At 37.2% G+C, this 144,179-nt stretch overlaps 1 long non-coding RNA gene across 1 annotated transcript; it reads left to right on the top strand.

The window, feature by feature from the left end:
- The first annotated feature begins 56,023 nt into the window (after window positions 1-56,023).
- Window positions 56,024-116,154, top strand: LOC120240237. Its single transcript, XR_005530602.1, has 3 exons — window positions 56,024-56,108; window positions 86,520-86,669; window positions 115,875-116,154. It is a non-coding gene; the product is annotated as an uncharacterized LOC120240237 (long non-coding RNA).
- The last annotated feature ends 28,025 nt before the right edge of the window (window positions 116,155-144,179 follow it).

The raw sequence follows: 144,179 nt of genomic DNA, 5'->3' as shown, positions 1-144,179 counted from the left end.
TATATTTCATTGTTAATGATTCTGTATCAAAGTTCTTCCCTAGACAGTGTTACATGGCCACCTGGGTGGCTCAGTTGGTTAAGTGTCTGACACTTGATCTCAGCTCAGGTCATGATCTCATGATTCATGGGTTCAAGCCCTGGTGGGGCTCTGCATTGATAGCATGGAGTCTTCTTAGAATTCTCCCTCTCCCTCTCTCTGTCCCTCCCCAACTCATTTCCTCTTTATCTCAAAATAAGTAAATAAACTTATTTTTTAAAAAAGACAAGAAAATATTATATGCTTTCATTTTCATTTTCAATTTTTCTAGAATTTCAGGAAATTTTTCCTCAGTTTCTAAAAGTATTTACATTTTGTGAATGGATTTGCTCCTTCAGGAAGACCAGTTATCTTTGGGTTGCTCATGTTTGACTATGTTCCACACCTACAGGCTTTTCTTTATTTGCTTCAATTACTTTAGTTTCTCTTTTGCCTTTATTCAGAACATATTATTTTTTTTCTATTTGTTAGTAAAACATTTTTCCCTTGTATGTTCTTTCCCTTTTTGCATCAAATGCATTTATAAATTCAGTAATACTGTAACATTGGCCCTATATTTGTTTCCTGACTCTTCAAATTCTGTTTTCATCTCTTCCTTTTGTTTCATGTTTTTGTCTTTGAGATATTAATTAGAATCATGTTTTCCATTACAATTTTACATGCAGATTACCCATTTTTTTTCCTTCTAAAATGGAGCTTATGATACTTTTCACCTGGCTCATTGTTAGCATGAACAGTTCGGCTCACATTTTTTCTCTGCACTGATGTTTGTATAACTTCATCACAAATGTTTGCTATCTCCCCTTACCTGAATTCTACTTCTCTCAGAGCTGCAGATACCCTCAGTATGTGTTCTCTGAATGTTTGAGAGAAGGGGATTGCAAATCGTGGTGGAGCAGGAATCAGGTGGGATTAGGTAAAACCTAATCAGGTACATTGAATTGTACCTTATATATCATATTCTATACCCCAGTCACTTGAGGTATAGAATATCCATGCCAGCACATATTCAGGCTTTAAATAGCACCTATGGGTTTGGTGCAGAATCTTAGAGTCTTGGCATTTGTCAGAGAGAAACTGTCTAACCCTGTTCCACCCTGACCTTTCCTTCCTTCCTTCCTTCCTTCCTTCCTTCCTTCCTTCCTTCCTTCCTTCCTTCCTTCCTTCCTTCCTCCCTCCCTCCCTCCCTCCCTCCCTCTCTCTCTCTCTTTCCTTCTTTCTTTCTTGTTTATTTATTTATTTATTTTGAGAGAGACTGAGAGAGAACCAGTGGGAAGGAGGAGAGAGATAATCCCAAGCAGGCTCCACTCTGTTAGTGCAGAGCCTGATGCGGGGCTTGAACCCACAAACAGTGAGATCATGGCCCAAGCTGAACTGAAGAGAGTTGTATGCTTAACTGACTCCATCACTCAAGTGCCCCCAACTCTGGATTTTCCAGAAGTCTTTTCAAATCCTCCATAAGGATAAGTAGATGATGAGATTGGCAATTTGATTTTAGCCCCCAGTGTTGAGTCTCGAGTGGGCTGGAGATGTTTTGGCAGGTTTCTCTCCTTACCACTGCAGAAATCTCTTTCTTTCTCTCTTACAGTTAACTATATTCTTGTTTATTCATTGCATCTTACCTCTGGGTGTTTGAAATGTTTCTGCTTTTTCTCTCTGCTTTTCTCCTAGCAGAAAAACCAAAACCAGAATGTCAACTGTGTTTGCTTTTTTCTGAGGTTCTGGGTCCTCTTTGAGCTGGCGCCACACTTTCTCATTATGCTCTTGTCAATCGTGCATTTCTAGTTGGAATTTTTTTTAAAGGATTTTGTGAAATCACATCTCTCCCCTATGCTTCTTATTGGTCTGTCAGAAGTAGCATGGAGCTAAACCAAGGTGTGCATTGGAGAATATTTTTTAAAAGCCTTCTCTTTCTCTATCACCTCTTGGTTTGATGTCTTCTGTTGGTTTTGTGAAAAATATTTTGTTTGTTGGCTGATAGGTTTTGTTTTGTGTTCAGCCTATTTGTGCTCATATGTTTAGGTGTGGAGGCAGTGAAATATTAAGATTTATCATGATTTATTATTTTGGAGGTTTGTATTTAAACTTGTTCAGTCTTCTAAAAGTAGTTGTTCTTCTATTCAGTTATATTGCTTTTTTGTTCCTTTGGGTCATTTCCACATATATTTGGTCCAGAAGGATGTTGATGATTGTGATTTGCATGCCCTGGGCAACCGTAACTATAATTGATTTTGGCATGAAGGTAATGTTAGTGAGGCACCTGAGATCTGCATCCAAGCCCTGATGCTATTCTAGTTGAGCATGATTTCAATCTGGGAAAGAGCTCTTTTGTGAAGTTAAAATTGCTTTTCTGAAATATAGCCTCCATCTTTGAGTAAGTAAGAAATGTGGAGCCACAACACAAGTTCAGAAATACTATTTGGTGAAGCATATCTTTTTTCTTTTATGTTTATTTATTTATTTTTGAGAGAGAGAGAGAGAGAGAGAGAGAGAACTCACACAGGGGAGGGGCAGAGAGAGAGATGGAGAGAGAGGGAAGGAGGAAGACACAGAATCTGAAGCAGTTTCTTTTTTTTTAGATTTTATCTTATTTTTTATTTATTTATTTATTTTATGGTGATGACTTTTTATTTTTTTTAATTTTTTTTTTTTACAAATAGTTTATTGTCAAATTATTTTCCGCATAACACTCAGTGCTCATCCCCAAAGTGCCCTCCTCCATGCCCATCCCCCCTCCCTCCCACATCCATCAGTCCTCAGTTTTTGTCAGCATTCAAGAGTCTCTCATGGTTTGCCTCTCTCCTTTTCCCCCACCATTTCCGCCCTTCTTCTCCCCCTTGTTCCTCCGTCAAGTTCCTCCCAATCCTCCTATACGTGCAAACATATGATATTTGTCCTTCTCTGCCTGACCTCTGAGCTGTCAGCACAGAACCTGACACAAGGCTCAAACTCATGAGCTGTGACATCATTACCTGAGCCAAAGTTGGACATTTAACTGACTGAGCCACCCAAGCACCCCTTGGTGGAGCTTATCTCATTAGGTCTTCTTGAACCAACTGGGAGTTACCCCTAGAAACTGCCAATTTTGTCCACCATTTTTTAGCTCCTCATTGTTTGTCTTTGACTCACTTCTTTCAGATGAAATGTGGAATTCATGGTTGGCAGCCTTCAATGGGCCCTGGAATCACCTGGGAAGTTTTAAAAACAATAGCTGCCCTTCCCAGATCCTAGCACCAGAAATATGGTTTCAATTTGTCTGAGGTGCAACTCTGACAGTGGTATTTTTAAAAGCTCCTAGGTGTGTTTAATGTACAGCCAGAGTTAAGAACCATTGAAACAGAAAATCAACCAGGAAGAATACCCATTTTTAAGGAGTGAAACTATGGGAATACCTTAACACTATAACACGTCAGGATAAATGAAAGTAAATTATTTCCCCTTCACCTGGAGCCACATGAGAAGTTACACGGATCTAAACTATTATCCAACGTAGTAACTGAATAAAAGCACCTACTTCTGGGGAAGGAAAAGCAAGCTGTCGTTTGAAATTTGAATGGGAAATATTAAAATCTTTATTTTACAGTCAGCTCTATTTAAAGTAATTTACCAGAATTTCTGAAAGATACAGTTCTTTATTGACTATTGAACAGAAAGCTTGGTTTCAGCTTTCCTTGAAATTTGCTATCATTATGGAGAAGGAGTTCGAAATTAAATGTATATTTAAAATCCCTAACATTACCAAAAAAAAAAAAAAAAAGCAAAAGACATTTAGATTTATGTTCAGAGATTATCCATTTGTGTGAGGCTAGAGAGAAGTCTATAGTCTACATTTACCAGTTAACCTGATATGCTACTAGAAAATTTACCTCAGTGATGCTATATCTGTTTGAGTTTTTGTTTGTTTGGTTGTTTGTTTTAATCTCAGCAGCAAATTAAGCATTCCAACTTTTGTTCCACTGAGACTCAATGTGCTTTACCAGACTAGAGCAAAAAGGATGGATTTTCAGTCAGTTTCTATCTCACTCACGTGGAGAACTTCATCTTTTAGAAAATACTCCAGTGCCAATAGACCTGATCAGATCGGTGACTCACCAAATGTTCTAAGACAGCCAGAGGGAGATGCCCCATTAACTATGAAAGCTGCCCTATTAGCCACCTATACCCACCATGGATGCCTGGAGATAGACAATCTGATGTTAAATTTATAGATATTACTTAGTCAAGAAATACAGCAAAATGTAGACATGGCATCAGGTGGTTTTGGAAGTTAGGAATTTACTGTTTTCAAGAAAGAGAGATAGAAGAGGAGTAAGGAAGGAAGAAAAATCATTTAGTTTATCAAACTTTTTCTGGAATGCGATTTGTAATTCATGTTGCTCCATGGATTATTAGGCTTAATAAATTATAACCATTATAGGTATATCTAGTTTCAAGAAATAGAAAAAATCGACATTTGAAACAATCTATTCCCCATGTCATATATGTATATAAGAATAATTATTATACGCTTATATATCATGTTATATATTAAATATAATATCTTATATACTTTGTTATAGTAATAATATTTTAATAATTACACAAAATTAGTGATTTATCATCAGTTGTCATCATATATTTTCTACGTATTACCCATTAATTTAAACATGTGAATGATTCCCACACCTATCAAATCCCTATGGGATACCTTTGGTTTATATGTTATTGAATGGGTAAATTTTCAGGAAAGACAGAATCATCAAATGCCCATCCATAATGTTTGCCTTAAGAGTGTGAAATATTGAAATAGAAACATAGGTTGGTTCTGTCCATATATTTTTCAATCAATCATGTGCATTTCACAAGCTGTTGAGATGGGAGTGAAGGTAACACTTTTAAAGCAGCCAAGATTAGATGACATTAACCTTCTTGAGCCAAATATTTTTGATTCTCTCCACATATTTGTCTTAGTTTTAGAGACCTAATGCCAAAGAAGAACTTACTTCTTTTGTACCATTTTTTCTTCCATGCAAAATTCATTCTATCTTGCATTCATTCATTCTCTTTACATTTTATATGCATCTAGTACATACCAGCGACCGTCATGAATTGCTAGGAAAGAATTTGTCAATGTGGAGAAGATGGAATCATGACAGAAATGGGAACTAAACAAATAAAGACACAAATATGTAATGTGAAACTTTAATAATGCTGTAAGAGAAGATTACCAGTTTTTAGGAAGCATTTGGAAGACATTACCTCAAGAGGAAGTCTGGGAAAGCTTATAGGAGGAAGTGATATTTAAGCACAGATCTAAGAATCAAAGAAACATTCATTTAATAAGTACCCTGTCAGGCTGATAAATGAGATGTGACAAATCTTGACGTAAAAGAGAACCTGCATCGGGAATTAAAGGAACTGGAAGAAGGCTCCTGTGGGTGGTGGGCAAAGAGCAAGAGATAGAAGTACTTAGGGACAATGAGAGCATATGGAACAATGTAGAAATGTCAGAATGAAAATTTACTTTTGTTTAAGGGACGTGATGGATCAAAAAGTGACATTTTGTTGTCAGCATTGCTTAAGTTTAATTTGACAGTTTCATAGCTTAATTTTTTTTACTCCTATTTTTAACAGATCTTGTGCAGTTGACCCTTGAAACAATGCAGAAGATTAAGGATACTGACCCCCGCGTGCAGCCAAAATTTCATGGATAATGTTGGTCTCCCCAAAACTTAATTTCTAATCTTCTGGTGACTGGAGGCTTTACCAATAGCATAAGGAGTTGATTTATACATATTATGTATATGTATTATATAGTATATTCTCCTAGTAAAGTAAAAGGAAACTAGAGAAGAGAATTACTAAAAGATTATAAAGGAAGAGAAAACACATTTACTCTACTGTATTTATTGAAACAAAATCCAAGTATAAGTGGACCTGTGAATTTCAAACCCATTTTGTTGAAGGATCAACTGGATTTCTATTGTGTATGCCATTTCTAAGGGGTGGTGGTGTGACAAAGCCTTAGCCACACAGGTCAACTAATAAAATATATAAATATAAGAACATTTTTTTCTTTGAAAACATTATACACATATCTATACATTATTGCTAAATCAGTGTTAGACACATTTTCATAGAAAACTTCAGAAAGTATTTAAATTTGAAGATCTCATATGATATCCTTTAAATTATCATAACCACACTCTAATTTACCTTTACAACATATCCTGATTTAAATATTTTACAATTCATCTTGTTTCTAGTAATTTGAAAACATAAGTTCTACGAGTTTGTATTGGCTTTCTATTTCTCTTCCTGTACTTCATAATAACACTAAACTGAAACATCTACTGATGTCTGTCTTACGTAATTTATCATCTCCTGGTTACACCATTTTTCAACAAATTATTGAAATTGTTAAAGAAAAACTAACATTTGGAAATTAAAATATGGTAGGCTCTCAGTGCAGGGTAAGGTTTGGAAAACAAAAGTATTTTTCTTTTTCAAATTTCCAGAGTATTTTTCCATAAAGTTTCTAGAATGTATACTTTCCCACTGAAGGTAATTTTAGAGTCCCACCCTATTTAGGTCTTGAAACTGTTGATGAAGAACTGATGAATACATACTTGCTGGGCACTTTCTTTTAGTCCATTATGGTATTAAGTGGTTGGAAAGAAGTTTTCTTATGATTATTGCCCTAGTCAAGTTGCAATCTAAGTAGAAAAGTACCCTTACAGATTTTTAGGATTAGAGATAATGAAAGGCCAAGTGGAATGGAGACCAGAATGCAGTGGTGGAGTGTCTGGGTGGATCAGTTAAGTGTTGGACTCTTCATTTCAGCTCAGGTCATGATCTCACAGTTCATGAGTTCTAGTCCCACACTGGGCTCTGTGCTGACAGTGTGAAACCTGCTTGGGATTCTTTATTTCCCTCTCTCTTCGCCCCATGCTCTCCTTCTCCTTCTCTCAAAAATAAATAAGGAAACTTAAAAACAAAACAAAAAAATGCAGTGGTAAGGTCTAGATAAAAGCTAGTTGGGTTCATTAAGAAACACGTGTGGGTTTTTTATATTTGAAATAGACCTAGATATTGGGCAGACCTTGGCAGGCAGTGAGAAAGAGCAAGAACACAGCAGATCTGTGAGTGAATTCCTCACACAAAGTTGAGGAAATGGAGTGTGTGGGACTGGGGGAGGAAGCAGTAAAACCACTGCCCAGACCAGATGACGATGCATATTGAAAAATTATAGAGAACTAGGTTGGATACAGGAGGGGTCTGATTACAAGAATGTGGTGATGCTTCCATCAAACCTGCAGAGTGTATTGTTATGTACATTAAAGATTTGGGGGCAACGCTGACAAGAAATTGGGACAGGAAGAGTATCGATTTAGAAAATGAAGTTGGTTTGGGATTACAAAAAGCATAGTATATGCCAGGGCTGAAGAGTGTGTGTATACATGCATAGGGCATCGGTAGTCTATTATATATATACTTGGAGCAGCTCAGTGATATGCTCACAGCTGAACTTTGAGAGACATAGTATTCATAAATTTAGTATCTAAAATTAGACCCCCTGGGTTTAAATTGTGGCTCAGTCAACCTGTCTGATATTTGGCAAGGTAATTTTAAACTCTCTGTTTGTTGTTGTGAGCATTAATGAGTTATTATATGTAAACAGGTATAATGCCTGGAGCACAATAAAGTCTATATAAATATTACCTACTATTGAACTAGCAGCAACGTTTAAGTAAATATATATGAATATATTTAAGGGGGGGAAAGCAGATGTAATAATAGAGGCAAGAAAAAATCAACATCTAAGGTAATGATTGAGCTTGGAAATATTGTTGGTGGTAGAAATAACATGATTGACAACTAAATTTTGCTTCAAATGAGTAAATAACATAGACTTTTGTTACCCACTTCCATAAAAGATGTAGACCACTTTTAAAGCTGCTTAAAATTCTAACTTATGAGGTTTGTTGATGCTGGGGATTTATAATAGAGCGCCTATCTCTTGGGCTTAAATAATACTCCATCCTCAGAGTACCAAGAAACATTTGAAAGATAGATTGTGGGAAATTGGAGAGATGTTGGAATTGGCATGAGAGACAAGTGTTAGTCTTATAATTTCAATGGAGAATTGAATTCACAAATTCATAATCCTTGTGCTTGATGTCACTTGCCTCAGAAGTCTAGAAAATATTATTAAAAGAGTTATTCATGGAAACAAAAAAGAGAAGAGAGCACAGTGATCACTAGAGCCTAGAAAGGATTCTCTACAAAGTCAGGTCCATTTCAGCTGCTTTCTTTGGAAGTATCAGGGAAGAACAGATTCAAGGCATTGTTACAACATTTCCTCCCATTCTTTGTAGACAAGGTACAGATAAATAATATAGATATACATACTGGATATATAGACTACTAAATGGATAAGTAACTGGTTGAAATGGTATGAAATTGCTTTCAAATACTTGATAGGGAAGAGTGGAAATTACTGATTTGAAAAAGTGCTGGCATTCAAGATGAAAGATGAAAAGATGAAAGCTACAAAAAAAGGGAACTCTACTAAATTTGAGAGAAACCTGTATAACCCATTCATCTAATCATGAATGGATTCCTGTTGCTGATTATGGTTTCTTTGTTTGTTTTTCCATTGCTGGTGATTTTTAAACAGAATGGACAGCTCAGGATCAGGAAATCACAGAGAATGTGACATGGATGTTTGCTGTTTTTGCCTGTCCAGTGTGCACATTTAACCTAAAGTTTTGCATTGAGAAACTAATCTACCTTTGTTGGAAAACTAATCTACCTATTAGAGGCTGCTAATAGAATGTCTTCCTCTCCTGGCAAAGTGGGGCAACTTGATGTAGATCTTTCAGAATCGCTTTAGAATTTAAGCTGCCGCAGATGGGATCTTACTCATCCCTTGACTTGAACACAGTAGAAACGGCCCATGAGTTCTCCAAACTCTACTTGGAGTTGCTCTAATTTCACTTCTTTCTGGGAAGTGTCTTTTCACTGTCCATTCTCAGAGGTCCTTCTCACTTTTATAATCACTTCATAATATTGCAAAACTCTCCAGATTTGCTATCTGTTGTTTAAAACCAGAGAATCTTGGTGAATACACAGTGTCAAGCTATACATTTGTTATTGAATTAAATCACTGTTACACTATCTTTCCATTCAGAATGCCTGTGATTCTCTGATTTAGAAAAATCTTTGCCTCTTTTTAATAGGAAAAGAAATGTTAGTGAAACAGAGGAACTAGAAAATTGTTGACAGGGTGAAAAATCTCAGTTCTATTTTCTTCTAATTGTGAAATTTTAGGGAATTAGTCACAATGACCTGCTATCCAAACTTTTGAGATTTTTATTTATGTAAAGCTTTCTCATTGGTTCCAGTGTCCTGTACTTTTTCTGTGTTCAATCTTGATATCTGTAGAAATAATCAAAAGGCCTAACACAGTGATTTCATGAAATCTGACATTATCTCTATCAATGCCAGCTTCAACAAATGAGGAGTCACATTTACACCGTAGGCCAGGGGGACCCTGTCACTCAGGAAAATAAATAGGATTTCCTACCTTAAGGAGATTGAATTAATTCCCTGGACCCAATAGTGAAGAATTCACTGAAGAGGAGGCTATCCTCTCTCCCTCTGTCAGATCCATAAGACATTGTCTTCAAGTATTTACATAAGTCATCTGGATGGTTTTGGGACATAATCAATGCAGTGAACTGCAGGTAAGAAATATCAAACAACCTTTTAAAGAATGTGCCCTTAATGTCTACTTTTTCTGTCCTCTACTTGTCTAAACCACACTCTTTACTGACCATCGCTGGAAGTTTTAGATCTTCAGTTATCTGATCTCGCTTATCTGTACTGCTCGTATTTTCTGGGAATTATCTTAACTTTTGCCAATTATCTCCTTAATCTCTTCTCTATTTTAAGGCCAGTCAGTGATAGATCTTTAATCATCTGTCTGACTTTTTGTATATGTGATTTGGACAAATCAGGTTTTCTCACTTGGGGAAAAAATACGGAACATATTCTATTTCCACAGGTTTTTTAAATATATTTTTTTGTTTGTTTCCTTGCTTGCCAGAAAATTATATCTCTTATTCTCCTATAATTTTTGTAATCTCTCTTAAATCTTTAATTAATTTTTCTTTCTTATTCCAAGGATGCACTTTTGTCTTGCCTATTTTAAAATCTTAAGCTTCTAATTCTTTCTGGGTTTTATTGGGGGGGCATTTTAAAAGAAGCGCTATTAAATGTAGACATTCTTCATTTATACGTGTGCATATGCATGCATGTGGCTTTCTCTTAATCTCAGATTTTTTTCCGTTCATTAATTCCCTATTTAAGTTCCTAATGGCTTATTTAGTTGATTTTTTCCCCAATGAGTATTTTGTTGATGTACTTTTTTCTTCTTTAGAATTAAAAGATTTTTGTGGCCATAAATTTTTTACTAGATATAGATTTTGCTGTGCTCTATTAGTATTCTCATGAATTATTATGATTTTCCTTGGTTTTTGGATAGTCTGTACTTATTATTTTAATCTTAGCCTTCAGTTAAGTAATTTTTTGAGCTAAGTAATTTTAATGAGCAGGTTTTTTAATTTCTAAAAAGTTTGTTTTTGTAACTGGTTATTTCTAAATTTATATTCTTTTATTTTTAATTTCTCAGTTATCGGAATATGAGACAGATTTCTATTCTAATTTGAAAAATATTTTTATGGCAAATTAAATGACACATTTTTTTTTCTGGATAGACATGATCTTTCTCTATTTTTCTTTCTCTTCCCACACTTGTTTGTTTTAAACACTTTTGACATATATTATGTTTTTCCTACTATATCTGTCTGATTCTGAAAAAATTTTGTGTTTACAGACTCCCAGACTGGGGCTTATCTTTTAGTTTTGTTAATAGTGCCTTCAAAGAGCAGAAGGTTTTAAATTTTTATTAAGACCTTTTTATCAAATGGTTCTTATATGAATGAATTATGGTTTTGGTGTACATCTAAGAAAACTTTCTCTAGTCCAAGACCACAAAAATATTATCTTATACTTTTTTAATAAAAGTCTTATAGTGTAGGCTTTATAATTAGTAGGTAATAATTTCTTTTTTTTTTTTTTTTTTTTACAGATAGTTTATTGTCAAGTTGATTTCCATATAACACCCGGTGCTAATAATTTCTATATACAATGCTTAGCATGGACTAAAGCTCACTCGCTTTCTTGCTTTCTTCTTCTTTTTTGTGTCTGATATCCAAATGTTCCAGTAGTATTCATTGAAAAGACTCTTCTTTGTACCTTTATGGAAAATCAGTTGTCCGAGAACAGGTCTGCCCTCTTTTTTTTCCCCATTGATCTATTTCTTGCCTTTACATAAATACTGCATTGTTTTGATTACTGTAACCTTATAAAAAGTCTTGAAATAGGGCAGGGTTAGTCCTGTAACTTTGTGCTTTTTCTCCCAGAGTTATTTCGGCCATTCTAGGTCTTGTACATTTCCACATAAATTATTTTTTAAAAAACGTAATTTCTTCTATAAAAGCCCACTTTGATTTTGATTGGGTTGGGATTTAATGTACAGGTCAGTTTGGGGGAGAATTGGTATCTAATCAACTCTGAGTCCTTGCAACTCATGAAAATGATAGGTTACTCCACTTATTTCTTTAAAATTTCTCTCAGGAATATTTTATAATTCTCAGCCTGTATAAATGCTGCACATAATCTGTATGATATACACCTAAGTGCAATCTTTTTTGTGTGTGCCACTATCGAGTTTTTTTAAAGTACTTAATTTTTTAGAGTAAAGTAAAGTTTTTAGAGTAAGTAAAATTAAGAAGGATGTACACAGGGGTGCCTGGGTGGCTCAGTTAGTTAAGTGTCCAACTTCAGCTCAGGTCATGATCTCCTGGCTTACGTGTTGGAGACCCACATTGAACTCTGTTCTGACAACTCAGAGCCTGCTTCAAATTCTGTGACTCCCTGTCTCTCTGCCTCTCCCTGGCTTGTGCTCTGTCTCTTTCCCTCTCTCTCTCAAAAATAAATAATAAATACTTTTTAAAAAAAAGAGAGAGAGATGCAGATTTTCCCTCCCTCAATTCATGCATAGCTTCACCTACTATGAACATCACCGACTGGATGGTCTATTTGTTATAGCTGATGAGCCTACATTGACATTATAACTGCCCAGAGTCCATTGTTAACTTTAGAATTCAATCTTGGTATTTTACATCCTATGAGTTTGGAAGAATGTATAATGACATGTATCAATCATTATGGCATCCTGCAGAGTAATTTCACTGTCTGAAAAACCCTTTGTGCTCTACCTTCCTCCTCTTCATCCCCTGGCAACCACTACTCTATAACTCTTTCCACAGTTTTGCCTTTTCCAGAGTGTCAGATAACTAGAATCATATAACATGTACCCTTTTCAGATTGGCTTCTTTCTGGCTTTTTTCACTTAGTAATATCCATTTAGGTTTCCTCCATGTCTATACATGCCTAGATAGCTCATTGCTTTTTAGTGATGGATGATCTTCTGTTGTCTGGATATATCACCTACTGAAGAATGCCTCAGTAGCTTCTACATTTGGGCACTTATGAATAAAACTGCTGTAAACATCCTTGGGCAGGCTTTTTTGTATACATAAATTTTCACTTCCTTTGGGTAAATATCAAGGAGCACATTTGCTGGATCATAGGATAAGAGTATATTCAGTTTTGTAGGAAACTACCAGACCTTTCTTCCAAAGCAACTGTACCATTTTGCGTTCCCACTACCAATGAATGAGAGTTCACATTGCTCTATATCCTCGCCAGTGTTTGGTGTTGTCAGCGTCCCAATTTGGGCCATTCTAGTAGGTGTATGATGGTGTCTCCTTGTTGTTTTAATTTGCATTTCTTCGATGATACATGATGTAGAGCATCTTTTTGTATGTAATTACCATGTGTGTATCTTCTCTGATGTTTTGTTTCTTAAGATTTTGGGCCCATTTTTTAATTCCACCAGTTGTTCTCTTATTGTTGAACTTTAAGAATTCTTTGTATGTTTTAGATAAGAGTCCTTTATCAGATGTGTCTTTTAAAATTATTTCCTTCCGGTCCTTGGCTTATTTACTAATTCTTTTGACATTGCCTTTTGCAAAGCAGAAGTGTTTAATGTTAATAAAACCTAGCTTGTCAATTATTTTGCTCATGGATTATACCTTTGGTGTCATAAATGTGATTTCATTGCCAGATATTTTTTTCATTTCCTATTCCACCAGTTCAATGCTGTTATATCAGAACATGATTGAGTTTTGTATTTTGGCTTTGTATCCTGAAAACATGCTAGACTCATGAATTAGTCCAGGCAGCTTTTGTACAGATTCTTTTGAATTTTCTACAAAGACTTTTGTGTCATCTTCAGAGAAGGGTTTATGTCTCTCTTTCCAATATGTATGTTTTTTATTACTTTTTATTGCACTATCTGGGACTTTCCTTACAATGTTGAATAGGGGCAATAAAAGATGATGTTCTTATCTTGATCCCAATTTTAGAGGGGAAGCATTGAGTGTTTTACCATTAAGTATAATGTTAGTTGTAGGGTTTTTTTTGTTTGTTTAATGCTGATTAAGAATTTTTTTCTATTTCTACTTTGCTGAAAAAAACCTTTTTTGTAAACAGGTGTTGAATTTTGTCACACACTTTCCTATATTTATTGACATCATCATATAGCTTTTCTTTGTATGTTAATATGGTAAATATTGATTTTTGAATGTTGCTTTGAAGTTTGATTTGGTACTATTTTGTTGAGTAATTTCTGTATCTTTGTTTATACTAAGTATATAATCAAAATCATTTATTGGGTTTTGGCTATAAGGTAAGTTAGCTTTATTCATGAGTTTGGAAGAGTTTCTATTTCTTCTATTTCTTGGAGAAGATTGTATAGAATTGGTGTAGTTTTGTTTTTGTTTTTTTTTTTTTTGTCAGTGTTCCATCAACTTCAGCTGTGAAACCATTTGGGTCTTGACTTGTCTTTCTAAACTTAGCCTGTGGCTACTGTTCATCTCCCACAGTCATTATTGTGGGTAAAATGCAGATCTTCCTGATAGTTCCTGGTGCCAATTTGTAGGGAAATTCTCTTAGAGTGTTGGAATGCCCTTTGTCAACAGATATGTCAGATGAGAGACTCACCATCTCATGCTAGCCCACTCTCAGTTTGGCAATATGTTTGAAAAAAAAATCTCAGTCTTCTTACTGGCTTCTGTGTCATTGGCGGCATCTATTATGGTAAGGTGATACTCCACCACTTCTGGCAGGTGTCTTCTCCCTCTCAATTTCAGGAGAGTCACTTACCTTGTGATTTCTGGTCTCTGAAGATTTCAAGAAAGTATTTAATTTGAAATTTGCCAATTTTTCTCTCATTGTAGTGGTGGGAGCCATGCTCTTTGGAGCTCTAAATGGAATTTTTTTATATCTCTGAGATCAAACTGGTATCCCAATACTCTGAAATGCTAATATTGTTTGGTTACGAGATCACCTGAACATCAAAAAAAAATTTTGAGTCACATATATAAAACATATTTTGTTGGGCTCAAATATATATTAATACAGAATACGTATTAGAAGCATTGTTTTCTACATTAAGAAACATATCCGTATTCATGTTTGTTAATGTAAATTTTTTTAAGTTGCATAGTGGCTAATGCTTAAATATAGAAGATAAAGAATTTACAGGAGCAACTAGAGAAGTCCAGTGAAGTAAAACACAAAACTTATCTTGAAATTAAATAAGACAAAATTTTTATATGAAAAGTTTATTGAATACTTTGGCTTTGTCACATAAGTTATTTCCTACCTGTATGTGGGGAAAAGTGTTGATGGTACTTGAGCTTTAAAATATGTGTTTTGGAATAGTTCTAGAATGTTATAAGAAAGACAAACACAAGTCTTAATGTATTGTTTTTAAATTACTGGTTGTTATTCATGATAAGTACTCTCTTATGGTGTTTTTTTGTTTGTTTTTTGGGTTTTTTGTTTTGTCTTGTTTTTGGTCTGACATTTGAAGCAATGGAAACACATATGTATAGATCTCATACTTAATGGCAGAGTTATTCAGGATGTTCTTATTCTGAGTAGTGCAAAGAAATAACAATGCTATTAACATTTAAATCACTCTGGGAACATAACTTTCTTTTATCTTAGAAAAAAAGCTAAAAACAAGCTTATTTTTAATCATTTTGACCTGAGATTTGAAACTGAATTTGTATTATCTTAATTGAGATGTAGAAAACCAAAAACAATGACACATTTCAAAAAATGTCAGTCAGTGTAATCAAAGTATTTACTTTAGATAGTCAAGCTGTGTGTTAAAATTCTCCTTAAGCTTTTCCTATCCTGTTCAAAAAGTTGTTAAGAATACTACTGATTTCATCTATAATGCAAACTAATTAATACTAAAGAACATAGTTGTTTATGTTTAAATTAGAAAAAATTATTTTCAAACAGCGAGAGTAGTTGTAAAGAGCTGCAGAATATCACCAAAAAGCATTTACAGAAAGGAAATGCTCTTCCGAGTTTCTTGTTCTTGTTGCTGTGAGAAGTAAGTAGTGGAAAACTTTGAGAGGGTACTTTCAAAGTTGGAATTTTCCAAAGGCTAGTTTCAGATCAAATTTTCTTATATTCTGGACTCATTGTTGGGAAAAGATCTCTGAAAAATGCTTCCCCTAACTGCTTCTCCTCACCTCATGATGCAGTGAAAATCAGAACATGTTTGAAGCCAGAGGAAATGTATGCAAATCAACGTAGTTCATACTCTAAATCATTTTTCATTCATTTTCCTTGTGAAGAATTTGATACCTTTCAGTAGCAAAGCATTTAATGACATGGTTTTGTTTAGTTTAAGATTTTTGTGGAAATTTGAAAGAAATTAACTGTTATCTAAATGGTCAAAGAGCATCTTGTAAAAATGTATTCAGCTGTAATTTTTGATATTTTCAGAACTTAATGTAAAAGCCTGATACAGAAAATTATTTATTTTTAAAATTTTTTTGATGTTTATTTTTTTTTAATTTTTTAAATGTTTTATTTATTTCTAGGAGACAGAGAGAGAGACAGCATGAGCAGGGGAGGGTCAGAGAGAGAGGGAGTCACAGACTGAAACAGGCTCCAGGCTCTGAGCTGGCAGTCAGCACAGAGCCCGACGCGGGGCTCGAACCCGTGAACCGCGAGATCGTGACCTAAGCGAAAGTCGGACGCTTAACCGACTAAGCCACCCAGGCGCCCCTTGATGTTTATTTTTGAGAGAAAGAGAGAGAGAGAGAGAGAGAGAGAGCAGGGGCAGGGCAGAGAGAGAGGGACACAGGAAATCAAAGCAGACTCCAGGCTTCCAGCTGTCAGCACAGAGCCTGATGCAGGGCTTTAACTCATGAACAGCGAGATCATTACCTGAGCCAAAGTAGGATGCTTAACTGACTCAGCCACCCAGGTAGCCCCTGATAAGACAAATTATTAATTTATCCTGATATAATTTAAGCCAAATTATAAACTGTATAGATGAAAAATGGAAAATGTAGCCCTAAGTTAGGACTTTTTAAGTTTTTTCATGAATAAACAGGGAAACATTAATGGTTTTCAGCAGGTAAGTGATATGATGAAAGAGCCATTTGTGAGAGTCAGCCTGGTGTGCAGGGTGGTTTGGGGACTGCTTAAACATAAGAGGTTCAAGAAAAACTGGTTGACATGTATCAAAAGTTCTAAAGAAGTTCAGGAGTATAGGGGTTAACAAATGATCTTTAAATCAGTCACTCACTTGTGAAAGCATAATTTCAGTAGAGTGATATGGTTGGAGATAGGGCATGGGAGTTAAAATTTCCCTTATATGCTCCAAGTAATAAGTTAACATTAACGTGGGGAAAAGAACAGGTACATAACTGAAACAAGAACATAATTAAAGTTTTCTGCTGAGGTTGGCCAAGTAAGGGCATGAGCTTTGCTGGGATCAACTTAGATATTTTGAAGTAAACAATGGAGTCTTAGAGACTGAACAAGATGAAGAGTGGTAGGTGATGTATATATATACATACACACATATACACATGCATGCAATACACACACACATATACATACACACATATATACATAAACACACATATACACATATATACACATGCATATATATACATATACAAATGCACACATATGCGCATACATACACCCATGCATGCATATATACAAGCATGCAGACATACACACTTATGCACACATATTTTCAGACACACACACTAACACACCTGCATACACATATGCATGCATACACACATACACATACATATACATATATCCACACACATGTACACACATTTATATACATGTATGCACACACGTACATACATAAGGCTGGCCCTTGAACAATCTGGGTTAGAATACCATGGGTCCACTATTACATTGATTTTTTTTAAATAAATACAGTACAATACTGTAAAGGTATTTTCTCCTTATGGTTTTAACACTTTCTCTATTCAAGCTTATTTTATTGTAATATTCCAATATATTATACATGTTACATACAAAATATGTGTTAACTGTTCATGTTATCAGTAAGGCTTCTAGTCAACAGTAGGATGTTAGTAGTTCATTTTGGAGGAGTCAAAAGTTATATGTGAATTTTTAACTGTGGGGGTTTAGCACCCCTAACCCGTGCATTGTTCAAGGGTAAACTGTGTGTATTATATATTGTATATATTAATTATACATATTAATATAGACATGTTAAAAATTGAAACACTTATTAAAAATTCTACTTGGGGGGCGCCTGGGTGGCTCAGTCAGTTAAGCATCCAACTTTGGCTCAGGTCATGATCTCATGGTTTATGGGTTCGAGCCCCACGTCGGGCTCTGTGCTGACAGCCAGCTCAGAGTCTGGAGTCTTTTTCAGATTCTGTATCTCTGTCTCTGACCCTCCCCTTCTCACACTCTGTCTCTCTCTCTCTCTCTCAGAAATAAATAAAACATTTTTAAATAATTTATAAATTCAACTTGGGTCAGCCGTCAGACTAGCATGTTGATGGTGATGGTGAAGATCAAGGGACATTTACATCTATGACCATCACTCTGTGGAGTGAATTCACAGGCATGATCTCACTGAATTTGCACAACTACCATATGAGGCAGAAACTATCAGTGTACTCCTGTGAGTAAAAAGGTTACTGAGTTACTTAGTTATGTGCACTCTGACGTGAAGCTTATGTTTCTTTTGTTTGCTTGGTTTTTCAATTATTTGTTTAAATTCTAGTTAGCCCACAGTGTGATACCAGTTTAGGCGAAGTTTATGTTTTATTCACCAGAAAACCTTTAGAAATGATCTTAGATTTTCATTTCCCGACATAAGTAAAACTCCAGCAAAAGACATGAGTTTTTCTCCCTCAGCAGAGGAAGACCATAACTTTAATCTTATTACTAACTCCTATACCACTGGCAATAAAAAGACTAAGGGTGACATTAAAATATACGAGCAGAAACTTTCTGCTTCAGTGATCAGATGCCCTGAGGGAGAAAGGAGGGTACTACTATTTTAGATGGAAATGCTGGAGGAAATGAGAAATGACGGAGAGAATGGCATGGAGGGTACTCTCTGGAGGGAAACTGGGGGGTTGCAATCCCGGCTTTGCCATCCCTAGTTCAGTTAGTCGGGCAAGTTTCTGTACTTCTTTAACTTTTTGCATTTTCTCATCTGTAAATTGAAGTAGTTGGGCTTGCCTCTAAGGCCTTCCACATGATATAATGTCAGGCAGATAGCATGGCACTTCTCTTCAGTAAGTATTAACTCTTCAATTTGTATTATTGGTATCATTGTCTTTATTTTAAAACAGAAAGTAACAAAAATAGAGGAATTAAGCCTTCATGATAATGAGTTATGAAGGGCTCTCTCTGATTCTGTTATGGTAATATCCCTATTTCCTTCTACTATTTACAATCACCCTCGTCGCCTAACACATTCTAAGCCTGTGTCTCTTACAACTAGAAGAGCTGAAGGCTGGTTGTTAATACTATGAAATAATGAGCCACTTTTAGGTGAAAACAGCTGAATTGCCATTGCTTATAATTTAAAGATATCTTGAATAGGCAGGGTTTGCCATGGGTGGAAGATGGTCTCCCTAATGCTTGTCTTTTGCTGTGGAGTACAAGATAAATAGTACCGTTTGGAACTTAGAACTTAATTAATTATTTTAACTTGTTGGTTATCATCATTGGAGCGGTCATGAAAACCCCTTGGACACGGATATGCTGAAAATATAAGGTTACAATATTTCTCATTTAAAGTTAAATAATAGAATAATGATGATAGAATGATACCAGACAAATTAAAATGCTAGGCCTTGGGAGTTGATGGTGTCTCACTTACTATAAATATATGTAAATATAAGCCTCTAATAGTTTTGATTTTAAGAATGCTCATGAATCACAGACACAGAATGAAAATGGTATGTCTAGTGTCTGGATTTAAGTAGGAAAAAAGGAACTATAATTTTAATCTTCGTAATCACTTTTGCCAACTGCATTAGAGTAAAACTTACCAGGTTATTTAAGATTTACTAGTGAAAGAGAGAGGGAGTAATTTCAAATGAACTTAGAATGTAAAACTGTGTTTTACCAACTTTGTTGGTAAGTTCATTGTTAACAGCATTAACTTGTGCTCTAGCAATTTCTTCTACAATGGTTATTTGTAGTTATGCCTTGAGGTAACTAACTCTTGTTCAGAAGCAGATTTTATGCAGAAACAATGAAAATGTTTTCTATTTATTATGAAATGCATTAAGCAAACTTTTCTATATTGCCAAATTATATTTTGTATGAATATTGGTTTTCATAATAAGTGGAAATAGTAAGAGCAAATATTTATCAAGGCTTGCTATTGCCAGGCTCCATGGTACATGCCTCATGTGCAATTGTTTTTTATTATTTATGAATTTTATTATTTATCAGCTTTTATCTACTCTCACTCCAAGGAATTGCAACAGTTTTATTCTGTTGTAGAGCATGAGAAATGGCACAGAAAAATGGTAACTTTGTTTTTACTTAGTAAAAAAATACATTTTTCTATAGTGCTTTAACATCAACATATATTAAATTTTGAGCATACATCCTTTCAAACATATTTCCCTTAGAATAAGCAGAAACTTCACTGATGGAAGAGTTGTACGTTGATTTTTTTGATAGCATTGTTTCTTAAAATGTTTTTTATAACAAAATTAAAATTCATAGTACCCTAATAATTTTAGAGCTACTTAAAAGTCTTACTAAACTATTTATCTCCTAAAAGATTTGTATCCAAAATATACTAACTACTCTTAACTCAACAATAAGAAAACAAAAGGTCCAAAACCTACATCCTATATGACTCCAATTATATTCTGGAAAATATAAAAATATAGATATTGTAAAAATAGAGGTAGTTGTCAGAGAATCAGACAGAGGGATTGGGGTTGAGTAGGTGAAACACAGTTTTGTTTTGTTTTTTTAAGGTGAGAAAATATTCAGGATGATATTATAATGGTCAACAAGTGACATTATGCTTTTGTCAAAACTCATAGAACTTTTTTTTTTTTTTTAACGTTTCTTAGATTTATTAGAGCAGTGAGGTCCCAGGGCAAATCTTTGTCCCTCCAAACTGTAGGAACAGGCAGGTGATTACAGAGACCCACAATTTCATGGAGCAACAGCCCTTTAACAGAAACATCCACAGGAACCAGTATGAGGGGAGGGAAACCTAAACTGTAGTTGAGGAATTGTTGGAGCTTGGGGGGACATGTCTGAGAGTTAAAAACTCCAGAGCGGCCTAGCCTTAAGGTGCCCACTCCGCTTTTGTAAGTTTTATCTCCAGGAGCTCGACCAGGTTTTGCCACAGTGAATATTAAAAAAAAACAAAAAACAAAAAACAAAAAAAAACACCCTTATGCCATTTAAGGTAATACCTTGGCTTGGGCATATAAATTGTTCTGGAAACATGCTTGTAATCTGAATCATTTGCATATCAACGCGAATTTAAAGAACCATTGTCACAGTTGTGATCTTGTGATATATGGCATTAAGTACTACTCGTATTGCAAGACACAGCTCATTTTTCAAGTTAAATTTTATTAGAAATAAAACTCATAGAACTTTAAACCACAGAGTGAACCTTAATATGTACAAATTTATAAGATTATTTAGAAGGTGGGGGTGGGTCCCATGAAGGAATGCAGATCATGACAAGAGACTCTAAGTGTATTACAAATGAATGAAACAAACTCTTTTCCAGAGAAAGGTTTAAAAGGTCCGACCAAGTAATGTAGGATCTGTTGGGGTGTCTAAGACTGAAATCAAAAGGAATGTCACATATACACTGAACTCTAATTAATGAAGTTGCTTCCTACGAATGTACAAGTTAATTCTAATGCTCTTCTTCATGTGTAATAGAATTGAACAATTAAGTCAGTAGATGGTGGATGTTAGGAGCCAAATTTCTCGCTGTTGTAATGGATGTACAGATTAGCAAGGGGAGGAAGTTTGAAAAGTCTATGTGGAAATGTATTGGAGTTGGAGACATCAATAAGAACTCATATTTATTAATATATATACAGATGGTTACATAACAAATGGTCATAAAAAGGTGTGTTTGCATGGGTTAGAATACACACACATATATATTTCTTTGTGCCATCAATCAGGATACCTTAAAAGCAATGGCACCTCAGTACCAATGGGAACCCTTCAGGCCCAGATCTTGGTTTCTAATAAAAGGAACCAGAGATCCTTGGAGAATGCCCGATTCTAACACTGGAAGACAGACTATACAAGATGATCTTGGAACATCTAATAAGTGCCAGAAAGTAAGGAGGTAAAACACGCAGACATACACACACCATATTGATATAGACCTGTCAAAGGTATACAGAAGCCAACTGAAGGAACGCCAATGGCCAAGGTAGAAAAATTTGGATCTTAAAATAGATCATTATCAGATTATAGCCCAAAGTAGAAAATAGATTTGCATGAATCTTTACAGATATCAAGAAATATTTGAATAGGGGTGCCTGAGTGACTCAGTCATTTAAGCACCAAACTTTTGATTTCAGCTCAGGTCATGATCTCACAGTTTGTGGGATTGAGCCCCATGTTGGGCTCTGTGCTGACAACGTGGATCCTGCTTGGGATCCTGTCTCTCCCTCTATCTCTGCCCCTCCCTTCACTTATGTGCATTGTTTCTCTCTCAAAATATATAAATAAACACTAAAAAAAGAGAAAAATATATTCACATAAGCAAAAAAGTGGGGGAGAAGACACAAATCTCCTATGCAGATAATTATAAATAACTGTGCATAAAAACTATGTCCTGAGGAGGGGAGTATAAATTAGAACTTGTGAAGTGTCAGTGACGCACCTGGCTTCCTTCCAAAGTGTGAAAATAGAGATAAGCAAGAGTGACATTACAGTGGAGACCCCTGACAAAACCACGTCATCCAGCTCTTCAAGGTCAACATCAGCAGTGATAAATCATGTTGGTAATATATAAACCCTTGTGGGATGAAAAAGGCCCTTTACCTCTGTAGTCTTCTCAAAATCAGTAACAGCAACATAGTTATAACACTAGCCTAGACAAATGCCAGTTGTGGAGCCTCCTACCACATACCTGGCCATTATTTCTCCAACTGTCAAGGTCAAAAAAATAACAAGTGGAGTCGGTGACATGGTCACAGCCAAGAGCAGCCTAAGAAGACATGATAATGAAATGTAGTGTGCAATTTTGGAACAGAAAAGGAACATAATGGAAAACTATGGAAACTATGGTTGTATGAGTCACCTAGAGTTTTTGTAAGAAAGTACCACAACCCAGGGGGTGGGGGTGGTTTAAACAGAAATCTATTTGCTCACAGTTTGGGGGGCTAGAGGTCCAAGATCAAAGTGCTGGCAGAGATGGTCTCTATTCAGGGCTATGAGGGCTATGAGAGAGATTCTCTACCATGAGTCTGTTAGCTTGATGACTAACTTTGGTGTCCCTGGCCTTATTGAAGCATCAGTGTAATCTCTGCTTTCATTTTCATATCATGTTTTCCTTATGTACATGTCTGTTTCCAAATTTCCCCATATTTATAAAGGTATTAGTCATGTTGGATTAGAATTCATCCTAACAACCTTATTTTAACTTCATTGCCTTGGTAGATATTCTATCTCTGAAGATAGATCATGGATGGATGGATGGATAGATAGGCAGATAGATAGATTGACTGATTGATTTGAGAAAGAAAGAGACTGAAAAATAATGTGGTAATGCCTAAATTTCTAAGGACTTATCTAATATCCAATATAATTGAGAGATATGGTTGTATATTGAAATTCCAAATCATTTTCTTCCATGTGTTCAATTTAATGACTGCCTTTTCTTTATACATGGCTTTCTAAACAATATGCATATGACATTGGACATATCAATAATATCATAGATTGTACATCACCCTCTCTGATGAATAGGGCCACTTAAGAAAAAGTTTGTAGGTGTCAATCTCATGACCAGCGATTTAGTAATATAACCGAAATGGAAAATTTAAGCAAAAGTGTTTTATGCTTTGTCTTTAGATGAAAAATGAATATCCTCTTGTGTTCCTTTCCTAGAACCAGAACCAATTACTGAGTAGTTTTGAAACATCTTTCTAGAACAAAATGTAATTATTCCAGCTGGAGTTGCAGGTAATAAAGGCTTTACTGTATCAGCTCCATTTTCCAGAGAAATCTCAGTGGGATTTAGTGTGTACAAATTCTTGCTAATTGAAAATACCTTTCAGGTTTGTATTAATAATTTCTTCAGATTTTATCTCTTAGGCAGTTTACTCCAAGGCCACAGGTTTATGTGGTCTAAAGTCTAATTTTATTTATCCATTGGGTATAAAGGAAGGAACATGGAGGAAGCAACAAAATTAAGTACCATTAAAAGCTAACTGCCTACGGGCAACTTGTGGGTCACTATAGGCTAGTGGGTGTTTTTGTGTGTGTGTGCTTACAATATGTTCTGCGTAACCTCTTTGTACTTAGGGTTTTTCCTCTCAGCTCCACGAGAAAAACTAGAATACAAATTCAAAACCATAAGAAAATCATACATGGGTTACTTAAACTGTTAGCACATAGACTCACTTTAGCTTCAGTAAACATTTCACATTTGGTTTTGGAAAAGATCACCAAAGAGAACTTTAACAGTGTGCTTAAGATCTGAAATGGCTACTGTATGTAGTTCCTTGTGTTTATTTATTCTCATTTTGATCATCCAGCCTTAAGAAAGGAAAATTATTTATGGGGATACTGGTTTATGTTAATCCTTTAGCTATAATGTAATGCTTATTAAGTGATCTGTGCATGTCTAGTAACTTAGCAACAGAGACTTTTAGACTTGATGTTATCCAATATAATGTTTGTTTCTTAATTTTTATGGGGAAGGGAAAAAAAACTTTATCTGTAGATGATATTGAAAGGGTTGTACTTTTCCTGTGTCATAATTTATGTCTTATTCTTGATATTCCCTGATGGCCATTTTAAATGTTTCAAGATTTATCATAATGCATGTTCTTCTGTTGTGAAGCATATCACAGGAGAAGGTATGAGCTTCCTCTAAAATTTCTTTCTAGGAACTTGATTTTTTATCAATGAGAACATTTTACAGGCCTTTATTTCTATTGTTTTTGCTTTCTGTTTATTTTCTTTGTTTTATTTTCCCTTCGTTAGACAGACACTAAGTGATTTTTATATGCACTAGAAGGTGACTCAAGCAATGATGTCCTGTAACGAATGTCCTGTATGGTTGATGGTTTTTCTGATTTACAGAGAATAGCTATGATGGTGTGACTCCAGACTGTCATATGTAATGTGAGTGAGTCCATACCAAACTGTATTTCAAAAACTTCCATTCAGGAGAGCATACTCAAACCTCTACTGTACAGCAAGCTTCTTGCTTTGTTCGATGCTATTCTTGAAGTCCAGTGAATTTTTAACTCAGACTCAAGTAGTGGCTCTAATGCCCGTATCAGCATCATTGCTGGAATGTGTTTGCCTATCAGTCGAACAGGGAAGGATAATAACTTATTTGCTTGGACGGTGGGATAGAAATGAACTAACATAGGACATATATACGTGCAGTGTCCTTTCTTTGGAGGGATAGTATAGAGTAAATATTAACACTTTAAATGAGACCTGTTTTAAATTTGTTTTACTTTTCATTAACTCTGTTATTCTTTCAAGTTGCTTCACTTCCCTGAATTTAAGTTTTCTACTTAGGAAATGAGGGAAGGGTGAGCATGTGAATACTCTGGATGTGATGTTGTCTCTTGGACATCTGCTTTTCTTAGTCAGGTATTAATTACATTTAACAAATAGAAGATAGCCTGTTAGGCAAGTTTTAAAATTTGAGAAATGAGAAATGGGGTGCCTTGGTGGCTCAGTAGGGTAAGTGTCCAACTCTTGGTTTTGGCTCAGGTCATGATCTCAAGGATTGTGAGTTCAAGCCCCACCTTGGGCTCTGTGCTGACAGTGTGGAGCCTGCTTAGGTCTCTCTCTTTCCTTCTTTCTCTGACATTCCTCAACTTGAGCCCCCCCACCTTAAAATAAATAAACAAAAACTAATATAAGAAATGGGAGATCTAGTATTTGTTTTAAATTTTCTATCATGAAGAGTTTTGACACAGCCACTATGGAAAGAAGTATGGATATTCCTTGAATAATTAAAAGATAATGAACATATGATTCAGCAATCTCAATTCTGGGTACAAATCCAAGGAAAGAAATTCATTGTCTTGAAAAGATAACTGTGTTCCCATGTTCACAGCAATATTATTCACAATAACCAAGACATGGAAGCCAACAAAGTCTTGACAGATAAATACAGAAATTGTGGTAGAACTTATCTTTTGTTTTATCTATTTTAAAGGACATGAGTTGGTATCATTTGTTATTTTTATTTGCATTTTCTGTTGTGTGGTAAACTTGAGCATTTTAAAAAACATGCCCTGGGGCGCCTGGGTGGCTTAGTCGGTTAAGCGTCCGACTTTCGCTTAGGTCATGATCTCGCAGTTCGTGGGTTCGAGCCCCGCGTCGGGCTCTGTGCTGACAGCCAGCTCAGAGCCTGGAGCCTGTTTCAGTCTGTGACTCTCTCTCTCTCTGACCCTCCCCTGCTCACGCTGTCTCTCTCTCTCTCTCTCTCCTAGAAATAAATAAAATCTTTAAAAAAAACAAAAAAAAAAAACAAAAAAAACATGCCTTTGGCCATTGTTTCCTCCTTAGTGCATTGTTAATTCAACTTTTCCTACTTTACTCTTGTCTTATCTCTGTTTTTAAATTGATGCGTGGAAGTTTTAAAATACCCCATGGGGGAAAGACATGTATAATGACATATTCAGCATGAAGAAAAGAAGGAAGACAGAAAATAAAAAACAAAACCATATGGTTCTAAAATAAAGTAGCAAATACTTAAAATATAAATTATGGGCCATAGACCCTTGCAAGACCATCTTCTTAAGCAAATAATCAGAAATATTTTCTCGTAGATATCACACATGGCTCTATGGATGTTCAAAAGGGAAGATTTAAGCAAATAGACATAAATGAAATTGAACACATCTTTGTCTGTGATGATTCAAATGTCCCCTGGAATGACCTCACATATATAAATAAGAATTGTTGATTTTGGACTGTCATGGTGGTAAATGGCTGTGTAGAATAATCAGCTTAAACATATTGCATTATATAAACTGTGAAAAAATGCAGCTCTGGCGAAATTTCTTGGAGTGTTTAAAGTTCTATCTTGTCATCTTTAGTTTCATTGGAGAAAGCATTTTTTTCTGAAACTATTTGACTGTGAAAAGTTGTATCTTAATAAAGAGATTAACCTTCTTACTTTTTCCTAAACCTCTAACTTTTACCCATTTTAAAAAAACCCTTATTTAGTGAGGTATAAAATGCATCTATTAATGTTCATGCATCATCAGTTTATAGCTCAATGGATTTTCTCAAACTAAACATACTGTGTAACCAGCACCGAGATCCAGAAATAGGTCATTACCAGCACTTTCCAAAGCCCCATAGGCTCCTTTTCAGTCACTAGTTATTCTCTCTCACTCCAGGTAACTGCTTCCTTGGTTTCTAGTGGCACAGATTAGTTTTATCTGTTTTGTACTTTATATACATGGGAAGGTAAGTACACACTTTGGTAACTTCTTAAATTGACATTATGTCTGAAGAGTCATTCATGTTGCATGTAGCTTTTGATTTTATTCTTACTGCTTTAGTGCTATTATGAAAATATACCACAATTTATTTATCCATTTCAGTGTTGATTAGACATCCTTAATAGTACAGTTTGCCATTTGTGGCTATCATAAACCTTGACACCATAAACATTCTAGTACCTGCACTTTGGTAAACCTGTCTGCATGTTTAGTATAGACGTAAGAATGGAATTGATGAACGTTATGTATTCATGTTGAGCTTTAGTAGATGCTTCAAGTCAATTCACACTTTATAAAACAGCGTGTCTGTGCAAATATATACTTATACCAGGGCTATATGAGCGTTCTGGCTCTACCACATCCTTCCAAAACCTTGTCATTGCCTGTGGTTTGTCGTATCTTTTCTGACAGAGGTGGATTGGTATCATGTTGTGTTTTTTAGTTGCCTTGTGTGCTGCTTAATGAAGTTGGGCATTTTTAAAAACAAGTCGTTTTCCACCATTTGGGTTTCCTCCTTTATGAAGTATCTACTAAACTCCTTTCCTACATTTCTACTGCATTATCTCACTTTTTTTTTGATACAGAGAAGTTTTAATATATTCTGGATGAATCTTTCCTATGATATATACATTGCAGATATCATCTACATCCTGTATGGGCTACATTTTCATTATCTAAGTGGTGTCTTTTATTTTTACCCATTTTTTAAATACTCAACATAATTCTCGCCTCCGTTTTAAAATAAGTTCTTCCTTGGACTAATCAGATTAAACTGATCTTCCCTTTTACTGATGTCCTAGCATCTTGAATCCTCAAAAAACACAGAAGTCTTCTTTTCCCCCTCAAGACGATAAGTAGCTCAGTTCTAGAGATGGGTATACATAGATGCTAATAAAATGTTTGATTAAATGAATGACCTTGAAAGATACTGCTGTGACAATTCGCCAAATGGTGACGTTTTTAATATTAGTAAGATAAATAAAAGGAGTTTCATAAGATTCCAGTTAATGGCAAATTCTGATGTGTAAAATTTTTTATTTAAATGTGTCATTTCAAAGCCTACAACTTTTATCCTATCCCAGTGACTGTATGGAGACAAAATATCATGCATTACTTCATTCCAGAGATGCTCATACTAAGAAGGAATAACTATTTTAAAAGGTGATGTGAAATCCAGTTCTAAAACAAAAATGTCTATGTAACTATTCTTCAACTTAATCACCTCACATTGGCTCAGATTTTGGAAATAGCTGATCAAGATTGGATAATAACATTTTGATGTGAGCATAACGAGAATAGCAACAAATCATTTAAAAGGGTTAAAACCTAGTCTTTACATATTTATGTTAGCCTCTTGAAAGAAACATACCCATAGGTCCATGATAACCCTATTGATACCAACGCAACACATCTCAGTCCACATTGCAGGTTCTTGGGAGACGTGGTTGACTTGTGATGTCTCCTGGCATCAAGGGAGTGAGTGACATGTTTTCTCATGCCCAGCTCAAAGAGCAGGCTCTCAAAAAAAATTCTGTGCTAATGATTCTCAAAAAGATAATGTATTTCACAACTTCTTAAACACAGCTCTTTGATATTCACCAAAACGATGTACATCCCATTTCTCAGGAAGATTGGTAACAGGAGGGACATGAAGAAAAGGGTTGTAAATGCAGCATGATCAACCCTCTTGCTTTTGAATTTGAAGATTTGAAGATGTTTGTCATCTGAGTTCTAAATTCATCAGTGTTACTTCCCTGAATATCCAGAAACTGTTTGGATTTCACTGGGTTTAGAAGCATTCTTTCACAACAGCCAAATCACAAAGTGTGTGTGGGGGGGGGGCGGGGGGAGTTGAAAAGAGCATTAAACTCTGTGATGTCACTGGGTGCAATTAGTCATCATTGAAAGGCACTATTCAAAGAAACAGAAGGAGAATAAATAGTATGGCATCTTGAGCCCAATTCTCCCTCCTGTGTATATCCTTGGCATTGGAAAAATTCAGAACCTAGTTCTTGCCACTTGACTTTTTAAAAACTAACTTCACTGAGTATGATTCACATACCATAAAAATCACCACTTCGAAGTATACGGTCAGTAGTTTCTAGTACAGTCACCAAATTATGCATCCATCACCATCTAAAATCTAATTTTAGAACATTTTATTACCCCCAAAGAAACCCCATACCCATTGGAAGTCATTTCCCACCCCACTTTGCCAACATTCCTAGTCCTAAACAACAACCAATTTACTTTTTTATGGACTTGCTCTATTTGGACATTTCTCAGAAATGAAATCATATATGATCTCCACTCTCTATGGTAAATCCCCCCCCTCTTTTTTTTTGTTTCCAATCAACATAGGTGTGTCTCTACAGAATAAGAGAGTCACACAATACCATTCTAGAAAAGTTTTAAAGAACTGGGGCTAGATACTGTAATTTATTAGATCTTTCCTTTAATATGTTATGCTTATTACTCACTTTACTGGCTCACATTCTGCTCATACTGCGATTTCTCTAAAATATTTTGGGCACCATTTTCTTCTATTCTCACTCCTTGGAACTTATCAGTAATTTCACAAAAGAATAAATTGAATTTAGTGACTTTCTGATTCTGTCTCTAATTGAACATTTGGAGAAGCTGAAGTGAAAACCTGACCTTCAGGAAGTCATAATCCTGGCTTAATAGGTATGGAGAAAAGAATACATTTTATTCACCAAATCCACCTGGGATTTTATGAGCAAGGAATTACAAGAAATGAATGTTTGCAAAATGATTTGGAAGAAATGAAAGGATTTCAGTAAGAAGTCTTAGGACTTCTATTAAACTCAAAGAATGCTTGAAAGAAATACATTATTTGGCAAATTCCACTTACGAGTAACAAAACAGTTCAAGAACAGGCATTGTTCAGACATTGCCTACCACAGTGGTCTTAAATGAATATACTTTGTTTATGTATTGCTGTGAAGCTCATTAAATAATGAAATAGAACTCCTTTCATATTACAGTATCTGAGGTCAAAACTCGCATTAAGACATAATAGGACTGTTCAGTATCAGTAGTTATGCTTGACGGAACAGAGTTCAAGCTGTAATGACAAGATGTGTTAGTTGGAAACTCTGCAGAATTAACAAACTAACATCCAGTACTTAAGAAAGACTCATTGACTCACAGTATGATGGAATGGGGGTCAGTCTTGCATCTCAGAGTTCATTGGAATCTCAAAACTATGTCCTACATTGTCCCCTATTTATTTCTCTGGGTAAAACCCAAAGTGCTTAATGATCTTGTCCCAAGTGGATCTATCCAAATCCACTGTGTCCCTCCTACATGTACCCTTATTTTAGATATAATACATGCTATGAGTGGTAGAATAGAGAGCTTTTTATTTTTTAATGTTTATTTTTGAGATAGAGACAGAGTGTGAGCAGAGGAGGGGCAGAGAGGAGGGAGACACAGAATCAGAAGCAGGCTCCAGACCCTGAGCCATTAGCACAGAGCCTGACGCAGGGCTTGAACCCACAAACCGTGAGATCATGACCTGAGCTGAAGTTGGACGCTTAACCAATTAAGCCATCCAGATGCCCGAAGAGCATTTTGAATGTATATTCCTCCTTCAAAATCTATTGATGGCCAGTGCTCATATGGCATCATCATCGATGCCAGTATTGGCAAGACTACCACTATCGGGTCTGAGCCAGAGAATAGAGCCACAACACATCCGTGAAAGGAGGAATCATAGTCATGGTGGCATATCTCATCATCCTTATAAAATGAGGAGGTTTGAGACCTAGGACAGGCCACTACCACTTCAGGGGACATCTGTGGGGAAATGTAATTCAGTCTCACAACTTGGCATGATATTCATGCTGCAGGAGAAACCAAAGGAAAGTCATTTTCCATAACTGAGCCTTCTCTGTAAATGAGAGTCGTGGATGTCAAGAGGGATGAGCAAGAGAGAAAGCATCAATCACCAGGTCTCAACATGAAGTGCTTATGTTTTAAGGAGATTCACAATGAGCTATGCTAACCCACCACTGCTTAAATGCTGACATTTGGAGGTGTGAGGATGGGGGGTGGGTTTGTGCCAAAGGAAACATGGAACTTGGTAAAAGGGTTCTCCAAACAATGGCATTCCAAGTTGGATCTCATTCCCTTTCTTGCTCCATTATCTGACCATTTGTTAGTTTTTAATATACAGATTGTCATCTTTTAAAGATAACTCAAAAGCAGGGGATAAAAATACAGCTCCATGAATAGAAACTATAAATGAAAAAGAAAGATACTAAAGAACTTATATTTTGGAAGAATTACCTGGGGAGGGAAAATAAGATTTTAGATAGTTCTTCAAATTGCAGAGAAATTACCCCCCACCCACAGAAAGCGACCTCTCTTTTACAAAGAGTGACAAGATAATGAGAGTATAAGAAATATAATAAAAACAATTGAAAACCCAACTATATAGACTTGAGGAGATTATGTAAAGAGCAAGTCATAAAGACATAAAAGTGACTGTGGAAATAGTCAAAGAAAATAAAATGAACTGTAATTGGAGTTTTGAGGAATAGGTAGAACAAAATACATTCAAAGATGTAAGAGGAAAATTTCACTGAAGCAGTGTCATCTGCACACTGGAGTTCCATACTGGGTCTTGAAAAAACTCATTCCAATACTTTCCAATCTAGTGGAAGTGGAAAGAAATCAAAGTGAGCTAATTTCTTTATCTTTGATTGCAATTCGTAAATATCTATTTTTCAAATCTAATTGCTTAGTTTAAAAATGACTTGAAACTCTTACTGTATATGAAAATTTGACCTTAAATTTACAGGGATTATTTATGAAATAAGATTCTATCTCTTGGAAAAAAAAAAAAAACAAAAAACAAAACACCATCACCAGACTTGCACCTTACCATTTGTTTAGGTCACACTAAGTTTATATTGCTTCTATTAAGTGTAAGATAATATTAAAATACCTTTTTTAAAATGTTTTTATTTATTTTTGAGACAGAGAGAGATACAGAGAGAGAGAATGAGTAGGGAAGGTGCAGAGAGAGAGAGAGAGAGAGAGACATGGGAACACAGAATCCGAAGCAGGCTCTAGGCTCCAAGCTGTCAGCACAGAGCCAGACACAGGGCTCAGACTCACAGAATGTGAGATTGTGACCTGAGCTGAAGTTGGAGACTTAACCAAGAGGTGCTCCTAGAAAACTTCTTAAATATAATACACAGCATAATGCAAAATTTAAATGCCATCTATTTGCCTATAAATCTATTATTATCTATTTATCTACTTACCTATATGCCCTTATATATGCATATGTGATTTGAGAAATGTCTGAAATAGTATTCCTCATATGTTCATGATGGTGATTTCTTAGGAAATTGGGATGTGGTGAAGAAGTGAGATTTTAATTGCTTGCCTTGTTTCCATTTTTTAATATTAGCATCTATTATTTCTTTTTTTTTCTTTTTTAATGTTCATTTATTCTGAGAGAGAAAGTGAGTGCAAGGAGAGGAGGGGCAGAGACAGAAGGAGAGAGAGAAAGAATCCCAAGCAGGCTCTACACTGTGAGCAGAGAGCCTGACTCTGGGCTCAGATTCATGAACCATAATATCATGGCCTGAGCTGAAATCAAGAGTCAGATGCTCAACCAACTGAGCCATTTTGGTGCCCCTAGTATGTATTATTTCTAAAAATTATTTTAAGAATGGGATGTCCAGGTGGCTCAGTTAGTTAAGTGTGGGACTTTGGCTTAGGTCATGATCTGACAGCACAGAGCCTGCTTTGCATCCTGTCTCCTTCTATCTCTGCCTCTCCCTCACTCTCTCTCAAAAATTAATAAACATTTTAAAAATCTTATAAAAGATTTAAAAATATTTTAATAATTATATGGAATATACTTTTACTGGAATATTTGAAATACACTAATTAATTTCAACCTCACATTAATTTGCTTTTTGTTTTTTGATTCTTTAATATGGTTTTCCCTAGAGTGTGTAACACTTACATAAATAGAAAGTATGCAAAATGTGTTTTGTAATAAAATAATATGGGGAAATGCAAAGAAAATCCAATTAGCTTTCTTTAAAGCATGATTATTGAAATCTCAGTGCTACTGTGTTATAAGATTCTCCAATGGGGGAAAAGTATTATATGCATTTTACAAACTTACTTGTTTTGGGACCATTTCTTATTTTGTTTTTTTCATAGTGTGTTCTGGGACTAATTTCAAGACAGCATACTTTGTGCAGCTCCTAAGTATATTTACTTTGTAAAATCTAATATGTCCAATATATTTATTAATATTTATGTTAAGGAATTATATACATTACTTTTTAAAAAAATGAGCAGGAACATAACTTTACCTTAAAATATTATATAGCCATGGGGGCACCTGGGTGATTCACTCTGTTGAGCATGCTCAGGGCATGATCAGGGATTGTGGGATGGAGCCCTGTGTTGGGCTCTGTGCTGAGCATGGAGCCTGCTTGCACTTCTCTTTCTCTCTCTCTCTCTCTCTCTCTCTGCTCCTTCTCTGTTTGCACTCTCTCTCTAAAATAAAAAATATATATTGATATATATGTTACCATTAAATAATGTTACAATAATCTTTTGATATGTTACAAAAATATTTTATATTGAAAATTATTTCAACTAAGGACAAAGTTTTAAGAATTGGGGTAAGATATGCCAAAGCTGTAATATCGGATACCTCATGTGTCAGAAAGCATATTTTATTATTCTTTATGCTGTTCGTATTTCCTAAGGATTTTCATTAGTCATGCATTCATTCAAAATTAAGGAGTATGTTAATATTGAAAACTAGCATAGAAACATCTTGTATTTGCCACATCTTTTTTTTTTTTTAATTTTTTAAATGTTTTATTTATTTCTAGGAGAGGGAGAGAGATAGCGTGAGCAGGGGAGGGTCAGAGAGAGAGGGAGTCACAGACTGAAACAGGCTCCAGGCTCTGAGCCGGCAGTCAGCACAGAGCCCGACGCGGGGCTCGAACCCATGAACCGCGAGATCATGGCTCGAACCCATGAACCGCGAGATCATGACCTAAGCGAAAGTCGGACGCTTAACCGACTAAGCCACCCAGGCGCCCCTTGTATTTGCCACATCTTATCTCTGAGATTTGGACACATCTTTTTGGATTTAAACAAGATGAAGCCCTCGCTGTTGTCTGCCCTCTGGCTCTTAGGTCCCTTTGGCCCCTCCCAGTTGCAGACCTTAAGTTCCAGTCCTACTATGTGATATAATTTTGCTCAAAATACAATTCTCTCTCGCCTTTTGAGGCATCAGAGCGCTCTTTTTCCTTCCTTCCCTTTAACAGGTCAAAATTACAAAGATGAGTTTTCTTCTCTTGGGAGGAGTATGTCTCTGCTTCCTCCCCTGCTCATCTTTATGCCAAAATGCCCTAAAATCTGACTTAGCTCCTTTTCCCATACGATTTCATTGCTAAAATGCAAGCCCCATAAATGTAAAGACCTCTGTCTCTTTTGCTTACTACTCTATCTGGAATATATCACTATTCCCTGATATAGGGCATGCACAATTTGATATTGTTCAAGTATCTTTGTGCCTAAAGATAATAATTAATTTAACGTACTAGTAAGGCAAGACCTATGTATTTGAAGTAGTACTCCAAGTGTTAAATAGATTCTATTTGAACTGAATTGAATAACTGAGAATTGAAGACTCTTATTAATGAGACTAATATTTCCTGGCATTGTTATTACTGTATGATGCTTTTCTTTTGTTACACCTACAAGCTATTAACCAACCTCTTTATTATCTTTCTCACACACTGGTCAGAAGATGTTGTGATTGTGACATTTGTGCAAAGGACCCAGAGGGACTGGTTGGTTAGATGAGTGAAGATTGTCTAACTTGATGGGTAATGCTTTGTCACAGAATGCATTGTGCAGCAAGGCACCGAATACTCTAGTTTTCTACAAGTCAAGAATCTTAGAACTTGTTAAATTCACATTAGACCATCTTAATTATTGGTAATAATGCGTACCTGCAAACTATGTTCATGGCTGCCTAAATATTTGTTTTAGTTGCATAACGTGAAGTCATTCAGTGCCATCCCTCGAAACCATATACAGTCACCCCATGAAGGTTTTACTTGGCCCCAAACTCATTTCAATTTTGATATTTAAACCAAAATATACTTGGAACTTTTATCAGAATGACAGCATCTTTAGAGTTCACTCATCAGATGTTTATGGCAAATTCAGGTTCTTGATATACCTGCAAATAGGCCATTTTATATAGAATATTGGTATAGTGCATGGGTCCCTCTAATACAAAGGAATGTGATCAGGTATTTGGCTCAGACTTAGGTCACGTGCTCCATCTCAAGGTTAGAATGGATTCTTACCTGGATCCATTAAGATTCGATCCCTCTGTGAATAAGAGTCCCCAAATCACAGTGATGCTAAAAAGACAAATTACAAGAGTGTTTCTTACACGGAAGTCTTGAGACAGGTCAGGGCTGATATGGCAGCTCAGGTATGTAAAGCTCTCGAGAACTGAGTTTCCCTTTAAACATTCCTCTTGGCCATCTCTGACATAGCTGCTTCATACTAATAGTGTAAACTGGTGCCAGAGTTCCAGCCATCAGATCTATATTACTGGCAGCAGGTTGGAAGAAAGGAAGAAAAATTTCAGCCAACGGTATGGACTGGCTTTGTTTTAAAAAGTTTTCCAGGAGCTACCACTCAATATTTTCACTTCCATCCTGTTCTGATTTTGTCACATGTTTACACATAGCTTCAAGGTAGTGTTTATTCTGCAATAGCAGCTGCTTAGCTAAAGATTAGATGTTCCATTTTGAGGGAAAGAAAGGCTACTTCTATAGACTACCAAAAACCTGTTGAGAAGGAGTGGGATAGGGAGTGTCCTCCAGAGTAAAAACGGAGAATATTATAAGGAGATTAGGCAATGGATACAGGAAGCTAACACAAATGTCTAGAATGCTGACAAATGAGAATAAAAAGTAATATAAATGATGATAAAGGGAGAGACAAAATGCATAGTTTGCCAGAGCATGACTGGGGACAAAGAAACGGCACAGAGGAGTAACGCAACATTTGTAGTGAAATTTCAGTATCTCTGTGTATGGGTATCAGCAGATTTTTGTATCTGTTGCCAATATATTCCATAACTTGCAGATTTCCCATTATAGAACTAAATAAAGGTAAGATTTACCATAAGAACACAGACTTGCTCATGCTACAGATGGTTATGTATTCAATTACTAACTAGTTTTTATGATGGTTCATTTATTTTTGAGTTGATGGATTCTTGTTGCGATGAAAATATCAGTTTTATTGCTTAAGTTAAAGTATTTGATTCATAAAAAGGGAGTCGTTTATAAGAAAGTAAGAGAGAAGCAAATAGATAAAACACGATGGCTATGCTATGAGTTTATTATGTAATTCTTAGCCATCTATGAAGAGGGGATAATTTTCTTTCCTTCGATGAGAATAAGAATGTAGGGGAAAGATGAAGAGGTGTCCACCCATGGGCTCCTGGGTGACTCAGTCAGTTAAGTGTCCAACTCTTGATTTCAGCTCGGGTCATCATCTCACTGTTTGTGATATCAAGCCCCGAGTCAAGCTCTGTACTGACAGCATGGAACCTATTTGGGATTCTCTCTCTCCCTCTCTCTCTACCCCTCCCTCACTCACATATGCTCACACGTGTGCACACATGCTCTCAAATAAATATTAAAAAAATAAATTGGGGAGTGCCTGGGTGACTCAATCAGGTAAACATCCGACTTCAGCTCAGGTCATGATCTCATGGTTCGTGAGTTCGAGCCCGGCCTTCAGCTCTGTGCTGATAGTTCAGAGCCTGGAGCCTGTTTTGGATTGGTGTCTCCCTCTCTCTGCTCCTCCCCAGCTCATTCTCTCTCTCTCTCTCTCTCTCTCTCTCTCTCTCAAAAATAAATATATATATAAAAAAGAGTTGTCCCAAGGGATCTAAACACTGGTCTTAGCTGCTTACCAACCTTGGGATATGTTCTAGGAATGTTTCCCATGAAAATATTTTTCTTCAGAAAGAGAAATTCTCTTCAGAAAGAGAATACCCAACTTTATTTTTTATATGGGAGTTTCATGAACATAAAAGTCATTGCCTATATCAATGGTTTTCAAATGGAGCAGTTTTGCCTCCCAGGAGATATTTGACAATGTCTAGAGACATTTGTGGTTGTCACTACTGGGAATCCCACTAATGGGACCTGGTGGATAGAGGTTAACGACACTGCTCACCATCCTACATTGCACTGGCTAGTATCTCCTTCTGGGGCCCCAACAAAGAATTAACCAAGTGTCAACAGTAGTGAATTGTAAAACCCAGATTTGTACGATTTGTATATTTGGAAAAGAGAACATTTTCTATTAACAGTAAAGAGATACCTCTAAATATATATTTGACTTATTTATTTAATAATGCTGATCTATGATTAAAATTTATCCACCTCTAAACCAAAGACCCTGAAGTTAAGTTCCATCTGATACATGAGTACTCATGAAGAGTCATCTTGCAATCTTCAGCCAAATGTTCTCTGTATGTAAATTTAATTTGATTTGATTTTAAGGGGTCAAATCTATAACTTTTATCTAATTCTCCAAGGGATTTATGACCTCACAAAGCCAGCCACTGAATTTATTTAGAATGCCAAAGAATTTGAGTGAATTACTCAGCTATTATCTCTCCCCTTGAATGAGCCAAGCTGCCCTTTGGGGTAAGTTCCCTGCACTTTCTTTAACCTTATTATATTTAAGGCATGATACTTACAGAAGTAAAGTTTAAAGATTCCTCATCTGGGGGTCCCTGGGTAGCTCAGTCGGTCCAACATCCAGCTTCTGCTCAGGTTATGATCTCAAACTTATTCAGGCGTTTGAGCCCTGACTCAGGCTTGCTGTTTTCAGCCTGTCAGCACAGAGCCTGCTCTATATCCTGTCCCCTCTCTCTCTGTCTCTCTCCCTCTCATGCTCTCTCTGTCTCTCTCTCTCTTTCTCTCTCTCTCTCTCAAAATAAATAAACATTAAAAAAAGACTCCTCATCTGATCCTCTTTAATTAACAGAAGTCTTACTGACGAAGAAAGTTCCTTTTGAAGAGCTTGTGATTTAAGAAGCCAGGTTTCCCATTTCAACTGATATTTCTATAATTTACATTTAAGTATATTAAATGACCTTTGTGACACATGCTGTTGTGGTGTTGGGGATAATGGTTTATCCTCTGCAGTTAGTATATTTCCCCAAACCTGCTCCTTCCCTCTTACATCAGGAGACTGGCTCTACTGTCCCCCCAAATCACCATACCAGAAACAATAAAGAAAAATCTTCCTCCCTTCTTTGCTTTCTACTCCAATTATTTTTCATGTACTTCCCATTCCACATCCCAAATACCGCTGGAGCCCACTCCCTCGTCTCAGTTCCTAAGGCTGTTTTTCTCAGTTCAGTACCTCATTCTCTTTCAGTTGAAACACTGCCTTCATAATAGACTCTTCATTGCTATCCCTCATTCAGGATCTGCTTTGTTTTTTTTTTTTTTCTTTTTAATTTTTATTCACTTTTGAGAGACAGACAGAGTGTGAGTGGAGGAGGGACAGACAGAGGGAGACACAGAATCCTAAGCAGACTGCAGGCTCGGAGCTATCCGCACAGAGCCTGGTGCAGGGCTTGAACTCACAAATTGTGAGTGAAGTTGGACCTGAGTGAAGTTGGACCTTTAACCAACTGAGCCACCCAGGCATCCCTGCTCTGTTGTTGTTTTTTTGTTTTGTTTTTGTTTTTGTTTAATATATATTTATTTATTTTGAGAGAAGTAGCAGGAGAGAGAATCCCAAGCAGGCTCAGAGCTCTAAGTGCAGAACCTGATGCAGGGCTCCATCTCATGAACCATGAGATCATGACCTGAGCAGAGATGAAGAGTTGCAGGGCTTAGCCGACTGAGCCACCCAGGAGCCCCTATTTGATTTCATTCTTTATCGACCTGCGTGGCCATCTTTCTATCTTGCAAATCCGACCAGTCACCTTCTAGTTAAAAACATTGAAGTTCTCCCCTTTACATACATGGTAATATCCCCCCTTTCTGGTTTTTTCTCTTGCTACTGCAACCCTAGGCCAGGCTCTAAGTGCACCAATTTCTCTCCGTTTCTGGGTATGTGGTCTTCTGACTCTTCCCCTGCTTTGCTTGAAAGCTTTTCCCCCTCGTTAACATTCTTTTCATCCTTCTTAAGGAAGCCAGCCTTGAAACCTTTTCACAGGTCCCTCAGGCACAGTTCATTTTTTCATTTAGGTCTGCTCAAATTTCATTTGGTACTTAGTTTATATCTTATTCATCTTTGTTTTCCGAGTGCCTTAAGCAGTCCATGCACATAGGTACATTTCCAATAAATGTTTCTATAATTGGATTGACAACAGCTATGCAAATGCAAGACTTTGCTCAGGACTTGAACCGTCATGGACAAAAATTGTCTTTGTTGGTCAGGCTAAATAATAGATCAAGAGTTCATGAAAGGAATGAAATGAAAAAATTCACTATCAGCTCTAAACACTGTAACTTGTGTTTTGGCTTTCTAAAGTACTATTATTAGGAGTACAGAGCAATATCTTTGTATAAACCAAGGGTCATGCTGTTTTTTTAAGCATACTTTTTTCTTCTTATTAATGCATTGCAGGGAGTGGCAGAGTTCACAAGCTTTAAGTTGAGTGAATGGACAAAATAACACTATTAAGTTTTCGTTGAAGATAGTAAATGGCCCTAAAGCCAGGAATGTGGCCAAATATGCTACAATTGCCCAGGACAGCTTCCTACCCCTCCAAAACTATTATGTAGACCAAAAATGTTATTTCTGCCAAGAATGAGAGACATTGCCCTATATTTTAATAGAGATTTACCTAGAGGCTATTGAAATACAAGGGGTTGTTTTTACTTACATTAAATGGCCTTGGGCTTCTAGGTTTTTGTTTTTGTTTTCAAGTTTATTGATTTATTTTTTTAAGAGAGAGCAGAGGAGGGACAGAGAGAGAAGGAATAGAGAGAATCCCAAGCAGACTCCACACTGTCAGTGTAGAGCCTGATGTGGGGCTCAAACTCATAAACCATGAGATCATGACCTGAGCAGAAACCAAGAGTCTGATGCTTAACTGACTGAACCAACCATGTGCCCCAGGTTTTAATTGTATATACCACAATGCTGTATTGAGATTGTGCCCCCTCTTCCCAAGCCCATTATATCCAGAAGCACACTGACTTCTGGGGGTCCGTTCATGTCAGAATTCCACTGACAACATGGAATTGAAAATGTAGAAATCATAGGGATTGGTTGTTTGCACATTGTTCAGGGTAGTAAAAGTGGATGGTCCCTACCTGAACCACAAGTGCCTTGAGAGTTCCTGAGACTATTCTTGGTTTGGACATGATTGAAGTTACTGAATCCTGAATATAACCCAATGGTGATACTTTGATAGTGTAGTTCGCTTCTTTCAAAGTGTTATGATATGAATTGTATTCACAAGGTATCATGGCAAATATTGTTAGAGAGCCTGAGACCTCCCTCTGATTAACTCCAAGTGTAATGACAGTAAAGACTGCTTGTCATTCTGTTACTTTTCTTATTTACAAGGGTCATCAGCTTTCTGTTGGCTGTGTGGGTAAATAAATACGCAGTTTCACATTTTCTCCTTCATAATGGTGGCAAGATTGAAGAAAAGATGATAGGAAATTGACCCTTTCTCAGGTTAAGTAAAAAAATATCCTTGATACCAGCCAATTAACCTTGAAGTATTATCTTACTCCCCTTAAGGAAAACAAAACCATTGTAAGTGACGTTCTGTATGTGGCATTTTACAGACTTTCCAGAAATACCAGTCTATTGTAGTCGATGCAAGATGTTTTTCCTATCTTTGAGCTTACAATATTTAGTCATGTATGCTTAACTTGCAAAGCCTTTGGGAGGAAGAAAAATAAAATTTAAGTAGACCATCTTTTGTTTTGTTTCCAATCCCTTTTGAGTACGTTTTAAAAAAGGACTTAGTGACTAGAGATGGTCTCTTGGCATAAGCAACTGGATGTTTTTCTAAGACAAGATGCTTCAGAGACTTTAATAATCAAAGAGAATCCTTGATTTCTTTCCAGACCATAATATGACTTGATTCAGCAGATTTGTCATGGCTGACCTAACCCCGCCTCCCGCCCTCGACTTCTAACCCTGCCCCTACTTGGCTAGGGAAGACTAGTTAATTTGATTATTTCAGGTTAATAGAAAAGGCAACAAGTAAGTCCAGCTTGCTAATTCAGGGAAGGCATCTGATCATTTGTTTAAAAACCAGAGGAAGAAAGAAATACCGTCTCATGAAGATGAGAGCAGCATTTTATGACTTGTCTACAGAGTTTAATCGTTGGAAAACATCAGTGAATGTACGAGGGAGGAGCATTGTTCCTGCTTGCTTCGTGTAATAAATTAAAAACCTCAAATGAGTGTGGTTTGACAGAATGTTTAAACAAGGAGGGGGGAGCAATGGTCACGTTTTAATTTTGTTTTGATTGAAAGTACTCTTGTTGCGCCATTCTTCTCACACGCCTCATTTCCAGGGCAAGTCAGGAGAAGGTACACGTGTCAATGTTAGCTCCAGCAGGCTTTCTCACGGTTCCATAAAGCGGTTTTGCCAGAAGGAGGGATGAATAGCGCAGCCATTCATTTCGCAGTGCTCTCGGGTCGGGCTGCAAGTGTTGGTCGGAGCTGTACACATCAGTGAATAAAAAGGAGATTAAAAAGGGCGGCAGGAGAAAAAAGGGATTGAGGAAGAAGGAGGCTGTCAAAAGCATGTTTGGCTTTAGAGAAGACAATTCACGATCATTAGTTTGAGCAAGATTCCTGCCTGGCCTATGGTAATGAAAACATAATGAATGCTGAGATGTTTCTTTTAGAAAAGGAAAAAAAAAAAAACTCTTATCTGAACACCGTTGGTGAAGATCAAGGGGAACTAGGATAAGTAAACAGCTGCATTTTTTTAGAGCTGAGTCCCCCAGTTTGCTCAGATAATGAAGTAGATATCCTCATTTGGTATACTTTTTTACGTTCATGGGAAAAAATTGTCCTGGTGACTATTTTTCTAAATTTGTTCCTTTAGCATTTATATTTCAGTATTCTATGTGCCATATTTCTCTGATGCAATTAAATATTAGAAAGTATTTATAACTCTTTGGGTACAGAAAGGGCCAATGCTGATGTTATTAATAACGGTAGAAGAAAGAGGGAAAGGTAGTTATTTTGATTCTGTCTTTATTTCTTAGCAACTCCACTTTCATGTCCTCCTTTGGTGGTGGGTGATGGCACACCGGATTAGGGCGGATCTATCAAGATACAGCAAGCAGCCCTGAGGTCTCTCTGTCTCTCTCTCTCTCTCTTTCTCTTTTTTCTAAGTTTATTTATTTATTTTGAGAGAGAGAAGAAGAATGAGAGCACAGGGGAGAGGCAGAAAGAGAGGGAGAGAGAATCCCAAGCAGGCTCCACCCTGTCAACATGGAGCCCAATGCAGGGCTCAATCTCACGAATCATGAGATCATGACCTGACCCAAAATCCAGAGTCGAACGTTTAACCGCTTAACTGACTGAGCCACCCAGGTGCCCTGCCCTGAGATCTTTTTAAAGAATCTGATTCTCAGGTAGCTTGTTCAGCACTGCTGTGGAATTATCTCCCCCACCCCAATGTATTTATTTATGTTTCTCTTTGTAAAAAAGGAAATGCATAAACACTGCAAAATCCTTTTTATCTGTTTTTATTTACTTTGTTCATCAATGCTGGGAGGTAGATACGAATGCGTATTTCTCCTCTTCTTTTTCTTCCTCCTTGTTCTCATCTTCCTCCTCCCCCTCCTCCTCCTCCTCCCCCTCTTCTTCAACAGATGAGGAAACTGAGTTTCAGAAACTATCTTGTCCAGACCTTTCTACCTACTGTGGAATGAAATTTAATTTTGAGCTCCAGACTCTTAAACCATGTCATACCAGGCACTGTATACAATTTACAGGAATTTGCTAATTGACCAATAGGGATGTTTAGCAATAAAGAATTCAACATTACTCAATATTAATGAAATGCCACAGGATTGCACATAATCTAGATAAATGAATGGATGAATGAATGGATGAATGAATGAATGAAGCATGCAAGCATATATTGCAATGTATTCTGTGGAAGGAATATTTTATATGTGCAAATTAGAATTTGCACTGAATAATTATATGTTGGCAGTACTCTTGACAAATTTAGTGGGTTGTGCCCATCATGAGCTGTAAGAAAGACTTCTGGAAAGTATTCTCCAAGCAAATATTTTCAGCTTGGAATCTAAAAAGATGAAAAAAAAGTGTCATTTCTTTCTCGTCATTTACTCCTCTATGGAAGACTTTACAATATTTAATCATAAAATTTATAAGCAATAATACATTTTTTTCAAAAGATTGACAAAAATACCCCCAAACAGGCCTGAGCTAGGCTTCTAAGATACACTTTTTAGTAGTCTTTCATGATAGAAATATGTTGAAATTTATATTGAATTGAAATAACTGTGTATTAAAATGTATTGAAATAAATATAAATATATGAGTATCTTGAAAAATTTCCACATCCTAGTAACTTAACTTTTATAAATAAAACATACTGCCATCATTATTGAAAATTATGTCATTAAACTTATTTCAGCTGAATTAAAATTAATTGGCAGCATAATTGAAAAATACCCTTTTTTCAAACTGATGTGATTGTGCATGGACATATACACATCTAAGAAAAGATACAGCTTAAGATAATAATACAAGTAGATTTTTGCTGTGTGAGTGCAGATGTGCCATCAAGAAGAGAATTTCTATATTTTATTTATATCCGTAGCTAGTTTTCTTAGAGGATTTCAACAAATTAATTTTTCAAGAATTTATATATCATAGATGGACTCTACAAACTCTTTTAAAGTCCTTATGTTAGAGGGTAGAGTTTGCAGGGCTGATTTACATACTAGATACATATTCTATTTTTCTGTGTAAAAATGTCAAAATCTAATAAGCAGACATTGGTAATTTACCTACAAAAATTAGTAAAAGTAGTGATCTGGCATAAAAATATTTTAAGTCATTCCTTAAACTGATTTTAATGTTACTTCTTATATGTCATGTACATTATTCTTCTGTAGTTACTTTCGTATGAATAAAATTTGTTTTTGAAGGTTCTGAGTGAACCAAACCCAGTAGAGTATAGTATGAGGCAAAGCTGGAAATACTCTTGTAGTTATTTTGAGTTTCATTGTAAAGACTTGGGGTGGGACAGACGAAAGTCTATTTGGTACAGACTTGCAATGTCATCTTCGGGGGCATGTGATCTTGCCATTGCTTAAGCCTCTGTCTTCACAAGTCCCACCACCATACCCACACCCCGCTACACTTGGGGTTTAATGCTCTGCAGTCCCTGACCTGATATTTCTATCTTTCAGTGTGTGTTTTATAAGTGAAGTCCCATGGGATAATGAAGAATGTGTTGGGGGCTTGAAGCTTCCCTTCATGCATGATTCCACATTTGCCACCCACTTGGATGAGCTTCTGGCCACCCACTTCACCTCCTATAGGAAGAGATCACTACTGCCCTCTGTCTCCATGGAAGTCAGCATGGCACCTGGGTTTCCTGTTAGGAGTTACAGGGCCTTAAAGACTTGAGTACTATCTCTCTAAACTGTTGCTCTGTTAGAAGTGTCTGGGAGACTCAGTCCTTTGAGTGTCTGACTTCGGCTCAGGTTATGATCTCGCAGTCTCTGGGTTCAAGCCCCGCCTCAGGCTCTGTGCTGACATCTTGGAGCCTGGAGCCTGCTTCAGATTCTTTGTCTCCCTCTCTGTCTGACCCTCCCCACATTCATGCTCTCTCTCTCTGTCTCTCTGTCTCTCAAAAATAAAGAAACATTAAAGAATAAAAAATAAACTGTTGCTCTGTTAGACACATTACACTTACTAAATATATTTTCTACTGCAAGCACTACTTACAAGTTTGTTCTGTGTATGTTTTACTCATGAATGTATAGATTCCTTTGGCAGTACCTGCCTTGCTGCTGGGCTGAAGAAGGCAGGACAGCTATCAGAGGGTCTCACTTATATTTTAGAAAAATGTCATAGATAATTCATGACAAGACATGAGTTGTGTCAATTGAGAGCACTATGCTAGAATGAGGAGTGTGTTTTTCTGCACATTAATATAATTATTTTCAAGGTGATTTTCTCACTATTCATAATTTGTGGGGCATGAAATGAAATGTTTTTCTGAAGTAGCTAAATATTTAATAGAACTGAAAGATTCCAATGAAGTACCCCCATGATTGGCTTTTTCTTAATTTGATCATATGCATTACATTCTATATGTATTGGTAGAAGAACTAAGCAAACTTCCTAGAACTTGGAACTGATACATGGGCATATAAAAAACACTGAATGAATAAAAAGAAATAGCACGTGATGTTTTTAAAAACACTCCTATGTCTTTTTATCTGACTACCTAGATGGCTTCACCTACATTTTTCTTTCAAACTGGTAATGTATTACCTCCCTTTCAAGAACCAGGTTAAATATAATTTTTTATCATTGAAAGCTCTTTGAAATTGTTTTCTTCACATCTCAAGGAAACCCTGCCCAACTTCTTTCGTGATAGCATTTGATTTATTGTTGTTAACTCTTTCCGAAGGAATGATAGTACATTTCTTACTCAAAATTCCCTCTTTCATCAGACTTCCTGGCTGCAGGTCGGAAGTTTCAGGAGCACCATTCAGAGGGGACTCAGGTGTTACTAACATCTTCAAGTTCCATGACAATTTCAAGCAATGTACACTCTTCCCTTGTACTTCCTTCCTGACCACGTTTAGTTCTCTACATGTCTCAGAATAGGAAGCCAGTGACATTTTGATACATGCATTGCTAAAAAAGAACCTCTGTATGGATAACACCCACTCTTAGTAGTTGTGGGCTCAACCAGACAATCAATCTCACATGACCCCAAAAAGCCACAGTTGTCAATGGTTTCAGTGGAAGGATACAAAGAACGGGAGTAGGGCAGCATCCGGTGATTCTCTAACATGAGAATTCCTGCAGGTGTTGAGGGCATAATTCCTTCTCCACCCATGCAGAGTGACAGCTCCAGTGGGAGAATTAGAGATCATGGGCAGGTGTGAGATCTACCCTAACCATGGCTGGAATAGTAATCAACATCTGTTACAACAGCTTGAAGCAAAGAAAATGACCAGTTACAAGTTTGCACCCCAGTCAAGAAATCCCACAAGGTTATTTATAGTCATTCACAGTCCTCCCCCCAGACCAGATGCAGTTTACAATTCAGGACTTATTTTTATTAGAAGCAATGTTGCCTAGTAATACCACTGACGTTGTACCAGTATCAGGTTTCTATGGAAACAGAGCTAGGAAGTTAACTCAGTGTCATTTTTCTTTTCAAAGGAGAAAAATGTTTTGCTATCCCTTTATTCACATTAGGAAACATAAATATTTGGGGGCTTTGATTACTAAACAGGGCGTTCTTCAAATAAATGCAAAAAAATGCAAAAAAAAATCAAAATGACAGCTATACATTGAGCTCAAGAAACTGCAAGAAGAATAACAAAATCTTTTCAAAGAAAATAGATAAGGAGAACTAATAAGGATAACAAGCAAATTAATGTAGAAAAATGAGCAAACAAAAAAGGAAATTTTGATTTTTAAAATTAATTTTGTCAGGAGAATGTCAAAACAGATTTTTTTCCCCATGTGTCTAAGTCCTTAGGTCTGGTATAACAAAACTAATATAGATTGAGTGGCTTAAACAACACATATTTATTTCTCAAAGTTTTGGAGCCTGGAAAGTGCAAGATCAAGGCTCTGGCAGATTAGGTTGTTTGGTGCAATCCACTTCCGGTTTCTGGCGCTCCGCCTTCTCCTTGTATTCTTTAATGGCAGAAAGGGTGAAAGAGCTCTCTGACCGCTCTTGTATAGGGCACAAGTGCCTCTCATCAGGTTCTGCTTTCGCGCCCTATTCACTTCCCCCAGGCCCTACCTCCAACTACTATCACCTTGGAAATTCGGTTTCACCATATGAATTCTGGAGGGACACAAACATTCAGTCTATAGCACCATCGAAGATTAAGAAAAAAAAAAAAATAGAGAAGAAACAAATGAGTGACTTTAGCAATCAGTAAGAAGAGGTTCAGAAGACTTCTGTTTAAGTGTGGATAAAATAGTTACATTTATTTTTAAAAATGTAAATGACCTAATTTGCATCAAGAAACATTTAAGGGGTGCCAGGGTGGCTCATTCTGTGACTTCGGATCAGGTCATGAGCTCACGGGTTCGTGGGTTCGAGCTCTGCATGGGGCTCTGCACTGACAGCTCAGAGCTTGGAGCCTGCTTCAGATTCTGTTTCCCTTTCTCTCCTCCCCTGCTCACATTCTGCCTCTTTTTCTCAAAAGTAAATAAACATTTAAAAAAAGCAAAGACATGTAAACAAACAATATGAAAAGAACATGAAAAGTAGTCAAAACTTTCCCACTGAAATAAGGTATCATACTGAGATGATTTTATGAGCCATTTCTTACCACTGGCACTGTTCAATACTGTACTAGATATGCTGAACAATTATTTTTTAAAAAGAAACAAAAAATGAAAATAGAATTTAAAAACTATTTCATCCAAATAATAACGAAATCTATAATCTAGGAAGAGATTTAACAAAAAACGTGAAAGATATCTATGAAGATAATGATAAAACTATTGAGAGACCTATAATGGACATCTAAAAAATGTGATGGTCCACCATATTTCTGATATGATTACCTAATATTGTACAGATACCAGTTCTGCCCTAGTTATTCTAGAAATTCAGTGTTATCCCACAGAATATTTAAATTTTGCTAAAATAAAAAACCTGAATCTGAAACGTGTACTGGCGAGGAAGTGAATTTCTAGCTTCCAGAAATACACCACATATAACCATGTGGCTATGTGAATTGTTACATGATTAGAATAGTATATCAAGGTACAGCGAAATATAGGTAATGTAATGCATGTGGTTAAAACAATTGGCAATCCATTTGGAAAAATAAAAGTTTAGATTGGTGAGTAATTTTATAACAAATTACGTACATAGCTTCAACAAGGATTGACAACCTTTTTCTGTAAAGGACCAGATAATAAATATTTTAGTCTACATTAGCCATACTGCTTGTTATAAATATTCATGTTTGTGGTTACAGCACCAAATGAATAGTTTGGGCGATAGTGAATTTGGCTTGCAGGTGGTAATGCTGACCTTGATTTAATCTTACCAGAGCTAGAATTTCCTCACCTGGAAAAGGGTAAGACTATCCACTTCACAGCTTACTATAACAATTGAATAAAATGTGAAATATTTAGCTCCATGTTTAGATGTAATAGGAATCGAATTGTTTATCCTTACATTTTCTGTGCTTGGCATAATGCCTGAGTTATAGTAGGTATTTCATACATTTTCGTTTAACTGAATTAAGTGAATTTGTCTGCTGCTATTAGTTTTAAGTGGAAAAATAAGACAGAATTTCTTTTTTTTCATGTTTTTTTTCTTTAAATTTGTATCTGAGAGAGAGAGAGAGAGAAAGAGCATGAGCAGGGGAGGGTCAGAGAGAGAGGGAGACACAGAATCTGAAACCGTCTCCAGGCTCTGAGCTAGCTGTCAGCACAGACCCCAGCGCGGGGCTCGACCCCCTGAACTGTGAGATCATGACCTGAGCCGAAGTCAGACACTCAACCGACTGAACCACCCAGGCACCCAAGACAGAATTTCTTGAAAATTATCTTGATTTATTCATAGTTCCTACTTCTTAAAATGCAGCAGACACATCATCCATAGTTAAAATATTTTAAATGATATCTTTTAAAATAATATATATTTATATTTACAGATTTGTTTTATAAAATATATATTTTATAACAATGTGTAATAAATATATACAGACTTTGTATCTATATTTAATAAATATAGAATACAAAGAACACAATTATAAAAGTTACATCAAGGTCCAAATAAATATAGGATTATGAGACCCTTCTGTTTGGACAAGCTTTTTGTAATATTTTTAGCTTTTCCTTAACTTTGTGTGTTGTCTTTGACATTTAAAATCAGGCTGTCCTTGCTTCATTGATATGCTCTTAGTCACTTAAGGTGCTACCTATAAAAATTAAGAAAAATGACCCTTGAAGAGCTTGAAAACATGGACCTATTACATCCAAAAAGTGAAGAAAATTTCAATTTTAAGGAAAGCCTTTTTGAAACATTTTATTATTTTTTTACATTTTTGAGAGACAGAGAGAGAGAGAGAGAGAGAGCAAGGGGCGGGCGGGCAGAGAGAAGGAGACAGAGCATCCAAAGCAGGGTCCAAATTCTGAGCTGTCAGCACAGAGCCCTACATGGGGCTGGAACCCATGAACTGTGAGATTATGACTTGAGCCAAAGTGGGACATTTAAACGACTGAGCCACCCAGGTGCCTCTTAACCTAGGCCTCTTTGAACAGAAAGAAGCAATTAACCCACTGATCTGAAGATTGGGTCACAAAGCATATCAATGAATGCTTCAAATCATTGTTCGGTATATACAATCTTGGTGTATGCGATTTATGTTTCCTTACGTCAATGTTGAGTAAATTTATTTAATGTGTACAATTGCGATGATTAATGTTGTGTCTCCATATTTGAAACAAACATACAAAAAAAGGCAAATGGAGGTTTAAAAATGTATTTGAAAAACTATAATAATGGAAGTTTGTGAAAATTTTAAATTTGCAAATTATACATGAAAAGTTATTTGCGGCTTTTGTTTTGTAGGAAAAAAATATTTAAGCCTGAGGCTAAGAGATTGAATGGGATATCTGATACCGTTATTTCCAGGGAGAGGTCTGGAAAACTGTAACAAATCTTCAGAACTCAGTACGACTTCAATGCATTCCACTAATACCCAATCTTAGAATTCAATCAGTGGATATAGATGTCTGCTGTTAGAAGAGTTTAGTCTCTGCTTTTAATGTATGGTCACTAAGGACTGAGCTGAATGTCTGCTTCCATTAGATACCTACAAAAATTGATGGAACAGGGAAAAGCATCATAAATAATGTTAGCTCTTATCTTAAATAGATGGAAATTAAATGAAAGTCTCTCTTAATTTAATTAAAAAGGAATGGGTTCTTTTGCCCTCTTCTATTTGCCACTAAGGAAGCAACTGCAACTGGGATTATTAGTTATTGCTTTCAGCTGATGGCTTAGGCATTCCTTTGCTGTAAATGTTTGCCGTATGTATGCTCTCCCTGCCTTCCATCATATTCTCCACACTTCCTCTGGCTGCTCTCCTCATCAGAATTCTTTAGTAATTCCTGTTACCCTTGGGATAAAAGTCTAAAAATTTTTTTTTACCTAGCATAAAAGGACACCTTGGCCCCTGCAAGGGTCTACAAAAAAAAAAAACTACATTTTCTCCTTTCAATTTTATGCTGCATAGTACTGAGGGCAACATACTCTCCTCTACCTTTGTCCACCTGTTTCTCTCTGTTTGCAATATCCTCATTTCACAACTACCAGCAACATGTTACTTTCACAGGCTCCAAATTATTCCTTAAGTCTCAATTCCAAAGTCCTCTTCTGTAAGCTTCTACTCCTATGGTCTTTATTTGATATGCTATAGCACAAATCTGCTTTTCCTCTGAATGTTTGCGTGTCTCCTTACCTTCTGGCTACTAATATCCTTGGAGGGCACATTACATTTTTGCATCTAGGGCAGATCTGGTATATGGTTGGTAGTGAATAAACAGTTTTGAATGAATGATCGATTGTCCCACCAGTTTTAATAAGCTTTAAAAAATAATGGTGTAGAGAGATAAAGACTCCTGTATCAGAGACCTATGAAAATATAATTGGCACATTTAATTATCTTTGCCCCAAGTACATGAATTTGTGCTTCTGTCTGCTTGTAGAAAGTCACTTTTGTGTGGTTTTGTTTAATAGTAAAACCATAATCTTCTTTATTATAGTACTGTTGCTGATACATTAGTAACAGCCCAAACATCAATTTCTTTTTCAGGCATGGAGGCTTATAATTCAAGAACCTACAAAAATAGCATACCTAGGCAGCTGCAAATCATGCTGTTAGATTAAAGGTAGCTTAAGCAGGTTTCTTCCAGCCTTCGGCCTTCGTCTATATTGATATATTCTTGTGTCGCAAGCAACTCTGTCTTCCACTCCTTTTGTATTGTTCATACAATACCTTAAGTGATGAGCCAGGGTGAGCCCCCAACCCTGGTTAAGGAAATTAATTGCATATGGCAATTTTTCTAGCTTTAATCTTAGACATGAGAGAGGATTATTGTTTTGCTTCCTTTTCATGGTTGAAGTTATTTAGTACAAGGACTTTGCCTTGGCAGGTGAGAACAATAAAAAGAAAAATCATTACGTTAACCCAATAGAATGGTAATGACTGAGTTTGTCACACAATAACTAAATGACTTTTTCTGTTTGTATGTTTGTGGATCTGTGTTGCAGAAAGCATCATGAGTTTGGGGTTCACCTACCCTCCTCTTCAATGAAGGAGTTAAAACAAGAGGTTCTCAGATAGGCTAAAAAATATAGTTAGGGGTGCCTGGGTGGCTCAGTTGGTTAGGCACCCGAATCTTGCCTCATGAGATTGAGTACTATCAGTGCAGAGCCCTACTTGGGATTCTCTTTCTTCCTCTCTCTCTCTGCCCCTCCCACACCCAGGCACATGCTCTCTCTCTCTCTCTCTCTCTCTCTCTCTCTAAATATAAATAAATAAACTTAAAAAATATATACTTAAAGCCATTACTGACTTTAAAATAATTTATTAATCAATTGATCATTGTACCAGGTTTATTTTAATAAACAACTGTCGACCTATTATAGTAAGTCATTACATAAATATTCTCTATTATATTGTAACTTAAAGAGAAAAACCATAGACACTCTCACATTAAGTGATGCTAGGCAGGTTTGATAGTGGGGGCATAGAGTGAGAGCTACAGCTACATTTCCTTTGTTTGCAAAAAAAACCCACATTCATTAATTACAAATATAGATATAAATTATTTTAAGGGGCTAGTTTAAAAGTATTGTAGATATTCGGGGCACCTGGGTGGCTTAGTCGGTTAAGCGTCCGACTTTCGCTTGGGTCATGATCTCGCGGTTTGTGGGTTCGAGCCCCGCGTCGGGCTCTGTGCTGACTGCCAGCTCAGAGCCTGGAGCCTGTTTCAGTCTGTGACTCCCTCTCTCTCTGACCCTCCCCTGCTCACGCTGTCTCTCTCTCCTAGAAATAAAAAAAAAAAAAAAGTATTGTAGATATTCATTAAGTAAAAAAAGACTAATTCTTTGAATGCTCTGTTGCCTCAGGAAAAGGATATCATTTTGACAATTTGTCAATATATTGAGACTATACACATGACAATGAAAAATTATCTTAATGAAAGTGATTGCTTGATAAAATATTTTTTGAGGGTGAGTATATAAAAAGTTTATAGTCTGAAAACTTATGAAATATCTTGAGAACTTGGTACATTAATAAGTAGACAAACTTATCTGCAATTTAAAAACTGCCAGAGAAAAGATCTCTTAATTGAAATATAAGCATGCCCTACTGAATTTTGATAACTAAGTTTCCATATATTTAACGTAGTTAATATATGTTAATTTAACTAAGTTAAAATAATTAACTTAGTTTCATATATAAAACTTCCATATATTTTTATATATGAAATATAAACAGAATATGTGTTTAATATATGTAGGCACTTAAAATCCTCAACAAAATCAAATAATTTTAAATTATGCATCCTATTAAAAGTAAGTGGCCCATTGATAATTATAATGTGTTTTTGTTAAACTATTTTTACTTAAACTGATCTTGTTTTTTTGTTTTTCTTCCTTTGACAGGTCCTTCAGATTGGAAGGAATATCTTTATTTGGAGGCATGTCAGCTCATTTTTCCTCACTTCAGAATCATCAATATGACTTCTTGAGGCCAGATCTAATTTTGAAGTAACCAGGAACCTGTCCATCTTTGAGCAGCAAACCCTTCAACTTTGGAGCACAAAAGATCACTGATATGGTCTGCAAAAAATCATCAGCCTCTAGTCTGACAGCCATGAGCAGAGCCCTAGGGGCAAAAAAAAAAAAAAATAGCCACAGCCTTAACTATGTTTGCTCTGAAATTATCAAGATGATTTTAAAAAAAAATGAAAGAGACTAAACAAACAAGGCAACAACAACATCACTAACAACAAAAAAACAAACACATCCTATTTTCTTTCACCTTGGAAAAAATATTCCCAGATATGAGCCGGAGAAAATTTACATTCAGCAACTAAGCTAGAAAATTATAAATTGACTTATCATTTGGGAAGGTGAAAGTATAGAGATAGGAGGTATCTCTAGCTAGAATTATTTAGCATTTTAAAACAAGTAACCAAAACAATGAACAGAGGAGCATGTCAGCCAGGAACGGTATTAGGAGAGAATGTTGCTGTTTGCAGAGAGGATGTCTGCCATCTTGTATTGCACTCGCAAAGCCATAATGGAATAACTGCACAGTCGTTGATTGCTTGAAAAGTTTCTGCATTCAGTCCTTCACCACATATTAGTTAAGAGAGGGGGAAGGCCAGTTCTTACTGATCACTTCTCAATGCACTTCTAATATTTGCACTGTCACGTCCATTCAGGGTAATGATGTGTGCTGTTATTTGCACTGATGGTCCCATGAGTTTTGAGACCACAAGCGGTTACATGCACGAGTCAGAAAAGGAAACATTTCAAAATTCTCCAGACATTGGTTTCTCTTTCTTCTGTAAAAATCAGTTATCTTATTAAGAAAATGGACTTGTCTCAGATTAAAAAACAACTACAGAATAATAATGAAAAAGCATCAATGTGGTCAAATGAATGAAGACGGGATCAAAACTTTGTTTTTGTTTTTGTTTTTTAGTGAAGATTATTTTTATCATAAGCAGCCAAGAAGTCAAATACAGTGAACTATACACTAAACATTTGTGTTGAACATCTATTTGTTCTCTTAATTAAAGAAATCATTTGTAATTTGTATTTGACATATAACAGTTTTTTATAGCCATTTATCTATGCTTCATGGGAAAATGTACCAAACAGCATTTTCAGTTTATTTTTCTAAATAAATGTGTTGTTTGTATTATTTGTAGTTGTTTATTCAGTTTGGTTTTCATTACCTGACAAGTAGGTTACCTGTGGTTAATTGGAAAGCTTTTGTCATATTAAGAACTCATGGAAGACTCACATTTAAAATATTTATATGGCATAAAATTGTGCTTTCTATTTCCTAAACCCTGAAGAAGAAATGATTTATTTTTCACCATGACTTTCTTGTCAAACATTATGTTAATATTCTAGTTAGACTAACTACCCAGAGTTGCTTTTAATAGATGGGGACACTGCTGGTGTCCAAACAAGAAAGTTTGGGTATTATATCAGTAAGGATTTTCCCTAAGTACTCTTTCTAGAAATCTGCTCCAAAAGATGAATATTAGATAGATTTAAAGACCGTTATTCATGCCTAAGGGGTCCTCATTAATGCCCCCCTCCCCCAAGAGGGGGGCTGAGAACTTTCATAAGTGCATGTAAAAAGGACTGACTAGGCAATCGTACTGGAGCAAAAAAAGAAATTGTGCCTCAGAAGGACTCAGTAAGTACCTTCGCAGTGTTCATCCTCACTTGAGGCTCATCCTGTAGAATCATTGTTTACAATCCTTGCTACCTCCAATAAGTAACACACAGCTCAAACAAATTATATTTTTCATTGAGGTATAATTGATACATTAGTTTCAGGTGTGCCATGTAAAAATTCAATGTTTGTGTGTGTGTTGCAAAATGACCGCAGTCAGTTCTGTTAACATCCATCACCATGCACAGCTACAATTTCATTTTCCTGGGGTGGGAACTTTCAAGATCCACTCTGGTAGCTACTTTCAAATAGGCAACATAGTATTAATAACTATAGTTAAGGTCACTCTGGAATGCCGCTGAGGGAATGCAAAAATAGTGCCGGCCCTCTGAGGTCTCTGGAAAGGAAGACAATGAGCCCTTAGACGTTTGTTTCATTAGAAGCCTGCCTCTCAGGCAGTAGCTTTGGAGGTAAAATGAAAAGCCTGACGCTCAGGCTGTAACAATTCAGGTAAGCTAATGGGTTCCTTTCATGGAAACAAGCAGCTACTGGGCCTGTCGCTTTCTGCTGTCCCTGGGGTGGGAGCTAGTTAAGAACACTCTCCACTGATTGCAGTTGTGTGGAACCCATACGCGTCAGTCCCACTGGCCACCAGAGCCATGCAGGGGCGTCCACAAAAATTGGGCAGCAGCCGAGGTCTAAGCTCCTTTCTGCAATATACAGGCGAGCAGGCGCAAGGCAGAGGGAGGGTGAGAAGATGGCATCCGCTGGCCTCTGTTTCCTGAGAGATCTGCAGCCTTTAGATGTGTGTCACAACAGAAGCCTGTCCCTCAGGCCAAAGCTCAAGACAAGCAAATAGGCCTCTGTCTCAGAAAGACTCGGGTCTGTTGCAGGATATCAACACGGTGCCCTGGAGTTGGTAGGCTACCAAAAAGGTTCTCGCTCATTGCTGCAATCTCGCGAGACCCAGGAACGCACGAAGCCTTGCCCTCCAGGGCCGGGCGGTCGAGAGCCGGTCGTTGGGAAACACCGGGCACCAGACGTGTGTAAAAGCAGCTCTGTGGGAGATACACACGCTTTGGTATGTGGCAGAGAAAATGTGTATAGGTGGTGGTAGAGGAAACGTGTATTTCTTTTCTGTGAAAAAGAAAGAAAAAAGGCCTGGCATTCAGTTAAGGGGGGGGAAATGGCGCCTGCCAGCTGCAGTGAGGCGGACGGCGGGAGGGCGGGAGACAGTGCCCGCCAGCCAGCAGCCTCGAGGTGTGTCCCGGGTTACCTGCCTGACCTGGGGGCTGAGACTATAACATCAGTAAGTGCGCCAAAGCCTCACAAAGTTGGGAGCTTCTGGATTGGCTGCCTCTGCGCTGAAACCTGGGGCGGGGGGGTCCTTGTTGGAGAGCCGTTCCTCAGTTTTTGTTTCAGTCTGGTGGACGTTTGGTTTCCAAAGCTAGATTTTTGGGGAGTGTGTGTGTGGCGGGGGGGGGGAGTGTTTCTTCCAGTGTGGGTGCCCACTGTGGGGTTCAGGCTCTTCACTCCTCGGGGAGAAGTGCGGTCCCCTCCTGACTGGGTCACCCTGCAGGGGGCTGGGGGGTCGTGGCGGGTGTGTGCCCCAGCCTCTCTTCACCTGCTGCCGTGCGGACCTTGTGGCCTGAACCTTGTTGTGTAAGAGTTGCTCGGTTTGCAAGTTTTGTCCCAGGAAGTTGTTCCCTCTGTGGCTTCAGATTCGGTAGGGCAGTGGAAGGAGGTGAGCCTGGTCTCCTGCCGTGTCACCATCTTGAACTGGAACTACCAACAACCCAAGATAATCTATTTTTGATAATTAACAGACTCGGTCATTCGGTTTATCCCCGAACTACGATACGAAACCACTTCCCATTTTGTTCTGCACACTTTAATTGATTGACTGTCGGCAGTCTCTCCTGCTAGTACTTAAAGTATCCCGTAACATCATGAAGAAAATTAGCTTGCCATGCATGATTTGGACCCTTGAAAATGAAGACGTTTTACGTGAAAATAATCCAGCTGGGAATCAAATTGACGGTTCCTGTGAGATGTTGTTAGGCATTGGAGTATGGATGCCTGGACTCATTCAAATTCTTTTAAAAACAGACAAAAAAAATCTATGCTGATGGCTTCAAGCTGTGCATTATTTTAAATCATCAATAGGAAAGTCAACTCCTCCCCCCAAACATCTCAAAGTAAAATCCATCAAAAATAAGTGGTAAAAATCATAAGTCTATTTGATGAATATACTCAACAGTTAGCAGCCCTGTATCTGTGATAGTCTATGGTGAGCCCTTAAAGGGCTTTGGAAAGATGCGACATTATGAAGTCAGCGCTTGGGCAAGATAACACCACTAGCGATGGATAAAGTGAATTAGGGCACCTGGGTGGCTCGCCAGGTTAAATGGACAACTCATGATTTCAGTTTAGGTCATAATCTTGGGTTGTGAGTTTGAACCCAGTATCAGGCCCTGTACTCGCAGTGTGGACCCTGCTTGGGATTCTCTCCACCCCCCCACCCACCCCCCGCCTGCCCCTCTCATGCACTCTTTCCCAGAATGAATATAAAAACTTAAAAAAAAATGAACTAGAATGAGGCTGTGATGTGGGTGGGGGTGAGGAATACAGATCCAGGGGAAAATCTACTTTCTTTGAGTTGAGTTCATTTTCTTCAACTTGAATTTACTTTCACTTTTTTTTTTAAAGTCACTGTCTTTTCTTTTATTCTCTTCAAGTTTTAGATGTACCCTTTGCTCTTTTCATGATTCACTGTTACTTTCACAAAACCTGTTAAACGATCTTGAGTTCCCGATGAGAATTACTATTTACAGATTTCTCGAATTGAGAATGCCAACGCAGGTAATCTCCACTTCCTGACATTTGCTTTTGGAGTGTGGGTTTGTTACATTTACGTGTATCTCCAACTGTTCTTGCTGGCCCCGATTCACATAATTACCAGGTGTGTCGATACGGGTAAGATGATTCTCTTTATTTACTGAGTGCCTGTTCTGCAACGCGAACTGTGCCAGGCACCAGAAAGAAACAGGTTCAGAAATAAGGCCTGGGTCCCCTTTTGATGCAGTTTAAAATCTAGAAGATTGGAGGGAGAAGTGCATTAAGCATGTAATTTCACTAGGTGACAACAAGAAAAAATGCAACAGTGTGCTAGGTTCTATAAAGAAAGGTACATTTTATGCTGAGACCACGTATCCAGTGGATGTAACTCAGTGGGGGAAGTAAACTTTGAGCTGAGATCTGAAGAGGGACAACCAGATAAAGGGGGCAAATTCATGTGCAAAACAGTATAAAGGGGAAAGAAAAGAGAATGTCAGAAGTCCTGAAAACAAGGCTAATTAGATTGGAGCAAAAAGCATAAAGAAGATAGCACAGAGAAAATCTGTATTCAGTATACCTGATTGAATCCAAGCCATAAAGATCACTGAAGAATGGAGAATTTTAAAGAAAAAAATTGAGACTGGCCTCGGGAGCATTTTTTATTTATGTGAGGTATACTTGTCCATGAAGATGCAAAAATGCATTCAGTAGCTATCTTTAAATTCATAATAGCTTGAGCAACTATAGGTAGACTAAGAAACATTTAAACACATGTTGAGACCAATTTCTGTAAAAATAAATTTGCCTCTATGTGTCGGAGAACCCAATTAACAAATAGGCTGTTCAGACCCGACATAGCATCTCCTGAAAGTCATCAGGGATCCAGTCTTTCACTTTTCTGCTCTGATATCCTTGGGATATGATTTTTGTCCTTCCTTATGGTGAAAAACTGTTGCTAGAGCTCCAGACATTACATACACATTCCAGGCAGTACAGTACCACCTCATTTGTAAGGAAACTTACCGAAAAATTTTCACACGATATTTCAGTGTATTTGTCATTGTTCAACTGGCCACAACAGCATAAGAACTAAGGAATGCAGTCCTTTGGCTGAGTACATTGCCATTTTGAATAAACTTGGTATTCTGACACTGAAAAGTTTGGTGAATGAATGATGATACCCACAACTATCTAATTCTGCCACAGGACTTCACAAATGTAGCACCAATACGACATTAACCTAGCTTGAGTATTGGAGATTTTAAATACTAAACTATATGCAGGCTTGAGGGAGTACAGTTTTCAACTCCTATTTTCAAGAGAAAAATAACAAGCGGAGTCACATCATGTGACCATTTAATCTTCTTTGGAGTTTATGCTCATATCTATTCCTTTTTATGGAAGGTTGACATTGATCTGGAAAATCTCTATATAGTTCCCTGTTGTGAATATCTCAACGCACTTTGATTCTTATGCAGAAAAGAACAGTGCACTTTATAGATTGTAGAGGGAATTTTTACAAGACATTTTGGGTCTATCATACCTCATTATTATGCTATTCTAATGTACTGATAAATGGAATTTATCAATAACTCACTAGTGCATACTTTAGTGGGGGATTTTATAAGTTGTTTTGGGGAAAGAGTAGTATTAGAATTGCCTACCATCTTTCAAATGAACAGCTTAAATTTGGGGGCAAATTTTATGCTGCTTTTATGTAAGCATCCTTTATAATTTTTTATTTGGGCATAAAGAGGGGATTGTTCATTGAGTATAGTGACCAGATTCAGGTATTCCACAAGCTTAGATAGAGGAAATCAGTATACATGTAAAATTAAAAGTGAACACTTGTAAGCAAGTGTAGTATGGGTTCTTATAGAAAATGCAGGTCCCCACAGTTATATGCTCTTACCTAAACACAGAGGGAGGCTTCTTTGGTCCTGTGCCAGTTATAAATGCATACAGTACTGCTAAATATGTTTGAAATTATTTGAGATTTAGGGATGAAAAATAGCACATGTAATGGAATTTGGTATGATTCATCAGAGAGTAGTCTGTACTTTTCAAGACATTTCAATCTTTTTAATCATAAAACAAGGTCAATTCATGAATGACTAGTTGAACCAACCACTGTGATCAAATGAGCTGTTCTATAGCCTAGGAACATATGCTCTGTAAGCTTCTTTCAATTTCTCTGGGGAAGTGTCTGAATCTTCCAAAAGTGTTTATGCTTTATTGTCCTGTGTGTAGATTGAAACCATAGTTTGCTAATATGCTATATTTTTTGAATAATTTCTGTGTTTATATATTGCATGCTAATACAGAATAAATTTTTCAATGAAACATGAAAATGAGACCAAACCTGAATAGCATTTTGTACATTAATGACAATTCCTTTAGAAAATTACCAAGAAGGAAATCTGCAGTATTTTACCATAATCCAAAGGACTACTCTTTTGTTACATGTTTATTTATTTTGAGAGAGAGAGAGAGAAAGTGTGAGTGGGGGAGAGGGGCAGAGAGAGTGAGAGTGAGCAAAGGAGCGAGCGAGGGAAAGAGAGAGAGAGAGAGAGCATCTTAAGCAGGTGCTGTGCTCAGCTTGCAGCCTGATACGAGATTCAGCCCCATGACTGTTAAATCAGGACCTGAGACCAAAATCAAGAGTCAGATGTTTAACGGACTGAGCTACCCATGTGCCCCCCGCCAAAGAAATACTTATTTTAACTTAGAGTATTTAGAAATTGAGAGAAAGGAGCTTGGACATGAAAAGAGGAAGGTATACAACATGTTACATTACTTAAAATTCAAGCTTTCACTTTATTTTAAAAATGTATGTTTAATTTGTATTTATTATATAAATTACAAAATTCATGCCATTTACCATCGTTTGGCTATCCTACCCCTTCTCCAAAGGGAATCTCTGGCACAGATACAAACACCAGTAGAATAATAGAGGATTGGTGTGTCTGTGGTTATGAGCACATGTGTGTTCTACATTAATAACATCATAATTTATGTAGTGTTCTGCCACTTGAATTTGTTCTACTAAAGAATACATCTTAGAGATCTTTCTACATTGTTACTTGTATCTCCTAGGAATTACCTACAGAATTTACTCATTTCTCTGTGTTTGGATGTTCAGATTATTTATTTCTTGGCTCTTAAACACTGCATGTAACACCAGCATAGGTGATTTCCTATGCACATGTGCACGCTCTAAGGTGGAAATTGAGATCACTTTTTCTTTATGAATATATATGGCCAGTGATATATAGCATTGCTACAGATTTTGAAATTTTATTATTATTACAGTTCTTTGGCATTAGTGGTAGTGGTGTGTCAAGAGTCTCTTTTTCATATCAGGAAATTCTGCTTAATTAACAGGAAATGAAACCAAGGAGAGAGGAGCCCTAGATTTGGTGGGTGATAGATTTCACTGGAAAAGTGTCATTTGGCACAGTAATTACTCTTTTCCAAAAGTACAGATGTAGGCATTAGTTTTGGAAACATGAGGATAGAAGATAGGTATATTTCGAAAGGCAAAGCATGTTCCTTAATTATGCTTGCAAAACATTGGAAACAACTATGTTAAGTCATACCTGCTCCTTGGTTTCAGTTAATGTTGAGGCTTCTTTTTTATTTTTTATTTTTTTTATTTTTAAAAAAAATTTCATTTCTGAGAGACAGAGACAGCGTGAGCAGGGGAAGGTCAGAGAGAGAGGGAGACATAGAATCCGAAACAGATTCCAGGCTCTGAGCTAGCTGGTAGCACAGAGCCCGATGCAGGGCTCCAACCCACGAGAACTGCGAGATCATGACCTGAGCCGAAGTTGGACGCTTAACCCACTGAGCCACCCAGGCGCCCCTGAGGCTTCTTTTTAAAGATGTCGTTAAAATTCTCTTTTCTGGACTAATGCTTTTGGAATTAAAACAAAAACAAAAACAAAAAAACACTTGTTCATTTACAGTATAAAATGTGAGGTGTGTTTTTCCCTGTGAGAATTTATGATCACTGTGATTTAGTCACAAAATTGCCTCCCTTACAAATCAATATTTTCAACAGGGGAGAATGTACATAGTAATTAATGAAGAACAAACAGACATTCACTTAGGTAGCCTAGCCCCCCCTTTTAAATGAAAATGTGTATCTATTAGAATTTCAAATACTACAAGATGTTATGTATACATTTAAGATATTAATGTTCGGGGCACCTGGGTGGTTCAGTTGGTTAAGTGTCCGACTTCGGCTGAGGTTATGATCTCATAGTTCATGAGTTCAAGCCTCGCATCGAGCTCTGTGCTGACAGCTTAGAGCCTGGAGCCCGCTCAGGATTCATTCTCTCTCTCTCTCTCTCTCTCTCTCTCTCTGCCCCTCCCTTGCTCATGCTCTGTCTCTCAAAAAATATAAAAAAATAAAAAATATATATTAATATTCTCCTGATAATTATATACATAGGCTTTAACATTATATGATAATGAACAATTAACAGGTTATTGACAAATTAAAACCATCTCATTTTCTCAGACAGAAACCTATCCTAACTGCTTCTCCTGCGAAAATAAAATAGGATAAATAAAAATAACAGAAAAAAAAAGCTCTCAACTGCTTTTTCAAAGCAGAAGCTTATTTGAGAGGAGTCCAAGAAGCGTGCTGAAGGAGAAGTGGCCTTTGCCAATGGATTTTCCTTTGCGTATCTGTTTTTTCCAGCATTTGGACACCCAAATGCTTTCCTGAACAAAATAATGGAATTTTACTGAGAAAATTAGGATTACTGGAGCAAAGCAGGAGACAAAAGAGAGAAGGGGGAAAATAGGTTGCTTTTAACCAAGAGTTTAAGAAGCAAGCCTCCTTTCCTGTGAAATCTAAGAGCTCTTAGATTTAAATCTTTCAGAGCAGAAAACATGTCAACATCACCTGCTGGGAACACTGGCTGGGAAAACAGACTTTAAATTATGAAAGGATGTCTTCAGGTATTCTCCCTCCATCTCTTCCAGAGGCAAAGTATCTCAGCCTGAGAGAAACTTTTGGTTCTGTAAGAGTCTCCCTCCTTGTCATCCAAATCTTTCAGACCATCAGTACTTTTTCATGCAAACTCATGATCCTTGAGTATAGGATTTGTCCAATTTAATGTTTTGCTATTGACTATTCTCCTTTATTCATTCACCAAATATCAAGTAACTGTTATGTTTCAAATTCTCATTGCCTAAGCATAGAACTTAATTTGGAGCTTCCTGGAAGTTAGGAATAACTATAAATAACCGAAAAATATAGAGCTGTGTAATTTGTTAGAAAGAAGACAACAGAGTGTCAAGAAGTTCATTAAAAGCCAAGAGCTCAACAATGAAGTCTTGTGCATTTCAGTGAAAAGTTTTGTGGGTGGGTAAGCTAATGCAGTCTGTTTGTTGTTTCTTATTTTTCCAAGACCAAAATTTGGAATAAGTGAAAGACTGGATGTGAAAGCCTGTCTCTTGTATAAGCCAAGTTTGTGTTGCTTGAGAGTTCCCAAAGCCTCTAGATTTCTGTGTTTTCACCCTAAATAACCTCACTCTTTCCCTGTACATGCTGGGGAATAAACCAGCTCCTTCCCAGAGTCTGTGTGGAGTATCTGTTTCTCCCTGTTTCCACTGATCTCGTGGTTCTGATCTTTCCCATTGGAACAGATGTCTTCCTTCATGCAGTTTCTCCTCAGGTGAACACCACCCCTGCTCTCTTCTTGCCAGAGCACAAACAACACAAGACTTTTCCATGCCTAGCATGCTTTACTAAAACTAAGGAGAAAGAGTGGAGGATTATAGCCTAGCTCAAATGCTAGCACTTACTTTAGTTTGTACATTAGATAGTATTAACTAAAAATGCCATGTTTTGTATTGGAGGATGGGGGATTTCTCTTTTGTCACTTCCTACTTTTCCTTTCCCTGTCCAGATTAGAGCCATCTAACTCCTTGTAGCATCCTGCTTTAAGGCCATTGCTCTCCCTTTCTACGCCGAATTACTACCATTTTCTCGCATAGAGCAGTTTGCTATTAAAACCGCATTTTGCAAAGCCAAGAAAAGTATTTGAGATATTTTCTTCAATAAAGACCCACCTAAGGAACACCTGGGTGGCTCAGTTGGTCGAGTGTTCAACTCATGATTTTGGCTCAGGTCATGATCTCACAGTTCATGAGTTTGAACCCTGTGTCGGACTCTGCTGACAGTGCAGAGCCTGCTTGGGATTCTCTCTCTCTTCCTCTCTCTCCCCTTCCTCTCAAAATAGATATATAAACTTAAAATAAAGACCCACCTCTACCAAGCTTCCCACTAGAACTTAGAAACAAGAGAGTGCTTGTTAACCTGATGAAATTCTTAGGTATGTGGTAGGATGACAGTAGAAATATTTATCTTCTGTTTGATCTGAGGAGCTCCTTATAAGTTGTGGGACTCGAAGTGATGATTTTGTTATTGATGTTTCATTTTCTTTTCTTTTTTGTTTTCTTCCAATTGTATTGGAACTCTCCTGAATAGATTCTCGTGAATGAAGGTAAATTAAATCCTCTTGTAATAAGATGATTAGCTCAATCATTAATATTATTATTTTTAAATTCTTGTGTTTTAATGTATTTGGAGATCTATGTTCTATTCTGTTCATAATTTTGGCTTAAATTACAAAAGTACTAGGAATGGCAAAAACACAAATAGTCAAATGTTGATATAATTTGGTGGTTCAGAAATCACTTGTGAAGACACAGACTGTTTGATTACTTTAGGAATATGTTAATTACACAAGAAACACATCTCTTACAATTCCAAGAATTATGCTGCCATTCCTACAAAACTAATGAATAGATTCAATAAAAATTGAATCTGTGTCTTCTGGGCCAAGGCACCATTCTAAGAACAAGAATATAGTTACACACAGAAACAGCAGTGCTTGCATTATAATGAGAGTAGGCAAATGAAAAGTAAATACAAATTTTTTATATTTAATAATAGATATGGAATATGTCTGTTGTTAGTAAGAAACATAGAAAATAATAGACCAATGCAAGGGGAATGGGAAATGATGGAGATTGGGAAAATCAATGTTGTAAAAATGCTATTTTATATACAGCAGTGAGGCAAGACTCCTTTGGAATGGTGCCATTTGAGCAGAGACCCAAAGGAACATTGGGAGTAAGCAATATGCAGTTGTGGGGAGCACATTTCAGGATAAGAAAGAATAAGAGGGAAGGGTCTGGGTCAGAAACATGCTCAGAGGAGGAAAAGTCAGGTAGCTTAGAGCAGAGTGACTAAGCATAGACAGAGGGGAGATGAGGTAAAGATGAAGCAGGGTAGTGTCAGACTTTGTAGAATTTTACAGTGATTTTAGGACTGTGGATTTTACTGTTAGTAAAATGAGCAGTTATGATAGGGAGTGTATTTGAGAAGTGGCAAGGTCTAAGGAGCAAGATGATTTATCTTTTAAAGGGAACACTCTCCTATGCAAATGGGACTTAGGGCAGAGCTTGAAGCCAAGAGACAGGCCACCTGATGGAATAATCCTGAAGAGAACAGTTGATGTCTTATACCAAGATGAATTGCAGTGAAAGTGGTCAAAGGTACCCACTGTTGGGATATATTTTGAAAGTTTAGCTAATGATACTTGTTTGTAGATTGATAAATTATGGGTTGTAAGAGATATAGAGGTGTCAAGAGTAACTTCAAATATTTTGTTTTTTGGAGTTCTGAGCAAATAGAATAGTGAAGTTGCTGTTCATTCGGTTGGGTAAATCTGAAGTACAGGAAAGAGCAGATTTAAGAGGGAGAATCAGGATTTGGTTTAGGATATAAGGCTGAGATGAATAATAGATATCCAAGTGGACGTGTCAAGAGAGGCAGCTAGAGTTCCAAGTTGGATCTAGGATGGGGATACACATTTGTGAGTCATCAACATGTAGGTGATGAGTAAATTCATGGGCCTAGATGAGATCATCTAGGGAGGGAGCGTAAATAGAGAAGCGCAAATATAGAGCCCTTGGGCACTCCAGTATTTAGAGTCGAGATGGAGAGGTAACAGCAGGGGAATATGTGTAGAAATTGGACTAGCAAAATGGAAGACAACTAAGGGAAATGAAAAGTGACAAAGAAATACATTCTAAGAGGTCACATCCCAAATGACATGAAAATGACTGTGATTATTTTAGCACAAAGCATAGTGGCCAATCAAAGGAAAATCTGTGCATTTCCTTTAGGCTCACTTATGTTGTAGGAGGAAGTCAGGCAGCTTATCACCAAGAAGACCACAAGAGTGGACTATATGTGGTGATCATGATGGCCCATATTCCATCTGGCTATGGGATAGTGATAATGGCCTAGGACTGTGATCTAGTTAAAAAATCGCTTTCAAGTTATCCAGCCACTCCAAACCCCAGCCAATTCGAGTCGAGTGATATTTATGAGCTACTGTGAGTCATATTATGCCCATTTTGGAAAAATAGCCAGGCAGATGTCCAGGTTGTTCATGGCCCTGTTAAATCTTAAGCAGAGACTATATCATTCAACTTAAAAAAGCAATTAAACATGATCTATTATAAAAGGCAAAGTAGGAAGAAATAAAAAGAAGCACACAGTAATTGATGGTTGAGGGTGATGATATCCAGGACCAGAGTTCTCTTTGCAGGGATGGTATTTGTGGTGCTCAGCTGCACAGTGAGAAGGCCTACAGGCAACTGGTAAAAATAAAAGTAGTAAAGGTGGGGCATTGGGCTCAGAGCTTCGGGTTCCAAATGAGGGTTTGTCTTAGTGATTTGAGTAAACATGTGAGACCGCATGTGAGTGGAGTCAGTTGGAAGGATTCTTTTACCAAACTAGGATTTATCATGCCTGATCTTTCAGGCTTCTTTGTTGGACGATCCGTGGGGAACCTAACCATGTTGCTTTGGTTCTCATTCTCCTTCAGGTCCAATCAATAAAGTTGCTTTTCCTGAGCTCATCTTGCTATCCCAGTTAGTCCCGCCCCCAGTTAGTCCTGTTCCCCCACCCTCCTTTTTTTTTCTGGTCAGAATTTTCTAGATGTCATGCTGGTTAGGGCATTGCTCAGCTGGTGCAGGCCTGGTCAGATCTTTCTCTCACTTTCTTACCCTTGGTGAACTTGGACATATTGTGTAATACTGCTATTCTGGATAGTGCATGGAACATTATGTAGGCTGTGAGCAACAGAAAGGTGTGAGGGTCCTGAGAAAGAAGATACTTCCAGATACAAGTGGTCCCAAGGTTCCCTCCGCTCTCTAAGCAGTGCTTACTAGTGATGGCAAGGGAGGTTGCAAGGAAATGTGTTTGCTTGATTTAACTTTACTGTTACTACTGTAAACAAAGAAATCTTCTGAGTCCTGAGTACTGAGAACACTATATTCATATATGGGACATGCATCTTGCATTGATTAAATGTTAAAAATTTGGAGATAATCATGGAGTCTTGGTAAGATGCTAGATAAGTTATAAGAAGTTATAGGTTTCCCACTTTGTTTTTCATTTTTTTTAGACTCTTGGTTTTTTCATACATTAAAACTTCGCTCTGAAGAACATTACAGATCTTGTTAATTATATGGCAAAACAACATACAGAGATGATTAAAGACCAATAGAAAAATAATTGTGTGTGATTTCATTTGGAGAAGGAACAGGTTAGGGACACATTGACAAATAACTGTCAAATGTGTGAATAATCCTTACAAAAAAGACTCCTGAATAGTTAGCTTCCATGAGGACAAAGTAAATTGGCATAATTAGGCTTTATTAAATAGATTTTTTTAAAAAAGGAGAAATCTTCCTAGTGGTATGTACTTTACTAAACTTTGATTGATTGATCTTGTCCAGTCTTATGTTGATTTTTTTTTCTCAGCGTAGTTTCTCCCATTCAGAAGCAGAAGAAACAAATGTGGACATTTATGTTCTGCTCAGAGTGATGACATTAATAATATGCCATAGCAAGGAGAAATAAAATCTGATAAAATAGAAGTATGGTGCATATATACGATTCTCAAAACTCTCCCCAAATTAACAGAACAGATTTTTCATTTTTAAAATTGGGGATTTTTTTGATTATTAACTAAATTTACAAATGATTATTTACTTGATAGAAAATACTAACCAGGGACAAAGTTATGACTCGTTTGATAATCATTGGCTAGTCATCAATTGGGATCTTATATAAAGGATGTTAAGGCACCTGCTAAAGGTAGGAAATACTACAAAATGTACCTATCAGGAAAACTCCTTGAGGCCAAAGAATACAATCTGAGTGAGCATTCATCTGAGTGCCTCTTAAAGTAATGTTTGATCAAACTCATCACCCTGGAACCTCAAATGCAGAGTTTAGGGCTTGAAAATAAGAACAGGCTCTTATCTAATGGCTTTACAAATAATTGACCTTTGTATTGTCTCGTCCCTTGAAGAGCTATTCCGTTTTCTTCCAGTGATCCTTGCACTTCTGCACTGCTTTCACAGCCCACGTGTGTATCTTCAATGGATGCTTTAACTAAATATAAGAAACAGACTTGGGAGCACTGTTGTTGTTAGAAATAACTTTTTAAATTTCTGTTCCTATGGTGAAAAAGCTTTTCCATTTTGCGTAATAGTTGTAATTAACAGTAAAAATGAATGTTTACCATAGTTCACTAGTTAAAATTTGCAAAGGGGAAATAATTGAATCCATTAAACACATCATTTTCATCCTCAAATATAAAAGGTGATAAATCCAGGTGTTGTTAAAGGCTAAGAATTAAAAGAGAGCAACATAATTTTTTCATTCCACATACTATTTTGGAAGTTTTCTAAGCAAACTTGTAACATAAAAAAATGAGGCTCTACTAAGCTCACCAAAACAACAACAACCCCCCCCCCCGCAAATAATATATTCTCAGTTTTTAGCATTTAAAACTAAGTCTATAGAGTGGACTCTCTTAAAATCTTGACTTTAAGCACTACTTTTGGTGTGTTTTTTAAAAAATGTTTATGTATTTTGAGAAATAGAGTGCACAAGTGGGAGAAAGGCAGAGAGAGGGGGAGAGAGGATCTCTAGCAGGCTTCTCAGGGCCAGCGCAGAGCCTGATGCAGGGCTCAGACACACAAACTGGGAGATCATGACCTCAGCTGAAGTCAGATGCCTAACTGACTGAGTCACTCAGGTACCCCTAAACACTACTTTTGTGATCTTCAGAAAGATATTTAACCTTCTCTGCCTCAGTTTTTTAATCTATAAAATAGGGATGATAATTACATGTACTTCATATGATTTTTGAATTGAGTTAAAATCTGTATGTATACACTTAGAACATGCTGACATTGGCATGTACTCAGTGCTTGATACATATTAGATAAAAATGTGTAACTTTTATTTACAAAGTACAGAAAAATTTAAGTTGGTCTAAACTTGGTGTAAAATACCTCTTTGTTAACAGAAGTCAAGAATAAGCTCACACAGTGGTCTAAGACCACACCTCCTAGGCCTTCAATGCTTATCATTCTGGCCATAAAGCGGTCTTCACACAGTAAACAAGTTCTGAATCTCAGACCTCCTTTTCTCAATCAGTAAGGTCAAGGTGGCAACAATACATGTATATCTTCTCATACCTCCCCTCAGCCCCCACATTTATAGTCTTGTTGTCTCTATTTGGCTTAAATCCCAAACAAGTAATTTGTACAGTTAACACCAGGAACTCATGCTTCCTGGTCCATATCACCTCACTCATTCTAAATACCCTTTCTACCTGCCATTCCATCCCTTAAACTCTTCCTTAGCTTCCAAAACCCTTTTACTGTGTTCTCTGGAGCTCACAATCCATTATAATATAATGGGCTTTAAAACTCTTCTCTGAACACTCTTTCGCTTTCTAGATCTTAAAAAACCGAGGGTCTTCCCTAAAGACTCTATTTACCCTGAAGTTTTCATTCAGTGTTTGCTTTTTCATGCCTAACTGGGCTTTGACACTGGCCTTTAAGGTGAGGTTGATGTCACCTCTGCTTTTCATGGTTGTTTTCAGACCACTTTGGGCCATTCCCCTATGCTCCTCTGCAAGCATCCCCACCACCAAGATTTAAACCTCATAATAACAGATTTATTACCTCTCCTTGTTTCTGGAATTTGCCTATGTCTTTGTCATTCTCCCTTCATTTCTCAGAGATTTAGCTTTCAGCTCTTTGTCATTATCTTCAATACCTCTTCCATGTTAATTTGTGGCAATGGGAATATTCACCGACTCATAGATAAACCTTCCAGCACCTTGCCCCCTCCATTTCTTGAGTACCTCTTCTTTTGACATCCCTCTTTCCTGAGATATTTATTCCCTAGCCATACACTAGACCTTAGTTTTTACCCCACATTCCGTATTATTCCTCTATTTCCTGTATTTCATTTCTCTCTTCTTTCCCCAGCTCCCCTTTAAGTACTCCCTGCTTACTCCAACACCCCATTTACTTCAGTCACTTGACATAATAGGCATTCACACTCTCAGCATCTTTATGCACATTACATAGGTCAGTTTTCTTAATCCTTAGAAACCCTCCTTTTGATAAACTTTCAACTCCCTTGTTATTCTTTTACTTCATTAGATAGTTGGGCTTAACTGCAGCTATGGTTGAATCCAACTCTTCAGAAACTTCACATACATATCCATAAACTTAGAGAAGACTGGGAAGAACACACCACATTCTTTCATCCCACTATAAATTCTGAACAAAAAGAGCCAATGGAATTTATTTAATGCTGCCTGAAAAGCTTACTCTGCTTCTTTTCCACTCATGTTCTATATTGTGCTTCCTCCTCAAATCATTGATCTGTTTCCTGTCATCCTCATTCTTAGCTGATGACTTTGATTCCTACTTAACTGTGAACTGTAAAATCCTTAGTTTTACCCATTTACAGGTATCTACACTTATGTACTCTGACTTCCTGCCTGTTAAAAATGATCCATATGTGCTTTTGTCTGAATTTAATTCCTCTGCTTATGCACTAGAATACATTCTGTCTCAGCTACTTGACGATATCATTCCAGTAACCATCTTTTATCTGTTCTGTATCATTCTTTCTCTATCTAGAAATTCCCTTGTGTCCCTAATACTCCATCTCCACTCACCCAGGGATGACCACTTCCCTGGCTTTTTTTCACTGTGGATTCATTTTCACTCTTGGAGAAGTTCATGTTAATAGAATCATCAAGTATATATTCTTCTATTTTCAACTTCTTTTCCTTGGCATGCCTGTGACATTGAACCGTGTTGTTTTATGTATAAGCAGTTTGCTTCTTTTCATTGCTGAGTGGTATTGCATAATATGACTGTATCACAGTCAATTTGTTTATCCATTTTTCTGTTGATGGTCATTTGGGTGGTTTCTAGATTTGGGCTATGCATATTTCTTTCCCTGTTTTCTCTAACTTTTTTTGTGAACATATATTTTTTATTTCTTCTGGACAGGTACCTGGAATTGGAGTTACCGGATCCTAAAGTTGGTATATATTTAGCCTTCAAGGAAACTGCCATTTTAAAAAAATAATTGTATTATTTTATATTTCCACTAGAAATACATGAGAATTCTGTTGTTCTCCACTCTTGACAAAACTTAAGTTGTTGGTCTTTTAACTTTTTAAAAAATTTAATTCTACCATTTTAGTGGCTGTTTAGTAATATTTATTGTGGTTTTAATTTGAATTTCCATGATGACTAAAAACATGACATTGAGCATATTTTGCTATTTATTTGCTGTTTATATATCTTTTCTTGTGAGTATTTACGTACATAGTTTTCCTGCTTTTTATTGGTGTGAATTAAGAGTCAGAATCTTTGTCTGCCTCCCTGCCTCTCTGCCCAAATATTATACCTAGTTATTTCAGTAGCATTTGTTTTAAAGATTTTACTTTCACTCACCATTGAATTATGTTGATTCGGTTGATTTTATAAGTATTGGTCCATTTCTGTACTCTGTTTTGTTGTTTTATTTGCCTCTCTTTAGGCTAATGCTTCAATGTCTTGATTACTATGCCTGTATACTAAACTTTAAATTAATGTGGATTTTAAATCCTCCACCTTTGCTCTTTTTTTTTCCCCAAAATTGTTTAGGCTATTTTATGCCCTTTATATTTCCATTTAAATTTCAGAGCTAGTGTTTCAATTTTTACAAAACAGCCAGCAGGGATATTGACTGGATATATATGAATTTTGGGTCAACTTTTGTCATTTTTAACAGGATTCAGTCTTCTAATACATTAAAAAGGTATATATTTTCATTTCTTTTTGTCTTAATTTGTCTTAGCATTGTTTCTGGTGCAAAGATCCTGTATTTTTGAAAAATTTTATTTAAGTATGCTGTATTGACACTATTTTACATGTCTTTTAAAATTTCATTTTCCATTTTTTTCTACAATTATATAGAAATACAGTTAATTTTTGTACTTTGACTTTGTTCCTGGAAACCACTCTCTGTGACTGACTTACTAGTTGAGATAGTTGATTTGAAATTAGAAGACAGTCATGGCATTTACAACTATAGAAACAGTTTTCTTCTTTTCTGATTTTCTTGTCTTTTATTTATTTTTTATCACCTTATTTCATTGCCTAGAACGTATACTATATGTGAAATGCATACCATGTTATTGATGTTTAGGATGGAAAATTTAATTCTCTATCATTGTGTGTGATCTCAGCTGTATTTTTAGGTGACTTTATACAGAGTGAATAAATTCCCTTTTTAGTCCTCTCTTTTATTATGAATGTGAATTGAATTTGCTCTGTTTAGGTGACTCTTCAAATAAACATACAGTTTTTCTCCTTTATTTTCATATTTTGTATTATATTGGTTGATTTTCAAATGTTGAAGTAACTGCTTTCCAGAGAAGAGCCCAGCTTGATCATCGTATATTTTCTTTTTAAATGTTGGATTCAATTTACATCTGAGGATTTCTTTGAACCTATATAATCTATTTCACTGTCTTTATCCAGTTTTGATAATTGGGTTATGATGGCCACGTACATTAAATTGGCAAGTGGTTCCTTCTCTATCATCTTTGGACATATCTTTGTCAAGTTGTAATATTTATTCCTTGTAAGTTTGATGGAATTCATCAGCGTAGTGATAGATTTGTAGAAATATTTCTGATAATCAATATGGTATCAAAACTTTCTATATCTTCTCATGTCAAGTTTCATAAGTTGTGTTTTCCAAAGAATATTTCAGTTTCATCTCTGTTGTCAAGTTTGTTAGCATAAAGTTGATTATAATGGTCTCTTTTTTTTTTAATCTATAAAAGGATCTATAAAAATACCCCTCTTCCATTCCAAATACTGATGATTTTATTTTTCTCCTTTTTCTTGAACAGTTTTACTAAGGTTCTATAAATTTTTTAAGTTGTGTGTGCTTTGTTCTGACCAAGCAGTATACACACTACTTTTAGTTATAATTTTTAACTTTTTATTTTTGAGAGCTAGAGAGTGCATGAGCGGTTGGGGGGCGGGGGGGCAAGGATCCAAAGGATCTGAAGGCACAGAACCCAGTGCGGGGCTCAAACTCCCGAATCATGAGATTATGGCCTGAGCTGAAGTCTGGCGCTTAACTGACTGAGCCACCCAGGCTTTAAATATATTTAAATATTCAAGTAACGTACTAATTTTACAAAGGTACATAAGGCTGAATCAGAGATACTATGTGTTAAGCCCCACCCCACAAAAGAGTAAATTATGTTTACCATTCAAGCTTTGCAAAGTAATGCATAATTATTGACCTATTTTTAGAATTTATGAGGTTAGATATCTTGCTATAGTGTTAACATTTATTAATAAACAATGTATTTCTGCATTTTAATTTAACAATAAAAATTTGAGCTCATTATAATTTCACATGGAGTACATTTCTGCTTATACAAGTTAAATTATTTTTTAAGCTGGCACAAAAAGTTTTTAATTAAGGTTAATTAAAAGGAACTGTTCTTTCCAACTAATGATACTTACCCAGGAATTTATTTTATTCATAATTTCTGTATTTTAAGGCAAGAAAGGAGAAGATCCCATTCATACATACTTCATCCTTTACCATTTTTATATTCATGATTAAAAAGAAGCTATTTTTAAAATATCTGCTGCTTCTTATATCTTCTACTCCTTGGTTTAATACTAAAACATTTATTGTTACTTGATATGGAGCACCTAATGCAAAAAGACATTTCATGAAAAAACATAACAGACTGTAATACAGAATTTCGGAGAGGGGGCAAAAGATATATTTTACTTAGTATTTTCTAAAGGCAAGCTGCTGATAGACTTAAAACTATCTCTTTGAAAATTACTTTGAGACTGCATGAAAAAAGCCTACAGGAAATTAATGATTAATTGTGAAGATTTATATGGTCTCTTCCATTTAATCATAAACTAAGAAAGAAATAAGAACAAGGAGGTTATAAGTCCAAAACTGAAGAAAGCTCTATGGGCTTAAAGCCATTACTCTGGAAAATAAATCCTGCCACACAACATGGGGAATGAACACAGTAAATTTCAGGGTTTGGAAAATGTTTCTTATGGGAGAAAATCCCATTAAGTCGATCTATATTGCTTCAGAAGAAGGTCCGTGGCAGTGTCAACTGCCATTAACATGAAGGATACTTCCCTGTTTCTCATTGCATTATGTGTGTATCGGATTCTATGACTTTTGTTTATGATCAATAACCAATTTTTTCTAAGAACACTAAAAGGTTACAATCTGGTTTGCTCACAGTAATGAAGATTTACTGGAATGTGAGTCATTGCTATTTAAATCAGCCTATTGAGTCATCAATATATGGAGGCCCTGATGGGCTTGCTGTATTTATCACTGTCCTTTGCCTAATGGAGGTTTGAGTTCATATCATAGTTTAAGCCAAGCATCGATTTTAGTTGATAAACCCATTTCCTCCATCAAATGAGCTCTTGGTAAAAACCAGTATTACACTGCTTTACTAGCAGTCAACTGAAGGAGATTGAACTGAAGAATGAAACAGAGATGGGATAGACAGTTCTAGGCTCCGTTAATTATTGTGATTAACAACAAGAAGTTCACTAAGTCAGGGCACCTGGGTGGCTCAGTAGGTTGAGCATCCGACTTCGGCTCAGGTTATGATCTCAAGTTTCCTGGGTCTGAGCCTCAGGTCAGGCTCTGTGCTGTTACCTCAGAGCCTGGAGCCTATTTCAGATTCTGCATCTTCTCGCTCTTTTGCCCTCTCCTGCTTGTACTCTTTCTCTGAAAAATAAATAAACTTAAAAAAAACGAATAAAATGTAGTTTTTAAAAAATGTAGTTTAAATAATGTAATGACTTCACTAAGTCACTGAAACTAATTCAGTTTTAATTTTTTTTGCATTTTTGAAAATATATATACTAAAAATTAACATATTTATATGAATAATAATCCTTACCATGTTCCTATCCGCTGACAACTTAGTATTTTAATAATTCAGTGTGACAGTGAGTAAGCACCTCTTATTTTCATTTTGTGAAATATATATCATCTAATCTTTCATAAGACTTTGCTTTTTTAACTTTGATGTGGACAGAGTTGGTATTGGCTTCAGAAAATGCTATGCTTATTATTGTGCTTACTGTCACATTTATTTCCTTAGAATCTACATCTTTTCTATCCATGTACTTGTGTGTGACTAAATTCTGATGTAGGGCATTCGGAGCTTTCAGGATCTGGAATGTTTATACATTTTGCTAACTGCTTGGTAACTCCAGTTAGTCCTTACTTTAAACTCATGTTAGCCTTACAGTCTACATGCTTTTTCTCAGAGAAAGCTGGCCCTTTCGTTCCTTAGTGCTGCTTCTATGTGAATCACTACTTGCTTTACTTTTCTTTTCTCCCTTCCCTCCCCTCCCCTTCCCTCCCCTCTCCTCTGCCCCCCCTCCCCTCCCCTCCTTTTCTTTTTTCTTCTCCTCTCTCTCCCTCCCTCTCCCTCTTCCCCCACCCTCTCTCTTCCCTTGTTTCTTACTGGTTGTCAGTACTGAAGCTAACCTGTCTAAAATTTTTTTTGATGAATATTGGAAAATTTTTTTTCTGTAGCTGTGTTTTCCACAAAGATCAATATATTCATGTCTGTGATTTGATAAAAAAAAAAAATTATTGGGGCACCTGGGTGGCTTAGTCGGTTAAGCATCCGACTTTCACTTAGGTCATGATCTCCCGGTTCGTGGGTTCGAGCCCCATGTCGGGCTCTGTGCTGACAGCCAGCTCAGAGCCTGGAGCCTGTTTCAGAGTCTGTGACTCCCTCTCTCTCTGACCCTCCCCTGCTCACGCTGTCTCTCTCTCTCTCCTAGAAATAAACAAAACATTAAAAAAACAATTATCAAGTGCTAGGTGCTAGGCATGTCATGGTAAATAGCACATACATAGACCCTCTGTGTGTGTAACTAGAGCAAAAAGTACTAAGGAGCTCAATATATATCTAACTGATTATGTTTGTGTAAAGTGTTGTGAAGTGCAAGTACAGTTCTATGAGTACCAAATAGGGTCTGCCATCTAAGCATAACTAATTTATCACTATCAGAATCTTGATATTGGCAAGCTACCAGCATATATAAACATAGAATTAGAAACCCAGACTTGCCATTTTATATTTAAAAAGGCACATGTATAATACAGATTTATTTATAATTCAGCAAATAAGCCTTAAGCATAACCCAGTAGCTATCCCTGTGCAAGTCACTGGAGATCAAAATGAAATGGGACTGCGCCTGCCTTTTAGAAGTCCATGGTTTAAAGAGAATTTATCCATGTATATCACTTACATGAACGCAGTGTGGTAAATCCTGTTACAGAATAATGTATGCTATGGATTCAATGTGTCTATCCATCGCCCACCATCACGGGAGTCATATATTGAAGCCGTAAACTTCCACTGTAATGGTATTTGGAAATGGAACCCTTGGGAGGTAATTACTTAATTACCATGAGATCCTGAGGGTGGGGCTCTCACAATGGGATTAGCACTCTTCTCAGAAGAGACAAAAAGAGAGCATACTCTGGATGTGAAGACCAGGGAGAAGGCAGCCATCTGCATCTCAGAGAGCTTCCACCAACACCTGACCATGCTGGCACCCTGATCTTGAACTTCCAGGCTCCAGAGCTATGGAAAATAAATTCCTTTTGTTTAACCCCCCTAGTCCCTATTATTTTGTTAAGGCAGCCCTGGAAGAGGAGTACAATGTACCGCCTATGTCAGTGGCTTAGAGAACAGAATAATTAATTTTGCTTATAGCAACCAAAGACAGCTCCAGAAAGGAAGTGATATCTAAGTTTGGCCTTGAAGGGTGAATACAATTTTACTCTGTAGAAGATAGGGTGAAAGGGCATTTCAACCACGAAAAAAAAATAAAGAGCAAAATGTAGGAATTCAGACTTCTATCTTGTCTAATAAGGTGAATGGTGAGGCCACCAACAGATAAAACATGAAAAAGCTAGATGGATTTGACTAAATAGAGCAAAGTAGCACAGTGCCAAATTTGAGATGGCTATGTAAGCACCAAGCAATTGCAAACATAACTGATGAATGGATAGAGAAGATGGGGTACATACATACACACAGGAATATTATTCACAGATCAAATAGAACAAAATCTTCCTATTTATGACCACATGGGTGGAACTAGAGTGTGTTATGCTAAGCAAAATTAGAGAAAAACAAATACGTGATTTCACTTGTGGAATTTAAGAAAAAAACAGATGAACATAGAATAAGGGAAGGAAAAAATAATATAAAAACAGAGGGGGACAAACCATAAGAGACTCTTAAATTTAGAAAACAAACTTAAGGTTGCTGGAGGGGAGGTGGGTGGGGGATGGGTTAAATGGGTGAAGGGCATTAAGGAGGATACTTGCTGGGATGAGCACTGGATGTTATATGCTAGTAATAAATCACTAGGTTCCACTCTTGAAACTAATATGTTAACTAACTTGAATTTAAATTTAAAAAAATTAAAAAAATCCCAGAGGTATGGAAGTGAGAAGAAACTTGGGAACTGGTCTCAACATTTGTGTACGTCTGTAGTAGATAGTCGGTGTCCCACCAGGTCACCTCTTTAAGGTCAAATCTTCTATATACCAGCTGCTGATAGAATCACACAAAGCTAAAGCCTTCACTGTGATTTCTTACTTGGCAACAAGGAGCTGCTTTGATCAAAATTGCATTTCTTCCTGAAATGGAATAAGGAGTGTGGGTAGAAAACCTGTGGACAGTGACCAGATGATGCAGAGATTTGAACATCTGGCATCCTTAACTTATTTGGGGGTAACTCCAAAGGATACGTCAAACCCTAGAACTTTCTGTAGATTGTCTGAAGGCTCAGTTACAACTGCTTTGTGATTCAGCTTCTCCTCCTGCCAGAGCCCCCCCTTACACTCTCCCAGATGAAATTCCTGAGAGCATTGTCCAATCACCTTTATCATTGAAAAATCCCATTTTCAGGGAACCGAATCTAAGGCACTGCCAGCAGAAATCCCAGAATACTAATATGAAGAAGTATGAGGCTTGGGAAGGAGAGAGCAACCATATGCTGAAGTTGCTGCATGATCTGGCTTAGAGACCATGTGAAGATGAATATGTGCACAGGATTGGACACTGAGCGTGCTGAACTAAGGCAGGGAGCAGAGAAAGTTAGGGAAAGGAGAGTTTATCAATATGGGAGCAATATCCTATGAAACAGAATTCAAAATTCTGTCATCTACCGTGGGAGGTCCTGCTAATTTTCTCTTAGGAGAACTCTTGGAAACATGGAACAAATATTTAGCTGAAGTAAGTTAAGCAGAATTTCCAGAGTTTTCAGGGTGGATGGCAGGACAAAGAATTAAAAGACCCAGAGAGGTGGGCAGGATGTATTCCATGAGGCAAGATAAACAGCTGATAGTGTTGTATGAGAAGGCCTAGAGAACATTCCAGTGTAATAAGGAATAAGCTGGTGAAAGGGGAATAAAAATTTAGCTCAGTGAGTGAGGGCTGTTCTTAATAGGCAAAGAATGACCTTAGGGGTTGCTGTTATAGAACTGGGGGCATCATCCTGATAGCATTTACTATGATTGCATTTTAAAATAACAAAGATGTCAGTGCTTAGCAATCAAAAGCAAGGTAAGTGCAATGATCACAATGAGTGGCAAGATCTGAGTGACAGACAGAGGAGGCTAGCCTCACAGTGAGGTAAGGAGATGGTTAACAGAATGTTAGCCCTTAAGGAAATATGAATAGACAACAAATGGGTTGTGCATAATGTATACAATCAAAATAGATTTAAAACTTGGATGATGAAGAGGCAGAGAGAAGCTGCCCATTAAAACATGATATTCTTTTCCCTAGATTCCGGATGTGATCCATTTCTCAGACCATGAACCTGTTGACTAAAAGAGATGTTCTGTCTGTGATGAAGGATCGCTTTTCACAGTGATAAATGTATAATAGAAATTACCCAGTACTTCACCAAAGTGACCCATGACCTTTAATTTAGGTGCCAGAGCGCTTGGAAAAGGAAATATCCAGATCATTCAATTGATGTAAATTGGAACATAGGAAATACAAAATATTAAAAAGGAACAAAATGGAATGTCTAGAACCCCAAATACATTATATGCATTGATAAATTTTTTCTGATGGTTAAACACCATGGAAAAAAGATCAGTGGATTGAAAGACAGACACAGTGATAGGAATTGTGCATACAGAAGCACTGAGAGAAAACAGTATTCCTGCAACAAATGTATATTTCAGCCTCAGTGAACTGGGAGATGGTTCTAAGCATTCTAACAATGGTATTTTTAGAGTTCCAAAAGGAAGTTGACAGAAATTGAAGAAATAATGGACTAACATTTTCCAAATTTTACAAACATGATATGGTCGTGTGTCCCAGATTTTCAAAAAATTGAAATCCGTGAAAAAAAGCCAAAACACATAATTCAGGTTACCTAAAATCATTGTTAAAATACAAGTTTAGAAGAGACAAAAAGAGATCAAATGGAGGAGAATAAACAAAAGAAAATTATTGATTTTTTGTCAAATGTCAATCTAGAATTCTGTATCCAGGGGAAAAAAATCCTCCAGGAATGAAGAGAAAATAAATATATGTTAAGGAAAAGAAAAACTTGGAGAATCCCTCACCAGAAGGTCTGCACAAGAAGAAAGTTTAAATTTCTTCAGGCTGAAGGAATGTCTGACAGGTTTACTAAGGAATGAAAATTACTGTGAATAGTCCTCTGTGGGTAAATAAAAACGTTCCCTCATTTTTCTGTTTCTGTAAAATATGTTTTATTGATCAATTTTAAATGTAATATATTTGGGGAGTTTATGATGTGTAATGAAATTGACATAAAATGTATAAAGAAGAGTGGGTTATAGCAGAAGTATACTGTTAAACTTTTCTAATCTCTGAAGTGGCAAAATATTACTTGAAAATAGTGACAAAATGCACATTGCAAACTCTAAAACTCCTGCTTTATCAATTTAAAAATTACAGTTAATAAGACCACAGTAAAGAAAAATTGAATAATAAAAATATTTAAAATATTCAAAAAGAATGCAAGAAAAAAGGCAAAAAAAATATATGGCACAAATTAAAAAATAGATAGCCAGATGGTATACTTAAAAGCAACTATATCAATAATTACATTAATTATAAATGCTCTAAACTGTTCAACTAAAAACCAAAGTATATTACTGTAGATTCATCTAGAGAAAATGCATTTTGAATAGATAGTTTTAACAGAGGATGGGAAAATATATTTTAATATCAAGTAAGTCCTCAGGACTAGGAATATTAACTAATTTTAGGGAGTTCATTGTGATGTTTATTTTTTTTATTACAATCTACTTAGTGTTTTTATCCTCTGAGGTCACAAAGATATTCTTTGACTTTTTTTTCCCTTAAATTGTGGTATATCCAGGCTGTAAAATAAAATGAACTATTAGGCATGTAATATTGATGAATCATAAAACATTATGCTGGGCTACCTAGGGCTCAAAAGAGCACATACTATATAACCCCATGTATATATTATTACAGAACAGATAAAACTAATACACAGTAACAGAGTTTAACAGTTACTGCCCCAGCCAGAGGTAAGGGAGGATAGAATGCAAATGGCCAAATGGAGAATTTGGGGTGTTGGAAATATTCCGTATCTTGATTGGGGTAACGATTCTCTGGGGATGCACATTTGACAAACACATTGAATTTGTAAACTTAAAATAGGTGCTTTGTATTGCATGTAAATCATAGTTCTCTGGAGTCAATCAGTAAAACCAAAACCAAAAATCTAGGTGGTGACAAAATGGAATCAGAGAGGCTAGCTACAGTGCTGTGAATAAGCTGAATGAGCAATGGTGGCTTATATAGTAGAAATGGGGAACTAGGTTTAGTATAGGTCTTTGAGGAAAAAAATGAACATGGTATGTTGATGATTTGGTAGGTATACTTGAGAGTGGGGATCTCTGATGGACAGTAAGAAATCAACAAAAATCTGTCAGTTTGGTTTAAGATATTGGATAAAGTTATTCAAAAAAGCTAATGTGAGACTGCATCTAGTTTGGTGGTTGGATCCTGTGGAGAGTTAAGAGTTCTGTTTGGGCTCTGTTGAATTGAAGAAGTTCTTGAAACACCCATGGACAGATATGAAGGAGAGGGGTCATTGTGTGAGTCAGGAGTTCTAGGGCAAATGTGGATGGATCTAAAGGTACAGACAGATTCTCCTTGAAGCCAGAGGCTTGAAAACCTGTCATTTAGAGAGAGAGAGAGAGAGAGAGAGAGAGAGAGCGTGTTTAGAGCTGATAAGAGCTCCCAGGACATTGACTGGTTCAGCAGGGGAAAAAGAACTAGCAAAGGAGACTGATGCAGCCACTAACAAGGTAGACAGTTAATTTCAAGTATGAGGGGTCCAAGACATCAGGAGATGAGAGAGCTTCAGGAAGAAAGATGGGCAGTCATGCTGACATCAGTGGGTCACTGTGATTAAGGTGAGGAAAGAACAATGACCTCTGGACACGTTTTTGTAGAGGCTTTGACAAGATTTGTCTCTTGAAATAGAGGGGACAGAAGCCTGATTGGAAAGCTTTTAGAAGATCCTATGACACGACTCTTAAGTTTGTCAAGAAAATTTACAGTTAACTGGGGAAAAGTCGAGCACTGTTAGATGATTCAGGTCAAGGTCAAGGGAGGTTTTATTTGGTTTGTTTCACAGAGAACAGTATTAGTGCATGTTTGTACACTGGTGGTAATAGGACATCAAGAAGTGAGACATTACTGATGCAGGAGAGGGAGTGTTGAGACTCTGCGAAGGTGAGAACACGTGGGATCCATACCTTAGGTGAAGGAATTGGCATTTAATATCATATTTCATTTTGGGAAATGATAGCATCATGCTAAAGGATTGTATTGCTGTCAGTGTTCCCTATGCTTTCATACTCAGTAGAGGACTAAACAAAATGAACTTAGCAAAATAAGTTTTGGTTAAAGTTAAGATTTGGTTAAAATTCTCTGATTCCTTTTGTTTGAGTGATTTTTCTAGTTTTGTCTATTCTTCAGGAATATCTTGCCTTCATGAGGCAACTACTATAAAATTAAAATGAAAATAATACATTTTTTAAAGGTTACACGGTGTGAGGTTGTTTTGTTGAAGAAAACATAAACAGTTTTATTTAGATGAAAAGGATAGTTTCACCTGAGCCACTAATGAGGCTGGAAATAAAAGACAGAATCTTGGAATTTGGTAATAGTGTCTTTTGTTCTGAAGAATACAGTCCTTGAAAAGTCTGCTGCCACAGTAGCAGCCTGGGGCCCTGTTAAATGTCACGAAATTATGTGCCAGTCACTAATGAAAGGTTGAATTTCAATAGTTCTTTAACAGCCACTGACAGCCATTCAGAGCTAATGGCACTCTGTCTTATGTGGTGAGTGGAGCTGGTGAAATACTTAAGGGTCATAGCAAGAATGAAGGAAGTAGCTATGACTGAAATCCAGTGAAACAAAGGATATTTTACAAATGAGAAGAAAACTTGAGATTATGAAAGCCTATGTCAGGCTTGGGGAAAAAATGATACAATTATTTTCCCAAATACTGGCATTTAAGATTTTAGTACTTTGATGGGGATGACTACCAAATCTGTCAGAGGATCTCCGCTCTCAGAGAGATTTGGGGTTTGGTCTCTTCCTTCTCCTACCTCCTTCAAGCATAGAGAATAACACTAAAACCTTTATATCAGCTAGGATCCTTTAAGGGCAAGTAATCTAAAAGTGGCTTAACCAGTGAGAACAGTGTGCTACCTCAAATAACAAGAACTCAGAAGGTGGGGTCTATCAAAGTTGGTTATCTCAAGTGGCTCCATGATGTGAGGGCTCCTGGTCTCTTTCTCTGGGAGTCTCTATACTTGCCCCTTTGGGACATAACAAGAAGCTCCCGGCAGAGGGGCCTCACTTGGCAATGCTGAAAGGCAGGAATGAGCAAGTCCCCCCCCCTTTTTTTTAAATTTTCCTCTTTTTTAATTATGAGGAAAACGACCCCAGAAGACTCTCACTAGGCTTTCGAGTTTGTCTTGTTTTTCTGTCACAGCACCATATCTGACAAATCACTGATAAGGAAAATAGAATTATTACAATTGGCATAGACTAATGAACATTTACTCCTTGGGATAGGGAGGACCTCTAAGGATACATTAAAAAAAAACAAAAAACCTAGTTTCTAAATAAAGCTCGTGTTCTGCCAGCAAAATAGAAAGGATGCCTAATGACTATTGAGAAGATGGAGAAATGCATGCCAAGTGATGATTAGCACAATGACTGGTGGACGAAAGTATTTGGTAAATATTAACTGCTTTTATTATCCTATCAGAGCCTCTCTGATGGAAATACAGTAAATGATATCAGCCTCACATCCCAGACTGTATACTCTGCCCTCCATCCAATCTGTTATTAACTTGTATAGTTAACCCTTTACTGTAGCTTTCCTCTTCCCTCTCGTAAATCCTTTGATCTTGGCATCTTATTTGTCTCACTCAAAAATTGATAATAAGTTGTCTGTCTTCAGCCTTGCCCATTTTCAAAAATCTTGCATATAGTAGCCCATTTGACCTTTCTGAAGGCAGGTCTAATAAAGATCACCATCTTCCTTAAGATCCTGTAACAGTTCCTCAATGTATTACACCTAAGGTTGAACTCTTCTGAATGATATCCATGGAGCCACTAGACCATGCTAGTGGACGGAGGCTCCTCTGTCCAGTGGGTGCCCTATCTGGAACATATAGTCCCCTTGACGAACATAGTATGGGTGGAGAGAAACAAAAGACTCATACGTGGAGTCTCCATTGTCTACAGGCAGGTATCCTGCCTGGCTCTAAGTGGGCTGAGAAGAACCATCTTTCACTCACCAAGAAGGGAAGGAGGACATGTTTTTAGGGGACACTATTTTGATAGATGGGGAGATCTGTCTCCCAAGTTTCCTTTCAAGGAGCGAGTGTCTGCCAAAGTGCAGGGAGTTTGTCTGTCTCAGTAGCTGAAAGTTGCTTTGTCTGAGGCCATGCCTCTCCTGGGGCTGCCCACCTTCGAGAACTGAATGAAGCAGAAGTATAAATACCTGACCTGACCGTCTCCACTCACACAGATACCTTTGAAAGGCAGTGCTTACTTAAAAGCTCCCTCCCCTTCTGGGCGCTTGCCTCACAGTTTGACTTGTCTTTCCTACCCTGCTTCATCGTTTCCTTCATCTTTCCAATCCCTTAGAAACATCTTGCACCCCTAACTGTGTGTCTGTATCTGCTTCTGAAAACCAGAGCCTGCAACAACTAGCCGTTTCCACCAGTGAATCCATTAGCCCTCAATTCTTCTGCCTTGATTATCATTTTCTGATTTAAATCTTTTCACTCCAAAGGTGTAGGAATCATTACTGTTCCCTGAACGCATCACGGAGATTTTTGCAGACGAAATATCATTTATGGAGTATTTACATGCTGCTGCAGGGGTCCAGCCTCTGCAAGCCAGGGTTGACCCGGAAAGTGAGGGTTGGAGTCGGCGAAGAAGACACGGAGCCAGCCTCTTCAGGTGGACAGCTCAAATTTATTTTTCAGGTTAGGATTTTTATAGCAAATCCAAACGATCATGCTTAAACAATTTACATTTTTTGAAAACAGTTATGGGATTTAATATTTCTAAATGTTCTTATCAACAGTGATTTCACAGTACAAGATTTCTACTTAAATTGATAAAATTTGCCAGGTAGTCATAACAAAGTTCTACATATTCTTTATTACACATGGCAGGAAATAAGTGAAGCATGTAACCAGAATGCATGAAAACAAAGTGCCCTTTGATTGTTTAAATTCAGTGGGCATGCAAAAACAGGATACACTTATACCCGCGGTCATAGGTAATAGACTCTCACAACCCCTTACTAAGAAAGAACAATGTCCACATTTATCATAGGTGACGTATGGAAATGTTTTACGTGGATTAACTAGAATTTGGTCTCTGCATTTACCGATCCTATTCGTTGGCCAGAACAATCCATAAGTTGCCTCACAGGCGTGAGGTTAGTAGGCAAATATTTCTTTAACACTTTTCCGAGAAAGTCCTCCAAAACTAGTAAGTCTTGTTTTTGTCTCTGCTTATGGCATAATATGTGTTCTTACTGGCAATTAGACCCATACAAGGAAAATAAATTCTTGGGCTCTTATAGACCCCATGTGGACCGGACTGTCTCCAATTTTGTTAATTGCTACAGTATTCATTAGACAGCATCTTATGGGGGGGGGGGAACTTGATATTTAGGTACATTCCATTTTGGAGGAAGGGGGGAACTTTGGGTGATTCTGGTTTCATATTAATCCTAGAATTGACTAACAGCAGAAGTGACAGTAAAAGGCACAGACTAAGCAGAGAAGAAGAATTCTTCAGGGGGTTCTTCTGACTGCCTTGCAGTCTTTTCCCACAGGTTTTTCCCTGGGCCTTGCCATCAGGGATGACCTGCGCAGTTTCAGTCTCCGGCATGCTGCTAAGTGCTCTCCTTCACTGTGTCATTCTAAGGCTGCCTATGACTAAACAGATACCTAGAAGAAGAGTCATCTTCTCAGACCCAGTCATTATTAAACCACTCAGATTTCTTTGTCCTGTTATACCTTTACAGTCTATTTCCTTTATAACTACCTTCAGTAGTCACTGCATGGGACATCCTTTCCCTCTTTGCTTTGAGAGCCTCACTGGTATTAACCCAGTTCAGCCTCTATACCTTCAAAAAGCCTTCCACAGTTATCTCCTGCCCTGGCATGGGGTATCACCCTGGGTTGCTTTTGTAGCTAATACCCAAAACTTTCCCCCTTAATCATTGCACTTGTCATTACCATATTATAAACCTTTTTGCCTATCTAGCCTTCCTGATGGCTGGTCAGTTCCTGATGCTCTTGTGCCTTACCTGCTTCTCAGAAGGGCTCTGAGTGAGTTATCCATCAGCATGTTTAGGTATTGAAAGCTTTTACTGAATGAATTTAATCATATTTCCCCTCTCTAGCTTTGCACTGACTCTACCATACTAGAGGACTCAGTTAAAAAAGGAAAAAGATAGCACCATCAGTAGAATGTGTGCAATGTATGTTTGCTAGCCTAGAGGAATTTGGTTTGTTTAAGATTACCTTCCAACTCTGATATTTGGCTATTCCCAGGCCGAACTACATACCGTCATTCCCCACTGACGACTGGGCCGACATATCTAATGAGGAGCCTTCCTAGACAGAACATCTTCAAGTCTTCACAAATCCACAGTCAGCACCTGTTACGTTCAAGACTTCTTTGAGTGTCACTCTTTCAGTCAGGTGAGACAATCCCATTAAAGCTCTATGTGTGTAATAGGAATTACGACCCACATAACTACGCACATTTTGGTTCTCTTCCCTGTCCGCCAGTACTACCCCTATTGTTTTATTTGCATATTAAGCAGATGAGGGGGAAACAGCAAAATCTTCTATGAGTTAAGATGAAGTTGATGGTAGGAAGAGAAGGGGGTATTATATTCAGATGTTGATTTTTTTTGTGACTATTACATATATTTCTGGGTAAGACAGTAAATTTTTGTTTCATGAGTTAAATGATGACACATTTCCTATGAGCTTAATAATTGCCATTTGAAGAAAGTAGAATGGACTGATGTGAAAACTGGGAGGAAAATTTGAAAACTGGGTTTCTCAGTTGGTTAACCATCTGACTCTTGATTTCGGCTCAGGTCGTGATCTCTGAGTTTATGAGTTCGAGCTCTGCATCAGGCTCTGCACTGGTGGAGCCTGCTTGGGATTCTCTCTCTCTTCCTCTCTCTCTCTCTGCCCGTTCCACACTCGTGCTTTCTCTCCCTTTCAAAATAATTAGAAAAAAAAACTTTAAAAATAAATTTTACAAATTGTGTTTGAATGGCAGGATGAAATATTGCCTGGTTGAAAATGTATCAGGATTAGGAGAATAGGAAGGAACAGGCATCGGGCAAAACCTGAAGAGTATCTGTTAGACCAAGTGTGCACAGAATTAAATATGGTCCAGGACTTAGGTTCACTTAGAAGGCACTGATAATAAAATTCTGAAATTGGTAGATACTCATTAACTTCTTCTTTTTTTAAAAAAAAAAATTTAATATTTATTTTTGAGAGAGAAAGAGAGTGCACACACCCCTGAGCATGAGCAGGGGAGGGGCAGAGAGAGAGGGAGACACAGAATCTGAAGCAGGCTCCAGGCTCTGAGCTGTCAACACAGAGCCCAGTGCAGGGCTCCAAATTACGGCCTGCGAGATCATGACCTGAGTTGAAGTCTCGGATGCTTAACAGCCTGAGCCACCCAGGCGCCTCACTCATTAACGTTTTCTACCAGGCATGCTCCTGGTAGTCTCCATGATTCAGCACCTAAAGGGTTAAGCCTGGTATGGCCAAACACCTGGAGGATCCTGAATTGCTGTTGTCACTTATGTCCTTCCTGATGGATGAGTGCTGTTCTGATTATCACCTCTCATGCACATGAACGTTGAAACAAGTTTGTCTCTGTAAGCAGCAAAAGCTCCCAACATTTATTAAGTTAAATTTTAATACAACAAATCCATTTTCGTGCCCTTTCTGTGCATTTGAGCCTTCTAAAGTAGGAGCTGATTGAGTTCATTAAATCCTGTTGCCCCTGACTGCTTCTCCCAGGTCTCATTATTTGAGGGCACAAGAGTGTGGCCTTATCTTCACAGCAGCTCATTCAGTAGATCTCAGATATCTTCCTCTGGTTTATTTTGGAAACCTCACTTCTGCAAAATGACTTTAGTCCATCATCTCTCTTTATCCAGCAGAAGCCCGTTCTGGCAAGGGATTCTGTTTTTCTGAGGCACTTAGCACCTACCGACAATAAACATTTTTCTTCAGACAGATAGGGAGAGATAAAGAGAGGGGAAAAACACATGAAAAAGACTTTTCACTAATTTTAAGCTAAGGAACAAATGACATCTTGCACCTCATACAATAAAAATCAGCTTTTGCTTATGAAAGTCAGTTTTCCCAGCTCTAGGAGCAGCTGATCCTTACCATGGTGGTGGTAATAGAGCACAATTTGTTTATTGAGGGTAGTGGAAAACTTAGCAATTAATAGCGTGCAGGGGTACAGAGAATTTGGAAGGCCTTACGGTCTCTCCTGGAGAATACAGTAATGTTTATTCCTTGGTAGTGACTAAGTTTAAAGTAAAACTATGACAATTAAAAATTCATTAACAATCTTGTCTCCTCTACTTCAGAGAGCATTACTGTGTGAATAACAAATGAAAATTACACAGATGGAAAAAAAATAAACCAGTCCGGAAAAGAACCTTGTAGGGAGATGATAACCTCCTTCATGGAGTAGTACTTTATAAAGAAAACAGAAGAAGCCTTTATCAGTTGTTGCATCCCAAAAGCTACTGTTAATCTATAACATTTCTTCCAAAGAGCACATCATCTTCCAAGTGGAGAGTCCATTTACCTAGTTGAATGAAAAGGGAGCATTTTCTAGCCCTTTTATTTCACTCCTTATTGCCATGTACGTTGAATAAAACAATCACCATTATTTTTCATAGAAGTTACATATCCTGTCCATGCAATTTCAGAATCTAAGTAAGTACATAGTTTGTTGGTTTCATTGTAATTATTGTTAAATGTAAAAATACAAAGACTGGGCAGTAGAATCCCCTTTGTGACCAGGAGAATTCTATGTTGTGGCAAGATGGGCACAGTGAAGGTTACAGATAAAACTCATTTCACGTTAGGGGCCTGCAGAAGCCAGCACTTAAGTAAATGTCAAAGTAAGGCCATATTTCCCAGCTCTAAAAGAGCTCCGTTTTCAGACATTTTCTGTATTTTTAAAAAATATTTATTTTTTTGAAGGAGAGAGAGAGCATGAGTGGGGAAGAGGCAGAGAGAGAGGGAAACATAGAATCTGAAGCTGGCTTTCAGTCTCTGAGCTGTCAGCACGGAGCCCAACGCGGGGCTTGAACTCACAAGCTGTGAGATCATGACCTGAGTCGAAGTGGAATGCTTAACTGACTGAACCACCCACATGCCCCATTCTTCTTATTTTTAAGAGTGCAACCCACCAGGGGCCCTTGAACCCTCTTCTACGTTCTCCTTCTCTTTTGTCCATCTGTCTTTCTACCCTTCCTGCCATTCATTTTTCCTTCCAATTCTCTCTCCTTTCTTCAAACTAGTACCCAGCACCTGCCATGAGTGCAGTCACAGGCTGATGGAATGGCTAGATGAATCAGTCAGATGCTTACTGCTAGGAGGTCCTTTACTTTTGCCACTCTTCCCCCTTTACACTTAGATTTGCTTTCCCACCTGTCACATAGGGCATCACTATTGAAATCCCCTTTATGTTTCTCTTTTCAAGAAAAAAAAAAGACTCCTTTCTTGTCCCATGAAGTCATATCAGAACATCTCTCACTAATGTGGCAGGGATGGTGATGGAAGGGTGATGTCCCTCACAGACAAATTTTCATTTTATCTTCAATATCCTGAATTGTGTTTACCTCTAAAGGAGGGATCACCCTGTAAGAATTGTGGGCTCTTAGGTAAGATGGTAAAGGATATTTTTGAGGATGTGGATCTTGAGAAAAGGATTTGTGAATGTTGTTCAGAGTTGAGGTTGTGCAAAAGAGAGGGTTGAGGAAGCAGTCCTCTGGTCCATTCTCAGCATGGCCATTGACTAGTTATGTGAAGCTGAGACCTTTGGTTTCATCATCTGAATTCAGTAATGGGAATTAAGTCAACTGTAAGTGATAAGGTATTATAAGTTAGTAAGTTTGTGTTATAATATTTTTTTTCATTTTTTAAAAGTGTTTATTTTTGAGAGAGAGAGAGAGAGACAGAGAGCATGTGCCAGGTGGGGGAGGGGCAGAGAGAGAGAGGGAGGCAGGATCCAAATCAGGGTCTGTGCTGAGAGAGAGCCCGATGTGGGACCCCAATTCAGGATCCGCGAGATCATGACCTGAGTCGATGTCAGACGCTTAACCGAGTGAGCCACCCTCACACCCTGTGTCATAATTCTTAAGCTGTTCATATCCCAAACTTTGTGCATCTATCTAAAGTCTCATTAATTAAAAGTTGGATCAGGAGGGTATTTTGTTACTATTTCCGGATGTCCGTGACACTCTCTCCTTGCCAGCCTGCTTGGCTACAAGGCTGTGGTGGTCTACTTGAGCTGGCTGGCTCCACTTCCAAAGACTTGATTGTGTTTCTTCCCAAATTAACATTTCAGTGTCATCACATAACTGGCTGGGAGTCAGCCATAGTGGGAGCATTTAACAAATGCTTCACAATAACATTCTGTTGCCTCCTGAAGAAAAAATGTGTTAAACCTTCACCAGCATACCAATTTCCAAAGAGCCCAGGCACAGACAGAGACAAAAGCTGCTTTCTTCTTTCCCAGCATAACAGAATAGGGTACTGCAAGTCTTGAGTTCCCATTTCCCCATGATGGTGCCCTTCCTCTGGGAGGGGAATATACCTCCAAATCCTCCTCAAACCCAGTTCTGCCTTCTGACCAAGTTAGTCTGATGCTATCTCCTGCCTTTGATTTCAACACAGTTCAGTATCCCTCCGTGGCTGCAATGGTCTTGATTTCCTAATGCAATAGTCTTCAATGAAGTCTTGCTAGCCTATGCAGTTTTTCTTTAAATTTCCCTGCTCCCATTTTTTTTGCAACATCAGTATGTATTTATAACTTTCACTAAGTCCAAATTCCAAATACCCCTTCTAATGTGAGGTAGTGGCTCTGACTTGTCTGATTCTTTGACCATTTATTAGATATTCTGCCTTAAACATTTTTCTATAATAGAAAAAAAGTAGATTGATATTTAGAGAGAAACCCAGGTTTCACTTTACTAGCATTATTTAAAATTCACTTAGTGCCTTTTTTTTTTTGATACAAAAGCGCTATTTGCAAAGTACAAATTGGAAAACATAAAGTTGTTTCCTTTTAGTTCCTCAAACTTTCCTCAGGTTCTGCAGGTTATTTTACACAGCTGTGCTTTATGAGAGGCAACCAACCGTGTTTGTTCAGAGCTTCTCTGGGGCAGTGAGCTCCGGAGCTTGCCCAGAATTAGCATAAGTAACCGGCACATTCCTGGTTGTCAGGCACATTTGTGCCTGTGCATCACACTCCAGGGAGGCATAACATAGACCTGCAAAGTAGTGCTTCCGGACATTCCAGCTCTGAGCTTCTGCCCTGCCTATCACTTCAAAATGCAAATTCCTTCTTTAATGTTTGAGGGATTCTGCCTGGGTCTTCTTTTCTCATTAAATGATCCCTCCACCCCATCCCAAGGTGGGGGCTCAGGCAACTCCAGACCCTTTGCCCACAACCTTGAGAACTATGAAGCTTTCACTTTCTCCCTTCTTTTGGCTCCTTTTTATTCTCTTTGACCTCCCATGTCTGAGAACTACTTCTGGAGGGATTCAGGCTGACAGATGAGCCCGTGTGTGTCTTCCCACCTTGGTGACTCACACAAGTAGGTCTCAGTCTTGTGATGGCACTGGGAAGAGTGGCTTCTTAGAATACTGGATCCTTCTGCACTTGCCTTTGAAAGCCTTAAAAAGGAAAGCAGAGAGGAGCCTGGGTGGCTCAGTTGCTTAAGCATCCAACTTCAGCTCAGGTCATGATCTCGTGGTCAGGGAGTTCGAGCCCTGTGTCAGGCTCTGCTTGACAGCCTGGAGCCTGCATACAATCCTGTGTCCCTCTCTCTCTCTTCCTTTCCCCCACTCACACTCTGTCTCTCTCTCTTTCTCCAAAATAAACATTAAAAAAAAGAGGGGCACCTGGGTGGATCAGTTGGTTGAGTGTCCCTACTTCGGCTCAGGTTATGACCTCATGGCTTGTGGGTTCAAGCCCCACAAGCCTCTGTGCTGATAGCTCAGAGCCTGGACCCTGCCTCAGATTCTGTCTTCCTCTTTCTCTGCCCTTCCCCCACCCCCATCTCTTTCAAAATAAAGAAACAACATCAACAAAAAAAGAAAAACAAAACCACAGTCCCCAAATGGTACCACATAGGCCAAGTTCCCAAACCGAGGTGGAATAACTCATCTACCTGCAGTTCCAGCATCCTCCAGAAAGGTAGTTTTAACTGGTCAGTCAGGAATTTTGTGATCAGCACCAGTAAGGTAACCTGTCATATGGGGCCTCTTCATCCCCCTTCATCCTTCAAAGGCAGGTGAGGTGATACAGCTAATAAGAAACTCTATCCCCAAGGGAAGATGACTTTGCCTGGGACAGGCCTTTTCTTCTTTGCTAATAACTTCCTCACTTCACGCTCCTTCTTATAAAACCCTTCCATGTTGTATGCTCCTCCCTGTTTGCTAGATGGGATGCTGCCAGAGCCATGGGTCACTTAATAGAGCCAATTAGATCCTCAAATTTATTCCATTGAATTATTGTTCTTTAAGAAAAGGCAGCTAGATACAGATTCAATGATCTCCGGGTGCATCATAACCATCCTCAAACTCTCAGGGATTTCATTTATTCAGCCTACTGTGGGTAGACCAGGACCCAGTGTTACCTGAAACTGGGTTCATCTCTTGGTGGGTGTTGAGCCAAAAGACACAACCAAGACATAGAATAGGAAAAGGAAGTGCTTTATTTATAGTGTTTTCTTTAGATATTGTTCTAAGTTGGCATGACTGTACATAAACTTATGTACAACGAAAAGCTTGACCTAAGACCCAGCAAGCATATGTTGTGCACCTGCTTTGTACATGTGGAGCCAAAAGGAAAACTGTATTGTCCTTCAGTATCTGTCAGTGCTTCTCCTCCCTGCACTCCTTGACATTAAAACTTGTGATTCCTGCCTATATGCTAATCTATAATGTTTTGAGCTTTGACAAGATATAAAAAGTATATAAGTCTGTGAAAACTGTTCATTCTCTGCAAAACTTTCTTGTGAAGAGCATGTTTCCTGGGCAGCTGTCCAAACTTGGGCTTGAATAGAACTTACTTTCTTACCTGTAGAGATTCTAAAAGGTTTGTTCACTTTACATCAGCAGATGTTTTAGTGTAGATGCCATCCTTTTTTATCTTTAAGCATTTACACACCTAAAAGATAGGAAATCCCCGGCTTTACTTGCTTATGTTCATTAACCCCAAATAAAAGGGAGATGGGTTTGGGTAGAGAGTACACATAGCAAACACAAACCTCATTCTCCTTCCTATAGATGACTTATATTTAAGAGAAATATTTTTTATCAAATCATGTTGGACACTTGAAATACCTTACAATTTTATTTGTCAATGATACCTCGGCAATGCTAAATGCTAAAATACTGGTTTTTCAAGAGCACTTTTGTATTGGTGAACATAAAACGTAATCTGAATCTAGCACATCCTTAGGCATTGTTTGAAACGCAGACAGGATGTCAGCAAGCACTGCACAGAGTTTACAAAATGTAGATAGGATTCTACCACAAAACCACAGTTGTCTTCCATGGTGTTGTTAACCTGCCAGTTGTTTAACCAGCAAAAAAGTGGGTTTATGTGGGAACAGGAGAGAATCAGAATCAGGACGAGCAAGCTACAGCAAAACTCATACACAAATCAGCTGAACAAAGGAGGAAAAGGGGAAAGTTGGGAAGACTGTTACAAAGTCTGTTGGAGTAAACTGGGAGTTGGAAGGATAGTGACTTTTCCTTGGCTCAGCTGTGACTGTCTTCTTTTGGCTGGGCTGTTGCTAGCGGGGGAGGAAAGCCTTTCTTTCTCCTGCTGAGGAAGTAGTATCTGCTTGCAAGGCCATCTCTTCCTGTTGGGTCTGCAATTGATGACAAGTAGTAGAGCATGAGAGCTCTCCCTGCTGGCCTCCTGACTTCATTGTAGTAAGGTTTCCAGTTTGTAATTTTCAAAGTATACATTTGTATTTTCCTACTGAAAATACTGTATATTTTGTCTCTTAAAGAGGACTTTTCTAGTTAAAATTCTCTATGTGAACTGGAACACTGCTCTGTCAGTTTATACACACACACACACGCACACACACAATTTAATTTATCATTACACTAGTTGTTTACTGTTAAACCAGTTAACTATCACAATTAAGTTACCTAAGAAATTCTTTCCAAATGTGTGCATCTAGCCCCAATACAATTTAGAGCTACTTTAGAAAGGAAAGGAATATGAAACATTTGCACAGTTCTTGTCCACATTCAATTTTTGTTTAGAAATTATGACTTCAAGATTCTTATTCAAGGGGAGTCTGGCTGGCTTAGTTGGTAGAGCATGCAACAGTTGATCTTGGGGTTGCGAGTTCTAGCCCCAAGTGTAGAGATTACTTAAAAATAATAAAATTTAAAGGGCACCTGGTCACTTAAGTGTCCGACCCTTGGTCTGGGCTCAGGTCATGATCTCATGGTTCATGGGATCAAGCCCCACATTGGGGTCCATGCTGACAATGCTGAGTCTGGTTGAGATTCTCTTTCTCTCTTTTGCTTGTGCTTACACACCTTTCTCTTCCAAAATAAACTTTAAAGCAGTAAATAATACAATTTAAAAAGTATATTTCTCTTCAAAAATAAAGACACATGGACCTACAATGCTTTTTAGGAAGTTGAAGAGAAAGCCGTCACCCTTTGACCCTTCCTTTGTGACCTGAAATTTGTAAGTGCTTTGAAAATAATTAGAATGAAAGTTAGCCATGAGAAGAGTCATCTCACATTTCGGCAGGATTCCATTATCTTCCTTCAGCTTCACTTCTCATTTTCTTCAGGATATTGCAGGTTTTAAGACCTACTAGTAGAATTTATGTCAAATACATCTTATTGGGAAAGAGATTTTAAGGTGAAGTAAAAGTATATTCCTTTAATCCTTCTGATGGACTTAATTTAATCTGGATTAACCAAAATGCCTGAAGACCCTTAGAAATTGTGTGAGATTTTATCTCAGAGAAAGTTGTTCTTGTATGTCAACCCATCATTCAATTAGGAAGCTAGGAAAGAAGTTTTAACTCCATACTCTTGAAGCTAAGAAAAGATCAGAGTGTTTATTTGCCCTTATACAATATTCATTCTTTTTGTGGGTTCTCTTAATCCCATTCAAGTCAAGATGCTGTGCTGCTAATGAGCATTCCCAGTAATTTAAGGGCCTGACCTCATATTTTCTCAACTAGTATTTGTTGGTGCAAATGAAATAGTTGTGCCTCTTATCATGTTCCCCCACCCCCAAATTTGCAGAGGCATTTCTTGATGTGTTTAATTTAGAAAAGTATCAGGGGATACCTCTAAGACAGTCCTTTTTCATCCAGAGAAGTTAAACCTAAAAACACGTAGTTTTAATGAGTTTGGAAGATATGCTTGGTGTAGTTTGAATAGAAATATAGGCCATGTGGCATATTTGAGATGTACTTTATGCCTCTGGGATCCCCTCACAGAGAAAGGTAATCATTTTCCAGAGCAGGTGGAATGTTGTCATTAGCAACCGAGGTGACCATTAATGGCTGGTGACAGGTTTCTACATCATGTAAAAACAAAAATGTTGCTAATATAATCTTCAGATCAAAGATGTAAAAGCTGTCATTCTAATTTAAATAACTTTGTAGCGTGTTTCTGGGGGACCAAGGGCAGATATTTATTTATTCCACAATGGTTAACGATTCTCCTGAGCTACAGTCAGTAGGCTGCCTACCTACCGATTAATAAAAACATGTCAAGTGCTGTGGGGTTAATGTCTTTAGGTAAGGTACTTAGGTTTCCTGAGGCCTTAGTTTGCTCATCAATTAAATCTTCTCATGATAATTAAATGAGATAAAATGACATCATGTAAGTAAATGTTTAACCACATACTGGCCTACACTAAGCTAACATGTTTAGCTTCTTTCTCCCTTTTATACAAAGTGTTTTCACATTGATTGCCTTGTTTTGGCCAGATAGTTTCTAGTTACTTGTTCAGGGTGTATATTACCTCCATTTACAAGTGAAACACTGAGGTTCAGAGAAATTAACTGGCTTCCCAATGCCCATGAGGATGGTGAGTATCTCAGTGTAGAGTCATAACTCAAGCCTTCACAGTTCTGTCTCAGGGCCTCATTTCCAGCATTGCCACCAGCATGATCTGTTCCACTCCTGGGGTCTAACTTTGTTCTCTGGAAATGAAAGAAGTTGAAATTGCTGTGTGGTATCAGCTCATTTACAATCAACCGTATAATCTCAGTAACATAGAGCAATATGCATTTACTTGGCCCACAGATCTGCAGGGCATCTGAGCGTCTGCTGACCTAGGCTAGGGCTGTCTGTGAGTGGCTCAGTTGCCCAAGTCTTGGATCCTTCTCCTCAGGCAGTCTAGGCATATTCTCATGCTATGGCACATGTGAAACCCAGCAGGCACAATAGCACAAACTTTTTTTTTTTTTTCCTGTTCATATCCCATTAACTACAGCAGATCATGTGGCAAACCCAGAAATAAGGGGTGGTAAAATATCTGTGGTTTCTTTACTGGGAGAAAGAACAGCCAAATCCCATGCAATTGATGTGGATAGGAGGAAGGGTAGAGACTTGGACATATGAGCACAATATACTTAAAGTGTTAACATTTCTTTTACCTCCAGCATGTGGTGAATTTCTTCCAATTTACATTTGTTGGGCAGAGCCTTGTTATCTTTTTCATTCTTAATGTTTTACAAATTGCCTTTTATTAGAGGGGAGAAAACTCAGGTCAGTTTGACTTTTTTTCCTCCTTGAAAATGTTCTATAAGGTAACATCAAAGGACAATCTCATATGAAGTGGGAATACTACAACCTCTTTATCATAAATATAGTTTCAGAGTTCACATGTCTTTTGTTTAAAGAGGAAAGAGGGAAAGAGTCCTTTCCAGATGCAGCATGCAGGAACTTTGGTCTGAGAAGAGCATTAGTAAGGAGAGAAGTCAGGTGCGTGGGAAAGGAGATGTGGTAAACCTGCAGGGCAGGCTCATTTCTGTTGATGGATAGCGACTCCTGTCCTGATCTCTTAGGAATCTCCATGTTCAATCCCAGCTTCCAGCTTCCTTTCTGTTCACTCAGTAGCTGTCACTCGTTTGCCTGTCTTCTGAAGTTTCCTTTCCTCTTTATTTCTAGCTATTCTTTGTATTTTTGTTTATTTTTTATATTTTTTTAAAAGTGTAAAAACAGGATGCATTCTTTAAAATCTTATAAGCAATGAAGAAATACATTTGGGAGAGTATGAAAGCAGCTCTTATTGATGTTCTTAGAAATAGTCACTTGGGCTTATTTACTTTTCAGGGGCTTTGCCGACAATCAACATAGGGGAACAAATGAAAAATAACAAATATTGGAAAGGGATAAATATTTTAGCTTTTTATGTTGGGAGTTGAGAGAAAGGGGTCACTAGCTTTAGCCTGTGCCGTCTGTATCCCAGCATTCTGACACGTCTGGTAGTCTAGTGCTTTAAGACAGGCATTGGTCTATTTATGTAGTAGAGTGAGGAGACTTTTATTAAAGATTATAAGGAATGCTAATTAAAATGTATGTACAGATCTACAGAAAATATTACAATTACAATAAAGGGTATTTCACTCAAACTACTTTGCTTAATATGAAAAAAAATCTTAAAGTGGTGGAGTTGTAGGGGGAATAAAGTAAGAAATAAAAAGCCTTAGGACTTAAGGCACCAATGAATTTGTAGAACTTGATTCAGCATCAAAGGGAGCCATTGGCTTTTGTTTAGAAATCAGCACCTGAACCTTCACATTTCTAGCTGCAGTGTGGTCCTTAACATTTCATGGCTGGGATCACCATCAGCACGTTTAATTGCTTTGGAAGGTAGAGGTGATGGTCATTGCACTCATCTACACTGACGGCAGTATTATCAGTGTTTGACACCACCAGTGCTAGTTGTGACTTTAGAGAATGATTTCATGTATCTGCAGCAGTGGTTTCTGTGGTTATCAAAAGCTGAAACTTGGAGGTGATTCAAATCAATCATTTCTGCTGATTGATGTATTGAAGGGAGGATCCATTGTGAGAGCAGCTAAAATTATGTCTTTTCAGGGCTCCTGAACTTTGAAATCTGTTAGTAAGGGACAAGAACAGTAAATCTTTGTCCAGCTATTACTGTGATTTTAATGGGAAAAGGGTAGATTATATCTGAAAGGGCTCAGAGAGACACTTGTTTTGCATTGGATGGTTCTCTGCTCATCCTCCCTTGTTTTTGGAGGTGAGTGGTGATGACAAAATTCAAGTCTTCTGTCACCACAGAGCTTATTAGCAACACTAAAACAAAACAAAAAATGACCAACTGGAGTCACCCCCAAGAAGAATGATAAATCTCAATTGGACACCAAAGTCAAAGAAAGAATAGGAGATTAGGATGAAGGAATGACAGATAACATCATTCTCTTCCCATTCATCATGTGGACAGGCCACTTTTCATGATGGAAAAATTTATATTTGATGAGACCATGGGGAAGAGTTTTTTTAAAATGATTATGTGTTTTCATTTTGGATTGCCTGGGAAATGAGCCAGCTTGAACAGGTCCACCCATCTCTTTCTAGTGGAAGGGCTGCACCAAGTTAAAGTTTCCATAGGAGTAGAGATCTTCTCTTTTTTGCAAGGAGATTGCAACTTTTTATAGAACACACTGTCCTCAAGTGCTGGGCAGTAGTCATTGCCCAGAGCTCCTAGAAAAAGTAAGCACCCAAATCCTGGTGTTCATGCAGTCTATGCATCCTTTGATGGATACATGTAAGCATTAGAAGTAATGTGGGAGCTGGGTCCTTTCAGTTAACTATAAACCTAAACTTTGTTCCAGAAAAGCTCTCAGGCCCCAGCACATTGCTTTGTAGAATAATTGAACAATGGAGAATAATTGTCTTCTCTTCTCTTATTCTTCAGGGAATTTTTAAATTTTATAAATTTCCCCTTTCCCAGTAAAGTTATTCCTTAATCCACACCATAGGAAGTTATGGAATTTGTCCCAAGTTGTAGTATAAGACAAAGGGTCACCAAAGCATCCTCAGCTTGCACAGCATCAAGGAGAGATCCCTGTTAAGATAGTCATTGTTTCTAGTCCATCCAATAGCCTTTTCTCCTTCTTTCCGTGTTAAGTGACATCTTAGTGTATTTGGTTGGCAATATGCCCCTTACTGGGGAATGTGTTGTATTGGTCTCTGCCACCCATAGCAATCTTGGTCTCTCTTGGCACCATTAATGGCAGAGGCTAAGAGAGAGTCTTGCTGGAATGCTTTTTCATCAAGCTCAACTTATGAATTAAAAAAAAAGGAGATCATAAGGTAAAGGCCGTTCATGACAATATCCACTTCCTGCCTTCCTAGAGTGCTATTAAGAATATGACCATCAATACTACCAACAGCCATCCTGTGCTAAGAAAAACCATCACCAAGACCTGATAATCTGATAATGGTGGGATAGAAATTGGGAAGAATCAAGGTTCTACTTGTTCAACTGCTAAACCAGACTGTTGCCAGCTTCTTTTTTATATGGAACAGGAGAACATCATTTTTGCTTAAACTACCCTAGTTAAGTATTCTTTTCCTTGTGGCTGAAAGATCCTAACTGATGGAGCTGCCCTATAACAGAGATGACTCATTTGGTGACCATCCATAGTTTTGGAAAGAAGATGCTTGCATAGGGGAGTTCACTCCATATTTAGAAATTGGATTTGAATATTTGGAGTACAGAAAAAAAAAGAAAACAAGATATTTATGGCAATCATATGGCTTACTATTTTTTCCCAAATAGTCTTGAAAATAATAAATGGTAATAAGTCAAGTGGGACCTTACTATTTCCTTCCTGCCTCTGTTATAAGAGAAAAAGCTGAGATGTTTTAAAAAATGCTTTATAATCTGGGATTGCATTTTTAGTACTGTGATAGGGCCAAGGAGTGATTGAGCCATTGAAGGAAAGTGGGCATGAGTTAGCTGGATCTGTGCTCACTCAGGGTCTCAGCCAGGCTGAATCAAGTTGTCAGGCAGTGATTTCTTTTGAAGCTAGAGGTCCTTTTACAGCAAGATGCACATTGTTAGCAGAACTCAGTTCCTTGTGTTATAGGGCTGGAGGGTCTGTTTGGTTGGTTTTTTTTGTTTTTCTGTTTTGTTTTGTTGTTTGTTTTTTTTTTTGCTGGTTGTGACCTAGAGGCTGCTCTCTCCTCCAAGAGGTTACATACTTTTTTTTTCATATGTTATTTCTATTTTTAATTTTTTGAGGAATCTTCATATTCTTTTCTACAATGGCTATACCAATTTACATTCCCACCAACAGTGCACAAGAGTCCCTTTTTCTCTACGTTCATACTAACACTTTTAATTTCTTGTCCTTTGATACTAGCCATTCTGACTGGTGTGAGGTAATATATCTACTGAATGAGAGAAGATGTTTACAAATAATATTTTTAATAGGGGGTTAATATTCTAATTATATAAAGAACTTATATAACTCAAGACCAAAAAGTTAAATAATGCCATTTAAAAATGGGCAGAGGTTCTGAATTGACATTTTCCCAAAGAATACGTGCAGACAGCCAATAGACACATGAAAAGACACTCAGCATCACTCAGGGAAATGCAAATCAAAACCACAATGAGATGTCACCTCACACCAGTCAAAATGGCCTGTATGGAAATGTGCCTTGTTTTTGTTTTGTTTTTGTTTTTGTTTTTACAAATAGTTTATTGTCAAATTAGTTTCCACATAACACTCAGTGCTCATCCCCACAAGTGTCCTCCTCCATGCCCCTCCCCCCCTCCCCCCCACATCCATCAGATCTAGATCCTCTCACAACATAGCCTTTTACTTTCTTATGGCCAGCAGAAGCCTGTTTCTCTAACATCAGACCCTCTTTTTAGAGCTTATCAACTTACCTGGGATAACCTTTACATTGCAAAGTTAATGAATTAGGGAACTTATTACACCTTAAAAAAGCCTTAAAAAAATTCTTAACAGACTTCTAATGTTTCTTATAAAACAAAGTCGGGGCGCCTGGGTGGCTTAGTTGGTTAAGCGTCCGACTTTCGCTTAGGTCATGATCTCATGGTTCGTGGGTTCGAGCCCCGCGTTTTGCTCTGTGCTGACTGCCAGCTCAGAGCCTGGAGCCTGTTTCAGAGTCTGTGACTCCCTCTCTCTCTGACCCTCCCCTGCTCATGCTGTCTCTCTCTCTCTCTCTCCTAGAAATAAATAAAACATTAAAAAAAAAAAAACAAAGTCAATTCACTGCACACTGAAATCCCTTCACATTGCCATCTATATTTTCAGGCTCATACACATCTTTAGCTCCTTCTAGCCTACAGGAAAGCCCCCAGTTTCTTGCCATTCCCCGATAGCAATTCTCGATTCTCTTTTCCAGATGTATAACTTCCCCTTCCACTTGCTGAGATCCTATTTATCTATTTATGCTTCAGCTCTCCTTTTCTTGTATTTACTGGGTGGAATTCTTTCTCTGAGCTTCCTCTCTCTTCCAATGATTTAAATAATAATAATAATTTCTAATAATTATTATTTTATTATTACTCATTATTTTCTCATGGTTATCTTCAATTTTTCCTTTTGCTTCTCTTTGTCAAAATCATTCTTATAAAACTTGAAGTAAAACTTGAATATAAACAGAATAACATTTCTATTCAACTCTAAAGAATACTGATACACACACCTATTTATTCACTCTCTGCCTTAGAAAAAAATAGAAACTCCCCCAATCCTAAAGGCATCTGGAAGTCTGTTCAGATCCTGTTTTCCATCTCTCCTCACAGAGATAAACATTCACTAAGTGTATTTTCTAATACTTTTTGAAGCCTTTACCACATGTAGTAGTATCTCTGAACAGAGTACTATTGGATTTTGCATGGTTTTGAACTTGACAGAAATGGAATCATACTTTATTTTCCAACTTGCTTTTTTCTCTCACTATTCTGTCCCTGAGATTCATCCATTTTGATGTGTGATGGTGAAACTTATTTATGTTTATACTATATATTGTTTTAGTGTATAACTACATCACAAGTTATTTATCCACTCTTCAGCTGATATTTTTATTATAAGTAAATATAACAAATGACCCCCATGTATATATCCTATTACCTCTGACCCGTCCTAGAGTGTGGGAAGAATGGAAAGCTGAAGACCATACTTCCCCGACTCCTTTGCAGTTACTATTTCTGAATGGGATCTTGGTTTCATAGATTACTTTTATAGCATATCATAAGCATATTGCTATGTCTTCATACAATTTAGGATATTTATTATTTGTCTTAAAAGTTCTAGGACATTCTTTTCTAAAAAGTTTGTATTGTATATGGTGCACGATGTCCACTTTATTGTTTCTCTTTTATACAGTTCTTGTCATATGTAGTGATTTTGACTTATGAGGTCATATTTCCATGTTAGGCCATACTTTTTGTCACTCCAGGTGATTTGAGAAAAAGTAGAAGAGATACACTCATGAGAGATGTCCCAAAGACTCAGTTTGCTGCTGTTCCACCAAAAAACTTCTTTGGCCCCAAATTAGCCTATAAAATCCTGGAAAGAAGCAACATTGTAAAATAATCATGTTACATTGCAATTCCTTAACCCTGACTGGGTATTTACAGGAAGAGAGAATGAGGGAGTAAATACATGAAAAAAGCTGGTCTGGCTGTCCATATTTGTATTAACTTCTTACTCCTGGGGCGCAGCTGGGTGGCTTAGTCACTTAAGCATCTGACTATTGATTTTCATTTGGATCATGATACTCACAGTTGAGTTCGAGCCCTTTGTTGCATTGAGCCTGTCTGTCTCAAATAAATAAATAAATAAACTTAAAACAAGCTTTAACTTTTTACTTCTGATAAGTAGATATCTTTGGGATCAGCATCTTCTGGGTTATAATATTTAAATGGTTTTTGTTGTTAAAATGTTTCTTAAAATGTATTCAACACATTTCTTATAATTCATTAATAATTAAAGATTTTCTCATGGCCAGTGGTTATCATCTTGCACTTGATATAAGTTTGCACATCTAATTAGGCTTTCATCAAGAATAGATAAAAAGGGTTCCTGGGTAGCTCAGTGGGTTAAGCGTCAGACTTTGACTCAGATCATGATCTTAGAGTTTGTGAGTTTAAGCCCAGTGTCAGGCTCTGTGCTGACAGCTCAGAGCCTGGATCCTGCTTTAAGTTCTGTCCCCCTCTCTCTCTACCCCTCCCTTGCTCATACTTTGTGTCTGTCTGTCTATCTGTCTCTCTCAAAATTAAATAAATACTGAAAACAATTTTAAAAAGAGAATAGATAAAAGAGAGTCAAGTAAGACAATTCCTTCATACTCCATGTTTCTAAAAGAAACATGCCTCTTCATTAAAATGATAGTACTAATTTTGATTCTGTGTATGAAATCAATAAAAGATCCGATTTTAAAGAAAAATCAAAACTTAGTACCATTAGCTTCCTTATTGTCTTTTCCAGTACCAACAACTCATAAACCCCATAACATAAACCCTATCTCATGTAATTTTGTCTGTTATTCTTCTTAGAAAAATAAATACATTGCTTCTGGGGTCTTGCTTATTTATAAATACTTTTTTTGTGTGCGTGAGTGCTGATCATCTTCTTTTCCCCCACAAATCATTGAATTTGAAGGTATACTTTACCATGCTTGATTTTTTTTTGAATAATATAACTTTCAAAGTAGATATAAATAGCTTGGATTTTACTAATTATTGTTATTACAGAGAAGATAAAGTCTTTCCAACTTCCTCTACTGATTGCTACTTGAGACTTGTATTTAAGAATTTAAAAATTCATGTAACTTATTTGGCTAGAACCTTTATTACAGTGATGTCTCCTTATTAAACTCATGAAGAAAGCTTTCAACATTTCCCATTTAGTATGATGTTACTCTACATTAGGGAGGTTTCCTAATGGTGTGCTAGAAGATTAATTAAATCATGAATGGTTGTTAAATTTTAACATTTTTTTAACTGAAGCTGTTGAGATCATTATATGATTTTAGTATAGATTTACTGGTGATGAATCCTTTCCAGTTTTGTTTGTAGGAAAATGAACTGTGTGCTGACAGTACAGAGCCTGCTTTGGATTTTCTCTCTCCCTCTCTCTGCCCCTCCCCTGCTCGTGTTGTCTCTCTCTCTCTGTCTCTCAATTAGTAAATAAACATTTAAAAAATTGGGAAAACTTTATTTAAACCTCTTAAGACAGTATTAATAATTGTCAAATCAAAAGTTGTGCAGAGTTGTGCTTTGTAATGTAATGTAATTTCATAATGTTTAAGCCTCCCCCCCACCCCGCAAATCTAGTGTGCATGCATTCATGCATCTTTTGCTTTGGTCTTCATAAGAACACAGAAATATGAAAGAGAGGGTTTACTCCCTGGTTACAGCACTGAAGGATATCAACTGACCTGAGTCACACTTGTTATTTTGTCTTGTGCTAGTCCATGTCCTAACTGGCCCCAGAACAGCACTTTATTTAGAAACAGTGACAGTGCACTAAAATAATTCCCCCTATTTTAGAATCATTTTTTTCTATTATATTCAGTTCAGATTAATATAGACCAGAGTGTACTAAACATTATGAAACATCAAAACCGCAGTGAGATATTGTCTCACACCTTGTAGAATGGCTATTTTCGTAGACAAGAGATTACAAATTCTGGTGAGGATGTGGATCAAAGGGAGCCCTGGTGGGGTTGGTGGGAATATTAATTGTCTCAGCTGCTATTGAAGACAATATGGAGGTTTCTCAAAAGATTGAAAATAGAACCAACATATGAAAAGCAATACCACTTCTATACATATCTTCAAAGGAAATGAAATCAAAGTCTCAAAGAGATATTGGTATTCCCACCTTTAATACAGCATTGACCAGAGCCAAGACATAGAAACAACCTAAGTGTCCATCAGTAGATAAATGGATAAAGAAAAAGCAGTATATACATACAGTGGAATATTATCCATCCATTAAAAAAGAAGGAAATCCTGTCAGTTCAAACAACATGGATAGAACATGGCATTACGCTAAGTAAAACAAGTCAGATAGGGAAAGACAAATACTGTATGATGATCTCACCAGTCTGTGGAATCTAAAAACTTTGAACTCACAATAGCAGTAGATTGATGGTTACCAGGAGCTGGGAGATATGGGAAATGTAGAGATTTTGGTCAAAGGGTATAAGCTTTCTTTTATAAGATGAATAAGTTTTAGAGATGTAATGTACAGCATGGCACTAAGCAGTACCATATGGTATACTAGGAAGTTGCTGTGGGAGTCAAACTGAAATGTTCTCACCATGACAGTTACAGTTCAGGATGGTATTCATGTGAACATAAAGGTGTATTAACTAACGTAATGGTAATGTTTTTCAATATATACATCTATGAAATCTTACCATTGTACATCTTAAATCTATTCAATGTTTCATGTCAATGATATCTTAATAAAGAATGGAAAAGAAACACTGTAGAAGACATGTATCCAGGTTATATCCACTCCTTGCTTTATCTCTTTTCTTCCTTTCATCCTCTGAACTTATATTCCAGACTTAGGACCCATTTAAGTTTCCTCCAATAAGATCACTCTAAAAAGCTTTGGAATGCTATGTAGGTGTTACTGAGAAGTCAAGCAGGAAATGAGGGAGAAATGCATATATCAACCTAAAAATTGTAGGAGACATTTTACTTTGCCTCAGTCTTTTCTTGCCTTTACCATTCCCAGGCATTCCCATCTCTTACCTTCATTTCTTCAGTATGTCCAGCATCTTGGCCGTTCTTCATGCTTTCCAGAATACCGTCCCCAGTGCTTTCGTGTGATGTAGCTCCAACCCACTTCCTGTCTTCCAAATTGCATAACCACACAGATTCCCATTTTTCTTTCTTCTTTCAGTTTGATTTTGAAAATGCATTGACTTAGGTCTTGTGTGTGTGTGTGTGTGTGTGTGTGCGTGCGCGTGCACGCATACTTAAATTACATGCAGTGTAATTGAAAAATATTCATGTCCACTGTAAGAAATTGCCAGCCTGAAAAAAGAAAACCTGGAATATAATACTTACAGTTCAGTCTGTTTTTTAAATAGAAATGGAAGAAATTGAAGGGAAAAAAATGTGTCCCAGATGTTTGTAGAGAACCTGTGTTCTCATACTAGTAGTAAAAGAGAACATATCAGCAGATACCAGGAAATAAAAAGCTTATTTTTTCTTTATAAATATATCTTGAAAGAAATTTATTTCTAGGTAGCATGTTGGCATAAAGAATAATTTCAAAAATACATGCTTAATCATTAAGACTAATTTCCAAAAGCGCCATAGCTACATATCCCCATTATGTGTTTGATAGTAGGGTAGATAATTTACAGAAAACACATGCTTGACAGGCAGACACATACCATGTCCAGACATAGATACAAATGTACACGCACGCATTTCACACCCCATCAAAACATTTCCCTTGAACCATACTGCATTTTCTCAGTGTACTGTGCTTTGTTTTTCTATCATTTCCACTTACTTCTGAACAACTTTTACAATTCTGTATATTTTCCTCTCTCTCTTTCTTTAAATGTTCTTGCATTTTTGAGAGAGAGGGAGAGAGAAACTGAGCATGGGCAGGGGAGGGGCTGGAAGAGAGGGAGACACAGAATCTGAAGCAGGCTCCAGGCTCTGAGCTATCAGCACAGAGCCTGACGTGGGGCTCAGACTCATGAGCTGTGATATCTTAATGTGAGCTGAAGTCAGATGCTCAACTGACTGAGCCATGCAGGTGCTCCTCTTTACATTTTTCTCTTACAGTTTGCCTAATGGGATTCCCTATACTGTCCTGCTCCTGGCTTCATTCTGTTCCTGAGTCCGCCACGTTGTCTGTGGCAACACTATTAATCTAACAGCCACAGAGCCTTTCCACTGTGTAGCAGCATCTATCCTCAGATGGAATCATGAGGGTGGCCTGAGCTATCACTTGCCTGTGATACTCGTCCATTTTATTTGTGACATCAAAAAATAGATTTAAATCAACATTGCTTTTATTTTATGTTTAAATGTTTGTTTACCTTTATCCAAGTATACAAGTATCTATTTTTTTAAGAAAACAGTGTTATAGCCAGCAGCAATGGTGTACATAAAACTGCAGCCATCTGTTATTTCTTTAATTAAAATATCCCAAGATGAGGGGTGCCTGGGTGGCTCATGAAGCTCCTACTGTCAGGGCTACCTGCATGCACATTTACATAAGCAGAGCAGTCCTTTCTGCAGACTCTAGGAAACTGGTGGAGAAGAAAACACTTTCCAGACATTAAAAGTGAAATCAAATTGAATCAGCTTTTCCAGCAGTATGGATGTTTACATTGGACTTCATGTGACTTTCACTGTTTGTCTGTGTGTGGCTTTTCTCATGCAGTTTTTTCCATTGGCTAATGTGTGATTATACATTGATGCATTCATTTTGTAAAACTTCGTATTAGTACACTGCTAGAAGATTGCCTCTCCCAAAGGAAGCATCCATTATCTATCTTCCCAACTGTTTTTAAGCAAGGAGCTCCTGCAGGGGCTTTCTGTACATGAACAAACAGAAGGTTATTGTTTAGGTGCACCAGGTATGTTGTGCCATCTTGACCTTATGCCACTTGGGAGGTGCCGCAGTTAGACAGTGGAGCAATACCAGCCTCCAGTTTGTCCAAAACGTTGTATTGTACTGTCTTGTATCCTATTATTTTTTAAAGTTTATTTATTTATTTTGAGAGAAACAGAGACAGGATAAGTGGGGAAGGGGCAGAGAGAGAGATTGGAGGGGTGGGGTGGGGCGGAGAGAGAATCCCAGGCAGGCTCCGAGCTGACAGCGCTGAACATGATGCAGGGCTCAAACTCATGAAACCATGAGATCATGACCTGAGCTAAAACCAAGAGTAGGATGTTTAACTGACTAAGCCACCCAGGCACCCCATTGAAAACATTAAAAAAAATTTTTTAATGGCTATTTATTTTGAGAGAGAGGGACAGAGAGAGCAAGTGGGGGAGAGGCAGAGAGAGAGGGAGACACAGAATCCAAAGCAGGCTCCAGGCTCTGAGCTGTCCGCACAGAACCCAATGTAGGGCCTAAACTCATGAACCATGAGATCATGACCGAAGCCAAAGTCAGACATTCAGCCGACTGAGCCACCCAGCCACCACCCCTACCCTGTCCAAAACATTTTAAAAATATATATATATATTGAAGTAGTTATTAAAAACTGGCTAACTCCACTAGCGCCCCAAAACATAATGTAATGTTTGTATTCCACCAAGGATCTGTGATTAGGCAAACTTCTGAACTGACATTTGATATTCTTCTTGTCACTTCCTTTTGAGCCACATTACTGCCTCTCATGTGAGTGATAATGAAAAGAACCTCAAGTGGCTCTTTTCATTATATCCATTAATGGTTGAAATCTCAAGCTGATTGAGTTATTTGAAATTTCTAGGATTGGTATTGTTGAACATATATATTTGTTTGATCACTATACCTTTTGAAGTTTTCTTTGGTGGACATGGGTGTTGGTATCCTTAAATTCTTGATATAGGCAATGTCCGATGTCTTAAGAAGTGTCACCCAATTTGCATGGCAGACATTATTTCCACACGCGTCTTAGAAAATCTGTAATCTCAAAAAAGAAGTGGTGGTGCCAGAGTGGTTCAGTAGGTTGGACATCTGACTCTTGATTTCCACTCAAGTCATGGTCCCAACGTTGAGATCAAACACCATGTGAGGCTCTTCTAAATAACACTGACAGCATGAGAGCCTGCTTGGGATTCTCTATCTCTCTATCATGGGTATGTGTGTGCTTGCTCTCTAAGATAAAAGAATAAAAGAAAAGTAAAAAAGGAAGGAAGAAGGAAGGAAAGAAAGAAACAAAGGAAAGAGAAAGAAAGAAAGAAAAGGAAGGAAGGAAGGAGAGAAGGAAAGAAGAAAGGAAGAAGTCTGTAATCTCTGACTGAGGCATTGTCCTTCTGGCATATGGACCTGTTCTGATTTTTAAGAAGATGACTATTTCTATCACTTTATTTTTATAGAACCATTTAATTACAGATGAATGGGGTTCCTACAACACACTTTTTCAGAGAGAACAGTGTGAATTTTTAGAGTGCCTTCAGCTTACTAAGAACTTACAAATATTACAGTTATAGTACAGTCACCCTGCAGTTATCATAACTACTCCTTTAAAAACTATTCATAGTATTAAAATTACTTTTATGAGTAATATGTAATATCTCATTTTAGAAATCTGTATTGAGTAAAGCCCATTTGCCAATACCAGGTTTCATTCAGAAAATTTTTCTTTTGAAGAAATAAATGTTTAAATTAAATTTATCCCCACTGCATTCACAAATATAGGAGAAAGTTCATCAATATGAACAACCTCTAATGATAGTAACTTAATAAAAAAATGAAGACCAAGTACTGATTTGTGCTTTCTCCTTTGTTTTGTCTCTTACTGGTTTTTTATCCTGAGTTCTGTTCTGGTAGTAAGTAGTGGTGATGCTTCAGAAATGTTCTTCAGTTAAAATATGACCTGTGAGTACAAAACACACATATTTTTTTTCTTTGACTGAATAGATTTTGATTGAAAAATAGCATAAGAAATACAGGCCCACCATTCATATTTGTAAGACCTGCTGCAGTAATACAAATCCAGGTCCACATTTCACATATCTAATTATTTAAAAGTTAAAAAAGATCCAGAAAAAAACTGCTAAATAAAAAACGTTATACCCTTCTCCCTCAACCAAAATATCATTGTATTGACAAGGTAAAAACTATGTGTAAAGCCCTAGGTTTTTTATGACTTCAACTTAGTAAAATGTAAGAGGACTCTACTTAATTATTATCTCACATATCAATGTTTCAGTCATATTAATAGTAAAATATTAACATATAAAAGTTATACATTACAATATGTAATATGCATATTATAAACTATGATATGCTATATATTTCATATAAAATTTATTTTTCTTTTCTTGATTGGAGATCACCATTTGTTATGCTGAGACCTAATTATTACTTCTGTAGTACACTTTGTCTTTTCCATCAGCGGTCCTGGAATTTCTCAGTCCAAAGCTCTTTTGATCAGCTTCTCTAGAGAAAAACTTTGTCCAGAATTCTTTTATAGTTCAAGAGGGGTTAGAATGTTCCAGATTCAAGACTATAAAAATCCTTGCTTTTGAACTCTGTTCTAGAAGCTTGTCTCCAGAGGTACCTGTTTCTCGTAATTGCTGAGTAATTTCAGAGTTCTTAATAGATACACAGAACAAAGTGTTCTTATGTTTTAAAGGAAATACATTTATTTGTATTATCTTCAAGTGATCTGCAATTTGTTTTGATTTTCCCTTTAACTCATGAGTTATTTAGAAGAGCCTTTATTTCCAACCAGTTAATTTTCAAATAGTTAATAGAAGCAAAGGCTAGGGGAAGGGTGAGTATAAAAGAGGTCGACAGACACCACGGTCTCTACTGTCAGAAGAGCAGAATCCATTGTCTGTAAACCACATGATGTGTTGGAAATTTTGCTCATCAGAGCTCCCCAGTGCCCAGCAGGATCTGGTGGTCTCCTGGGAGACTTCCAGAGAAGAGGCACCTGGGTGGCTCAGTCGGTTAAGCGTCATTTTGGCTCAGGTCTTGATTTCACAGTTTGTGAGTTTGAGGCTTCTGTAAGGCTCTGTGCTGACAGCTCAGAGCCTGGAACCTGGTCCAATTCTGTGTCTCCCCCTCTTTGCCCTTCCTTGCTCCCACTCTGCCTGCCTCTCTCTCTCTCTCTCTCTCTCTCTCTCTCTCTCAGAAATAAATAAACATTAAATAAAAAAAAATTAGATGCTTCCCAGAGGACTAAATGCAGGAGGTAGACAAATGCTTTAATTCTCTATGCACATGAGGCGTCCTCTGTCATGCACAGTCTGGGAACTTACGTGCAACCACAGAGTCTCTGGTCTTAGCTTCAGAATTCCACATTTTGTGTTCCTCCAGCTCAGTGGACTAGGAAGTCTGGTACCCATGCTTGGGAGAATTTGCATCTTTGCATCTGCAAGTATTGCCTTCAAAGTTACCAGAAAGATTATTTTAGTTTTGTGGGACTGCACTGTAGAATGGGATAGGGAAAGGAAATCAACAGCAGTGTGTGCTCAGAGTGCTATATAAAGTGTCAGTTGAAATACATGGATGTCTACTTGAAGAACACATTGTAGCTAAGTTACACAATAGTACAAATTTTGTTCTAAAATGAGTCTGATAGACAAAAACAAAATAGCATGTTGGCAGGCTTACCATTGAAAATTCCTTGGGAGAGCACTATGTTGGAGATACAAAGACTTTAACAACTCCAACAAAGCCTGTAATTTCTTTACCATGGTGTCAGATTGGTGTTTTTGTTTGTTTTGATCAAAAATATGTTGAAGTCATTTGGCTACTACATGGAGATATGTTGTAAAGATGCTGTACATGTTATACTTTCACACACTGAGGTTAAATCAAACCATTACACTAAAACCAGTAAGAAGTTCATGTTGAGGTGTACAATGGGATGAAGAGTCACATGAGAAACAGCAAATCTCCTTGTTTAAAATTTTTGTCACAGGGGCGCCTGGGTGGCTTAGTCGGTTGAGTGTCCGACTTTCGCTTAGGTCATGATCTCGCGGTTCGTGGGTTCGAGCCCCGCGTCGGGCTCTGTGCTGACTGCCGGCTCAGAGCCTGGAGCCTATTTCAGAGTCTGTGTCTCCCTCTCTCTCTGACCCTCCCCTGCTCATGCTCTCTCTCTCTCTCTCTATCCTAGAAATAAATAAAAAATATTAAAAAAAAAATTTTGTCACTATTTATTTTTGAGACAGTGCGAATGGGGCAGGGACAGAGAGAGAGAGGGAGACAAAGAATCCGAAGAAGGCTCCAGGCTCTGAGCTGTCAGCACACAGCCCAATGTGGGGTTCGAACTCATGAATTATAAGATCATTATATGAGCCAAAGTTAGACACTTAACTGACTGAGCCACCCAGGTGTCCCGAGAAACAGCAAGTTCTTCCTCCTGTCTCGTTCTTAAGCTTATACAACTAGTGAAAAGTTGTTTTAACTATTAAAATTGGTATTTTCCTTACAGAGTTCAATTAGTACAAGTGAAATGTATGTTCAGCTTGGTGTAACTTTGTTTCCTGTGTTTCAAAGAAGGAGATTTTTAACAATTTTGTCAACTTACATGTGACAGAAGACACACCAGTGTTGTGGTATATATCATGAGGTACACTGCATTTTTATGTATTGGTATAAATAACTAAATAAATATTTAGTTATTTCTGATATTTTGGGAAAACCTTTTATGCCTATTTATTGTAATTGTTGTTTTCTTCTTAAAAAAGAAAATCAGTATATATAAAATATGTGAATTTTTATTCTTATAATTAACTGAGTGCCGTGAGATTTACTTTAATCTCAGTAATTTATTTACACTTTAGTTAATTTATCTAAGTGGATCTGCTATTTGACTTTGGAACCCATCCATAGAGCTTATGCTTAACATTTTAAGAAAGCAGTTAGTGCCAAACTCAAGCAAGAGGAAGTTGTGACTCAGATTACTACCAGATGTGGAGTAGCAAAAATATCTTTTAGATAACACGTGTGTGTATGTATATCTGTGATCTTAAAATTAAAAACCATAATTTAAATTCTTTTTCCAACTTCACCATGCACTATTCTCATAGTTATAATTTTTGAGAAGAGACTGAACCTTAATTGTAGAGTGCCAGTATATTCCATGCTAAATGTGTCTTTTGTAAATGCGTTTATGCCTTAAGTGGATTTGCTTGTATAATATAATGAGTTTCAGTGATAACTCATGATGGAATATTAATGCTGCTAGTAAAGATGCAAAGCTCTTGGACATAGTGAAATCTAGAATAAAACACAACTGGCAGAATGATCAGCGCAAAATAATGTGCTTTGAAAGAAATGAGTATTTATTAACAACTATGAAGCTAAGTATTTAAAAGTTGACATTGAAAGCAGCAAGCATCCTTAAGTCTCTTACTATAAAGGAAAACAAGGGATCATTATCACTCTGAATACCAAAACCAAAATAGCACAAATTAGAAATCTCTGCTGATTCTGAAAATGTAATTATATGATAAATATTTTATGTTATTGTATTATTTTATTTTGTTTTTATTTATTTATTGTTTTTATATATGCTTAAATGAATCTGAGTAACCTCATCTTCTATTTGTGGAGAAATTGTAGGCCGGCAAGATGGACTTTTCTGAGGTTAAATAACCAGTTACTGACAGAGCAAAGTTTAAAATCCAGATAACTTTTTTTAAATTATTTTTTTAATGTTTGTTTATTAGAGAGAGAGAGAGAGAGAAAGAGAGAGCAAGCGAGCATGGGCAGAGGAGAGGCAGATAGAGAGGGAGAAACAGAATCCGAAGCATGTTCCAGGCTCTGAGCGATCAGCACAGAGCCTGATGTGGGGCTCGAACCCATGAACTGTGAGATCGTGACCTGAGCCGAAGTCAGATGCTTAACCAACCAAGCCACCCAAGGCCCTCCGCCCACCTTTTTTTTTTTTTTTAAATAAAACAAAAGCGTTTATTTAGGGTCTTAGAATTGCAATTCAAGGAGCACAGATTTGGCCAGGACCCAAACTGTCTTCTCCTAGGGACAAAAGTCAGTTTTTTTGTTTACTTTATCAATTTTTTTTAATATTTAGCAATTGTATCAGAATATACATTAGAAATAATATAATTTATTTCTATGTAAATTATTTATTTTTTAATTTTTTGGAGAATACTTGTCACATAATGTTACATAAGTTTCAGGTGTACAAAGTTCAACTTTTCTATATCTTATACTCTACTCACCACTACCAATCTGTTACCATACAATGCTGTCATAATACCATTGAATCTATTCCCTCTGCTGTGCCTTTTATTCCCATTACATATTCCTTCCGTAACTGGAATCCTGTACTACCCACTCCCCTTCACCCATTTTGTTTTGTCCCCCATCCCTCTTGTGTCTGACAACCATCAGTTTGTTTTCTGAATTTATGGGTCTCATCCTGCTTTTTGTTTGTTTATCCATTTGTATTTTTTAGATTCCATATCGGAGTAAGATTATATGATATTTGGTTTGCTCTGTCTGACTTCACTTAGCATTACACCTTCTGGGTCCATTCATGTTGTCACAAATGGCAGGATCTTAACCTTTTTTGAGGCTGCTTAATACTATATTTGTGTGTGTGTGTGTGTGTGTGTGTGTGTGTGTGTGTGTGTGTAATGATGGATACATAGCTTTCTTCCATATTGTAGCTAGTGTAATAATGTAAATATTGTAATCAATGCTGTTTTAAATTGGTGTTTTTGTTTTCTTTGGGTAAGTAGTAGTGGAATTATTGGATCATATTAAAACTCAGATATCTAATTCCTGTGGTATGTTTGTTTTTTTTTTAACTCGGTCAAGTAGAGAGCACTACAAAAGATCGAATAAAAAGTCATCTAGATTTTTTTAATGTTTATTTTTGAGATAGTGCGAGGGGCAAAGGGGAAGAGACAGAAGGAGACACAAATCTGGAGCAGGCTCCAAGCTCTGAGTGGTTAGCACAGAGTCCTGCACAGAGTTTGAACTCACAAACCAGGAGATCATGTGGGACACTTAACTGACTGAGCCACCCAGGTGCCCCCTTAATACTCATAATGGTATTAGAGGCTACATTTTGGCATTACCTAAGCAGGTGTTCTAACTGGCTCATCCATTTTGGTCTCCTTTCATTTCTTTTTACTCTTTTTTGACACTTTGCTAGATTTGTCCAAGTAAGTTCATAATGCTTATTCTGGTATTTACAACTTATTTCTCAAACATATAACTTCTCTCCCAGTAAAAAGAACAACTGGTTTTGTTTTGTTATTTCTGCATCTTGAGGTATATTCTTTATTCTGCCTGGAATTCACCCTAACCAAGATCTCCTTGATGTATATTGTCTGGAATTTGGTTCCATATTGATTATACAATATTGATATTGTAGTGCTTCAGTCCTTTTGCTGTTTTATAACTTCCACAAATTTGTGAGGTCCTCAAATGATGCAACAACAAGAAGGCAGTATAGAATGGGCCTCAGCTAATGTGGTGCAGTTGATTTACTGAAAATTAGATTGTGACTTTTGGTATGAAATATAAAAAAAAACTATGGTAGAGTGGAAGTGTAGAATGTGAGATGCTTTTCTGAGTGTAATAGAACCTCTTTTCTAAATGAATCCTCAAATTCTCATAAATACCTGTTTTCATATCTCAGGGATTGTGTGGCAATAGTTTCCAGTCAATTTCAAGTAGATTTCAGGTTTCAGGTCAGCACTGTTTTCTACAAATCCCCAGTGCTTTCTGTTCACTCTATAAAGAGATGCATCATATAATTTGGGGGATTTGGTAGCACATGTAGCTGAAGTTTAACACTCAACAAGTGTTAAAAACTGACCCTGAGCCTTGGAGAGGATATTATTAAAAGATGGAACACGTACCTTTTCTCTGTACCAACTCTGAAGCTAGTGCCTTAATGTTTCCCTAGGGTGTCTTGGACTTAACATCTGCTGTGAAAGATGGTGCATTGGAAGTGCAGCCTGGCATCTTCTGCACCATCTCCAGAGGCCCTGCAGGCTGCCATCGAATAGTCATCCAAGTGTTAGTCTTGAACATAAATGTACACCAGCCCCGAAGTCTGAGATGGATTGTAGCTAAGCAGTTCATGAAAAATGCTCTCCATTGTTCTTTTGACATCTGAGCTCTTCCCCCATGTTTTTTGTTTTATTTCTTCTTCTCAAATATTATTAGCAGGACAGTATGCTAGATTGGTCCTAGTAAAGTTTATTTAAAATATAGAAAATAAACTTAGAATTTTATAATTTTTAGGTATCTCCAGTATGATTTTATAAGTCAAGAACAACTATCATGAAATTTGCTCACCATTTTGGATATAATTTCCTAGACTGACATGTTGTAATCATCCTTGGAGGAGATGCTTGATAAGATACTAAAATAGTCTGGAACAAAAAATTAACCTGGAAGCACATTTTCCTCTCATGCCTGTGCCACATAAACTGGAGTGTTACTATGCCATTTACGTTTTTGTATTCATTGAAGTTCCTCAGGTTACACATGGAAGAGAAAGTGAATATTTGCTAAAGGAGTAAATGAAAAGATTTCCCCATCCCTTTTGCTGGAAAACATCTATATTGGAAAACTAGACTTTACTAATATTTTGATCATTTTGATGATGAGCTGGAAAATAATATTTTATTTTTTTATTTTTTTTAAATTTTTTTTTTTTTTTTATAGGAGAGAGAGAGAGAGACAGTGCGAGCAGGGGAGGGTCAGAGAGAGAGGGAGTCACAGACTGAAACAGGCTCCAGGCTCTGATCTGGCTGTCAGCACAGAGCCCGATGCTGGGCTCTAACCTACGAACCGCGAGATCATGACCCAAGCGAAAGTCGGACGCTTAACCGACTAAGCCACCCAGGCTCCCCAGGAAAATAATATTTTAGAAATAAGGAAGACCATATGTGGATCTAAATGTTAAATTTATTTTAATTAACTTATAAATCCTACATATTAAAATTTATTTTATATCAAGAGCCTCTTATTACCTTTTCACATTAAAAATGAATTAATTTGTTCAAGTATTACATCATTCATAAAACAACACAGATCATACATACACAGTTCAAATGAATTTTCGTAAAGGGATCCCACATGGCCATTACCCAGATGGAAAAATCGAACATTACCAGCAGACCAGAAAGTCTCTGGCATCTTTTTCAGTTAACACCTCTCCATTCTCCTCAGATTAATCATTATCCTGATTTTAAATAACCATATATTTGTTTTGACTGGTTTTGAACTAAATGTGATCATGCATTATATACTCTTGCATTTCCTTTTTTTTTCACTTAGCATTTTTTTGATATTAGCTGTGTGATTCTTCTTACAGTAGTTAGTTGATTTCATCGGCTGCATAGTAATTCACTGGATAATCTATAAAGAAGATTATATTAAACAATCTATTTCTTTCATGTTGATGGATGTTTGGATTGTTTCCAGTTCCCAGTTCTTAAAAATAACATTGTTGTACAGCTTCTTGTGCATGTCTTCTCACGTGAGTACACATGCATTTCTGTGGGCTATGTGATTCTGAGTATAATTACTAGTTCTATACTAGTAATTATATATTAGCATATATATTACTAGTGTATATATCACATGTATATAATATATACATGTTCTTTTTCTCTTTCTTAACTTGGTCAATACAGGGTTTGAGTTGTTGGTGTTCATCATTGCCCTTTATTAGATTTTTAAGTAAATATTATTTATCTGTTGTGATTACCCCGGAGATTATAATATGGATTCTCAGTTTAATAACTCTAAGATAACTTGGTACTTTTACATTTCTTGTGCCATATACTGTTCTGTGTCCTTTTAACACACTATCTTTTGCAGTTGTTGTCATCGATTATTATAATTCTACCTTTTAAACTCCCCAAACCAATATCACCATCATTATCATCATGCTTTATTTATTTTTTTGGAAGACAGAGAGCTCACATGCATGTGGGGGAGGGTCAGAGGGAGCACACACGTGCAACGGAGAGGGAGAGGGAGAGGGAGAGAGAGAGAGAGAGTGGTAAGCAGATTGCTCATCCAGCGTGATGCCCAACACACGGCTTGATATTATGACTGTGAGAACATGAACTGAACCAAAATCAAGAGACAGACACTTAACCAATTGAGCCACTCAAGCGCTGCCATCATTTTAGACAAGGTTGTACATTTCTATTCCTGCGGTTTTTTATTTTATCTGAAATTCTTGCTGCTTATAAATTTCCTTTAATTATTTCTTTTAGTATTGATGTTTTAGTCACATATTCTAATTTTTTTTAATCTACAGACATCTTTGTTTCATTATCTAATTTTAATGACTATTACAGAATTCTAGGTTGACATTTATTTTCTCTTAACATTTTAAAAATGTGCTTTAATTGCCTTCTGGCTTCCATTGTTTCAGTTGAAAAAGAACTATCAGTCTTATTGTTGCATCTTTGTCAGTAGGATATTAAGTTTTTTCTGGCTGTTTTTAAAATTCTGTCTTGATATTTGATTTTTAAAAATATTTGATTAGTGTGTTGTGCCTGGGTGTGGTTTTCTTTACATTTACCCTGCTTTGTTTCTAGAGAGATTAATGTATGTGGCTTCCATTTTTTAATCATTAAAAAAATGTTTATCATTATCTCCAAATATTTCTCCCCCTCTCCACAGGTCTGCAAGTAAACATTTTTATGATTGGGGCGCCTGGGTGGCTTAGTTGATTGAGTGTCTGACTCTTGATTTGGGCACAGGTAATGATCTCACACTTCATGAGTTTGAGCCCTGCATCGGGCTCTATCCTGGGGATGCAGAGCCTACTTAGGATTCTCTCTCTCATCTCCCTCTCTCTGCCCCTTCCCTGCTCTCTCTCTTTCTCTCTCCCTGTCTTTCTCTCTCAAAATAAATAAATTTAAAAAACATTTTTATCATCCCACATCTCTAGCCATATTATATATTTCCCTCATTTAGTGCTCTCCTTGCATAAATCAGAATATTTCAAAAAATGTTTATTTATTTTGAGAGAGAGAGTGAGTGAGCAGAGAAGGGGCAGAGAGAGAGAAGGGGGGAGAGAGAATCCAAAGCTCTATGCTTTCAGCCCAGTGCAGGGCTTGAACTCAGTAACTGAGATTGTTACCTGAGATGCTTAACTGACTGAGCCCCCCAGGTGCCCTGGAATATTTTTTATTTACCTACCTTCCCTGTTACTTCCTCTTTTCTACTTTGTCTTATCTCCTGTTGAACAAGTGTTACTTTTAGGTATTGAAGAGCCAAAAATTAAGTCCTCCATTAAGAGAAACCTCGGGCTGCACGTAGCCCCAGTCCCAGTTCCAGGAAAAGCCTCAGACTGTTCAAGGCTAAAGCCATCCTTGGACCGCCCTCAGTTCAGCTAATCAAAAAACATTCCTATGATCTGAGTCAAGGCTGGGAACTGCAGATACAAACTAGCCAGTTTCTCACCACTTGCCTGAACCCCACGTGGGCCCTTTAAACTCACCTCATAATTTGTCATTTTCAAAGGATTCTCAAGAGTCATGATTGGGTCCCACCAAAAGTAAAGAACACGTCACAGATACTGAATGGTCAAAGCTGTAATTGTAATTGGTGCTTATGTGATGATGCTACATGTACTGTAACACCCCCATCCCTTACTACTTAAAAACCCTGTTCGCTATTGTTCTTTGCTTCACCTTGCTGCCATGACACCGGTAGGCGGATGAGCCCCTGCTCGAGCTTGTAATAAAGACCCTTTTGTATTTGCATCGGTGCCGGCTCCTTGGAGGTCTCTGGGACTCGCGATTCAGGCACAACAGTATAACATATTTTAGTTTTTTAATTTCCATGTAATGTTTTAAATAAACTCAGTTCTCTGGTTAAATTCCAACTTTTCATCTGTTAAGAATTAATGACAGTTATTATTACATCTTTGTGTAAGAAACTAGTACCTGGGTCACCTATGAATCTTCCATTTGTTTTCCTTTTGGTTTTCAGCCATTTGTTTTTTTAACTTGATATAGTTGGTAATCTTCAGTTGGATACCAGACATTATTTATGATACTTTTAAAGACTATTAGAAACACAAGAAAATGTTACTTTTTTACCAGAAAGGAATTCTAATTGCTTTCTGACGTGTAGCCAAAGTAGGGGCAAATTACTTTGATTCAGTTTGGTATTGAATTTCTGCAAGGTAGGTTTGAGTGTTTTGTTAGGTTAGGTCCATATTCAGGTCTCTTCTTATTCCTAAAGTGTAGCTTCCAGAGTCCTATGTGGAAGTCTGGGATGCATGCCAAAGTCCCTCTCCTTTGACAGGCTCTAATGTCTAATTTTTGTTAACCTTGCTCTATGAAACTTACCAAAGTTCTATTCTTAGCCAGTATTCTGCTTACCTTTTGGCCACAAAGCTGCTTATAAATCAGTAAATGTCTCAGCAACACAATATATCGTATTTACTTTAATGCACTTTCTTTCTTTCTGGAATTACTGCCCTGGAGATCCCTGTTGATTAGTAGCCCTGAGGTCTTAACTTTTGTTTATCCAACCCTATAAGGCTGCTGAAAGTTTACTTCACATTCTTAGCCTTCTAGCTGATGTTTCCTGGCCTCTCAGCCTTATGTAGTTTAGGATTTTGGCACATCCCTTCTGGGAAAAATGTAGTTCAGTTCCATGCCAGGCTCACTTCAGTGAGCTTTCTTTATTCTTTCCAGAATCCTGACCTCTCAAATCCTAGTTCCCTTGGTAGCCATTTTCTAGTTGTTTTTCTTTGGAAGCATATTTGCTACAAGGCATTTCACTATTATCAGAAACAGTTAAATTCAACTAACTACTTCAAAATATTAACTGAGTAAATATCATTTTAATAAATATTAATCGACCCATGAATGCATGTCGAATAAATACATATTTATATCTATAATGGTTCTGCTTTCAAAAGTAGTCTATTTAAAAGTTGCATTGTTATACAGCATTCAATCAGGTTACCAGTTTTCTTCTTTTTTTTTTTTTAATGTTTTTTATTTATTTCTGAGAGAGAGAGAGAGAGAGAGACAGCGTGAGCTGGGTCAGAGAGAGAGGGAGATACAGAATCCGAAACAGGCTCCAGGCTCTGAGTTAACTGTCAGCACAGAGCCTGATGCGGGGCTCAAATCCACAACCTGTGGGATCATGACCTGAGCCGAAGTCAGATGCTTAACTGACTGAGCCACCCAGGCGCTCCAGGTTACCAGTTTTCTAAAAGGACTTCTAGAACAGAAAGAAATTTCTTTCCCCTGATGAATTACACAAAAATTCTTATTTTGTTGTGGAATGACCCAACCTTAATGTGCATTGTTAAAATGTAACTAATATAGTCTTTTTCTTTTATTTATTTTCTTTTATTATTTTTTTAAATGCTTATTTAGTTTTGAGAGACAGAGAGGGAGACAGAGCATGAACAGGGGAGAGTCAAAGAGAGAGGGGTCTCCGAAGTAGGCCCCAGGCTCTCAGCTTTCAGCACAGATCCCAATGTGGGACTCGAATCATTGGATCACAAGATCATGACCTGAGCTGAAGTTGGGCACTTAACTGACTGAGCCACCCAGGCGCCCCAGTCTTTTTCTTTTAAATTAAATCACACACACAAAATTTTATGGTAAAAGTATATTTTGTTTTGTTAGAAATAGCCAAACTATTTTTCTAAACTGTCAGTATGCTGTACCTTGAATCCTTAGAACTTATTTATCTTATAACTGGAAGTTTGTACCATTTGATCAAAATCTTCATGTTTCCTCTATTTCCCAAGGTCTGGTAACCCTGAGTTAACTCTCCAGGAGTCTGATATTTTTTTAGATTCCACACATACGCGAGATTATACAGTATTTATTTTTATCTGACTTATAACATCCTAAAGCTCTATCCATGCTGTCACAAATAGGAAGATTTCCTTCTTTTTTAATGACTGAAAATTTGAATACACACACACCACTGTGTTTATCCTTTCATTCAGTAATGGACATTTAGGTTGTTTTCATGCAGTGGCAATTGTGAATAATGCTTCAGTAAGCATGGGATTACATGGGGGTACACTATCTCTTTAAGATAGTGCTTTTACTTCCTTTGGATATATATCCAGAAGTGGGATTGCTGGATCATATGGTAATTCTATTTTTAATCTTTTGAGAAACTTCTATACTGTTTTCTATAGTGACTGTACCAGTTTACATTCCCACCAACAATGTATAAGGGTTCCTTTTTCTCCACATTCTTGCCAGCATTTCTTATCTTTCGTGTTTTTGTTAACAGCCATTCTTGAGGCACCTGGATGGCTCAGTGTGTTAAGAGTCCGACTTAGGCTGAGGTCATTGATTTCATAGCTTCTGCGTTTGAGCCCCGCATTGGGCTCTGTGCAGACAGCCCAGAGCCTGGAGCCTGCTTAGAATTCTATGTCTCCCTCTCTCTCTCTCAGCCCCTCCCCTGCTTATGTTCTCTCTCTCTTTAAAATAAATAAACATTTTTTAAAAAATAGTCATTCTCATTGTTGTTGGATTTGCATTTACATGATTAGTACTTTTGAGCATCTTTTCATGTATTTGTTGACCATTTGGATATCTTCTGTGAAAAATGTCTTCAAGTTATCTGCTAATTTTTAGTGAGATTATTTTATTTATTTTTTTAACTATTGAATTTTTAGGTTCTGAATATATTTTAGATATGAACCTTCTATGATATATATGATTTACAAATGTTTTCTCCTCTTACTTAAGTTGTATTTTGTTGATTATTTCTTTTATGATGAAGAAACTTTTCAGTTTTAAGTGGTCCTCCTTATTTATTTTTGCTTTTGTTGTTTGTGTTTTTGATGTCATATCCAAAAAATCATTGTTAATACTTATTCAAGGAGCTTTCCACCTGTGTTTTCCTCTAAGAGTTGTGCAGCCTCAAGTTTGTTTATGGGCACCTGGGTGGCTCAGTTGGTTAAGCTTCCAACTTCAGCTCAGGATCTCATGGTTCGTAGGTTTGAGCCCCGCGTCGGTCTCTGTGCTGACAGCTAGCTCAGAGCCTAGAGCCTGTTTTGGATTCTGTGTCTTCCTCTCTCTTTCTGATCCTCCCCTGCTCACGCTGTCTCCCTCTCTCTCTCTCTCTCTCTCTCTCTCAGAAATAAATAAAAACATTTAAAAAATTTTTTAAAATTTAAGCTTTTAATTCATTTTGAGAATTTGTTGTTGTTAGTGGTATAAGATAGGGTTCCAGTTTTAGTCTTTTGCATGTGATTATCCATTTTTCCCAAAATCACTGTTGTCAAATGTATTGACTCTATAAATGAAGATTTCTGGGTTCTCAATTTTGTTGGCGTGTGTCCATTTTTACGCTAGTATCCTCCTGTTCTTATCATCATAGATTATTAATGTATTTTGAAAGTACAAAGTGCAATACTTCTAGCCTTGTATCCTTTCTCAATATTCTTTGGCTACTTGAAAGAGTTTTGTGGTTCTGTATGAATTTTAGGGTATGTTATCTATGTGCAGAGTTGCCATTGGAGTTTTGAAAGGGATTTCATGGAATCAATACATGGATTTAAGGACTATAGATTAGAAACAATATCCACTCTTCGACCCATGAAACAGATTATTTTTCTATTTATTTGTGTCATCTTCAATTTGTTTTTCATTAACATCTAGTTTTTGGAGTACAGTTCTTTTTCTTGGCTAAATTTATAGTATTTTATTTTTTATGTTACTGTAAATGAGATTGTTTTCTGTATATTTGTGTGTGTGTGGATAGTTCACTGTTATCTTTGTTAATTTTGTGTCTGGAAACTACTGAATTCATTTATTAATTCTAACAGTTTTTAGGTGCATTCCTAGGATTTTGAAGGATTTTAATCATTTAGGATATAATAATAGCACAGGTGATGTTGGGCACAGCACCGTGATTACAGTTAATAATACTGTATTGCCTGTTTACAAGTTGCAAAGAGAGTAGATCTTAAAAGTTCTTAGCACAGGTTGGGGTGCCTGGGTGGCTCAGTTGGTTGAGCGTCCAACTTCAGCTCGGGTCATGATCTCGTGGTTCGTGGGTTCGAGTCCCACGTCGGGCTCTGTGCTGGCAGCTAGCTCAGAGCCTGGAGCCTGTTTCAGATTCTTTGTTTCCCTCTCTCTCTGACCCTGCCCTGTTCATGCTGTCTTTCTCTCTCTCTCTTTCTCAGAAATAAATAAAACAAAAAAAGTTTTTTAAATAAGTTCTTATCACAGGAAAATAGATTTATAATCATGTGATGATGGTTGTTAAGTTGGCATAATATTATTTTGCAATAGATACATATATTGAGCTATTATGTTGTACACTTGAAACTAATATTATGCTATGTTAATTATATCTTAATAAGAACATTTCACTCTTCAGTATGATATTTGACGTGAGCCTGTCATATGAGGCTTTTATTATGTTGAGATTTGTTCCTTTTATACCCAATTTGTTCAAACATTTTTATTTTGAAAGGATATTAAATTTTCTGAAGAGCTTTTTCTGCATCTATTAAGCTGACTATATAATTTTATCTTTCATTACATTTATGTGATTTACATAGGCAAAAAAAAAAAAGCCACCACTGTTTAAAGAGACTGAACAAGCATAAGAATCAGAGTCAGGTAGGAGAGGAATGTTGGAATTATCAAACAGGAATTTAAAAATAAATTGTGATTAATATGCTAACAGTTTGATGAAAATAGTGGGTAATGTGCAAAAACAAATGATTCAAGCAGAGATGAAAATTATAAGAAAGAACTGAAAAGAAATGTTACAGATCAGAAGCACAGTAGAGCTATTAAGAATATGTTTAATGGGTCCATTAGTAGACGAGACATGGCTGAGGTGAGAATCTCTGAGCTCAGGACATAACAATAGAAACTTCCAAAACTGAAAAGTATATTAATCATAGTGTGCTTGTGTGTGTGTACATATGTATGTATATAATAGTGTATATATATGTATGCATCTAATATATATGTATACATATATATAGTGTATATATATAATAATTATTTATATATAATAATTATATATATAATATATAAAGTCAAATAAGGAATTAAAAAATATGTTCCTTATTTGATAATTTCTATTTTCCTGACATACCTGACTCTGGTTCTCGTGCTTGCTTAGTTGCTTTGAACTGTGTTTTTGTTTTGTTTTGTCTTGTTTTGTTTTGTTTTGCCTTTTAGTATGTCTTGTAATTTTTTGATGCAAGGTGGACATAATATACTGTGTGAAAGGTAATCAGGCCCTTAGTAATGTAGTAGGTGTAGGGGAAGGGAAGCATTCTATAGTCTTAGGATTATGTCTCAGATTTTTGATAAGCCTGTGCCCCTGAACTGTAAACTTCACCAAACTTCACCTCCACTTCTCAGTGGGACAAGATAGCTAGAAGAAGCTTGGGATTGGATATTTCTTTTCATGAGGAAGGCTAGAGGTGTCTGAAGCTGGATATTTCTCTCCTTCCAGATAGTTTAGGTTCTGTTAAAACCCTAATAGGTTAGGTTCTGGTAGAGTAATTTTTCCTGAGGGCAGACCTTATAAGAATAGAATGATCTAGAATATTTAAAAATGGCTCTTTTCTCCTTTCTCCCTGATGAAAGCATGAGAATTTTTTTTTTTCAGATATTCACTGTGAGAATCTGGTTGAGCTCTTGAAGGTAAAACTCAAAAGTGTGGCGGCCTCCCTGTGAATGGGTCTTTTTGGAGTTTTTAACTCCTAGACTAGGCTACACTGATCCTCCAGTATTTCATCAATTACAGTTTAGATTTTCCTAAGTGACACTCACTCCTACAAAGTTTTTCTTTCTTTTTTTTTTTCTTAACCCTCCAGAGGCTTCTGCTCAAATAAATCAGAGTCTTCTGTGTTTGCCTGTTTGTCTTAAAAGTAGTGGTTTGCTTTGTGATCTCACTTCTTGGACAAAGCTAAGAAGAGCTTCTGAATTTTCAGTTTTTCAGATTTTTTACTTGTCAGGACAGAGTGGTGACTTCTGAGCTCTCTGTGCTGAGCTGGAAACTGGAAATGGTAAAATTAAGTTTAATATTTCATTTTCTTTTATCAGATATGTCTGATGCCTTATCATTTCAACTTGTAGCACCAGCCTCTTTTAAGTGATCAAAAGCCACATGTGACCAGTGGCTCTTGCATAGGACATGAGTTCTAGAAATCTTTGCACTGATGCTCAGCTGAAGAGTAATAGTCTTTCCTAGTGGGAGACTTACTGAAAGATAGTCTCTTATTCTCTAATGTGCCCCCTTGATTTGTTCTAAGTATAATCTTGACTGTGAATGCTTTGATCATATTTGCTCAGTATAGATACAAATCCTGTGATACTTGTAAAACATTTGTATTCCAGCTATGGGGGCTGAAGGGCATACCCAGTGAAGGTGACATTTGAGATTCATTTTGGGGGAATGAATGAGGCTTCAGAACCTAGAAATCATAGAGGTAGAATTGGTAGAAATAACTGCATGGGAAAATTTAACAGAGCAGAAGAAAAGTCAGTAGTTTTCCGTAAAAAGAGAACCTTCCATTTGTCTGGGCCTAATCCACCTCTACAACTTCAAGATAAGTGATCCTCACAATGGGGACGATTTTGCTTCCAGAGCGTGCTTCCACTTGATCTGTTTTGTCAGGAGATCAAAACCCATTACTGTCAATTTGGGTGTATATAGCACCTATTTCCCAAGAGTCCCAGGGTTAGCTAACATGATTTTGCTTAGGGTGGGGAAAAAGCACATCAATAAATATAATGGAGAGACCATTTACTCTCAGGGAGCTTTAACAATTTAGCTTATTGGCTTGGCTCTCGGGAATTTAGAGGTCTTATTAATTTCATTAAATTTCACCAGTGTTTGAATTCTAAGTGAAGCCTGTATTTGGCAGAGTATGGGTAAACTCATACACTGCTCTGTTTTGAATATAGAATGACTAGAAGCCAAGTGGTGAAAATGTTCTTTGTAGCCCCTTAAAACTTTCACCTTCTGTAGTGTGTTCTCCTATATATGTTTTTCAAGAGTGTTTTCTTTTTTGTAAAGTATCAGGCCCTGATTTATGGATACACACAGATGAAAAACATTCTTCAACTAGAGTCAAGCAGTTTTAAAGATTGCTGACTGATTGTGTCAAATTTGTTTCCCACATTACCAGTGTATACATTTTAAGGAGGCAGTGCTTGTCCATGATAACAACAACAAGCATAAATACTGTCATGCATCAGTTCAGGGCTATGAATTATTAAGATTGAGTTAGGTGCATGTGATTCGATGTAAAACTTCTGATATTTTCATAGTGGTAGGACTGTGTTTGGGACAGTTTCTTTCACATGAGTTGGGGGAGAAGAAGCTTCATTTATGCTAATACAATTTTTTTTTATGTCACAAGTTAATAAAATCGTCTTTTTACTATCTTTTATAAAATCACTTTTGACCAATTCTTGCTCTTAGATTCTACACAGATTTCTTTGATATCTTGTTATTCAAATCTAGTTCTTCATGTGAGAACCAAAGGTGCTAGTAACACAGAATCTGAGGTGAGGAGAAGGACCAGGAGAATGAATACAAGATGGCCTGATGTTTTTTCAAGTAAATTTAAAAAATACTTTGAAAGCACTAGGGGTATTCCAGTCCCTGCACTAGAAATTCTATATAAAAGAGGACCTTTGACCTCTGGGTGTCCACAGTCTAGCAAGGACAGATAAGAAAACACATACCTGAGATGATCAAAGTATGCCAGTAGTGCTGTAGAAGCAGAGGGAGCCAGGAGTGTTGCTCCATGGGAGATATTAAGCCTTCTCAGAGATTGAGACTTAATGAGTTGTAGCTGTGCAACTCAGAGCTTGGAGCCGAGCCTGCTTCGAATTCTGTGTCTCCCTCTCTCTCTGCCCCTCCCCTGGTCATACTTTCTCTCAAAAATAAATAATGTTAAAAAAAAGTCTGTTTCAGAAAACAAACAATATAATGTCTGGAGAGAGTCCAAGGGGTGCTGCTGCTAAGTAGGAGGGCCTTTTTTTTTTTTTTTTTTTTTTTTAAATCTATGGGTAAGGAGAAAGCCATAGAAGTATGTGTGGATGTGTGGAAGCAAAGCATTTGTGAGGTTTGAACTTTTTTTTTTTAGGAAAATACAAGTGTTTTTGGATAATTTCAATGCAGAGCACAGGCTGAAGCATAGTAGATGAAATTGAAAAATTGGCAAGTGTTGTGGTGCTTGCGTGTCTTAATCGTTTAAGTATCTGACTCTTGATTTCAGCTCAGGTCATGATCCCACTGTTTGTGGGTTCAAGCCCTGCTTAGAGCACAGACCCAGCTTAGGATTCTCTCTGTCTCTGTCTCTGTCTCTCTCTCTCTCAATCTGTGCTCCTCTCCTGCTTGCATGCACGTGTGTGTGTGTGCATGCTGTCCCTCTCTTTCAAAGTAAATAAACAAACATAAAAAAAGAAAATTTGGCAAGACTAAAATCATAAGGACCATATATGTCATGTTAAATACCTAGGATTATATCTGGTGGTTAGTGGAAAGTTCATGGGCAGATCTCCTTTTTGGAAAACCACTCTGGTTTTATTGTGGAACGTCATTTGAAGAAGGGTAAGATTGGAAGCAGATGGATTGTTCAGGGATCTACCTTGAAGAAATGATGAGATGACTTCTGATACAAGGGTTGTAAAAGAGGTAGAGAGATTCAGGAAATACTATGATGCCAAAAATAAAGAAATAAAAAAGCCTGGAGACTATAGTTGATCCTTGAACAACATGGGTGTTAGGGACACTGACTCTCTGCAGGGTCAAAAATCCTATATGTAACTTGACTCCCCCAAAACTTTATTGCAGGAAACCTTACTGGTAACACAGTATTTTGACACATATTAACAGATATTTTGAATGTCTTATGTATTTTATACTGCATCTTACAATAAAGTCAGCTAGGGAAAATAAAATGTTATTTAAAAATTCAAAAGGAAGGGAAAATACATTTATAGTCCTGTGCTGTAAAAAAAAAAAAAAAATCCATGTATAAGTAAACCTGTGAAGTTCAAACTCGTGTTGTTCAAGAGTTATGTGTAATAGGTTAGAAATCTAGGCGTGTATAAATACGTTTGTTGCTAAGGAAATGATCTTTTGTTGTGTAATTAATGTGAAAGACGTCAGGCTTACTAAGAATTTTACAATATTGTATTGTATATTTGGAAGTTGCTAAGAGAATAGATCTTAAAAGTTCCTATTACAAAAAAAATTATAACTGTGGTGATGGTTGTTACCTAGACTTAAATATTGAATTGTTCTGTTGTATACCTGAAACTAATACAATGTTATCTGTCAATTATGTGTTAATTTAAAAACAAAATTTGGGTTTCAAATGACATGAATTTATTATTTTTTGAGTCAAGAGTACTGATTATAGAAATTCTCTAATCTTCAAATCAGAGGACACAACTCCTGTTAAATTTTAGTTTTCAGTGGAGTCTGCTTAGTGTTGGTTATCCACTATCCAGTCCTTGCCTTTATTTTGACAGACTTAGTTGAATGAAATTATTGATATTTGGAAGGCTAATGTCGCAGAAAGTTGGGATGGGTACTGCTTTTATAAGGTAGGGTGACCAGCTACATAAAACCCCAAACCTTAAAAACAAATAATTCTGTTAAAAAATGGGCAGAAGACATAGACATTTTTTTAAAGAAGACATATAATGACTAACAGAAATATGAAAAGATGCTCACCATCACTCATCATCAGGGAGATAGAAATCAAAACCACAGTGAGATACCACCTCACACCATCAGAATGGCTAAAATTAACAACACAGGAAACACCAGGTGCTGGTGAGGATGAAGAAAAAGGGAAACTCTCTTAAACTCTTCGTGGGAATGCAAAATGGTATAGCCACTCTGGAAAACAGGATGGAAGTTCCTGAAAGTTAAAAATAGAACTACCCTGCAATCCAGCAATTGTACTACTTAGGTATTTATTCAAATACTGATTTGAAGTGATATATGCACCCCAGTGTTTATAGCAGCATTATCAACATAAGCCAAATTATGGAAAGAGCCCACTGACTGATGAAAGAAGATGTGGTATATGGTTGGGAGTGGGGGAGGTGGAATATTATTCAGCCATTAAAAAGAATGAGATCTTGCCATTTGCAGTGACATGGATGAAGCTAGAGTGTATTGTGCTAAGCAAAATAAGTCAGTCAGAGAAAGACAAATACCATATGTTTTTACCCATATGTGGAATATCAGAAACAAAGGATTCTGGGGGCAAGGTTGGGGGGGAAGAGAGGCAAACCCAGAAACCAGACTCTTAACTATAGAGAACAAACTGGGGGTTACCGGAGGGGAAGTAGGTGGGGGGATGGGTAAGTAGGTGGGGGGATGGGTAACTAGGTGAGGGTATTAATGAGGGCACTTGTCATGATCACTGGGTGTTGCATGTAAGTGTTGAATCAGTAAATTCTACACTTGAAACTAATATTACACTGTGTGCTAACGAACTGGGATTTAAATAGAAATGAAAAAAATAATACAAAATTGAAAACAAAACACAAATAAGTAAAACAATCTGCTTTCTTTCTGTAATTAGTGTTTCTGTCATACACTATTTCTTTTTCCTGTTGTGATTATGTAAAACAGACACCACACCATGATGTTGGGCATCATGACAACACATGAGACATCACCCAGAGGCTCTGCATCAAAGAAGAGGAGTGGAGGAGTAACTGAACTTTGGGGAACCAGGTGCCATGCCTGGTGGGGAGGAGATGGTTTTTCAGTCCATCTCTCTTAGAGTGTGCTGCTGTGTGCATTATAACCACGGTGTTCCTGTGGCACTGAGGGAATTGTGAATAATCCCAGAAGTGAAGCTGCTCTAGAGGTGTAGAAGCAAGTTGGGCAATGTCATTGAAATGATGCTTATTTCTAAGTAGATGGCAGGAGCGCCTGGGTGGCTCAGTTGGTTAGGTGTTTGGAGCTTAGGTCATGATGTCGCAGTTTGTGAGTTTGAGCCCCGCATTGGGCTCTGTGCTGACAGTTCAGAGCCTGGAGCCTGCTTCTGATTCTGTGTCTCCGTCTCTCTCTGCCCCTCCCCTGCTTGCACTCTGTCTCTGTCTGTCTGTCTGTCTCTCTCAAAAAGAAATAAACATTAACAAAATTTAAGGGATGGCAAGTTCAATCTTATGGAGGACCATAGTGCAAGCTGGGTTCAAAATGAAGTGACACAGCTTTCTAGATCAACACGTAGCTCATACAAGTGAATGGAGCTCTTTCTGTTCAGCCTGTGCATAAGCCTGTTCTAAATGCAGGGTTAAAGCAGTATGCATTAGGACAGCATTTCAAAAAATAATCAGATTCAAAACCAGAGAGATAGGGATTTAAATCCCAACTGATAATTTACTCAAAGTGTGAGGCTAAGGAAGTTACCTTATGGGGATAATAGTATAAAACTCATGGGGCTGCCATAATGATCATAGGAAATGTAAGCAAAGCTCCTGCAGCACCTGGTTGGCTCATTCAGGTAAGCATCAGACTACTGATTTTGGCTCAGGTCCTGATCTCATGGTTTGTTCTAGGCCTGAGTCCACTTCTGTGCTGATAGACTAGAGCCTGCTTAGGATTCACCCTCACTCTCAAAATAAATAAATAAACTTAGAAAATATGTATACAAAACTTCTGTTATATCTGGTACAGCCTATATACTTAGTACTGAGTATATTCTGAGTCTTAGAATATATAAACCCATGCTGTTGGTGGTTTCTCATTTTCATCATTACTCTTAATCATTCCAGTTACACATTCTCTTGTAGGTAAGTTATAAAATAGATAAGTAAAACTAGGGAGGAAGTTATCCATAATTACTATACTAGGTAATAACCATACTTAAATCCATTTTTGTTTTTTAGCAAGTGTGTGTGAGTGTGTGCATGCGCACACACGTGTGGGTGGGCAGTACCTGGGAAGGCAGATCATGTATTAACCATGGAATGATAGATCTCTAAAACATGGGGGTATTTTCTCATTTGCCCACAAGGCCATCATTGTATCTAGTAAAATTACCTTGTAAAGTTTGAATTAGTCTTTAAAAGGACCATACATAATAGTTTGTTAGGTCTCTTAAATATACCTAAACTTAGAACAGTCATCTCTACTCTCAGCCTTATTAATTCCACTGATTCATGAAAGAAAATGAGTCATTTGTTGAGGTAGGCAGAATAATAGCCCTTAAAGATTTTCATATCCTAATCCCCAGAGCCTGTGTTCCTATTACTTTACAGGGAAAGGGGATTTTGCTGCTATGGTTAAGGACCTCAAGCTGAGAAGAGTTTCCCTGGTTATCCAGGTGTGTACAGTGTAATTACAAGGGTACTTAAAACTACAAGACAAACAGGAGGGGAGATTCAGAGGAAAATGTGATTGCAGAAGGGTGGTCAGAGAAGGAAAAAGACAAGGAAAAGGATTCTCCTCTAGAGCCTCCACCAATATTTTGACTGTAGCTCACTGATACCCACATCGGACTTCTAACTTAGAAGTCTTGCCATCATAAGGCAAGAAATTTGTGTTGCTTTAAACCATTGAATGTTTTGGTAGATTGTTACACCAGCTACAGAAAATTAGTAGAGTTTCTTGCAGGGCATTTGTATCCTCGGTTTACCTGTTTGATTCTCTGTTATCAGTTAATTTTTCATGTTTGCTTTTATCATAATGTAATTTGGCTCTAGAGTCTTGATTACATTTATTTAGATGTTTCTTTTTCTGGCAAAATACTTCATATGTGGCCTTTTAATCTTCATATTGCATAGAGTCCTCCCACATGCAATGTCTGCCTATCATATACTTGGAAAGTCTCCGACTGATCATTGGGTTCAGTTGGTGGCCTCCTGAACCCTCCTTTGTAACTATCCTAACATTGCATCTAAGTGTTTAATTTATTCATAAATACTGTCTGAATCACTGATTACACCTGTGCTTATAGTGATTTTTCAGGCTTCATCAGTGCACTTATATTAGTTGGCATTTACCTCTCAAGAATAATTTCTTTTTTCTTAAAAACTAAGTTGGTTGGGTTACACTGAAATGATTTGTACAAGATAGTCAGGATAAATTTTTAATTATTTCCTTTTAAATAATTTTCAGGATAAGTAGCTGATGCTCAGTTTACTCTGACTTCGTGAAATTAGTTGGATTTTAGATTTACTTTTTTCTTTTTCTGTATAAAAATATCAGAAGGAACTCAAAAGTTTTTAATACTAGTGTGCTTAATCCTATACTTACATAGTATTTATAAATTGTAATGTATTTATATATATTCTTAAATATATTTATAATTAGATATAATTAATCATATTGTCATAATATATCATAATAATATGACAATTTCAAATTGTCCCATTTTTTCCATTTTTGTCCAGGTCAAAAGTCAAGCTGGTTCTATGCTATTTTGTTAAGACCCAAATTCATTGATGGTTTCCATTTGCAGTAATAAGATATCCCAGTCTCACCTACCCCCAGCTCTATAATCTATCATTTCTCTAATCAAGTTGTTCTCTAATCAATATATGTGTGTGTGTGTGTGTGTGTGTGTGTGTGTATTGCAGGTGTTCCCACTGAATAAGTTTTTATTATCCATTATTCAGCCAGTTCTCTACAGTTGGACACTTAGGTTAATTTCATGTCTTGTGTAACTGTGCCATCTGGGACACAAGTAAATAAATTTAACTTAATATAACTTAATGTTATGTTTTAGCCACTTTTTGGAGATTATAGAATCTAGGAATCAAATGGCCATGATCATAGAACATCACACATTTTTGAGATAAAGTTTATGCAGTAGGTATTATGTTAGGCATTATACAAATAAAAATGTAAAGCAGGGCACCTGTTTTTAAAAATCAAACATTGCCATTTGAGTGATAAAAATACTACGTAACTACAGAAGTTAGGCAGTAAATCTGTTCATGAAGACATTTGTTCGTTTCAAGGCATCTTGACTTCCCTTTACGAGAACCAACGGGACTCTCCACGTTGCCTAATACTGAAATGGAAGAATTTGTGGTTAGCAGAATATTCATTATAGAATTTCTGACAGGAAAATGAATTAGAAAAAAACCTTGTTGAAGAAAAATTGTATCGGACAAGTTCCTTAGTCAAGGAAGGCTTTACTGAAAACTAATGAAATAGAAGGGAAAGGCCACTTGTGTTTCCTAATTGGTCTTGACCACATGGAAAGGATATCTTCCGGCTGGTACCTTCAATTCTGCTTTGCAGCAGGGTACCCAGTGAAGTTAGGCTCCTACTCTTCCAGAAAGACTTATAGATGGGGGTTTTATCTTCCTGGATGATTGCATTTCAAAAAGATGGGATCCATATATTTGAGAAAGACTTTCCCTGGGTCTTCAGGCTGTCAAGAGACTTTTAAAGGAGATACACATAGATGTAAAAGTGGGCAAAAAAGTTTGTAGTCAATTTTTTGAGTAAACCCTCTAAGAAAAGGGATGTCAGGAGACCTGTAGTCAGGAAGAAAGAGGCATAAAGTTTAATCAAAGTAAGAAGAGCAGTTGGGGCGCCTGGGTGGCTTAGTCGGTTAAGCGTCCAACTTTCGCTTAGGTCATGATCTTGCGGTTCGTGGGTTCGGTCCCCGCGTCGGGCTCTGTGCTGACTGCCAGCTCAGAGCCTGGAGCCTGTTTCAGTCTGTGACTCCCTCTGTCTCTGACCCTCCCCTGCTCACGCTGTCTCTCTCTCTCCTAGAAATAAAATTTAAAAAAAATTAAAAGAAGAGCAGTAAGCCATCTTGGTATTTCATAGTATAAAATTTTGTGCAATTATTTACTGATGAATTGAATTATTATTAAGTGAATTTAATTGCAATTATTTATTCTGTTATAATCTTTGTTGATAAGTCTGTCTTCATAATCTGATGTGGTTAATGTTGCAGGAAACAAAGAAAAGACAATGCAAACTAATTGCCAATTAAAAAATTTTAGAAAGCTAATAAAAGGAGTATTAAGTATAAATTACAAATGAAGCCACTGATAAAATTATAGCAGAGATGGGACAATTGACATTTAAAAAAGATAATCTGCTAGACTATCCACATAATTGAGTTCCAACAGAGAATGATTTGAATGTCAGTAGATAAAAGAATTGTTGGAGATTTGATAAAAGTCTATAGCAAAAAGATGAGGATAAAGTCAAATGCAAAATGATGACTGACTTTACTGTGTCACAGCATTTGTCAGCAAAATATACTCTGGTTGTAAAATCTGAAACCATAATTTAAAAAATGATCACGGTAGAGTAAGCATATATTCATCATTTTTATATGTAAAGGTAACATCCTAGTCACTCTTTTGTTCACTGTGTAACCATTTTTCCTCCATTTAATATGGAGTAATTCGTATCCATATTAATCATTTGCAGGTAATAGAACACTTTCACTATACAAATAGAAGAATTTTTTAAATACTGAAATTTCGATAACAGATACTTGATAATGGGTGAAAGAGAAGGTTAGACTGCTTTGTTTAGAAACTAAAATAGAGCTTTGTTTTCCACTTAATATTTAAAAACTGCACAAAACAATATCAATTCATTGCTGTAAGTACATTCACAGAAGGATATGCCCAACTTCAGGTTGGCATTTTGGTGGGATAAGACTGAGATGGAGGAAATAAAGGTAAATATATTTGACATCTGAAAAATACCTAATATTTTTAAAAACAAATTACATATGGCAAAAAGTTAAATCTGAATGGTGCTTAAATGAATATTTATTATGTTGCAAGTATAGTATGTATTAGGTCGCATGCCTTTTTTTTCCATTTTTAAAGGAGAAAAAAACACAAACATTTATCTTGCCTTTTTTTTTTTTTTACTAGAAGACCATCTTTTAGGGAGAAAAATGCCTTACTCATTTTTGCTATTCTCCCCCTGTTTAAACTAGAGATTGGCAAATAAAAGCTTCTGTGACTTCTTTTTACATTGAATTGGAAGGTCCTTAAATTGTGTATTTAGCATTTACAATAATGTAAGTGACTTGGGCATTTAGGACACCTTTTAATATTTTTCTAATGTATAAATCTAGTCATTGGTAAATTAAACTATGCTGACTAAATTAAATGTAGAACCGTAATGGTGATTTTATTGTTCAGGCGATTGAATTTTGCCATCTTTAATTAAAACTGATAGTGCTTCTGTCTTTCTCTCTGCCCCTGCCCACCACCTCTTTCTCTCCCCTCTCTGCCTCTCTCCCTCACTCCTCCTCTTCTTCTCTCTCTTTAAGAATTCCCTGGTACAAACTGAACAGAATTACTCTGGTACTAAGTAAATGGAAATAGTATATTTATCAAAACAAGAAAGGAAGAGTTTAATTTTTAAAAAATGGTGGGGAAAAATACTTTTAATTCAAAGGGCCTTGAATGGATTCTCTCCATCCACATGTCTCTAAGGCACGCGTTTTATTCTGAAGTGAAATGAAGCTATCACAAAAGTCTCAGCACCCACACTCAGTGTCCTGGGTTTTAATGACAGCTTTTACCATGACACAGTAGTTGAAACTTCAGTTTTCAGTATTTTGCAGTGGTTTAACATAGGAATCTGGACTTATTTTAGTACAGATGTTTTGTTCTCCTGTCTGTCTCTTTGTGTAGCTAAACTCCATGTAGTAAACAGAACCTCTCTGAAATGTTATTACAGTGCTTTGACTTAAAGACATTTAAATCATTTAAGACAAGGTTTTGATTTAAAGAAAATTTGATTTATTGTTTTTGTCTTAAGGAAATTCATTCTTGAGAAACTTCTTTATGAAAAATTGAGTAAGTCCATGATAACAAAAAGCAGCTAGAATCTTTAGAGTCAAAGTTATAAAAGTTTTAAATAAGTGGAGGAAATTTTCTTTTATTTATTTTTAAATAGTTTATTGTCAAGTTGGTTTCCATATAACACCCAGTGCTCATCCTAACAAGTGCCCTCCTCCATGCTCATCACCCCCCTTTCCCTCTCCCCCATTCCCACCAGCCCTCAGTTTGTTCTCCGCATTCAAGAGTCTCTCATAGTTTTCCTCCCTAAGTGGAGGTAATTTTAAAATATTGTTTGAATAAATAGTTTCAGGTAAGTTAATGATCCTGTAGTAAAGTCCAGAACATTTTTTCAAGTGGTATGAAACATGATTATGAACACACATATACCTACATACATCTGTGTGTGTGTGTGTGTGTGTGTGTATACCTACATACATCTGTGTGTGTGTGTGTGTGTGTGTGTGTGTGTGTAGATGAGTGATTTCAGGTTGTCCTCTGATAGAATATGGAGACTAGACTGGAGAAGGCAGGTCATTAGATGTTGTATTTTACTGTGCCCAGCTTAGATAAGCCTTCATGGTTTCTTCTACATTAAGCCATGTGGTAAAACAGAAAAACAAAAGTGTATAGGTATTATTTTTTATGAAAATTTTCATGTGTTTTTTAAACATATATTGTAATGAATCTTTCTAATCACCAAAGTTGTTTGTTGAAAGATTTGTTGAATGACTTACTATGACCTTACTTATTTTATAATGAAAGCCAATTTAAAAGCAGGGGTGAATATATTCAAATTAACTTTGAAGATGAATTGTTAAACAAAATGCATTTTTACTGTCTTAACAGCTGATTGTAATTTAAATTGTTTATTGTAAATTGTTTATGATACATAAAGTGAGTCCAGGTGTGTAAGGAACTCACTGTGTAACTGTGCAACTGGAAATCCTCTAAGTTTACTTACATGTAGAACACAGTATTTATTAAAGGATAAATAATATGTGCAGTTTTGAAGCTTATGCATCCATTATTAAAACTATACAATATTCTCAACAATTATTTAGTATGTTGACAAATAAGATTATGTCAGGGGGATGTATTTTAACACTGTAATTATTTAGAGTTAATGGTGCATGAGGATAATTAGGAACAGACCAAATTGTAGTCAGTTTATTTTTGGTCTTATATTCTGTGCAGACAGTGCATCCTATTCTTGCCTGCACTGACCACCTTGTTTTGTATACCACTGCTTTAGGCACCAAGCAATGCTGTAAGTCAGTAGGTTTCTCCTCTAGCTCCATATCTACAAGGAGACTGGTCTATGATGTTGTGTCCCATTCATTAAACATCAAAGTTTCAATTCTGCCGTCTATAAGATAAAGATTGTCCAATTACTTAGTACCTAAAATTCAATCTCTGAATTAACCCTACTTAGAATTTAGTCATAAGAATTGTCAGAGTGTGTGTGACTGTGTGTAGCCCATAAGCAGAGTACTAATGTGGGAGGCATAAACATTTTTAAATTCTTTTTTTTAAATATTTATTTTTGAGAGAGAAATAGAAAGTGATTACATGTGTAAGCTGGGGAAGGGGAGATAGAGAGAGGGAGAGAGAGACTCCCAAAACAGGCTCTGAGCTGTCAGCGCAGAGCTCCATGTAGGGCTCAATCCCACAAGTGGTGAGATCATGAGCTGAGCTGAAATCCAGAGTCGGATGCTTAACGGACTAAGATACCCAGGCCCCCCAAACCCATCCAAGTTCTAACCGCTGCACTGTCTCCCAACCTTAGGCATGTCCCTTCATCTTTTATATCAACTTCTTTTATATTGCCTGTGTTGAATCAGATGATTCAGTGTCTTTTTTCCCCTTGTGTAAGCGTTGTTTAATTCTGTACCTTATTTGTAAGTTCCTCAAAATATTAATCATACTGCTTTTTGTATACAGATACATTGATTGGCTCAGTCATGATGGAGATAATAAAAAATGGAAATTTTGTGATAACAAGTGTAGATGAAGGAATTGAGGTTCAAAGAGCTTTTATATCTTGTGTGCTTCATAATTGGATAATGTATACTTATAATGTATAGTTAAATGTCACTGGAATTTACATCTTGTCACTTTGGGCTCAGTTAATGCAGAACTGTGTTAATCTTTTTTTTCCTCCACATGATTTTTAGGAATTGTTTGTGTCTTAGTCACACAATCTTAGCAGTTTTGAGCTGCTGTAACAAAAATACCAGAGATCATTTAATACCAGTCTTAAACAACGGATATTTATTTCTCACAGTTCTGGAGGCTTGAAGTCCATGATAAAGATGGCTGCAGATCTGGTGTTTGGTGAAGGCTGCTTCCTGACTTGTCTATAGCCGCCTTCCACTTGCTTCCTTACATGGCCTAGAGAGTAAGCCTGTCTCTTTCTCTTCCTAAAGGGCACTAATCCCATCATGGGGCTCCAACCTGGTGACCTCATCTAAATCACATTACTCTCTAACTGCTTCACCTCCTAATATCCTTCTTTTGTGGGTTAGAGTTTGAACATGAGAATTTCTTAGGGACACAAGCATGCATTTCAGAACAAGTTGTAATTCACTTTGTATTCTTTTCCTAAGCTTGGTTAGGTATGACTTCTCCCTAAGGTTTCAGCCCAAACAACTCCCAAACCACTTTCATGATTTGGTAATTCCCATTCCCACTAGAGATGAGGCTAGCCAGTCCCCTTTCTCTAAATCTTCCCCCACATCCCATTCTCTGACCGTATTTACTGAAGTCCTGGCTAAGTGAATTCTCTTGATCTTGGTCATCTCAGGTTGTCCTAACAAAATACCACAGACTGTGTCATTTAATCAGTAAAAATTTATTTTTTTACTGTTCTGGAGGCTGAAAGTCTGAGGTCAAGGTGTGGGCATGTTTGGTTTCTCCTGAGGCCTCTCTCCTTGGCTTGCAGATGGCTGTTTTCTTTCTGTGTCCTCACATAGGCTTTTCCGTTTGCAAATTCCCCTGGAGTCTCTCCATCTTATAAGCATACCAGTTCTCAGGTGCTTGGGTGGCTCAGGCAGTTGAGCATCCAACTTCAGCTCAGGTCATGGTCTCACAGTTGGTGAGTTTGAGTCTAGCATGAGGCTTCACACTGGGCTTGGATTCTCTCTTTCTCTGCCCTCCCCCCATGCTTTCTCTTTCTAAAAATAAATAAGTAAACTTAATTTTTTCTTTTTAAATAACACCAGTTCTAACAGATTAGGGCCCACCCTTATGAACTCACTTAATTCAAATGACCTCCTTAAGGGGATTTATCTTCAAATACAGTCATACTTAGGGTTGGAACTTCACCCTTTTGAGTTTTGGAGGACACGATTCCATCCATAAGCTTCTTTTTTTTTTAATGTTTTTTTTTTTTTTTTTTTATTTCTGGGAGAGAGAGACAGCGTGAGCAGGGGAGGGTCAGAGAGAGAGGGAGTCACAGACTGAAACAGGCTCCAGGCTTGGAGCTGGCAGTCAGCACAGAGCCCGACGCGGGGCTCGAACCCACGAACCGCGAGATCATGACCTAAGCGAAAGTCGGAAAGTCGGACGCTTAACCGACTAAGCCACCCAGGCGCCCCATCCATCCATAAGCTTCTTTAAGCTGCCCCATGGAACTTGTTTTGTCTTTAGCCTACAATGTTAGTTATATTCAGAATTATTTTAAGTTTATTTATTTATTTTGAGAGAGAGAGAGAGAGAGAGAGCTAGCACCAGTGGGGCAGGGGAAGAGAGAGATGGAGAGAGAGAGAATCCCAAGCAGGCTCCTCAATGTCAGCACAGAGCTGGACTCAGGGCTCAAACTCAGGAACTTTGAGATCATGAACTGAGCCGAAGTTAAGAGTCAGACACTCAGTTGGGCCACCCAGGTGCCCCCAGAAATATCCTTTACCTCAACAACTCCCTACTCCCATCTGCCAAAATTGGGAAGCTCCTAATCCTGTGTATTCATATCTCTCCCTTTATCTTTGATATTGGGTTTTTTCTTTTCTTTATACTTGATTGGACTGTGAGCTCCTGAAAAGCTTGGAGTATGTCATTTTTAAATCTAAAACTGTAGGGAAGTGAGTCTGTGTAGATGTATTATGCAGTCCAATAAAGCTTTCTTAATTAGTTAATTACTATAATGGTTTTATTTCCTGTAAGTTTCTTTTTTTTTGAAGAGTTGGAAATTACCCTGGATGTCTTCATCCTAGATATTAGCAATTTAGATTCTGCCTTCTTAAGATGGCTTCAGCTTTAAAGATCATCTATGAAAAGGTTAAAGCACAAAAAGCACTTGAGAATACTTGGGGAATTGAAGTGAGAGATCTCTTAAACAGAAGTTTAGAAAAATTACTACATCAAAGGGGACTACAGTAAATGAAGTAAGTTAGGCTGAGTCCAAGTCAAGTGGATAATGTGTTTCTGATGTGGCGTGACCACAGAATGTTCCTGATGGTAGGTGCCTTGTAACTGTGAGGTCTGGAAGAATGGCTGACACTTGGGGGTGAGCGAGGGGACTGTCAGGAGTGGAACACAAAGAAGGACTCTAGGAGGGAAAGAAGATGGAGTGATTCCATTGGTGTTTTATTTCCTCAAGTAGTTTCTTGATTATCTCTGGGACATTTTTCTAAATGACTTGCTTACCTCAGCCTGTTTGTTTGTTTGTTTGTTTTTGAACCTTGCTTTTGCCTCCAAAGATTGTCAATCACATCTACTGGTTCATGCCATAGTTTCAGATTTAACAACATAAAAAATCTAATTCCTGAAGCTTCTAAGAGGAAGAAGAAATTGAAGTTAGAAATAAGTTTCATTCTAGGATTTCACATGACAGATTTTTTAAAAATTCTGAATTGAGATAATATCAGTCATTCGCGTGACAGCCCAATGCCTGTCTCATTTTGTGCGCACGAAGAGCCCGGGTCCTCAGAATGGTTGCAAAGGCCACCTTGTGCTGAGCTCCCTCACTATTCTGACCTCCTGTCGAGTTGCCCTTCCCCCTTGCTCTGCAGCACATAAGCCTGCTTTCTTCCTCCTCAAAGCACTTGTTGCTTTCAAGATACATTATCGAACATGTTAACTCATTTCATGTGTTGTCTCAGCTTTTGGATTAGAAAACAAATTATTTCATGACAGAGATTGTTCTGTTTTGTTCATTGCCGTATCGTTGATCCTTGAAAGAGTGTCTGACACTTAGCAGATCCAACGTTCAGTAACTTGCTATTGAATGAATAAATATGATGCAAATCAAAGATGCAATTTGTTTTGGAAGCAAAATGAGATTGTAAATTTATCACAGAATACTGGTACAGGGGAATAAAATCAGTAACAATTTTTTGAAGCATTGGCTTTGTACTTTTGCATAATCACATTGAAGAAAGTTGATTTTGTTGGTTTTGTTTTTCTTAGGCTACTCTTCATTTTAATAGGATAGCCTTGGTGTAAACAATCCATGATCGTATTTATTCACTGAATTTGCATTGGTAATAGCCTCTGTGTCTTCTACAATAATACCTTCATCTTTTATTAAAACTTGAGGGCTGCACATGGAGAGTAAGTTTAAAGGAAAATATAAGGGGAAGAGGAGGTAGATCAGACAAACACTTTTGGTCACTCTTTATATTTTTGGTCATGTCAGTACTTCTCTCTCCTTTTTAAGGGGTACCTTCCTAGTTTCCTGCTGGGGAGGGTGGGCTGACCTCTTCTCTCCTGACTTTGTACGTGTGAGACATGAGGGGAATCAAGAGAGAGGGGTTGACAGTTTGTACATCTTCCCCTTCCTCTCCACATTACAGTTTGATATTTTTCTCAAGAAAAATAAAGCATTCATTTTACTTAGAAAAACTTCAAGATAGGCTTTTCACAGGTTACAGGAATCTCTTTCTACATGCAGCATACATTTTCATAGAAACTGACTTTGGAAAGCCCAGAAGGAAGGAAAAGACATGATGCTCTCCCTGCAGGATTGCTTCTTGTTACTGTAACAAGAGGCTGAAGGACCAGAAGCACAGCAAGGGGTAGGACCTGCTTGGCAGAAACAACAGCTCAAAGACAAAAAAATGCAAAACATCAATTATGTGTTAGAGAAAGGTGTTGAGTTAATGATCGCAGCAGATGCAGCTTTGTTTACACACACACAAAAATTAGTCTCCCCACACTTGGTGTTCAACCTTGAAAACACAGCCTCATTAGTCTCAAAGAATCTGCTCTAATTATTCTTCAGAGGAGAAATTCCTGTGGGAATGTGGCACATTCCAGCTAGCTGGTAAACACGGCTCAAAAGGGATTTCTTGATCCCGACTTTGGGAAAACCTCATCGCAGATCCTGTGCTACTTTGTTAAGCAGAATATTGCTCTGAAAATCCTTTCCTCTGTTACTGGGACATCACTGATACCCCAAAATATCTCAGACAGTCTTTTTTTCATGAAGAAGCTGAGTAGGGAGTCAAACATGAGTTAGAGAAACCATTTGAGCACGTTGGCAACTGCTTTAATCTGTAACCATCTGGTCATGGGAACAACTGGGATCTTTATTGAGTTTACAAAGCCCTTCTCAGGACCAGTATTTTGGTCGGCCTTCTAAACAGTGCTATGAGTTAGATAATAGAAATGTGTATCTGTTTTTGGCACTGGTGGGTACCAATTTGACCTTAGTTATAGCAAAAAAGAGATTTTGGTAGGCTGGCTCTCCTGAATCCAACTGGAAGGGTGAATAGTTTCTACTATATGGTACCTATTAGTTACTGTGGCTCATAGCAAAATTTGGGGTTAAATTTTATGTGCAGAATTGGTGAGATTATGCATCTACTTAGAAGACATCAAAAGAATAGGTACATCTCACAGATCACTTCTACTCTAATGAGAGTTTTGGATTCCAAGCAGGCTATTAACATGTAAAATAACAAAAAAATACATCTAAAGTTAAAAGAAATATATGGTATATAAAAGTAACAATATCTTGCAACCTTAACCAGAGAAGTTGTATTAACATAGCTTTCAGGCATTAGAAACACATATATACTTAAGTAATGCCAAATTTTAGTATTTTAGGATAATCTTTAAAATTACAAGTGTCAAAAATTCCCAAGGCCACTCTGAGACTGATTCCCTAGATGAACTCACAGAAGTCAGAGCTCCATGTAGGAGCTCCTATACATGAGTATGGTTTAGGATTGTGAAAAGAAATAGATGAAAATCGCCAGATGAAACAAATGGAAAAGGTGCATGTGAGAATAAGTCTTTGATAAACCACACATAAACTTCTAGATGTCTTCTCAAATGGAATCTCTCAGGATGCACTTAATTCTCCTGTCAAAGATGTAGGACTCTGTGTGTGTGTGTGTGTGTGTGTGTGTGTGTGTGTGTGTGTGTGTGTAGCCTTGCCAACTGGGAAGCTCCCCTAAGCCTTTGTATTGGTGGTCATTCCAGGAGGCATTGCATGTGGCTTA

This window comes from Hyaena hyaena, unplaced genomic scaffold (genome assembly GCF_003009895.1).
Source record: "Hyaena hyaena isolate Hyena2069 unplaced genomic scaffold, ASM300989v1 scaffold_250, whole genome shotgun sequence".
Taxonomy (NCBI): Eukaryota; Metazoa; Chordata; class Mammalia; order Carnivora; family Hyaenidae; genus Hyaena; species Hyaena hyaena.
Note: the sequence above shows the minus strand (reverse complement) of the source record. Positions and strands in the feature narration are given on the sequence as shown.